This window comes from Erythrolamprus reginae, chromosome 2 (assembly GCF_031021105.1).
Source record: "Erythrolamprus reginae isolate rEryReg1 chromosome 2, rEryReg1.hap1, whole genome shotgun sequence".
Lineage (NCBI taxonomy): Eukaryota > Metazoa > Chordata > Lepidosauria > Squamata > Dipsadidae > Erythrolamprus > Erythrolamprus reginae.
The window spans coordinates 207,242,682-207,363,100 of NC_091951.1; the positions used below are offsets into that span (position 1 = coordinate 207,242,682).

Here is a 120,419-nt window from a genome sequence, read left to right on the forward strand (position 1 = left end):
AGGGCAGATAGGTCTCTCTGTGTGACCCTTTAGGATACGGAACTACTGTGGAACTCCTAAGGGGAGAGGAACAAGCACCGGGAGCTCCCATGTAAACTGCTAAGTTGCCATAAAAGGTTCCTGTAAAATTTAGGTGGCTGCTTGACCACTTGGTCAAAATGCATGACTTTGCCAGCCTGCCCACTCGTGGTTTTATGCCATTGGTATTTGGGCAAAGGTGTCATCATGTAAATTATCAACGTCATGTTTAAGTGTACAGCTGCGATCTCAAATGAGGTTGCAGTTAATAGTTTATCCAGAAGCGTTTTGGCAGATACCAGTTCTGATGCAATGGAGCCCTGTGAATGAGGGGGAAAAGAGCCTGCTCCTCTTGGCTTCTCTGTTCATCCTGAGATTTGGTTGCAGTTTGCCTTGAAAAAGAAGTTCAACTCTCAAATTTAGCAAGCCAGATGTGGCACCATATCATTAGGAGTGAATCAAAGTGGTCTTAATGCTGCCACTGCTGCCCAGTATAGCTGCTCGTCTCTCCTCCTACCTGGAAGGAGAGGTATTCTCTATGCAAATATCAGCTAGGTGGTATAAGTCTGTTTTCCTCTCCCCTTTTGATTCTCCTCAGTTCCAATCCTGTTAGCCTGCACTACCATCTCTTCATTCACGCTCCTCCGTTCACCCTGATAGCACAATCCTATGAGTCCCCAAGAGCCCTTGCAACCTCCATGCTTCTCTTCAGTCTCTTCACTAAGCCAAATGCGACCCCCCACCCCCCCCAGACCAACCTTGCCTGCCTGGAGATACACAGCATGGCACACTTGGCAAGGTTCACGACAGATTTTTTTTTGGCGCTAAATATAACAACTGGCCCATAAAACCCCTCTCCCAGGTGCATGAGAGCTGGCCCAGGACTTAGGCATCAGGTTTGCTCCAAGCAAGTCTGCCATGTAGCGTACTGTGTGTGCAGATGTTGAAAAGAAGTGGTGCAGAACTCCTACATTTGGGGGAAGGGAATAGGGAGGCAAATGTGTGGGTGGGGAAAGCATTTTATTTGCAAAGTTCATTTTCTTTCCAAATCCAGAGCTAAGGAGCTCTTCCTTATAAGGGAGCAAAAGAGTTCGAAAGACAAGAGGAAACCTCCAGGGTTGGAGCTCCTACCCTGCAGGGAAGGTACTGTGTATGTGTATGAGTGTTCTGAATGGGATTTTTTGGCTCGTACCATTGGCCGTGCCTATTTCTCCTCCGGGGTTTCGCCTCTGCGTTATATGGTTCCCAGTAACTATAGCCGGTACAGCGGCCGCATCCTGGGCAACAGCTCCAACAGCCTGGCCAAACCAAGATGAGAGTAGCCATTGGGTCATTGACCTTCAGTGAGATAGGGACTTGTCTGTCCCAAGCATGTGAAGACAGATTCTGGCGGAGTGAGTGGATGAAATCTTCTAGATTAGGACAACGGTCTTGATGGCGGCCTCTGCAACGATGTGGTACACTAAGAGCACGGCAAGACACGCCTTGGTCAACCACTGCGCCCAGCCCATCTCCAGCTGTCTCAACTCTGTCCTGCTATCAGAGCAAGAGGGAATCTGGGAAGAGAGAGTGAGGCTGATTTTGCGCCCCTCTCCCTCACTTTAATCCAATTCACGCCCAAGTCTTAACATCCCCCCAAGATCCTCTTTGAAAACGATGGACAAAGATCATCACTATCCAAAAGCTTTTCTGGGCTACCATCTTTTAGACCTGGCACATGAGCCACAGCCCTTTTGTCCCAGTCCCTTCGCCACGGCCCATTCGTGGAAGTACCGTTTGCATTGGGCATTTGAACACCTGGGACAGCCAATTGGGGGCTTTGGGCAGCGGTGGCAAGACTGGTTGTAAAGTGGATCATAAAGTGGGTGCTACCAGTTTCTGAATGCTATCTCTCAGTTACTTTCTCCTCATCCATTATTCATATACTTGTAAAGCATTTTGTCCACTTGGCATCTTAAAACTCACTCATATGCCTGGACTTAGATTTACATACTACAAATAGATTCCTTTCTTGGCAGTGTTTATCTTTTGTTAACTTCTGTCCTCCTAATTGGCCACTAGGTCCCCTATTATTATATAAAAAGGTGTGTGAGTTACTTTGGTAGTTGGAAGTAGTGTCAACTTTTTAAGTGCCAATTCCTGGAGGAAACAGGGTGGCATTTAAGGACACTTATTCCTTACACCTCTACAGTTACCTCCACTTCTGCTATTCCATCCAACTCCCCCCCAGTTCCCTTATTCCTTGCACCTTCCCATTTACCCCCTCTGCTCTTCCACCTTCTCCCCTTCCTTCCCCTAACAGGCACAGCACCTCCTCCAAAGCAACACTTCGGCCAAAGCCCCCAAGTTCCTGCACCGATTGGCTGGCTGCGAATTGTCCCAGGTGGCCAAACACCCGATGCAAACCGTACTTCCCGCGAATGGGCCTCGGCGAAGGGACTGGGACGAAGGGGCCGTGGCCCATGTGCCAGGGCTAAAGGATGGGGGAGGGCCAGCCGAGGAGGAAGGCTTTTGGATAATAACACAGAGGCAAACCCCCGGAGGAGAAATAGACATGGCCAATGGTATGAACGGAAAAATCCTGGACCCTGAATGTTCTCCCTCTCTGATGTAATGCATGAGTGCTCAATGAAAGACTGGCTGTACTGTGAATAAAGGCCTATACCCTATCTTCCATCCCACGGAGCTAGACTGCCACGTAATCTGCCTGCCAAGTATTTCTCTTGGACCATCAAAATTGTCTCTTGGCTTACGCAGGCAGAAGCATTGTCATGTTAATAAACCAACCTGTACAGCATGTTTGGCCTCTCTGATCACTAATTATTTGGGTTTGGAAGGGGTGCATGATCTGATGGAAAAGCAGATGGTTCATCTCAAGACTGCCTGCTCCACCCTTATTTCCTAAAAACAAGGGTCTGGGCAAAGGTTTTTAGGGTGAGAAACCAGGGTGTGGAAGGAATTGGGCTGGAAGGTAGAGTTGTCCCAGCTAGCCTTAACCGAACGGATATTTGCCCTTTCATGTGCTGCCTGAGTCACATGTCTTCTCCGAACTATTTCCCCATTCCACTCTCCGGGCTTCCTCCCTCCTGCAGCCTGGGCTGGGTGTTACATAAGAACAAAGGCATTGTGCCAGGAGGTTACTGTTACAAATGGCTTCTGTGGTGCACGTGAGGCTCCTCTCACACGGCGTTCTGTGCCAAGACAAGGAAACTGGGCCAGAGTCAAGTCTATCCTACTAGGCTATTCTGTCACTGGGTCTGAGTGACCGGTTGGGCTGCTCTTTCAGTACGGTCGACAGGCTTCCTAAATAGTAAAGCAATTCTTGGCTGATCTGATGGGGTTACCTCTGGTCCAGTAGAACAGTGTTTCCCAACCTTGGCAACTTGAAGATATCTGGACTTCAATTCCAAGAATTCCCCAGCCAGCATTCGCTGGCTGGGGAATTCTGGGAGTTGAAGTCCAAATATCTTCAAGTTGTCAAGGTTGGGAAACACTGCAGTAGAATGGTTGCCTTGGTCAGAATTTGTGACTCTAGACCTGGTTGATTGATAAGGCCTTATTATCCTAAAATTGAGATTTAATTCGATTATTCAAGTATTTGCCAGCCTGAATCATGTCATCACCTATCCTGGCTTCTAAATGACCATGTCTTCTCTCAAGTGTGACTCATCTGAAGCTCTCCCCTTTGAGCACTGGAATAAGGGAAGTTATTAAGACCGATTCCCCAAACTCACAAAACACCTTGGAAATAAAGAAGAAAACAACAACAGAGAACTGGCCTGTTCACATCATATACATCTCTTAATAAAACCAAACTCCCATCCAAGGAATGATGAGTGCCGGCTACTATTCAGAAAGTTGAGACATGCGGCCCAATGCACGCAGAATCTGAGTGGCATAAGCCTTGATTAAAATGCATGGAGGTTGTGCAAAAGAAGGAAGTGGCAGAATGCCTTGTGCAGGACTTCCCAGTAGAAAATCAGTCTCTTGAGTAGCTGAAGACCACTCTGACATGCTAACAAGCATGCATTTTGAGGAAAGTGACAAACTATTGCTGGAAGTGGTGGTCACAAAGTACATTCCAGCAAGATAGAGGATAGACCAGGGGTCTTCAACCTTGGCAACTTTAAGACTTGTCCACTTCAACTCCCAGAGTTCCTCAGCCAGTAGCTCACATCACTTGATAGAAATCTGAATTTACTACAAAGGCATTTAGATATTAGCAAGAGGGAGAGCGCTGACCCCCTGGGGCTGCGAGTTGTCTGCCTTTGGCTTAGGCCCTTTTTTAATCCCACCACCTCTGAAGCAGCAGTGCTCGGTCTCTTGGAGAGCATTGAATGCCTACATAGAATGAGCTAATGCCTAATAACAATTTCCACCAGGGGTAGCTGGTTAAGCCCAGGTTCATCAGTGATGAGGAGGTGCAGCTGCCTTTCTTGAGACACCAGTTTACAAGCCTGTGGAGATTGCCCTGTTGCCACCCACTTGACTTCTAGTGACTCAGCAGTGTCTGGAAGGCCATGGCTTTGAAGGATAAAAGGTGACCAGGTGGGTCACCTGATCTCAAACGTCAATGTTGGTGATCTCATTTAGTTAATGGGTTGTTTTTCCTTGGATGAGGGAGATTCTGGCAGCTAACGCCTCCTGGCCCAGTTTACCAATATGCTTATCTCAAGGGCAAGGAGCCACTGGTACAATTAAAACTATCCCAGTAATCACAAAGTTCTTACTTACCCTTTACACAGCACATCTCCATGAAATGTTAGAACTGTTTTGTCTCCACCTTGAATTTCCCAAGTTTCAGGACTTACAGAGCGAGCTGTGGATCCCTCCTCTTCAAGGCAAATGCTGCCATTGAGATGAAGCAATGGTTTATCACATATTATTTTTCCCCTGCCCCACAATCAGCTCATGGGCCTGTTCACACTGCTAGAATGCCAGTACAAGAAAATGGATCCCATGTAATTGAGGTTGAGTGAAGCTTGCATGAACTTTCTTGACTGGGGTTCATGATGCCAAAGTCTCCCTGCAGTATAACAAGCTCCAATGATTTACCACAAGAGCTAACAGAGTGGACCCAACTCATCCAATTTAGCAGTTGTTTGCCCTTTGGGGGTTCTTAAACAGGACGCAGTGCCACAGCTATATGCCACTCATAGCTGATATTACTAGATAGTTATTAAGAGCTATGATATGCCATACACTAAATAAATAAATAGAGCTACCACTATATTGATAAATTATTCCAACTAGAATTAGGAGCATCTGACACATCTACATATACTGAACTGTCTAAAGGTAATCTTCAATGCCATCTAAGACAATGGTCATCAAGAAAACTTTGGGAACTACCTGGGAATTGAAGAGTATGCTGTTACTGGTCTCTTTCTGAACTGCAAGCGACCATTAGAACTAGACCAGCATCATTATTTTTTAATGAACATATTAGAGAAGACCAAGATGGATCAATCCACCAAGTCAACAAGAAAGGACAAAAAGGATACCATCATTTCAAAGATGGGAAGTATTGTGACTGAATTAGATGATATCACCATAATCATGTTAAATGGAGATCTTAAGAGAATAATGCTTGATGTATTTATTTAATCAACAAAAGGAATCCTTAAGTAGCATCTAAGTTTAAACTGGTAGAATTACTAAGGGAGGCTGTCTTGCTTCAAGTCCGATTACAGTATCTATCCTTCCAGCTTGTATTGTTTGTTGAGAATAGTTTGTTAGACTGTTCTGTGATTGGTAATTTTTATATGGCATTATTTTATTGCAGTCGCTGGCAACCTAAGCTAACCGTACCCATTCTGTCTAAGAATTATAGAAGTTGAAAAGGGCATCCCGTTGGAGAAGGGCAATTCATTTCTATTTGGCTGTATGTTTGAACATGGTTATTAAATCATTTTAATGCTTCCAAGATGGATGAAGGTTACTGCCAATGCTACAACTAACAATGGGTGTGTTCTATATACTGCCACTGTTAATAAATTCAGAATTTCATCTACAAAAGGCTGAGGAGGTTACATTTTTAAAAATCATATTAAACTCAACCTCTAAATTTATGTCCCATTTGTTGAAGGGTTCCATGAATGTTGTTTCTTTTTTTTTGCATTTCATTCCAATCGTGAACATTTTATAGATTGAGTAGATTTTTTTTTAAGAATACTACATTTTTTTTCAAGAAACACAACTCCAGGCATTTCACAATACCACCATAAAACCATAAAAGCAAAACCTGGCACTTCAGCCATTGCTGTCCAGTGCATCCAGCAACCATTTCCAGGCTTCAGTGCTGGGGGGAGGAGCCAAAATAAAAGGGGTGTGGCCTGCCAAATGCATGGGATGGGTGCTCCATGGAGCTGGGGCTGCTATAAAATAAGGCAGGAAGGGGCCTGGAGTGTGACCTCCCAATGCCTTCTGCATGTAGGGCTTCAAGGTGATAACCAGCACTTCGAAAGGCATCTAGAAAGAAAATGGGGGCCATTACAACTCACACTGTCACACTGTAAAGTGATATGGTGTGGTTGGACTGTATGATTGCATATTACATTAGGGGTTTTAGTTGTTTTTTAAATTATTAGATTTGTGCTACATGTTTATGTCTGTATCTACTCTGTGAGCCACCCCGAGTCTTTGGAGAGGGGCGGCATACAAATCTAATTAATGATAATAATAATAATAATAATAATAATAATAATAATAATAATAATAATAATAGTAGAGAAATTAGTGAAATACAAAGATCTAAAAATCGAGCTGCAACTACTCTGGCATAAGCCCGTGAAAGCGGTCCCAGTAGTACTTGGCACGCTGGGCGCAGTACCAAAGGATCTCAGCGGACATTTGAAAACCATTGGAATTGACAAAATCTCCACCTGTCAATTGCAAAAGGCTGCTTTACTGGGATCGGCAAACATAATTCGCCGCTACATCACACAGTCCTAGGTGCTTGGGAAGCGCCCAACTGATGATGAAATACGAAATCCAGCATAGTGATCTTGTTTGCTGTGTTGTACTGACATAAAATAATAATAATAATAATAATGATAATAATAATGATAATAATAATAATAATAATAATAATAATAAAAATAACTGAGGGGCATCCAACATGGCATGCACCACAGCACTCAGCAGCAGTGTAACTTTTACGTGATCTTCAAGAGCAGCTCCATATACAGCGCACTGCTACAGTCCAACCATGAATGGCTCTACTTTTTCATCCTCGCAAGAGGAACATCGCCATCTCCCAAAGGTCTGTGCAATAGGCTGGTAATAATAATAATAATAATAATAATAATAATAATAATAATAATAATAATAATAATAATAAAAAAAAAACAAGTTGACACCTCTGCTTGACTTCCATTGCATTTTCCTCTTTTGAGGAGGATGCAATTTCTGCACACTTCTTGGATATGGCCAAAGCAGCAGGTTCCCTTTGTAGTCGGTACAGAGCCATTTAAAAAAAAGAATAATAATAATAACTATCTCTCTGGGCTGGCCACACTCCCTCTTGGTTCACCCATTCTCCGCTCTCTTTTCAGCTGCTACTGTTGCCATGGCAACACAGGCCAGGCTTTGTGGAGGGGCTGGCTTCCTGATACAACACTGGCTCTCAGCCAGCCTCGAGCTGCACGCTTGTGTGCGTGCGCAGGTGTGTGTGTGTGTGGCGGGAGGGGGGGAGTGACCTACTTTTCATGACACAGTTTTTCTCCCCCCCCCCCCCCAAGGTAATCATGGATAATCCTTCCCTCACCCACAGATTCAACCGAATGAGAAAGTCCAGCTTTAGAAAAGAGGCTAATAGCCCTGCCAGTGATGCAGAAAACCAAGGGGTGGGCAAGGGTTTAAAATAGGGGACAGCATCCCTCCCATCTCTCGCTCAAGCCTGCCTGGTCCAAAGCAACTAACAGTTCACATGATGGAGACGTCGGAAATTTCAGCTCTTTGTCCTGTCTCCTAAGAATTCACTCAAAAATGGTTGGCTTCCCAGGGCTAAATCACAACACCTCAGGGCCTTCGCCTCTTGCAAATAACCAGCACCGCTACCGCCATCTAATAAATCCTTAGCAAAATTAAAGGATGGCTGTTAAAAGTTGAAGGTTTGATAAATGCATCAGGCATTTTTTTAAAAAAACAAAAAACTTTAAAATAAATGACAGGCTTTTTGGAACCCCCAAACACACTGGCACATGTGAAAGTCTCCTTTACTGACAACAATAATACCCAATTTGCAGCCAAACATCATCTGCCAAGAACAGACCTCATTGGTATTTTAGGGCATAGCTCAGAGCCTGGATCCTGCAAATTTTGCCAATTAGGTCCAACGGCCACTAAACAAAGGTCCATTAAATCAAACGTTTACTGTACTAAATAGCAATCACACTTTCTAGTGCTCTATTACAAGAATCCCCTTTTCCCCCCTAAAATTAAAGATATTAAGAAAATAGAATGCACACTATGAACATCAAACACTGAAGCAAAGCTCTACTCTTTATCTAACCCCTCATCAACCTCACAAATATCCATTGCTTGAACACTTAAATATTTCACATCCACATGGGGAGAAAGATGGTTTCCCCCCCAAAGATAAGAAAATGGTTAAAACTATAAGTCAACTGTACTTACAACTAGAAGGCAGGCTTGAAACTCAAATAAACAAATGCTATTGCTATTTACTGGTTCAAGAGGCAAGAAACACATTATGCTGGTATTGAAAGAATTACATTAGCTATCAATCTGTTACTGGAACCTGACCTTCTTAACTCTACATAACCTGAGAGGGTAACTTCCTTGACCTCCTCAGATGCCACTTTCTAGTTGAGGAGAAACCAAATTTTTCCAGCAACTCAGTGAAAACAGCACACGCTAGATCCTTCTTTCCTGGTTTCAAACCCAAGCTCAGATTCTCATTCATTTAAAAAGAAGAATTTGTGGCCTGATCATGAACTTACACGTAACGTCTAGGAACACCATTCCAAATAGTTGTTATTTTATTAATTCATTGGCTATTTTTTAGTATAGGTCATGTTGTTCTATTTCTACTTGTGAAGCTCTTGGATGGAAAGGCATAATGCATTGTATTGGCGTAAGGCATAGTACATTGTTTGCCCTTAAAAGAGTTAGGTACCCACCTCTGTTCCAGGGCAATCTTCCTCTGCTCCCAAGTCAGTCAACCACTCTAAGCACTTTTTAACATTTTTCTGTAGGTTTATTTTAGTAATTAAAAACACACAATGCTTGGTTTGGCCAAGCAATTTCTGACAAGAGAAGATACAGTCACTGGCAATTCATTTAGGCATCCTTATTGTGGGTATCCAAAAACCTTAACATCAGTGCAGAATGGATCGGACGCCAACTTTTGAGTACTCTCCTAATCGATCACGATGCCAGAATTGTTCTCCAGTTAGAATACCATTAGGCATTTCCCCAGCAAAACACATCTCACCTACACACTGAATCCTGGAGCCTTAGAAAACAGAAGTCCCATCACCCACTATACCCTTAGTACTGTAATTCCAAAGTCTTGTTCTGAGGCAGCCCCACCCTATTCCCCCCACGTTCAACCCACGTCTCCTCTTTTGCCATCTCATGATTCTCTGTTCCCCCATAGATTCTGAAGTCAGCCAGTGTGGGTCAACCACGGCCCTCTTCCCCAGTGCTCCTCTGGCCATGTAAAATCCCTTTCTTGTGCCAACACCCAGTTCAACTTCTTCTTCCGACTTTCCAAATATTTATCCAGACCCAGGTCTCCTTCAAGTGGGTCTGGGCCCATCGTCGTGACAAGCATCCTCCCACCTGCTGACGTGGTCCTTGGGGATGGAGTGATCGGAGGGCAGCCCTGAGCCATGACACAAAAGTCTTTCCAAGTTGCCACTGGAGGTGGGGGGCTCGTTCAGAAACAAGGCTTGCCGCACCAGGGCTGACATCTCCTCGTGCCGGTCACTGTCCCAGTCGGAGGCTGCCGAGGCTCCCTGGCAACAGCCAGCCGGGGCAGCGCTAGATCCGGGGAAAGGTTCGTGGGTCCCACTGCTGTGCGCTCGGCACTTGAGTCGAAGCTTGTGCGGGAGAGCTGCCGTCTTCACGTCAGGGTGGGTGTCCAGCGGCACGGGGAAGGGAGCAGAGGGACACCCCCAGGAGGGTTCTTCACTTTCCTCGCTGGTGTAACCCTCAAAGGGGGACCGAGGCTCTTCCACTTTCTTTATGGGCTCCCCCTCCAAATAACCGCCAGGAGCACTGCAGCTCTGGGGCTTTGAGCAATACCCCGAGTGCCTCTGGAGCTCCCCCTGTGGGCAGTGGGGATCACGCCCCCTGCAGTGGCTTTGGGGACTCTGGTTCCCACAGCCTTCTGCCTGCCCCACTTCTTCAGGAAGCAAGGGCTGCGGAGGAGCCACTGCAGTGAAGCCATTGGCACTGAAGAGGATGACACTGCGGGGAACCGAGCCCTTGGGTTCCGGGTAAGGCTGCAAGGGGGCATCCCCGTAGACCCGGTGGATGGCCTGGGCTTCCTCGTGCGTCTGGGGGAGGGGGCTGTCCCGAGAGGAGCCATCAGACAGGTCCGAGAGAGAGTCCCGGGGAGAATACTTGGCTACCGATACACTCATGCTGTCCCGGCTTGACTGCTCAGTTTCGGATGAATCCTCCGAGTGTGAGGCTCGGGACAGGGAACTGGGATACACACTGCCGTTGCTGACACCATACAAGTGTGCTGGGTTGTTGGCACTGGCAGTGCTCAGCTGCTGGCTCTTTTCCATGAAGGCTGCCGTGCTGATGAGGCCAAAGCGCAGCTTCAGCTGCAGCAGCTCTGTTTTCAGCCGCACATTTTCCTCGTTGAGTGCCAGCACCTTATTCTCCAGAACCAGGTCGTTGAAGCGCCGTTTCTCCCGGGAACGCTTAGCAGCCTCGTTGTTCTTCCGACGCTTCTCCCAGTAGCTGGCATCCTTCTTCTCGTCGGAGATAAACTCTCGCTTTCGCCTGCAGTTGGCATTCGGCTTGCTCTTCACGGTTCGGGCTCGCTGAATAATGCCGCTGGGATGGAACTCGGGAAAGTTCCCAGCCACACACAACGTGGGGGAGTCGAGGCTCTCCATCGCGGGGGTGGGGAGGGAAGCGGGGGGACAAAATGTCCAGATGCCCTTTGCCTGTCGCTGGAGCTATTTCCCTTCGTCTCTTCACTTCCCGCTCTTCCACACAGGCTACTGCTTCCCAGATGTGCACTCCAAACTGTTACCAAGCTGTATTGCCTGGGAGGCTGCATCCAATAGGGCCTTGAGCTGTCCTCCAGTTGCCACAGTCAGATGGGATCTGGGCTCCCATCAATGGAAAATGAATTGTCCGATACGAGGAGACCATCTTCCAAATCCCCACCGAAAAGGGACTGTCTCCAGATTCCTTGGGAGGGTTTGACTGTCCTCGGTCTTCCGCTCGGTAACGCCGGATTGACTTTGCTGCCAAAATGCTACAGACAACAGGAGCCGGGATGTGGCCGGACAGCAGAGGCACAGTAGGAAGGGTAGAGAGTCAACAGCAACTGCTGGGTCAGGCCCAGAAGGCAGCAGAAACGCCTAAGGAGGAAGGATACAAAAAGAGGGTGTTACATTTCTGCCTAGTGCTGTCACACACCTCAGGCTCTGTTTACATAATCCAGCAGGTTCAGACAGCATCACCCACGGCCCTTGGTTTGCACGGGCCACACCCCACATTCCAGCTCCCCTCAGAAACAAATGTGAGGTTGCCTCTACTGTGGGGGGTTGGGGGGGAGGAAAACCCTGCCCCACAAAGCAGAACTACATCCAGCTGTAACTTCTGCTTGGCAATCAAAATATATGCCCCACCTTGTCCCCGCCCCAGACCCAGAGCATGCCACACCCCAGGGATGCTGCGCCCACATTGAGATCTCTGCCAAACATACAAGAAGAGAAAAACTAATTTTCTAATTGGCAAAACCCCAGGAAAGACAAAGGAGACACATGTGACCTTTCCCAGATACAGTGATACACGTTAAAGCCCCTGCATACAGACATACCTGTAGGGACAATTTATTTCTTATTTATTTATTAATCAGATTTGTATGTCGCCCCTCTCCAAGGACTCAGGGCAGCATACAATGCCACTCCGATACACCCAACATGTGCCACTTACTTCCATTTCATTCACACGTGTGCTCTCCCCATTTCTCTTACACGCAGAGACACAGAGACAGAGGGAGACAAATAACACACACACACACACACCCAATTTCTCATAACCTGGGGAGGAAAGGAAGGAGGGAGGGAGAGTAAAGGAGATTACAAGAAGTGAATCCGGACGGGGATTTGTAACCTTGAAGCCGAGAGATCCAAGGCAGGGAATCCTCCAGCCCCCTTTTGACTGCTGAGGGATGGGCCCGCGAGCCAGACAGGTTGCATCAAGAGCGCCACCCCAACCTTCCTTCCAAATCCACCATGACACATAGAGAGGAATGCTGAAGCTCTCCTTCCCGAGAAGGCAAGGCCATGTGTACCAAGTGGCACGCACGCTCCCCGATGATGGCAACCCCCACCCCACCCCACACACCCTTTCTTTTCCTCGCATGTGATCTACGCGCACCAGGCACAGGCAGCAGGAATATAGGTCAGTAAACACTGAATATTTATCAAGCTAGGCAGTCAAAACAGGTCTGATGATTATGGATTGCACAACAGTTCCAGAAAAGAGAGAGCAGCGGCACAGCGCCAGCAACCTACTGGCCTACAAACCGTTTCTTCACAAAGAAATAAGAGCAGCAGGAGGCAATACTGGGCACCAATAGGGAAATATACTGCTAACAACCAGGGCCGCGGCCATAGAGATAAGTAGTCAGCTCCCCGTTCAGCCTTCCTCCAATTTCCAACCAGATTCAGCAGTCTCAGGATCTTGGATGGTGCCAGGATTTCTACAGAGACAGCCACGAACAGCCTTCTGAATAGATTTCTCCAGAGCAAGTGTCAATATTATGTGAGCTTTTGTAAATGCATATATACATGGCTCAAAAAAATAAAGGGAACACTTAAACAACACAATATAACTCCAAGTAAATCAAACTTCTATGAAATCAAACTGCCCATTTAGGAAGCAACACTGATTGACAATCAATTTCACAGGCTGTTGTGCACATCCAACTTTGTACAGAACAAAGTGTTCAATGAGAATATTTCACTCATTCGGATCTAGGATGTGTTATTTGAGTGTTCCCTTTATTTTTTTGAGGTGTGTGTGTGTATGTGTACTGTATATGTATATGTACACACACACACACACACACATGCATTTAACAATCTGGGTGAAATTAAAATGCATCCATTGAACCATATTAACTTCTATTTTGATATTCACATTTCACTCAAGCATCTTCACGGACCACACATTTCTTTTTTCAAACCTGGACATTTCTTCTATTAGATATTTCCTCTCTCCTTGCTCCCCTGCCCTACGAAATTCTTCTTCTGTGTACAAAAGAATGCATCAAAAAGCCACGAGGCTCATTGTCTGTATTCTAAATAGAAATCTTACATTTATTGCAGCAGGTCCTACTACTGCTATATTAAACAAATTAGTCTGTTTAAAAATACTAAAGTGGACTAGGCTCCAATTAGACAGGAAGTTTCAGTCTTAAGAAAATGACCTTCAGAGAGCAAAAATCCAAGGGGAGGATAGACTGCAGGACCCCTCATTAAAAGGCAGCAACTCTAACACTTTTGCAATGAATAGCTGTAAATAATATCAATCAATAGTAATAGTAACTGCTACATCAGTAGTACACATAAAAACAAGATTTCTAAGCATTATTAGAAGATGTTTGTTAACTCTCCCAATGAGTTCTCCCCAACGTGGGAGTTAACGATTGTAAAATGTCACCATAAAAATATTCTCACACACATACACACACATCTATACGTGTGTGTGTGCGTGTGTGTGGTTTGAGTGTAAACACACACGCACACACAAGAAGAAGGATGAAAAAGAGGATTCTGTTCTCATCACAGTCGTTCTATTTTTTACAATAAGATGGTTGATCAGCATGGGGGAGAGCAGTCTGCCTTTGCAACCCCCCCCCCTTTTTAACTTTACCTTCTATTGGGTCTCTCCTCCCAAATCCATCACCTGGTGCTGAATCAAAAAGGTGCGACTACTATCCATTTGCGCTGGGCTGCTTTAGATTCCCGGCCTTCCTGAGCTCTTGATGTCAAAGAGACAACATCCTCCCTCTAGGTCCACATATTATTTTCTTGCCTTGACCCAGAATGAGAAGAGAGTTTTCCAGCTAAGCCCAAATCCCACACCCTGATCTGCCTACAGGGCCCGGCCTCGTGTCTTAGAGGGCACATGGAACTACTACTAAGCTGGATTGGGTGTATACAAAAACCAGGATCCTGCAAGCTCAGGCATGAAGAGGAAGCTGACCTACTTCTCAGTCTGCGTCACCCCCTTGGGGCAGTAGGTCTGATAGGATTCAAAAGAGGTCAGAAGACAGAAGGACTGCTGCTCACTTTGAGCTCTCGGCATAGCAGGAGCTGGACCTTACCAAATTGACGTAGCATCAGAATAAAAATACAGTTGCACGGTTACATAAGAGCCGTAATCAAAAGCAAAACAAAAGATAAAAGAGTGCATCTGAACTGATGCCAAAGTGCTTTGCATTCACAAAAGTGTCACAGACTTTCAAATTAAAGAGAGCAAAGTGAACATTTTCACTTTGAAAATCAAGTTCTGTTTGGGGCTTTCCTGTAATAAAAGCTTGAATGGCTAGAAATTGTTCAGCACAAATAATAGAATAGAATAGAATAGAATTTTTATTGGCCAAGTGTGACTGGACACACAAGGAATTTGTCTTGGTGCATATGCTCTCAGCGTACATAAAATAAAATATACATTTGTCAAGAATCATGTGATACAACACTTAATGATTGTTATAGGGATCAAATAAGCAATGAAGAAGCAATATTAATAAAAATCTTAGGATATAAGCAACAAGTTACAGGAAAGTGATACGACAGTGTTTCCCAACCTTGGCAACTTGAAGATATTTGGACTTCAACTCCCAGAATTCCCCAGCCAGCAAATGCTGGCTGGGGAATTCTGGGAGTTGAAGTCCAGATACCTTCAAGTTGCCAAGGTTGGGAAACACTGTGATACGAGCACGCAATAAAATTAAAAGTGCAATGAAGTTCTGAAAATCAAACCTGACTATAAGCAGAAAAGCACACAGGAACAGAAGGACTGATTATGAAAGCAACAAGGGCATACATCCAAAATGACATACACGTTAGGTTTATACAATACATTAGACCAGTTAATATAGGATAAGGCTGTTTGTGATTCAATTTGCTGTAGGAATCCAATGTTTATATACTGACTCAGGCTGTTATGGTAAACTATAACATGATTTATTTGTCTGGGCACAGCAGGATATGTGAACACAGCAATGAACAGATTTAGTTGAGTGTGTTATGAGAATGCAGCCATAATGGAACAGGTTTACATTCCTCTTGGAGTGAGTTCCTTGAATTCTGAACTGCAAGATCCCATAATCCTGGACAACATCTCAAAGGAAAAATGAGGTCATGTCAGCAAATTTATAGCAAACGCTATTAAAGCTTCTGGGATTAGTAAGTGCTGGAGTATAGAGGAAGCCTTTGGACATCTTTCTTGAACAGAGCCTGAGACTATCACAGATCGGAACTTGTAAACTTGCCCCTGTAATGCTATTTCTTTGGCAAACAATAATAGCTAAGGTTGTGCTGGGAAGAGCTTCTGTTCAATTTCTGCCCATGAACTCTCTCTTTTCAAGGCCCTGAAGCCAGGCAAACCTTTCCTGAACAACTACTGTAATGTTAATCAGTGCTTTGGATAATAATGGGCTACCCACACAAGAGAACGGAGGAACTAACTTGGTCAAGTGATGCCATTATGACAGGTAACCTCCAGAAGGAAGCACTACGAGTCTGCTTAAGGGTGAAATAATGCCTTTGGTGCTTCAGAAATAAACAGAATTCAAATCCCATGTTATTAGCTTCCTGATGATCTATGGATGGTGTGTGGTCACCACCCACTACATCCACCTAAGATTCTTCAAATCCATTGAAAGAAACTGCCCAGATATCCAGTCCACTTCACTGTCTTTATTGTTTCCAATTCCAGCAACAACAGGCTATCCAGAACCAATTTTATGGCCAGTTTCTCTGCAAAATTCTAGGACTGGCAGGGCTGCTATCCATATTGGTTTATTTGGAATGGATTTCAGTGTACTTAAGGATAATCCAAAATTCCCTGCAGCAGAAAGCAAGCCAACGCTTCCTCCTGGAGGGAGGGTTGCTTTGCTCTGCAGATTCCTCCCCTTGACTTGCACCTTCCAAAATATCACTCCCTCCTCTCGGTTCCTTCCCAGTAGGGCTTCCCACACACACAACCGCTTTGTGATGTAATAACTGTTGCAGATCGTGTCTCCACTTTCCAAGCAAGAATGTTCTGTTCCTGTCAGGTCTGGAGCTGAGCCACAGCCCTTCAGCTGCTTTCTCCCCTTGGCTTTCCACATCTACTCCACGTTTTGCATAATCAGTTCATCATAATCCATATTGCCATTTTTCACGGGGAGGCGGGGGGGGGGGAAGGAACCTTCTGACTAACAACTCAACAAGTACATGTAGATTATAATGCTGCGACAAGAGCTTGGCCCAGTTAGAATAATCTGTCCCAAGTCTCAATCAATCAAAAAAAGCAGAAACCTTCAGGGGCATCATAGGAGAATCTATGAGCAAAGGGAAAAATGGAAAATATGGAAATGGAAAAATGGAAACAAATGGAAAAATAGCCACAGGTTGTTTCAGGGCTAACCAAGATAAAATTAAGCGGAAATATCAAGATGCCAACTAGAAAGGAACCAATCAGTCTGGCACACAGAAGAAAAGCAAAGTAGTAAAGAAGTAAAGGTCAAGTTACTCAAATGAGAGCAAATCTAGGCAGATTGAATAGGATTGTGATTGAGTTTGCAGCAGAAATCACATCCACAAAGCACACACAAGTAAATGAACTCAGCAGAATCCAATGACTTCTCTTTATAATACATGAAGTAAATATACAATACCATGTAGCAGAATCCAGAAGTACAGAATCCAGAAGCAATATAATACAGAGGCACTATTCCAAGGCAAAGCAACTCTTATATAGAAATCAATCAAGCTAAGCCACGCCCAGGCTCTGAGCCGGCTGAGTCAACAAACAGTCCCCATTGGCTGACCTGTTACCATGTCTATCCCAATTCATGAACCCTTATACACTCCTCCCTTCATGGCTGGAATAGACATAAAACCAAATAACCTAATATTCTTTACTTTTTTACTCTGTCCAACCTGTTGGCATTTTAATGCAGGCAGCATTATCCTCAAACACGGCTACAACTTCATTTACCTTTACCTTTAAATCCTGTAACAGCTGCATGTACCAAGTGACCTCTGAACAAATTTCCGATAAAGCAATAAATTCTGCCTCTGCAGTAGAAATGGCTACAGTTGTTTGCTTTCTGGACTTCCAACTAATTAAAGCCCCTCCAAATAATACCACAATCCCAGAATTGGACTTTTTGGTTTTTACATCATTGATGAATGCAGTGTTTATATCAAAATGCCAAATTTTAGGGCCACATCCACTGCCAATGCTAATGCCAACCTTATATTTTCACTTTAATTTTGGTGCGAATGCCTCATCAAAGTGCACATTTTTCATCTGTGTAAAACCTTGTGCTATTAACCTTGGTTTATATTGTATTTCATTGTTGAGTAGTACTTTCTTTTTGTACACCCACTTACATCCTACGGCTTTGCAGCCTTGTGGCAAAGTCATAGATGTGAACACTTTATGTTCATCCATGGATTTCATTTCTTTGCCCATGGCTTCTTTCCACTTTACTTGTTTAATTTTGGGTAATGCCAATATTTCCTGATAGTTTCTTGGCTCATATCACACATTACACACCTTAACTTTACCAGCAGAATACTTGGCAGGTGGAATCCCCTTGTTCTATTGCTCTGACTTGTGTGGCATTGACTGTTCTTGTGTTTCAACCCTCTCTTTCATATCCGAGTTGTTATCTTCTCCTGACTCCTTTGCTTGCTCTCTTTCAGTTTCAGTTTCTCCTCACTGAATGTTGATAGCATCACTAAGTGAGTTACCATCACTATATGGATCATTCCATAAATTTGCATCAATTCTGTTCCAATTTTGCTCTGCAAAGCTAGATCTGGAAATGAACTTGGCTTTCTAGCCTTTGGTTGTCCTTTTCTAATTGTTTTTGGAATAGGCACCCATGAATATTCCACACTCCAAATACCCTTAAATGTACCAGAGATGGTTCTCTCCCATACAGCATTGCATATGGAATATCATTAATGGAGGAATTCCACAGTCTATTAATTTTAAATAATTAGCATTCAACATGGCTTCACCCCATATGACCTACTGGTATCAGAATCCTCCAGTCCTTCACTTGTAAGACTCCATTCCACCTCTCAACTACACCATCCTCAGCTGCTGTGTATGGATTAATGTGTCTGTGTTTTATTCCTAACTGTCCCAACCACTACTGAAAACTTGCCAACATAAATTCTGAACCTCTGTCAATTTGTATCTGGCATACCTGTTTATATATCCTTTCTACGAAGCTTACGTGGTGCAGATCCACCATGTACAACCAGGCAGATGATTTTGCGCCAGATAGAGAGGGAGCCCTCTGCCCCAGTGGGCGAACGCCTTTGCCGCGCTGTTGCCCACTTTCTCCTTCAGACTCTCATGCCTCGAAGGGTCTCCAGACCGTGAAAACTGAGCAGCTTTAAAGAACGGAGCTCATTCTTTACCAGCTGCAGTACCCCGTGTCACCACCAGAAGTCCACCTCTATTTACTCTTTAGTAAATGGCAGAACCCAAACCTGCTGTAGTCATTTAAAATTATCAGTGCATACTTTGCTCCTCCCAAACTGGCTTGCATTGGCCCAACCAGATCTGCATGTACCAGCTCTAGAACTCTTCTTGTGTGCCTTGTGCTACTCTTGGCTTACTAGGAATGCTTTGGACTTTTGATTATTTGCATATTGCCTTGCATCCCTTTAAATTTAACCCTTCTCCAAAGTGTTGTATCTTTTGCAACACTCTGAAACTGGCATGGCCAAGCTTTCTATACAAGAGGTGAACACATGAATCATGTTGTGCCACATTTCCAAATGCTTGGGCACACTGAACCTTTTGTCCCTGCAACACATAAAGATTATCCTCTTTTATGCCCTGTGCACATAGATTCCCATTTCTGAGACACCTCCCATTTGCAAATGTGGTGTCAAATCCTTGCTTGTTTAAACTAGAGATACTTGGTAAATTATGCTCCATTTCAGGCACACATAATATGTGACCAAACGTTTCCCCCAGATAGGGAATTTGCAGAATGTCGCTCCCAATGACTTTAGCCTTCTGGCCATTTGCCAAAGCTACCACATCTCCATCAGCTGGATCCATTCTGAAAAACAATTTAGAATGATTAATAATTGTTTGACTAGCCCCCCTGTCTATTAACCATTTGTCTCTGCTATTACAATAGCTGACTTTTGCCACAGCAACTTGTTCAATTGCTGGTTTTCCACCAGCTTGTCCATTTGCTGGCTTCAAATTTGCAAATAATTTTTTCTCTGCAAACAATTCTTCTTTAAATGAATTGTTTCACCACAGAAAGACCTCCATTGTTGGTGTTCTTTCTGCTTAGAAAATTTTTTCTGGGCTGTCAAATTCGGTCTCTTCTGTTACTTTTCTCTGTTCTAAAGACAGCCAGTTTGTTATATTTCGCTCTCTGCTCCTTGGGCTTTTCCTAAAATGGAGCTTGTTCTCCTCAGCAATCAAACAAGCCCTTAAGGCCTCAAAATATAATTCCTGCTCTGGTTTGCACTCATATACTGCAGAAACTATGACCCACATTTCATCCAGACTATTTAACACCAACAGGACTTTCTAAGATTCAGGAATTTTCATTCCATGCTGTTTTAACTCAACAAATAGAGTCAACACCCGTACAAAATGCTTCTCAACAGATTGTTGTAGTTCCAACCTTGCTCTGTATAATTGTTTGGACAATTGCACAATATTGCATGCAGACACCCTCACCTGCACACTTCTCAATTTCAACCAGACTTCATTGGCAATTTTTAAATTAGCCACATCTTTTAAACTCAAGATGATGTAGGCCAGTGGCTTATCATGCTGCCTTTGCTCTGTAGCTGCTAATGGCCCGTGGTGGATTAAATATCCCAGAGCTCCTTAGCCTTCAGGAAACATTCCATCTTTGCAGCTCAAATTATATAACTCTTCTGTCCCAATCGAGGCAGAGAGCTTTCCTTGAATTCAACAGCCAACCTGCAAGCCTTCTCCGCTTGGTTTAACACAGGCAGTCTCTCAGCTTAATTGCAGTTCAGTCTTTCTCTGTGCTCTAGGTCTATAACCTGTCAGACTTTGCAGTAGCAATCACATCCAGCAAGCACACACAAGTAAAGCAGGATCTAATGATTTCTCTTTAGGTATAACACATGAAGTAAATATACAATATAATGTAGCAGAATCCAGAAGTACAGAATCGAGACGCACAAAACATAGAAGCAATATACCCAGAGGGCAGGACGAGGAACAATGGTTGGAAGCTGACCAAGGAGAGATTCAACCTGGAAATAAGGAAGAACTTCCTGACGGTCAGAGCGATCAACCAATGGAACTGCCTGCCAGGGGAGGTGGTGAACTCCCCAACTCTGGACACCTTCAGGAGGAGATTGGACTTCCATTTGGCTTGGGTGCTGTAGGGTTTCCTGCTCAGGCAGGGGGTTGGACTCGATGACCTAACGGTCCCTTTCAACTCTATTAATAAATAAATAAATACTGTATTTTTTGGTGTGTAAAACACACCGGAGTATAAGACCTTATTTTGGGGGGGAGGAAAACAAGGGGGGGGGATTCTGCCTGTGCCTCTCAGCAAACAATAGAGATGATTTATTTGTTTGTTTGTTTATTAGATTTGTATGCTGCCCCTTTCCAAGCACTCGGAGCGGCATATGCACGGTTTGCTGTGTATTTCTGTGTGTGTGTCCATGTGTGCCTGATTCATAGAAATAGCAAAGAATTAGAGAAATGTACATTATGGCAGTATATTAATGCCAGAAAGTTTTCTTAAATATAGTCACACTAACTCCTCCCAATTATTTAAATTGATCTACTCCAAACATGACTAAGTCAAGGTTTAACTCAACTGTCTTATCTTAATATTAAACAGGACATTGTTACATTTCAGATTATACTTTTACGGATCTTTAAAATTGATGTGGCTTTCCAGAAGTATAGTTATTCTGTGATTTTTAAAATAAGATATAATAGCACTGGGCCTCATTTTGTTGCCTAGAAAAATAATAAAGCAGACCTTTTTTTAAAAAAAAAAAGTCTAATAATTTGAATGTTCTATAGACATTTATAGTTATTGACTTACCTCCTTGCATCCAGTTCAGCAGAAAACACAAATCTGTGTCTCTCTCCCAGCAATATGCCTCCTTGCAGTTATAGTTTCACTTTCAGTTTAGCAGATGGCCTCAAATCAGTTGAGGATCAGGAAGCTAATAATGAGTTGCTTGGCTTAGCAGGCTCTGTTCTGTTTGCTGCAAGGAGTTAAACTGCAGAGAGGTAGAGGCATGGCTGGGTAGGGATACATTTGGTGTATAAGACACATCCAAGGTTTCACCCTCTTTTGTGGGGTAAAAAAGTGTGTCTTATACTCCATGGTAATACAGAGGCAATATAGCAAGGCAGAGCAACTCTTATATACAAATCAGTCAAGCTAAGCCACGCCCAGGCTTGGACCTGCCTGAGTCACCAAATAGTCCCCATTGGCTGACCTATATCCATGTCTATCCCAATTCATGAACCCTTATATACCAACAGATTGATGTAAAGTGCCTGGATGACAACTAGATAGCAGCAAGAATGGACGCTTTCAATATTTCATTTTTGCAACCCAGCTCTACTAGCTCTAAAGAAGCTGCTGTTACAACTTGGGCCTCTGTGTTTCAATTGACCACCACCATCATCATCACTAGGTCATCTTGTTCTGACTTAAAGATGTATTTTTTCCCTTACATTTAGCAACCGGGAATCATAATTATAATGCACTGGTGTCAAACAAATGGGTGGGTGCTCATATATCTTTTTTAAATGGAAAGAGTCTCTGAAGGGGTTACAGTCAAGTTGCGTAAAATTGATCAAATGCTTAATGCACCTTGTCCAGAAGTTGAATCATGGCAACTGAACTACTTTTCTTTTTTGGTTTGAAACATTTCGCTGCTTAGTGCCACCCAGAGAAACTTGGTCAGCATAGCAGAGTTTGGGTGCAACAGGCACCCGACAGATGATGAAAGATAGCTCTCCCCCTCTCCCTCCCCTCCTGCCTGCAATAGTCATGAAATACATTTCGCATCCCAGTGTCAAATTCCATCATGCTCTTTTTTGGCCTGCCAGACTTTCCAGAAAAGCCTGAGCACATAAAGTATGGCAACAAATGACCCAGATTAGGAGTTTCAAAACCTTTTTCATTCTGTATACAATCGAAAGTAACCACTCCCATTATGATTGTGACTTTTTCCCCCCCTTCTCCATTTAAGTACACCTTAGAGCTGTGATTCTCAATCTTTCTAATGCCGCGACCCCTTAATAGTTCCTCTTGTTGTGGTGGCCCCCAACCATAAGTCTAGTGCCAATTCTCCCAAGAGAGCTTTAAGCTGATTGACAGGACGGTCAGAGGGACACCTCCATTGTAAAGGTATGATTGGTGGGATTGTAAAAATATGTTCTAAGGCACCAGAATAGAAGCTTTAGTTCCTAACACCATGGGAAATTTGTCTTTTCCCGGGGTCTTACGCGACCTCTGTGAAACGGTTGTTTGCCCCCAAAGGGGTCCCAACCCCCAGGTTGGGAGGTAGTGCTCCTAAGACCAGGTTGTTGATAACGCTCAAGTGAACTGAGCTGCAATGTTTCTTCGACTTCAGTTTATGGATAGTCCTCAACTTACAACCATTTGTTCAGCACCTGTTCAAAGCTATGGCAGGGCTTTACGATGGGTCCTCTCGCACCTATGACCATTGCAGTGATCCTGCTGTCATGTGATCACAATTTGGACACTGGGCAACCAGCACATATTTATAACAACTGCAGCAGCCCAGGATCAAGCTCAACCGGGATAAGACGGAGTGGCTGTGGGTTTTGCCTCCCAAGGACAATCCCATCTGTCCGTCCATTACCCTGGGGGGGGAATCATTGACCCCCTCAGAGAGGGTCCGCAACTTGGGCGTCCTCCTCGATCCACAGCTCACATTAGAGAACCACCTTTCAGCTGTGGCGAGGGGGGCGTTTGCCCAGGTTCGCCTGGTGCACCAGTTGCGGCCCTATCTGGACCGGGACTCATTACTCACAGTCACTCATGCCCTCATCACCTCGAGGTTCGACTACTGTAATGCTCTCTACATGGGGCTACCTTTGAAAAGTGTTCGGAAACTTCAGATCGTGCAGAATGCAGCTGCGAGAGCAGTCATGGGCTTACCCAGGTATGCCCATGTTTCACCATCACTCCGCAGTCTGCATTGGCTGCCGATCAGTTTCCGGTCACAATTCAAAGTGTTGGTTATGACCTTTAAAGCCCTTCATGGCACTGGACCAGAATATCTCCGAGACCGCCTTCTGCCGCACGAATCCCAGCGACCGATTCGGTCCCACAGAGTGGGCCTCCTCCGGGTCCCGTCAACTAAACAATGCCGGTTGGCGGGCCCCAGGGGGAGAGCCTTCTCTGTGGCGGCACCGGCCCTCTGGAACCAACTCCCCCCGGAGATCAGAACTGCCCCTACTCTTCCTGCCTTCCGTAAACTCCTTAAAACCCACCTTTGCCGTCAGGCATGGGGAAACTAAACATCTCCCCCTGGGCACGTTGAAGTTATATATGGTATGCCTGTATGTGTGTATGTTAGTATAGGGGATTTTCTTAAACTTATAATATTTTAATTAATTGGATTGTATTGGATTGTTTTTCACTTGTTGTGAGCCGCCCCGAGTCTTCGGAGAGGGGCGGCATACAAATCCAAATAATAAATAAATAAATAAATAAATAAATAAATCATATAGTGCAGTGATAGCGAACCTCTGGCACAGGTGCCATAGGTGGCACACAGAGCCATATCTGCTAGCACGCGAGCTAGGGTTGCCCTAGCTCAGCTTCAACGTGCATGTATATGTCCACTAGCTGACTTTGGGCTAACACAGAGGCTCTGGGAGAGCGTTTTTAGCTTCCAGAGAGCCTCCAGGGAGGGAAGGGGGAGAGCGTTTTTACCCTCCCCCAGTTCTTTGGAGCCTGGGGAAGGTGAAACATGAGTCTACTAGGCCTACCAGAAGTTGGGAAACAGGCTGTTTCTAGCCTCCAGAGCGCCTCCAGGGGTGGGGGTAGCTATTTTCACCCTCCCCAGGAATTGAATTATGAGTGTGGGCACTTGCGCATGTGCGATAGCATGCACGCATGCTCTTTTGGCACCCGAGGAAAAAATGGTTCGCCATCACTGATATAGTGTAATCACCATTTGCAGTCTTCCAATTGGCTTCTGACAAATAAAGTCAACGGGGGTAAACTGGATTCACTTAACAGCCACAGTAAAAAAAAATGCCATAAGATCAGATGAAATCACACATCTCACTTAATGACTGCACTGCTTAGCAATGGAAGCACTGGTCCCAATTACTGTTGTAAGTTGAGGACCACCTGTGCACATTTCCAAGAGCATCTGGATATACAGTCATGAACAGGGAAACCTTTCTGAAATTGAGACGAACCACTGCAGAAAACTTTCCTTGCTTATTTTCTACACATTCAGCTGTTGTTTAAAAATAAAAGAGTAGAGATGCTTGCCAACTAATCAAGAGGAAAAATAGCTTGGCTCATTCTTTTGCCTTTTAAAAACAGTTCGCTCTGCACAAAATAATCAGGCAGCGTTTTGCATACATGAAGTGAATCGTTGTTGCTTGATGTGGCTGGAACTCAGAAAACACATATAAGTAGAAGACTGATTTTTTTTAAAAAAGAAAATGCATCATGGACATGAATAGCCCATTGCTGTCTAATGCCAACCAAGCTTCTAGAATTCAGATTTCACAACTGTCTTTGCAGATACTACCTCCCACTGCACGTCTACAACTCAGACCCTTGTTTTTCTGTTTGCAAAAACCTGGCCAGCTGAGCTAAGTGTCTTGGAGCAAGCAGTTTCCAAAGCAAAAATTGCTCAATCATTCTGTACTACAGTAGCCTCACCCATACACAGACCATGTTGAAATATGCACCAGGCAATGGGGTATAGTCAGTGGTGGGCTATGAGCCAGAATGCTAAATTGCGCTTGCCTCGGCGACTTGTAAGTTCTTGCGGGGCCAGCGCAATTTTGCGTTCCAGCTTGTAGCCCACCGCTGGGTATAGTGGTGAAGGTCTAGAAGCAAGGAGACCCAAGCCCACCCCCACCTTGGAATGTCACTCAGTGATCTGGGTTAGGATCACTCTCTCTCAGCCCAACCTCTGATATTTGCATTGAAGTAAAATAAAATTATGGAACTCTATACAGATTATCTTGTATTCTGAATAAAACGATGAATAGAGCAAATCCAAATGTTCCCTGGGGTTGTTTACAGATTTCTCTAACAACTTTTATGGGATCTTTTGAAAACAGTTACAAGTTTTGTAACAGCTATTGAAATGCCTTGAAAAGGCATGTGCTTGGCTCTATGGAATAACTGAGGCATCAATGCTCAGTGCATGGAATGGGTGAGGAACACTTACCCAAGGAACAAAGAGGAGGGGGCAAAGTCTTTTTTCTCCTGATTTTCATTTTGGAAGACAGCCAATGAAAGAGAATGGAGGGTAAAGGTAGGCAGAAGAAGAATGTTTCATCCAGAGGTTTGATAGCCAAACCTTTGTCTGATTCTTGCATCTGCAGGGAAAGCAGGTGAACAAAACAGGTATGACCAATTAAATACAAAATCACGGCCTCTTCTGCTCTATTCTTAGCCTCCAACAGCAGCATCACAGGTTCCATTCAGCAACATGGATACACCTTACCAGCTCCATTTCTTCAGCAAGGTCTTCCATTCAGGGCTGGGCTTCAAAAGGTTTAGCAAGGGCTTCTCTGCCCGGTTGCTGGGTGGGCGTGGTCATGGTAGGTGTGGCCTAGTTGGCCTTTTGCGCCACTGTAATGGTGGGTGTTGCTTCCCCAGGCTCCGAAGGCTCTCTGGAGGCTGGAAACAGGCCAGATTCCAGCCTTCCCAAACTTCCAGTAGGCCCATTTTTTGCCCTCCGCGAGTGCCCTGCACTTATCTACATCCAAAATGGGCTGCGTGAAGACTCCTGGGAGGGGGGGGAGGATAGGCGGGGCCAGCCAGGGGTGGGATTTGGGGTTCTCTGAACGGCACAGAATCTCAGCTAGAGGTTCTGCCGAACCCCAGCGAACCTCCAGCAGCCCACCTCTGCTTCCTTTCCATTTCACCAAGGAGCCACAATCAAGAGACAGGATTGGCTGACTAGCGGTGGGTATAGGCTGGGAAGTCCTGGATTCAAAATCCTGATTCTACATTAAAATTGGTGGCGGGTTAGAGGAGGCACTGTAAAAATTACCCTAAGAAGCGGGGGGGGGGAAGAGATAATGCATAGGAGCCTGCAGATAGCAGTGCTCACAGTGGATGGTGATGACCCTCAAATGAGAATGTACCTGCAATGATGTTATATGCAAAGGCTTTAACTGATTTGCTTCCCTGGCCTAAAGTGGCAATGTTAGTGCAGCATCCTCCCAGGCATGCTATCATTTAAACTCACAACACATTGGGCACTACCCAGTATAAAGACATTTAATTAATTTGTTACTCCCTGTATTGCATGAATCCAGAACACCAGTTAGTTAAACCTTGTTCCAAGCCCAGCTATTTGTAGAGGGAGGGAAGATTCTCCATTTGATCTGCTTAGTGAGTTTATTCATCCAGAATCAATGTACAGTTGTGTACTACTGTACATATTAGATCTATCAGTGTTTCGAATATTTCTGATAATACATCATATTCCTTCAGACTGCATAATAAAGATATGTTTTAAAAGGGCATTTCAAGTTTAGAAACATGAAATGTTATACAAAACATGAATACTACATGGAAATATTCTTGTGCCCCTTTGAAAAGGAAATGTGTCACATTAGTTGTGTTCTTTAACTCTACTACTAATTAAGTAGAGAAACTATTATTTTTCAATATTTAAAACCATTCCAATATGGCACCCTATCTCCAATTATATTAGACTACAACACTCAATTCTCCTGCTTGCAGATTACTGAGAACAGGTCAGCGGAAACCTAGCAGGAGGCTAAAGTGTTGGACTAGAACCAGGCCATAAAAGTCCACTGGGTGACTTTGGGCTAATCACTGGTTCTTAGCTGAGCCTACCTCACAGGGCTATTGTAACAATACAAATGGAGGAAAGAAGGGAGATAAATTTAATTAAACCATTACATTTACAGTAGGGTAGCTGAAAAAGAACAGGATTAATAAAGGCAGTTTACGTGAAATACCAAATGTACTTTTTCCTGCATTGATGGATTTTGGATTAAAAAAGAAACATTTGAAAAATATAGACCATGTATCCCGGGTAGTATAATTAATAGTCCTTCATTTTACTTGCTTTCATTTTTATAATCTGAAAAGTAGAAATCGGGGTTTCCTAACCACTCAAATAATAAACAAGCTATATTAAGCAATCCTCCTCACTATACAATTTAAAAACCTTAATAAATTCCTCTTACTTCGCTTATCTGCAAGATAATCAGAAAATGGCCAGTTGATTTACAAAGGCCACTGGACCTCCCCTCCCTTGGCCAGCCCTGCAGAGGCTAAAAGGTTTTGTTTACTTGCACAGCTACAAGCATTATGGAAGGAGGGATGAAACCTTCCTGGGCCAAACAGTCACTGGGTTACAAACTTCCTGTTCCTTATTTACTTTCCTGTGGTCAGGTGGAGGATTTCATTTAAGAGAGAAGAAGGGGAAGAACCCTTTCGCATCTCCTAGTAACCTAGCTGCATCTCTTGCTAAAGCTAAATATGTGTAATAATTTGGCAATAATCCTGCAGCTCCTCAGAGACAAACTGGCCCGCCCAGGCTACAAATCCCCAAAGCCAGATTTAAGGGTCTCTTATCATGAAGACCCCTCAGGGTAATTCGGATCACTCTCCGCAAGCCACCTCCATGTCACTTGTCACCATTCGCTCTCTTCACCAACTCGGGAGCCTCTCGAGTCCCTGAAACCTCCTCAGCTCGGGCGCCTCGCACGCTTAAACTACCACCACGCACATTCGCCCCATTCTAAAAAAAATGTAGGTCACTCAGTCAGGGAGGGAGGGGAAGAGCCGGAGTGTTTATGTTGTTCTGTGCAACAAGAGACGGGGAGGAAAGGGGGGTCCGCTGCACCACCCCGTCCACCCAGAGACGTCTAAGTAAGCGCGGCCCCTCCGCCGCGGAGCACCGCCGTCCTCTTTCCAGAGCCCCGGATCCGCTGAGGAGAACTTCCCCAGCTCGGCCGGCCGCAGCCGAAAGCGCTCGTCTGAACTGGGGCTGAAGGGAGGCACCAGCTGAGCGAGAGCGCCGCGCGCCCGCTGCCCGCCATAGACCTTGTCCGCAAACAAAGCAACACCCGCGCCCGCCGATCGCTCCAGCGTGCCAGAAAGGAACCGGCCTCTCTTGGGGAGACCCCCCCTCCCCGCCACAAGCCGGAGGGGGGGAGGGAATGCGAGTGGGGGAAGGGCGGGGAGAGGAGCCGCCTCAAGGCGTCCGCGTAAAATCACCTCTTGCAGGCGCCCCCTCGGCCACCTCTCCGGCGGCGGGAAAGGAGTCGCCGCGCGCCTCTTTCCCGAGCTTTGCTGCCGCCGCCGCCGCCCTACTTCTCTCCCCAGGCGAATGTGTGTTAGTAGGTCAGCCGGTTGCATAAGCGCTTCTCGGCGTCTCCGTCACGCTCCCGAAGTCGCCGCACAAAACAAAATCGAGGGGAGGAGCGGGGAGAGGCGAGGCGGGCGGGCGAGCGAACGAGAGGGGCTGGGCCGGAGCCAGAGGAGCGGAGCGAAGAGCCACGCGGGAGGCGCTGTCGCGGCTGCTGCTGGGGAAGAGACGGAGCCAGCCGGCCGCTCCCTCTTTCTCCTCGCCCGCTCGCCTTCAAAACCTGAGGGGTCGCTTTGCTCCGGAAAAAAGGCGCGCGGGAAAGAAGCGCGTCCGCGCGCTGCCCGTCGAAGAGTTGCTCGAGTTCCCCGTCTGGCTTCTGCTGACGTGTAAATCGAGAGAGCTGGCTTGTTTGTAGGAAAAGGCGGCCGGGCCTTGGGGTTGGAGGGTGTGTGTGTCCGTGAATGCCATGACTCGCCAGGGCAGCAGCTTGTTGCTGAAGCTGAAGGCCGGACACGCCACACTTGTGCCAGAACAGGAGCTTAATGCAGAGGTCCTCAAACTTGGCAACTTTGGGACTTCAACTCCCAGGATTCTCCAGGTCAGCTATCCTGACTGGAGAATCCTGGGAGTTGAAGTCCACGAGGCTTAAAAGTTGCCAAGTTTAAGGCTTAAAGGGAGGACCCTTGTCCAAAGCAAGGTGATGTTTCCTACTAGTTACAACAGTGTGTCTTGACCTTGGCCGTTTGAAGATATGTGGACTTCAACTCCCAGAATTCCCCAGCCAGCAAACAAACAGTTGAAGTCCACACATCTTCAAACGGCCAAGGTTGAGAAACACTTGAGTTAGAGTGAAGAAGAAAATAAGCAAAGGGCAGGCAGGAAGAGTTCATAGCTGAACCTGAACCCCGAGATCCCAATGGCTGGGAAGACAAACACACACCGGGCTCTTTCTTCTACTCCTTCATAGCTTTCAGGGTTTAGTGCTAATGTTGAAAAACGGAAGCTGGGGCATTGAGCCTGTTGTCACCCTTTTGGGGGGGGGGGGGGGGAACTAATGGCCAAGGCAAAGGAATCCAAATTAAAATGGTCACCTAACATCAAAAACGTGATCAAAAAAGCACCAAAAAAATTATTCTTTCTGCGCCAACTCAGGAAGCTCAAACTGCCCAAGGAGCGGCTGATAGAGTTCTACAGAGGAATCATTGAGTCTGTCATCTCCACTTCTATAACTCTCTGGTTTGGTTCTGCAACCCAACAAGACCGACACAGACTTCAGAGGATAATCAGAACTGCAGAAAAAACAATTGCTGCCAATCTGCCTTCCATTGAGGACCTGTATACTGCATGAGTCAAAAAGAAGACTGAAAATATTTACTGACCCCTCACATCCTGGACATAAACTGTTTCAACTCCTACCCTCAAAACCTCACTACAGAGCACTGCACACCAAGACAACTAGACACAAGAACAGTTTCCCCCCGAATACCATCACTCTGCTAAACAAATAATCCCCTCAACATACTATTAGTACTAGTTTTCTCTCATCATTCCTATCACCCATCTCCTCCCACATGACTGTAACTTGTTGCTTGTATCCTTAAGATTTAAATTATTTATTGTTTCCTGATTGCTTATTTGACCCCTATGACAATAATTAAGTGTTGTACCTCCTTATTCTTGACAAATGTATACAGTATTTACTTTTATGTACCCTGAGAGCATATGCACCGGACAAATTCCTTGTGTGTCTAATCATACTTGGCCAATGAAGAATTCTATTCTATTATTTTGTAAAAACTTTTGTGAAGGGAAGAGTGACATTGCATTAAGTAAATCAAGAAAAGCACTTAGTAACTTGAACGCTTTCTCTCTTCCATGTTTTAAACTCTGTAAAAGGGTCTCTGAATTTCCATGACATTTGACCCTACTCTAAATGGGCAGAGCATGTACAATTAGCCTTCTCTTGGTATAACAGGAAAAAGAGAATAGAGCAGTGTTTCTCAAATTTGATAGCTGGAAGATATGTGGGCTTCAGCTTCCAGAATTCCCTAGCTAGCCATTCCTGCTGAGGATTTAATTCTGGGAATTGAAATCCACACTCCTTCAAGCAGCCAAAGTTTAGGAACGCTGGAATAGAGGACTATGCACTTTGTTGGAGAGGTAGTGAATCTAGAGGGGAGGAGGTGATGTAATAAACACTCATAGGTTCTCTTCCTTCATCTGCAGCTTTGGGGAGACACATTGTGAGTTTTAATCTTAGCTGGTGGGTGGAAAATGCTTCCAAGTCTCTGCTACAGAAGCCATATGCTTCCTCTAAGTGCCGTGCACAATTTCAGAACCCCTGTCCCCTCTATCCTGAAAAATAAACAGTGGGTTAGACTTGCAGACATGCCCAAACATGAAGAGGCTGTGATTACTTGTCGGCTGGCAAAGGTATACTTAATTATAGATTCAGACGTGCACAGATATAAACTGGCTAGGAAAATTGCGGTGTGCCTACAATTTGAGGTTACAAGGTACTGTCTGTATATACACTATACTGTATAACAATAGAGAAATCCTCTTAGAGTATGTGTAAATCATGCAAAATCTTATACAGGGAACATTAACTTCATATCTCTCTCTCTGCTCTGAGAGCATAATGGAAGGAGCCGCACAAATCCTAGCAACCAATTAGGTCACACAGAGTTGGCCTTCTCCGGGTCCCGTTGATTAAACAATGCCATCTGGTGGGACTCGGGAAGAGCCTTCTCTGTGGCGGCCCCGGCTCTCTGGAATCAACTCCCCCCAGAGATTAGAACTGCCCCCACTCTCCTTGCCTTTTGAAAGCTTCGCCAGGCATGGAGAAATTAATACAGTATACCCCTAGCTACTATAGTTTTATGTATGGATTGTTAGGTTGTATGATTGTTTTTCTTTTTATAATGAGGGTTTTAAATTGTTTTTTAATATTAGATTTGTACATGTTGTATTGTTGTTGAGAGCCTTTCCGAGTTATCAGAGAGGGGCGGCATACAAATCTAATAAATTATTATTAATTATTATTATTAAGGTGGGCTCTATATACCATTCTGATATATATAGTTTAATGGAAACTGAGATTGCTCATTAATGGGAATTCTAGAAATTATTTTAACTGAGCAGTTTGTGGTTCATAGGACATAGTACTTAGTCATATCTAATTGAACATATTAAGAACATTTGTTGTTCTTATACAGCTCTACTGTATATGTTTAGGTCTAGTGGTCTAGATTAGAAACCAGGAGATTTTGAGCTCCAGTGCCACCTTAAGTATGCAAGGTGGCTGGATGACTTTAGGTCAGTCACTATTTCTTAAGTTCATCTCATCTCAGAAGGTTGTTGTTGGGCGAAAAGTAGATGGAGGAAGGAGTAATATGTATATTTGGCACCTTGGGTTATTTATAAAAAATGATATTTTTAAAAATTACATTTCCATACAAATAATCCTAAAACTGCTTAATTTGTGTGAAGCTGTAAGATAACCTAGGAGCAAACAGAATTATTAGTACTATATTAAAAATTAAAACAGGACACAGATCAATAATATAACTTGCAAGCTGCTCAGGTGAGATGGGCGTCATAAAAAATAACCAAAAAAAAGTCGGTTAGCAAAGTTTTGTGGTCTGTAAAAAGCTACCACGCATCCAAACCCAACTTGGGAAGCCTTTAAAGTGGTCATGAAGGAGGAGGAACAAAGGTTTCCCTTGACTACAAAGTGGTGGCTTCAGCGGATTGGCAGCTTCCTCTCTCCTACCCCTGAAACTTCCTGTTTGTTAAGGGCATTATTTTACTAGTGCTTTCCAAATATGTCATTGGAGAAATGATGGAGCTGATGACCCTCATGGGAGAAAAGTAAAAAATGGCATTTAGGAGGAATCCTGTGAATGGGTCAACTTCTCCCCCAGGGTTGTGAGTGGAGCAGTAATATATTTCTGAGCTCCAGAAGTCCAGTTTTGTAGCAGATGATTGGAAAATATTTTCTGTGCTTCTTTGGGCTGAATATTGAGCCGTGCAGGGAAAGAGAAGAAGCTAAAGTCACAACATGAGCTAGGGCATCTCTACAATATGGTAAGTAAGACAATATGAAAGCAAGAACTTTGTCTGCCTTCATTTGAACCAAGAAATAAGCTCAGGACACATGGTCAGTCTTTAAAAAATGAGATATAAATGAATACATTCTAAGACCATTTAACACTTTATAAATTAGTGACTTGGCATTGGTGTATCCTTATAATTGAATATGATCTCAAATGGGAGGGGGGATTACTGTCCCACTTTCTTCCACCATACAGCATATCCTGGCCCAATGCTTTTCACAATTGTTCCTTATTTATGTAGGAAACCCAAGACTTTCAGACAAGCACATCAGTGCTCCAACTCTTACTGTGTTCTGACTTCTCCGCATCCTCACCAGCATTCCAGTTTCAACAAAGTATTTGTACCATGGTAACTATGAGCCAGATAGTGAGCTGTGCGGAATATGTTGTATGGATGTAATGGTCAACATTTTTCATAATGTGTGTGTGTTGCATCACGTGTACGTTTCATCTGCAGTGGTTGGAATTCAGTTTTTTGACAGTCATGCTATTTAGAGGTGGGATAACATGTGTTTTATCAATGTGTGCAGGTAGTCCTCAACTTACAACCATTCATTTAGTGACTGTTCAAAGTTACAACGGCATTGAAAAAGTGACATGAAAGGTTTTCACCCACACAACTATTGCAGCCTCAGGGTTATAGGTGATCAACATCTGGGTATTTGGCAACCACCATGTATTTATGAACTTTCAGCAAAGTCTGGGGCAAGCCTACACTCCCAGGAGGCCATGGTGACTTTTTCTTCAGGCCAAGGAGAGCTTGAAGCATGCAGGGCATCCCCGAGAAGCCAACCAGGCCAGCCTGTCCCGCATTCGGAAGAGATAGGAGCCAGGAGATGGACTTTCAGAGAACCTGCAGCCAGCCATGTCCCAATCCCAGGAGGCCATCCGGCCTGACCCTACCAGGTCCTCTGCCATAAATAGCTACTAGCAATGTCTTTCTTGTCCAATTGAAGGAAAAGGCTTAGACTAAGGTGACCAAATGTCCCGCTTTTGGCGGGACAGTCCTGGTTTTTAATAATTTGTCCCATGTCTCCCGGGGTTTTAAAAAAGTCCCGATTTTCCTTTCTCTGGACTGCCCAGAGGGAATGAAGCGTTTCCTTTCTGTGGGCGCTGGCAGAGGGAATAAATTTCTCCCAGCACCCAGAGAAAGCAAACACTCTATTTGGCTCTGGATGGCTCAGAGGGAATAAAGTGCTTCCTTTCTCTGGGGGCGCTGGGAAGAGGAGGCTTATCCCACCACCTAGAGAAAGGAAGGGCGTCCCATTATGGGCTGGCCGGCCAATCTTGGGAGGAGGGATGAAAGCAGTGATGGCTCTGGGGATGGGCGTGGCTCCCCGGGAGACTTGACCAAATTTTTAATCAAGGACCTCCCCCTTCCCGCTTTACCAATGTTCAAATCTGGTCACCTTAGCTTAGACAGAAGATGGGCGAGCCTTGGTCCAGCTCTGCTGTCGCACCAAACCCAAAGAGGCCTTAGGGGTACCTCTTGGTCCCGTTTGGGCGATGGCAGGTATCTGCTTGCCCAGGGGAGGAAAATGCCAGGGTGACCTGCTTATTTATTTATTTATTTATTTATTCTTTGTCCAATATACAATACATATGAGAGAGAATATACATTAGGAATATATATATATAAAGATAGGAAGTAAAAAGAAGGGAAGTGGATAGGAAGAGAATATATATAGAGGAGAGAATATATAAGATAAAAGAGGTAAGAAAAGAGAATTGGACAGGGGACGATAGGCACAACAGTGCACTTATATACGCCCCTTACTGGCCTCTGAGGAATCTCTCAGCTTACCCTCAGCCCATTCCAGGCGTGGCCAAGGGTACCCCCAATTTCAGGGCTCTCTTGCAGCAGAAGTGAGCTGAGAGAACATGCCTCCCCTGGGAATCTCCTCATCCCTCCCTCCCTCCCTCCCTCCCACCCCATGGATAAGAGTGTGGCTGGGGGCCTTGGCTCTCTCTCCTTCGCTGCTTTGCTTACTGCTGCTGGGTTCATTCGAAGCTAATTGAATTGCGGTGGCCAACTTTCACACTGGGTCTTTCAAGAGCCAGGCTGCTGTTGCCATTGGGTCGTGGGGGCAGGTATAGGGGGGGGGCAAGAGACGCGTGTCTCATGATCAGTGAAGGGCTACCAAAATTTTTACTACCACACTGTGGGCGGGGCTTGCGCAGGACGTCCTGCATTTTCTTTCAACATCTTCCAGGGCACATTGGGTGCTCTGGGATGGAGCTCCATTTTCACTACCCCACTGCATCGTCCCCCCGTCCAGGTAGTAGCCCACCCCTGCTCATGACCCGCCCCATCCCCCACCTGCCCTCTACCCCCAAATTGTGCCCCTCCTGCATCTTACCCGAGACTGGCAGCTCCGTGGCGTCTCTCAGCCAGTCTGTGAAGGGAAACATCTTGCAAAGTACAGAAACATTTCTCATGAGGGGACGCAATTAACAACTTCTCCCAGCAAGAAGTTTTTCTCTACTTTGCATGGTGTTTCCCTGCACAGACCGGCCAAGAGACGCTACAGAGCTGCCAAACTCCGGTAAGATGCACACCTTGTGGCCCGGCCCATCTCCTGCAGCGTGAAAATAATAATTAAAAAAACTGCAATAATAAAGGTAAGACCATATTTTGGGGTTCAAAAAATATGAGACAAGGTCTTACTTTTGGGGAAACACAGTAAACACAGGGCCCCCAGATCTGGGCTACAAAAACCTGGATGACCGCAGGAGGCCAGGAAAAAGTCAATAATTTCCTGCCTCTATATTCCTATTATTGTAATGCCAGTAAAACAGACGTTTTGACAGAGATTGGGTGGGTCTCTCCACCCACTTTTGCCTCTAGCTCTATGCATGGCTTCTTTCGGCCCCACCCAATCATGCCCTTCGTGGAAAAAAATAATGCTTGCTCACTCTCCTTTGGTGAGAAGAACCAAAGCGAAAGTCAAGAGTGGAGTCAGCAACCTCAGCCAGCTGCGATCTCAGTCAAGTGTGGGCTGGTTGAAGGGCTTTTGCTCCTGGATCCGTTGGATAAATTGGAAGCTTTTGGCAAGGTGGGCTCCTTTGGAGGGCTTTATCTTCCCATACATCTTCTCTGTTTGCTTCTCCTCCTTATCCCTCACCTGCCCAGTCCTAAGTGCAGCTCTGCTCTGATTCCATGAGGCAGCCCGGACCAAGTCAAACTGGTACATTTAAGGGCCATGCATAAATGCACCAGCGTGCCTACTGAACCTGTCCTAATGTTCCCTTTTATTCATATCCATTTCAGGTATTCATCGTAATGTTATACTTGTATCTGTTTTCTAATACATGCTTGATGAAAATAAAAAAAACACAAATAAACAATAGAGACTTTGGGAGCAAAGAACGGAAGAGGAAGTCTGAAAGTGTTCCAAGGCAGTCAATCTAACTGAGGAGGGAGCACCTGATAGTTAAGGCAAAAGAGTCAAGTCAAATTAACCTGGTTCATTTTAAATGATTCTGCAATGAGTAATGTTCCTCAATTTTGGCAACTTTATGGTACGTGGGCTTCAGTTTCCAGAATTCCCCAGCCAGCATGCTAAAACATGAAAAATACTAGAGCAGTGTTTCCCAACCTTGGCAACTTGAAGATATTTGGACTTCAACTCCCAGAAGTCCCCAGCCAGCGAAATGGGAAACACTACTAGAGTACCTCATTTGCTCCCAAGAACAAAGTGCCCCTGAAATTTTAAACTCTCACTACTCACTACAGCACATTTATTGTCAGAAGCCACTACTGTTCTGACCCGGCTTCCTGAGAACAAACCCCAACACAACACAGCGTCTGTACAAACCTTGATTAATTATAAGAGCTTCCAACTCATTGCCCTGGCTGTCTTGACTTTTTTTACCCTATCCTGCAGTCACCCCTCTTTATTATGACTGTGTAATGCAGGGGCCCTGTGTTTCCCAGGATATAACAGGGCATTGAAAAATTAAGTTAAATTAAGTGGAGACAACTGGAAACAATGGAAGAAGTAATGCACACAAATAAGCCAAATGGCATGCAGGCTTTATGGCCCCAGCATTTCCAGATGTTTCAGACCACAATGCCCATCATGCTTGGACTTGCATATCTGGAGATGATCGCCTCCTTGGAGGCATTTGTGGTTGATTCTGTTCCCAATGGGTGGGTAAGAAATCAGTGGAAGAAGAAGCCAAATGGGCCTATTCTGGTGCCCTCTTCTAGAAAGTTTTTGAAAACTATCAGAACAATCATGTCTATTATTAATAAGCAATAGACCAGTGATGGCGAACTTTTACCACAGATGCCAAAAAAGCACGCACGCATGCTATCGCACAGGTGTGCCCACACCCATAATTCAATGCCTGGGGTGGGTGAAAACAGCTTTCTCCACTTCCCGGAGGCCCTCTGGAGGCCAGAAACGGCCTGTTTACAAACTTGTGGTGGGCCCAGTGGGCTCTGTTTCACCTTCCCCAGGCTCCAAAGGCTTTCATGGAGCCGGGGAAGGGTAAAAACACCCTCCGCCATCCCCCCGAGGCTCTCTGGAAGCCAAAAACACCCACCTCTGTGCGAGCCAAAAATCAGCTGGCCGGCACACACATGCACGTTGGAGCTGAGCTAGGACAACAGCTCGTGTGCCAGCAGATATGGCTCCGCGTGCCACCTGTGGCACCAGTGCCATAGGTTCGCCATCACTGCAATAGATCTTATCCTTCCAAAGAAATATGAAATTTAAATTAAGAAGTTGCTTCTAGTTTTGCTAGGATACACACATTCAAACTTTATTGCATAAGTTTCTGTATGTAGTAATTTTATTGGAAAAGCAAACATTTCTGGTTTTCTCACTTCTGCAAAAATTATGCAATAGGAAAAGAGAGAGCCTATTACAATTCTGTACAAAATGACAGAAGACTCATTTTAAGCAATTAAGGCTAGTCTCCAATTCAGAAGACTTCAATTCCTACGATCCCTGGCTAATAGGGGAACTAAATTCTAATACTTGCAGGGGGGAAAAACCTAGTTGTAAAAGGCTTATTTGGATTTTTGGACTATATTTCAGAAATGATGGGTGCTTCTTCATAGAACAGAAAGTAGGTCATACAGCCTGATCTATTATATGCTGCATTACAGTGTTGCCAGTGGACACATTTAATTGTGTCTGTCTGTATAGAGCTATACACTTTCCAGATGCAATTGCCTCTTTCCATTATGGTCAAATCTAAAATAGGATTTTAAACAGAGGCCTCACCATAATAAATTATTTGAATGCATATTTTTCATTCTTCCAGACAGAAGATTCCTGGTACTACAGTCAGAAGCTATTAGGGTTTCAGTCATCTTTTCACCATTCAAGATTATTCTGTAGGAGAAAAATGATGGGAAAGTTAAAAAAACATTAGCACTGTGCTGACAACTGAAAATATTTACTAAAAGTACAGTATGGTACTCATATCTCAAAAAGGAATACATGATGAGGATACAGTAATCAAAGTGTTTATTAAATCACTGAAACCACAAATTTCAAAATCAGATGACTAATCAGCTAACAGTTCTTCAGTGAATCCTTGCAATGTCAAATATTCACACTGAAACAGATGAAATGTGAATAAAGAAGAGCACGTTGGAGCAGGTGCAGAGTACTTTTAGCACATTCTCAAACCTCAGAGTCAGTTTGCAGGCACATCTGAAGTATTGGGAAAAGTAATGAGAAATCCAGACTTTATTCTAGACCAGTTTGCTCATTTTCCTGGGTTCATCCATCTTGACAGCTGATGTAGAGGTAGTTCTTGATTTACCACCACAATTGGGACTAGAATTTCCATTGCTAAGCAAGGCGGGTGTTAAGTCAGTTATGCACAATTTTACCACCTTTTTGTCATAATTATTAAGCGTCCTACTTAATTACTGCAGTTGTTAAGTGAATCACACATTTGTTATGCAAATCTGGCGTCCCCCATTGGCTTTTCTTATTAGATGCCAAGTTTTAATGTCGCAAATGCTGCACCTGTTGTAAATATATACTGGTTGCTGAGTGCCTGAATTTTGATGACATGACTGGGAGATGCTGTAACTGTTGTAAGTCCGAGGACCAGTGGTACTGTTGTAACTTCAGTCCCTAAACAAATGGTTATAAATTGAGGACTACCCAAATATTCATCATGATCTATTTCAAGTATCTACCTAGACAAACCAAATGGGGAGAAAGACGTTACTGTACAAAAGGCAGCCTAGAATCTACTTGGGCTCAGGAACAATTTTCTAATGATTATCATATTTTTCAGAGTATAAGACGCACCTTAGTTTTGGGGGAGGAAAATAGGGGGCAGGGAAATCTACCTACCAGGTATTCATGTTGCTAGCGTCCTTAGTCTGGTCAGTTTCAGCACATTATTTTATCCCCTGGTTAGGGCTGAAAAAAACCTTTTTGGAGGGACTAGCAATGAAAACAAGTTTGCAAAGACATAGTGCTGGGGGGGAAAACTTCTTCAGAGGGAGTGGGAATGAAAACAAGCTTGCAAGGAAGAACCAAGAAGATTGTTAGCACCTTGTTAGGGCTGGGAAAAAAGCTTCAAAAAAGCTACATTTGAAGTATAAGACGCACCCACATTTTCAGCCTCTCTTGGGGGGGGAAAGGCGCGTCTTATACAGTGATCCCTCGATCATCGCGAGGGTTCCGTTCCAGGACCCCTCGCGAAGATCGATTTTTCGCAAAGTAGCGGTGCGGAAGTAAAAACACCATCTGCGCGTGCGCAGATGGTGTTTTTGCTTCCACTGCCGGCCGCCCTTCGCCCGCCCACCCCGTTGCTCGCGCCTGGGGTGGCGCGTTGCTGGGGAAAGCGCGCGCGCTTGGGGACTCCCTAGGTCCGCTCCCCAGCTGGGGAGCGGACCTAGGGAGTCCCCAAGCGCGCGCGCTTTCCCCAGCAACGCGCGCGGGGTGGGGACTCCCTCCCCAGCTGGGGAGCGGACCTAGGGAGTCCCCAAGCGCGCGCGCTTTCCCCAGCAACGCGCGCGGGGTGGGGACTCCCTCCCCAGCTGGGGAGCGGACCTAGGGAGTCCCCAAGCGCGCGCGCATTCCGCAGCAACGCGCGCGGGGTGGGGACTCCCTCCCCAGCTGGGGAGCGGACCTAGGGAGTCCCCAAGCGCGCGCGCATTCCCCAGCAACGCGCGCGGGGTGGGGACTCCCTCCCCAGCTGGGGAGCGGACCTAGGGAGTCCCCAAGCGCGCGCGCTTTCCCCAGCAACGCGCGCGGGGTGGGGACTCCCTCCCCAGCTGGGGAGCGGACCTAGGGAGTCCCCAAGCGCGCGCGCATTCCGCAGCAACGCGCGCGGGGTGGGGACTCCCTCCCCAGCTGGGGAGCGGACCTAGGGAGTCCCCAAGCGCGCGCGCATTCCCCAGCAACGCGCGCGCGGTGGGGACTCCCTCCCCAGCTGGGGAGCGGACCTAGGGAGTCCCCAAGCGCGCGCGCATTCCCCAGCAACGCGCGCGGGGTGGGGACTCCCTCCCCAGCTGGGGAGCGGACCTAGGGAGTCCCCAAGCGCGCGCGCTTTCCCCAGCAACGCGCGCGCGGTGGGGACTCCCTCCCCAGCTGGGGAGCGGACCTAGGGAGTCCCCAAGCGCGCGCGCTTTCCCCAGCAACGCGCGCGCGCTGGGAAGCAGAGTTAGGGTGTCCCCAGGCTCGCGCGCACCGCCCGCCCGCCCACGCTGTTGCTGGCTCCGCTTCCCAGCTGGGAGGCGGAGGTGGGGTTTCCCGCGCGCGTGCCGCCCGCCCGCCCACGCCGTTGCTCGCGCCGATGCTGTCTTACCAGGGCAAGAGGGGGAAGACCCAGGGAAGCCTCTGCCCGGCGGGGAAACTCCACCATCTACGCATGCGTGGAAGGGCACGCATGCGCAGATGGTGGAGTTTACTTCCGGGTTGAAAACTCGCGATATGGCGTTTCGCGAAACTCGAGATCGCGAAACTCGAGGGATCACTGTACTCCGAAAAATACAATATTTCCCAGAAGTCCAGATCACAATTGCCACTAATGTAGCTCTTAAAGGAAAATAGTACACACCTAGCTTCATGGAAGATTGTACTTAGGGTCTAGCACCTCACTACCCTTCAGATGCTTCTGGAGGGAGATGATTAGCCAGCTATAAGCTATTGCCCAGGGGATCCCCAAATGTGTTAACAACACACATTCCTCGGGGAGGCTCCTTAGCAATTGTGATGACACGCAGACAGCAACACATTTATATATCTGCTCTTTGTATTCTGATCCATGCACAATTGAGAACCTCACAGCAGCACGACAGAATACCATGAATGTTACTGCTTTCTGGGCAAGGTCTGTTTAAATTGTACATATTTTGATCTTGTATTTTATATTTTATATTGTATAGTATTGTCTTATTTTAATGGTGATGCTTCTGACACTAATAAACAAACCAGACATAGGATACAAAATTCCAGGCCATCACTACATGGTTCTCTGCTGCCACCCAGTGGTCATTCAGAGTTTTGCAGTCCATTTAACATAGTACAGTACTACAGTACTGATCAAACTAATAACTATTGCTCATCTTATGGACCAAGCACGTATACCCTATGTAACAGCTGCTGGAAATCAACGAGGAAGAGCTTTTGCCCTCAGATCCACGTTTCTAGCATCCAAAATGCAAGAATAGCTGCTGAACCCTTGCCTTGACCCAGCCAATGCCTGCTTTTTTAAGGACAGATGCACAATACATTGTAAATACATTTGTATTTACCCAACTGAAGCTCAAAGTGTCATCTTTCTTAAATATGGCAAACAGGACAGTTCCCAAAGGCTGACAAACTGCAGAGCCACATCAGCCTTTCTCTCCAGGATGCCAGCAGTAGCTGTGCCCCATTCACCCCACCAAAATTGAGCCAAGTATTCCCATGCTAGGTGGGCCTCCCTTAGTTACACGTACGGGAAATAGAACATAGAGAAAGCAAGAAAGAGCACAGAGTTAAAAGGAGGAGCGGCTCTCCTCAATACAAATCTTTACAACAAAAGTAAACTCCCAGGGTTAAATGTATGCAAATGTAAACATGTGGAGCACTGGGAGATTGGGTAATGGGGGAAAATAAGGATACAAGATTTGGGCTGCACAATTCTTGACTACTTCATATGGCAGCAAAGAAATGGATAAAAAGTTAGCTCTTTCCTACCCTCTAGTGGCCATTCAATTTTTGCAGCCAATATTTGGTGGCCTTAAGAAAAGAAGAGAAGTGGCACCCCTTCCACCTTTGCCTCCCCCCTTCAATTCATCTTGATGAGGATTTGTTCAGAGAAGAGTTTTTTCAGTTGGGCCACCTCGGCTGAAAGTGAGGCCAGCTGACATTGTAGGGAGATGTTCTCTTCCTGGCACTCAGGTTCTTTAGTGACCCCAGGGACTTCGGTTTCACAGTTACTCTCAGCTGCCGGGGTGCCTGAAGAACACCCTGCGCTGGGCTGCTCTTTCCGTGTCACTGGCCCCCTCCAGGTTCCTCCTGGTGGAGAAGGTGGGCAATGTCCAGATGTCTCTCCAGCTATCTCCTCTGAACCCACCGCCATTTTGAAGCGCAACTTGTGGGGAAGACCTTTGATGCCGTCTACAGCATCGTAGCGGCCAACACGGCCCAGATCAGCTCCATCAGCTGAAGCATCGGGTGCTAGGCCATGCCTCTCGTACACAATTCCTTCCTCTGACCTGTCACGTTCCTCAAAAAAGACAGGACTTCCCAGGTTGGAGCTCCCTGGGGTGGAAAAGCCAGAGTCCTCGGAGCTGGTAGCTGGCTCCGGGTGGAAAGTGCAAGGGCAGCGGGGTAGTTCAGGAGCCACTGGGAAGTTCTGGGGAAGAGTGGCTGGCCGATGGAGTTCACTGCCCAGCGTAAGTGCTGGTTGAGGAGCTTCTACTGGATCCCGGATTAAGCCAAAGCGAAACTTGAGGGCTAAGAGTTCTGCCTTCAGGCGGGCATTTTCCTCCAGCAGGGCCAAAACTCGCCCCTCCAGGGCTAAATCACTGACCCTCCGTTTCTCTCGAGAGCGCTTGGCTGCTTCGTTATTCTTCTTCCTCTTGTCCCAGTAGCCATCATCCTTCTTCTCGTCTGGGGTGAATTCACGCTTGCGCCGGGCCATGGCTGAGGACACTCCTTGCTCTCTCTGCTGTGCCCCCAGGCTGCCCGCTGCCCTGAGCAGGGATTGGCTCAACAAGCTATTGACAGAGAGGAATGGCACCGCCTCCTCTGCAAAACAAGGCACAGCAGTCTGGAGCTCACACACTGGCACGGAATTTGGAGGTGCTGGTAGAGGTTCTGACAGACGCTGGGTTGGAGGCTCCTCCAAAGGCAGATCCATCTCCCCAAAGCCTGCAAGATGGAAAGAAGGAAAGCAAATCAGAACATGTTACAGCTGGATTTCCTCAGTATATCCACTTGGGGAGGGCCAGCAAGGTCAAAGAGAAGGGCATGCTTATACCCAGCCGGCTGTTTGCTGGCCAAGTGGTTAGAGATCTCTATAGTGCTGAATCTTGGGTATAAGGACACTCCCACAACTTCAAGGCCTCAATCATAAGACCACTTAGTAGAAGAGATTTTAAAAACCCTATTTGTGGTTCTCTGGTGGTTCCTTTGATAAGGTTTGATATCACTACTCGCCACAGAAAGATGCAGTCCCATAACATACATTCCTATCACCCACACTAAATTACCCTATTTTTCGGAGTATAAGATACACCTTTCCCCTCCCTAAAATATGCTGAAAAATTGGGTCCGTCTTAGCAATCTTCCCAGCTTGCAGGATTTTTTCATTATTACTCTTTCTAAATATTTTTTTCCCAGCCCTAAGTCTTTGCAGGTTTGTTTTCATTGCTAATCCCCCTGAAAAAAAATTTTCAGTCCTAACCAGGGGATAAAACAATGTGCTGAAGCTGACCAGACTAAGGATGCTAGCCAGATGAATACTTGGTAGGTAGATCCCCCCCCCTATTTTCCTTCCCCAAAACTAAGGTGCCTCTTTTACTCCGGAAAATATGGTAACTGCACACAGGATCACAGCAAAATATGAGGTTTCTAGAAGATTGCTATGTCTCCACATATCTAGAAGGAAGAGAGATAATCTTTAGTATGTTAACATTTATTAGTCATTCCTAAGATGCTTTTAACTGCATAGTCATTTATGCTCAGAATAGTCATCTAGTGAGATAACATACTATCTATGACTCATCTACAGATGGGCCCCACCACCACCACCTCAGTTCCTGCTGTGCTGTCTCATGGGAAGATTTGGGAGGGAGGCTCCTGGGGGGGGGGGGGGGGTGAGAATGTGAATGTATGCCCAGGGTATATCTTCTCAGCCAAGGCCTGAAGGTCACCCCAGCTATACAGGTAAAGCAGACACCTAAACTGAGCAGCAGTGACACAGGAAAAGGCTGGGGGCAAATGATCACTTCATGGACCACAGAGAAAGCATCAATTCATCCTGTTGTGGGAGAAGGCAATGGTAAACCAACCCTTGCACTTTTACCAAGAAAACCATACACAGATAGAAAATATTGATGGCACAGGGCTGAATAATGGACCCTTCAAGTTGGGTGGCACTTTTAACAGCTGAGGATTTCTGGAGTACTAATGGTGCACTATTTATGAATTGATTAGATTAAAATCTTTGGGATATCCAATTGCTTATCTTGCCATTCGGGAAAAGAAAAGCCAAAGCTGCAAAAAACAGAATTACACTAGGAACATGGAATGTAAGAAGAATGAACAGATGAAAAGTGAAATATGAAATAAAATTACCATATATTAACATGTCAGCCAACAGAGACTTGAAGTGGGCCAGGATTAGACACTTTAATCAGAAGATCACACTGCTTATTACTTAGGATGTGAAAAGCAATGAAGGAGTGGAGTTGCATTTATAGTTACCCTTGTCTTCCCTCAAAATAAGACCCTGTCTTATTGGGGGGGGGGGGTTGAACCCTGAAATAAGTGCTTGGCCTTATTGCCATGCACTCAAAAGTCCAATTGGGCTTATTATCAGGTGATGTCTTATTTTGAGAAAAAACATTGTAGAAAGGCAAGAACCATACCTGGCTACAACATATTCAATGACTGAAGAACATAGATTAGATTTCTGTAAACAGCCTTTTAATGTGATCATCCAGGTTTGGGCTCTTGTTATAAATTTGTGATTACTGATACAAAAGAAGAGGAAGAGTTTTAGAAACAAGTTAAACTTGAAATTGACAAGACTGCTGGCAAATGGTGTTGCTTGTGATTGGGTATTGGGGAGAGGAATGGCAAGGCTGGAAATATTAAGGAACATGTAGTTGGAGTGTATGTTTTAAGAAACCAAAATTAAGCAGTGGAACAGCTTATCCATTTCTGCTACTTAGTTTTTCATAGCCAACATTGACTTCAAGCTGGATTGAAAGATGGTGTAATTTTAAAATTGGAGCAAAACAGCCAAGAAATATATAACAAGTTGCATTTGGTAGAGCAGCCATGAAAGCCTTGGAAAAGATATTCAGTTGCTGTGATGTGTCTATACAATCTACAAATATCAAAATAGTGCAACTAATGGTATTCCTTGTGACCTTCTATGAAAGCAAAAGCTGGACTTTGAAGAATAAAATAACTCTCTAAAACCATTTTTCAGAGTAATTGACTAGCAATGCATACACTTGCCTTAAATGCTTACATTTTATTTTGTTATAAATTCAAATAGTTTTACCTTCTACCAGATGCACCATGCAAAATACACTTGATTGGCTCAGGGCTACTTACTGACAGTGTGGATTTTTTTTTTTTAAAGAAAGGATTCTCCAATAAGAAACCAAAGCAAAATTCATACAATAGCTATAATACAATTACTGTGCAGTATCACATTAAAGCTGTGATCAGATAGAGCATATTACGTAAATAAAAATTAATGTATGAATAAAGGATGGGTTTGTCAGCACTGCACATCACAATAGCACTTGAGGTACACATAAAACACACTAGGAAAATAAGTGACAAAAACAGGGAGCAATGTTGCTATGACGGTGATGGAGAATCTATGGCATGGGTGCCACAGGTGGCACCTGGAGCCATATCTGCTGGCACACAAGCTGTTGCCCTAGCTCAGCTCCAACGTGCATGTGTGCACCGGCCACCCAATTTCTGGCTTCCAGAGAGTCTCTGGAGGGATGAGGGAGGGCGTTTTTATTCTCATCTCGCTCCAGGGAAGCCTTTGCAGCCTGGACAGGGTGAAACACAAGTCTACTGGCCCACCAGAAGTTGGAAAACAAGCCATTTTTGGCCTCCGGTGGTCTGCCGGGGGGACAGGGGAAGCTGTTTTCGCCCTCCCCAGGCATTGAATTATGAATAAGGGCACTGGCGCATGCGTGATAGTGCGTACCCATGCTCTTTCGGCACCCGAAGAAAAAAAGGTTCACCATCACTGCACAATGGATTCTTACTGTTTACAATCAGCCCTGTTTCCAACAGCAAACAGCAATGTTTACATTCAGGCCTTCTCCTGGCTTTTAGAAAAGGGTAAAACGGTACATCTCCTTATTCTGTGTTCCAGACTCTGTCGTAACAAGGACATGCTACCACCTGTCCCATCCATGGCTCCCCTATTACCCAGTTCATCTGGAACAGCCTGGACAAGAACAGGACTAGCCATCAGAGGTGGGTTCCTCCCGATTCGCAACGGTTCTATAGAACCGGTACCAAACTACTGGTGATGTCAGAGTGACATAATGGAACCCATTCTGTCAGTGCCGGACGTCACCATCTTTTTTGGGGGGAGGGGGGTGTTACTGGGATTTTTTCTTCTGTGCATGCACAAAAGCAGTTTCCAACCCTGCATATGTGTCGCCATCTTGTTTATGGCATTTGGGAGGGGGGATTGGATTTTTTGGCACTACCCTATCAAAAGAGCCTGGGCAACAACTCAATTCAGTTAACAAAATCATCAGAAAAGCCACAGCTTTGCCCTCCCTAATGTTATTTACTTCTCTCACGGTCTGTTTCACTTGGCAGAGTTGAAATACTTACCCACAAGGCCTTGAATTGGCAGATCTACAGAGCGTACATTTATAGCTAGCATGGGTTGCCAGATGCTCCACAATACTGTATATATCCGTGCAAGTGGCTTATAGCTTCCTTCAATGATTGCTATGGTGATTACATGCTAATGCAGACAAATATAATGATACTATAAATTGTTAGTCAAGGGGGAGGGTTTATTCTTTGCAGCTGAATTACAGTAATATTTACCAGATCTTTTGCTCAAAAAGTACTATCACAAAAAACTAAATCACTGCTGCCACTGGCTACTGCTAGTCTTCTTCAGGAAGGTTTGAAACTAATGGGTTCCCCAGCATTGTTCTCATGCTGAGGGTGTGCGTGTGTCAGTTTAGGGACCAGGTGAGTGCTGGGAGAGAGCCATATGTGCAAGAACTGGACTCAGAGCAGAATGGCCTTAGAAAAACAGCACCTGGGTCTCAAAGCAGAAGGCCCTGCATTAACTTAAAGTACAGTAACCGGATCCCATTTCCTCAAGGCAAATTGATGGTCACTCCAAGCAAATACTTGAAGTAGTTTTCACCCACAGCCAAAATATACCTGGTCTGCTTAGAAAGGGAAATGCTACTTTAAAACCAGAGCAGCCAAAAACAAATTTGACCTGCCTTAAGTATGGGTTTGGAAAGAGACCAAGGTGAGATCACAAGGAAATAGTAATTGGTGGGGCCCATTTGGGTCATGGTTGGGTGCAAGAGGGAAAAAGCCTAATGAGTACATGATAGAAGGAGAACTTCATCTTCCTCTTGTGAACACCAATTCTTCATGAACTGTTTGTTGACTGTAGCTTACCACACACGACTGGAATCTGGGTCATAGGCAGCCATTTCTGCAGGGTACGGCTGAGACCAGTAACCTGACTAGATGGAAATCTGTTCAGAGAGGCATTTTTGAGCCTTAGGGGTGGCCTTGATTTTCAGACTACCTGAGTTGCAACTCTCCAAGCCATGTTTTAAGATAGCTATGCCTTATTCTGAAAACATGTACCAAGGATGACCTATCTATCATTTGGGAAAACAAAGACTATGAAAAACTTCTACTGGATTGCCCAAAGATCTTTTCTAACATTTGCTCTAACAACATCTATAACCAAGGGTGAGATTCTACCCAAAGGTGGGCTGCTAAGGTGGAACGGTGACATGTGCTTGCCCCTGTGGCTCTGAGTGCCAGCGGAGTCCAGCACAATTCTGCTACTGCACTTGGGCAGGTACTGAAATCATGCGCAGACACACAGGCTTCCAATAAAAGTTTTGAGCATGTACAACTGCATCTAGATAAGTGAAGATAACGCCATAAAAGTATACATTTTTGCTCAATCCAGGGAATTTTATATGCACTACTACAGAATTAAACCATACAGTTTCTGTAGTATTTCTCAAAATTTACACTCTTATCACCACTTGTGGATATTGTATGAGAAGCACAGTAGTAGTCTATTAAAAAAATAAGAAATGATTTAAAAAAATCAGAAGCCTGGTAGCACTTTTTTGATTTACAATTCACTTCATCAAATACACAGCCCGCTAGACTAATGGCTAGAGCGCTAGACTGATATAGGATTTAAAAGTGGATGTGAATTTAGGAACTTCTCATTCAATTAATCAAACAAATTTCAGACAATCTCGGAAGGTTTCAACAAACACAATGGTTTGTTAACATATTACAATTATTAACTGATAAGTTGCTTGTAATCTATGTGACATGAAATTTGCAGATTTTTGTGCAGATTTGCCTTCCCTCCCTGACTTTATATCACCACTTGGGCAGTTTGTAGTGTCACAATATTCCACACACATGTGCATATCAAAGTACTATATAAGCACACGATATAAGCATATCAACATTTGTATTAATAATTCGACATTGTTTAAATCAGTGTTTTCCAACTGTGGCAACTTGAAGATATTTGGACTTCAACTCCCAGAATTCTCCAGGCAGCATCTGCTGGCTGGGGAATTCTGGGAGTTGAAGTCCAAATATCTTCAAGTTGCCAAGGTTGGAAAACACTGGTTTAAATCATATACTCCATCCCTTCATTTTTTTAAAAAAGAAGAAGTAAATAACCAGGTAAACCTAAACTTGTTCACTGCCAGCTTATCTTCCAATTCTAGAAAATTATCTTATTCCAAGTGACAGATAGCAGAAAACTTTGCTTGGCCAATTCAAAAGTCCAAGGGCAGCACGTTCTGCCCATGCTCAGAGACACCTCAGAAGCCTCGAAGGAAAATGTATTTTAAGGTCGGGAACTGAGGGGGGGGGGAAGGAAGATGGTTGTTTGTTTCTTTGTTCCCTCGGCAGATCACTGAGGAGAAAGCAGAAGGGGCCGGCAGGCCTTATAGTGAAGGGTGGGGTGGGGGGGTTCCCTTGCGTTCTTCCTAGAGCTAGTAACGGGTTCGTGAGGCGAAGGGAGGCAGGGAGGAAAAGAGGGCGGCGGGGGTGGACAGAATGAAACGGGGAGAAGAGGAAGGAGACCAACAAACCTACGAACAAAGGAGTAGAAGAGCAACGCCGCCCGCCCGCCCGCCCTTGCGGAAGGCTTCTCTGTCATTAAGCGCAGGGAGGGATTTGTTGACCCAGTTCTCAACAGGAGCGACCTATATTACCCTGCGCCATCTCCTTGCTTACACCAACTGTTAGTAATTACGGGTCTTCCGAGAGACGGAGTATAACCCTCCCCTTTCCAAGCGGGATCGAACAGGAAAGCCACGGAGGAGTCGCCTAACGCATCACTTAATGGAGGCGGTATTTGAAACTAATATCAACAAACACACACAGACACACAAATTAAAAGTTGTAAAGCCAAAGAGAAACCCGGAGACTTTTGGTTCCATCCACCTGAGAGAAGCCCACCCGAAGGCGTCTGCGGCCGGGCCCACGTCTCCCTTCCGCCCTCGGCGACGTCGCCTCGCTGGGCTGGAGGACGTCCGCTCCGCAGTCTGGACAACAGAGGCCGCAACGATAATTCGCCTCTTGCCGGAGGCGCCTCCCCGGCGCATCAGAGACGCCCCCGCCGTACTGAGTTCAGCCGAGGACGCCGCCTTACCCGAGTTAACTCCGGCGGCCGGCCAGAGGGAAGGAGGAGAGCGCTGGCGGGGACAGGGCCACCCAGCCGAGCCAACGGCGTTGCTAATGTTTCACCTCCCATCCCCTCACCCCCCCGCCCGCGGGCTGTCTTTACCGCCTCTGGAGGCCCCCGGAGGAAGCTTTCTCTCTGTCCCGTCGGCCGTCTTCGACCGCTTTTTTGCTAGAGTCTTCGTTGGACAACAGCTGCGCGTAGTGAACAAGCCCAGCCAAGCAGCAAGAAGCAGGTGCCTCCTCCGGGATGGGGGATCTGTGAGGACTAGCCTCTTTCGAAGCATCCAGTTCGGATTTTCCTCCTCTCCCCGTCCACAAGGGATCAAAGAATCTTTATTTAGAATGCTATTTGGTTTTTTTAAAACACACCACCGCAATGGAGCAGAAGCCCTCGAAGCCACCGCAATGGAGCAGAAGCCCTACAGGAAATATCTGGCGGTCGATGAACTGCTACTATACTGCAAACCCTTTACATCAAGGGTCCTCAAACTTGACAACTTTAAGACTTGTGGACTTCAACTCCCAGAATTCTCCAGCCAGCTATGGAGAATTCTGGGAGCTGAAGTCCACAAGTCTTAAAGTTGCCAAGTTTGGGGACCCCTGCTTTCTGTCTCCCTCCCTTGCTTCACAATATGGCCTTAGACACTATGTTGCTGCAAAGGAGGATAAGGTATTTTAAAAATAAGTAAAAGTTTTTTCAACAATAAAAGAAAGGGATGATGCGGTCTAAAGTGGCTAATTAGGTGTCACTGAGTCATTTTCAGGGCTATGCAGATTCTTGGTCACCCAGGTCATGGTTATGTCAAAGGTACTTTCTCAGGAGGCAACTGGACTTTCTTGTTTTGTTTTGTTTTGTTTTTCTTTGAAGACATTTCACTTCTCATCCTATGGATATACCATAGATTGAAGATATGTCTTCCTCTATGCATTTTTCATGTGATGGAAACTTTTCCATGTAATGGAATTCTGTAATGGAAACACTTTTACAATCACAATTTTAACTTCCATCACTAAATGATGCAGTTAAAATTGAGTCACACACCATTTTGTCTTTTGCTGCAATTGTTAAGCGGATCACACAGTTGCTAAGCACTTATCTATCTATCTATCTATCTATCTATCTATCTATCTATCTATCTATCTATCTATCTATCTACCTACCTACCTACCTACCTACCTACCTACCTACCTACCTATTCCTCCATCCATCTATCCATTCCTCATCCATCATCCTATCAATCTGTCTCTCCCTCCATCTCTCTCTCTCTCTCTCTCTCTCTCCCTTCCTCCCTTTATCCACCCATCCATTCACCATTCATGATGTCTGTAGCTGGTCCAATGAAAAAAAACAGAAAAACCTGAATTGTAATCACATGATCGCAGGGATACTGTGGCAGTCATCATCAGTGCAAGGACCAGTTATAAGTTACTTACAGTATTTTTAACGTTGTAACTTCCAACAGTTGCTATATGAATGGTTATAAGTCAAGGACTACCTATAGTTACTATACAATTCATTGGATATGTACAAGTACTCATAGCATTTTACTGATACTGGATACAACTAGTTTCTGAAATGCAATTAAGAGAGTTGAATAGTATAAATAGTATAAATTCTGGCAGCCCTTGGGCCAAATCCGGCCCGCGATGCAATCAGGTTTGGTACCCCTGCTCTAAGCGATATATCACTTAGCATCACTAAGCACCTTGCATTCATATTTTGGAATGGGAATGAAGTAAGCCCAAATGAAACAGAGTAATGAAATACTGGCAGGTATCCAAAGCTGAACTTGGATACTAATTCTTGAGATACTTTCTGTGATTGTATTTTGAATTGAATTAGCCCTTGAGAAATCCATATGTAAGTTAAAAATGCATTCCTATCTGTATTTAATTCTAAGTAGTATTACACAGTGTTTCAGTTGCCTTCCCTAATGTTGAACAAAGAATGCATGATGCTTGGGATGCCAATTTAATTGGGCTTAATTTAGAATCACTGAAAATGCATTTAAGCATTTTAAAAATCCAACATTGGCTACTGTTACTATTATTATATCTTCGGAAAAATTAAGTGCATCAAGACTTGATCCTTTAAATATGGATGTAATTAACCAGCTTTCCCCTGATTCTCTTCTGGGTACCTACTTTCCCACTGCCAGTCCTTTTGTATTCTGCCATCACTTCTTCCACTCTGTGGTTTCTGGCAGCTACCTACTAGGTAATAATTTAATCGCACCTTCTAGGAAACTAGTATTGATTGGAGCAAAGTGAAATGAAAGAGACAAACAAAATGGAAAGAAGCAAATAAAACAAGTATGAGGTGTGTGCGTTAAAATGAGTCCATAATGCATTGTAGAAATCTTGCATGATTGAATCTTTTTCTTTAATCTCTTTGTTGAACCATGCTGTAAATTTCAGTTACACCCCTGTTCATTTGTTGCCCAGCAGGTTCTTTGCTTATTTTATTTACTAAATTCTTTTTCTTTAAAATATGAGAAACCAGCCCACTGCAAAGCAAAGCCCCAGTGTAGATTATTTTTAATAATGCCACTAGGCTTTACTTGGATCCTACACATATTGTTAGCAATTACATTTTATAAATGCCTGCAGTTCAGAAATGCATGTTTGGTCTGGAAACATGTCCACCTGAGAGGGGTACTCTGTAATAATGGGCAGCATCATCAGGTGGTTAGAGGGTATGATGTGGTGTAGCATAGTGGGGGATCCAATTCTCCACTTAGGTTTTTTATGAAATCAGTATCTTAAAATGTTTTACATAACAGCCTTATAGAGAATGTGGAACTCCATCTATGGCAGCCATTTTCAGAGAACACCATTAACAGGGTTCCCAGATGGTAAAGTTGGCCAGTGACTCAGAAAACTTTCTTATCCTTCTTTTAGTTTACATATCCTGTCTGCTTGGGGAATGGAGGTAATCCATTTGTAGGGGTTGGAGGAGCTTCTATTGTGAAATCAATCAACTCAGATGTAATATAGCATAGTACTATCAAACTAACTTGCATATACCACAGGGTGCCAAACTCAAGGCCCATGGGCTGGGTCTGGCCCATATGGTGCTTAAATCTGGCCTGTGGGGCCACCCTGGAAACAGTGAAGGACCAGGGCACAGTGCCTCTGCCAGCGAAAACAGAACTTGGGAGGACCATACAAGGTCCTCCGAAGCTCCATTTTCGGCTACAACTTTCCCCTGAAGCCCTCTGCCAGTGAAAATGTTTTTATTTTCACTGGCAGAGTGCTCAGGCTATCAAAGGCATCCCCCATATGAGTGACATTGAGCTGGCCACGCCCCATGCCCTCCCTCCAGGCCAAACACAACCTTGATCCGGTCCTCAATGAAATTGAGTTTGGCTTTGACACCCCTGACATAAACATACAGTCCAGGCAATGATATCATCTGTTCGCAGCTCTCACCTTTTTTTCTGTTGCTTTTTCAGTGCAATACATCTGTTAAGCGCTGGTGGGAAGCTTGGGTTTGTATATATTCCTGTTTTTGATTGTCCTGAGCCACCAATTGCTTGAGATAGGCAACCATATAAAATAAGTAGATGAAATGGAGTAACTGAATGTGAAATACACAGGAGCCTGGAAAATACACTGCTCAAAAAAATAAAGGGAACACTCAAAGAACACATCCTAGATCTGAATGAATGAAATATTCTCATTGAATACTTTATTCTGTACAAAGTTGAATGTGCTGACATGTGAAATTGATTGTCAGTCAGTGCTTCTTCCTATGTGGACAGTTTGATTTCACAGAAGTTTGATTTACTTGGAGATATGTTGTTTAAGTGTTCCTTTTATTTTTTTGAGCAGTGTATATTTTTTTATCTTGCAGTACTGTATTACAGCATGAGTCCAACCTGTGAGTCCATATAACCCAAAGGAAAACACTAACAATGGAGTTAGATATGAGGTGTACAGTAAATGCCTTATATCCTCAGTATCTACTTGCAAGCCCAAGCATATATTTCTTTTGGCAATGCAGTTCCAGTGAAACCAAGATTTTGATTCTAGCTTAATCCTCTCCTAGTTACATAAGCACCGATCCAGGATGTGATAAACTTTTTTTGCCAGGTGGAAGGTACTTCAAACAGATGGGCAAACTGCCATAGCATTGTGCAAGTACACTCGATGTAATCCACCTCTTTCCCAGCCTCTTTCTTGCAAACACACTCCATAGATTACACAAGCACTCGTTACTGTTATGTAAGGGACTGGCATCAAACCAGCATACCTTGTACTATATCTCAGATCATTTGATAACAGCTGGGAAACAACAACAAACAAAACACAATGGTGATGTAGGGGAGAAAACAGAAGTAACTTATTACCCAGGAAGAACATATGCAAAGGTGCCATGCTATCAGGCTGGATACATACAGTACGCTTAATAACTCTTGGTTCCTCTCTCTTATCTGATTTGTGAATGGGTAGCTGAAATTCACTCTAAAAAGTTTTGGTGAATTTCCAGGTGTGACTGGAAATCTATCCAAATAAAGAATTATGAATACGAAACAAAGAACAATGTAATTCTGAAAAGGTCCTGAAAGATAAGGAAAGGCAACCTAGTCATAATGAGAGATCCATCTTTTTTGTGGTTGTTCCGCACTCCATTGCAAGGGACTAAAAGAGCCCCCCAAAACAGTGAGAAAGCTGAGAATGTTTTTTTTCTATGCTCAAAGTGTCTTACGCCATACTAGGAAAAAGTAGAAAGGCAGAAAGATGAAGAATGATAAAGTTTTTTAAATATAAAAAATAAAAGACAAGCAAAGAGGGTGAAGATGTGTGTGTAGTGGGCTGGGAGGTCATAGCAGTGCATTCGTTTTATAACATGCATTGCATCACCATAGAACTTAATGTTCCCATGTGGTTATTTATAGTGTTTGCTACTTCTAACTGCCTGTCCTCACTCTCTGGATTAACTGCTCATAGCCAAACCAACTGGAGAGGGAGGGATTGCTGGATTATCCGGCAGGCCTGGAAAGAGGATAGAATGTAGTACTGTTCAAAATACTGAAGATAACATATCTCACTGCTTTATAGACCAATGCTCTTTGTCTAACAGGAAAGCAAGCCAAACTAGCTGTTTAGTGAGTGAGGCATGGCTGAGCAGTGATTCTAATGGTTGAGTTTCTTTTGTATAAGTGTAGCTTTCCCCTTTGCTTATACACTATAAAAAGAAACGAGCTTCATTTTAAGAAATGCAAAGCAGCAAAATATGTCCATTATTTGTTTGTCCTTCCAAAGTTCTCCCAATCCTAGATAAAATGAAATATAGTGGTACCTCTACCTAAGAACACCTCTACTTACGAACCTTTCTAGATAAGAACCAGGTGTTCAAGATTTTTTTGCCTCTTCTCAAGAACCATTTTCCACTTACAAACCCAAGCCTCTGAAACTGTAACTGGAAAAGGCAGGGAGAAGCCTCCGTGGGGCCTCTCTAGAAATGTCCTGGGAGGAAATAGGGCCAGAAAAGGCGGGGAGAAGCCTCCATGGGGCCTCTCTAGGAATATCCTGGGAGGAAACAGCGTTGGAAAAGGTGGGGAGAAGCCTCTGCGGGGCCTCTCTTGGAATCTCCTGGGAGGAAATAGGGCCTCCACCCTCCCTGTGGTTTCTCCAATCGGACACATTATTTGCTTTTACATTATTTGCTTTTACATTGATTCCTATGGGAAAAATTGCTTCTTCTTACAAACTTTTCTACTCAAGAACCTGGTCACGGAACGAATTAAGTTTGTAAGTAGATGTACCACAGTACCATGGGAACCAAGCTCCAAATGCAATACTTTCTTTAATGGATGTATTGTATTTAAGGAACCATAAAAACTGTAGATTGAAAGACTCACTGAGAGAATTTTTAGAAATCAAAGCTATAAAGTGTGGCTTGATGGCATATATCAGAGGTTTCTTCAATATCTTATTTATTATTATGTTTGACAATTACATTTATTTGCCACTCATCTCTCTGTGGGGCTACTCTGGGCAGTTATACAAGTAGAATGTAAAATTATTAAAAATGTAAATGGAACTACTATAAAATAATGAAATACCAAAAACAAAATGAAAGTACAGCAATATGAATTAAAAGATGGGCAGGGAGGCAGCAGGATGAACAAGGGGGGAGGTGGAGTCTGCTATTAATCTAATAGCCACCTCCAATGTGGTACCCCAGAGCACCAAATTTGCACTGAAAGTTGAAAGAAAATGCAGGGCATCCTTCACAACCCATGCCCACAGTGTGGTAGTAAAAGTTTTAGTAGCCCTTCACTGAGGCAGACCTTACCCTGGGGGGGGGGGGGAGAATATTCCAGAAAGCCAGTACTGAGGCAGAGAAGACTTCTTGATCCAATCGCCCACAGTTTCTTGACAGACAGGATACATAGCAGGTCTCTTCTATTGACACTAGCAGGATGCACCTGATCTAGTAGGATGAGATGGTTTGTCAAGTAATCTAGTCTCATGCCATGGTGGGCTTTAAAGGTCATAACCAATACCTTAATCCTTGAGCTGATCTGGAAGCAAACCAGCAACCAATGCAGCTCCTAGCATAGTGGTGGAACATGGGCCAATCTAGGGGCCTCAAAGACTGCTCACGCTGCCACGCTCTATACTAGCTCAAGCTTCTGAATGCATTTCAGGGGTAGCCCTATGTGGATTGAATTACAGAAGTCCAAACAAAAGATTACTAGGGCTTGCGTGACTGAGCACAGGGAATCCTGATCCAGGAAAGGCCACAGATGGTGCACAAATCAATGTTGGGCAAAAGGTTCTCCTAGCCATGCTTTTCACTTGCTCTTTGAGCAGGAGTATGCAATCCTTTCCTTTTCAACAGGCAATTTGCTAGCTACCAGATTTGTTCTTTTGTATTTTACTGTGTACATGCTATTTATATGTTAGTGGCAACTATCAGGAGTATTTGTCAAAACATATTGTGAAATAATATAAAATTAATTGGTTTAATCAGTTATTTTCATTACATTTATATCTTTTACAATGATAAATTGGAAATAAATCTACCATAGTAGTATACGTAATATTTTCTCAAGGACCACATAATGCCATTATGTCATACTTGTGAACTGATTAGGAGTCTGTTGCTAGCTGTGAATTGCAATAGTCTAAGTTTGGCTCATAATATGGAGAGAATCAAAGCTCTATGGTTGAAATTTGTTCATATGCTAGACCTGCTAGAGGAAAAAAATAAATTAAAAAAAAATAAACTGGTATAATAGATATCAATAGATATCAACATTTGATTAGGAGATTGAAATACTTGCATTCGGTATTTCTAGCAATATTTCTGGCTTTCTCTAAAGCCAGAGAAAGAAAGAGTAACATGGCTATATCCTGCTTTTGGTAATTTTAATAAATTGAAGTCTATATACAATTTTTCTCTTGGTGTTGTGGGTGTATATATAAATTATTTCAACCATGATTTGACATTTCCATTGTTGCCTGTAGCAAAATGTTTTGCTACCTATTGTAACTAGTAATATTAAATGTCACCCACGTGAAAGACACAATGCATTACAAATTACAGTATTTCAGTATACTTTTCATCTATCTGGAAATAAAATATGATGGGAATAAGATAAAGAATAGTTTGAGTTTTTCAAATACTGTACTCCCCAATTTGACAGCCTAATAATTTTGGCCAATGTTTAGATATTTATCCAGGCCAGGGCATTTACCGTAGTTTGGCCACTCAAAACAAATAGTGTGACTCCAGATGGCATACAAATATCTTCTACAACAAACTCAAAACACAGTAAAAAAAACTACATACCACATCAGTGTTGTATCCTGTAATGGCTACCTTGTAACTCTGTAAATAGTTTGTTCCTCTTTCAGCGCTGTCTGAGCCCAAGCAGGAAGTCGCTCCTGATTGGCTCAGACGCGGCCGGCTCTGGCTTTGGCGGGAACCGCAAATATATAAAAGGAGCGGTTTCTCCAGCCAGAGTCAGTCGGTACTCGCTGAATTGTCACTTTACCTTGCTGAGCTGTCACTTATTCTCTGAGCTGAATAAAAGTACCGATTGCTCCAAACCCTGTCTCTGGGTCTACTTCACTGGCGACGAACGGACGGAAGAAACTTCGCGTGCAACATGGACAAAATCCAGATCGGCCAGGCTCTTCGATCCCGAGAAATCGACATGGGACGAGTACATGGCCACCTTCGAGATCTTCCTCGAGGCGGCGGGAATGCAGGACGCCGAAGCCGATCGCAGACGGGCTATTTTCCTTAACTACTGCGGCGCAGAAATCCGCAGACTAGCCCAAACTCTCATCGAACCAGAACAAGCAAGAGCCACAGCGTGGGACGTCCTACAACAAAAACTGGCGAGCCACTTCAAGCCGACCAAACCAGCCATGGTTTTTCGGCATCAATTCCACATGATGGTTCAGAGGGAAACCGAGTCGATCAGCCAGTTTACAACGCGGCTGCGAACGGTACTTGCTCAATGCAAGTTTAAAGACCCGGAAGCTCGCCTCACCGACGCCCTGGTTTTCGGCATGAAAAGCAACACGGTGAGAAATAAACTCCTCATCGAAGAAGAGCCGACTCTACAAACCGTAATTAAACTGGCGCAAACTGCAGAAGCAGCCGACGCGGCGGCGAGAGAATTGAAAGAGCACGGAAGGCGAGAACTCATTGCAAAAATCGACTCCGCGTCTCCCAGCGCCGTGGAAACAGACAACCCCAGCCAACAAAGTTCCAGCGGAAACAACTGCCTCCTGGTGCAAGACCAGCCGAGACACCTGAGAGCTACTCACCCAGCCCCCTGCGCGGGCTGCCGGGGAAATCACCAGCGCCATCGATGCCCCTTCCGAGACGCTACATGCCGCCGTTGCAACCGGAGAGGCCACATCGCCATCGCATGCAGAGCAACGGCGCCAGAGGACACATTTGCCACACCGCAATACCAGCGACCTCAAAACCAGACCCCCCAAGCGCGAGAAAGGAGACCATTCCGCAACGCGGGTCAAAGGAACTACTCAACCGCTAACCGCGACTACTATAGAGGTAACTCTCAATTTTCCGTGAATAACACGGCAACCAAAAAGGGGGCTAAAATTGTTATATCACTGTTACTCAATAACCAACCTTGCTCAATGGAGCTGGATACGGGCTCTAGATATACCATCATGCCCTGGGAAAAATTTAAACTGTATATGCCTAATGTATCTAAGGCTGACCTAAATCAAACCTCTTTGGTGATTAGAGACTTTCAGGGGGGAGTAATCTCGGTCTTGGGAACAGCAAATGTACCTATCGCATTCAAGAATGTTAAATGTACCCTTCCCATGCTTATTGTAACAGGGGCCAAGCACTCTCTTCTGGGTTTAGCATGGATGGAACCACTGGGAATCGAGATTTCGGGTGTGTGTAATGTAAACTGTTATGATATGCCTAACTTTGTGAAAGAGTTCCCTGAAGTGTTCAGCCCCACACTGGGATTGTATAAGGGGCCCCCTATATCTTTCTCTATTGACCCCAAGGTCCCACCGATCAGACTAAAACCTCGCAGGGTCCCCCTGCCGCTCCTCCCCAAACTAGACATACAGCTGGACAAACTCATTAGCCAAGGTATTTTGGTCCCTGTGGAGCAGGGGCCATGGGAAACTCCCATAGTTACCCCTCTGAAGCCAGATGGCTCGTTAAGAGTTTGCGCTGATTACAAATCGACCCTAAACAAGGCACTCCAACACCACCCCTACCCCATCCCGGTTGTGCAACAACTGCTACACTCCCTGGGGGAGGGGAAAAGGTTCGCAAAGATCGACCTGGCGCAGGCTTACCAGCAACTTCCGGTCGATGAACAAACAGCAAACGCTCAAACAATTGTAACGCACAGGGGGGCTTTCAAATGCACGAGGTTACAGTTTGGGGTAAGCATAGCCCCAGGAATATTCCAGAGCATTATGGAACGCCTATTGTCAGGGGTAAATGGGGCCATTCCATACTTTGATGACATCTTAATTGCAGGGGAAAACCAGGAACAAGTAAACAAAAGAATAAGGGAAGTACTTAAGAGGTTACAGGACAAAGGTTTAAGAATCAAGCCTGATAAATGTGTCTGGGGAACCAACAGTATAGAATTCCTAGGATATAAAATAGATAAGGAAGGTATCCACCCCACAACAGAGAAGCTGAGAGCAATTAGAGAAGCCCCAGAGCCACGAGATAAGAATGAGTTGCAGGCATTTTTGGGCCTCCTTAATTTTTATTCCGTTTTTTTAAAGCAGAAGGCAACAGTAGCAGAGCCTCTCCATCGTTTACTCCAGAAGGAAGCCCGCTGGACATGGGGGAAAACTGAACGTGAAGCTTTTTCTCAAATAAAAAATTTATTAACCTCTAAAAGTGTAGTAGTCCAATATAGTGCTTCACTACCCATTAGGCTCACGTGCGACGCTTCGCCGTACGGCATAGGAGGAGTCCTAGCTCACGTTCTACCTAATAAGACAGAGGCCCCAATAGCATTTTTTTCTAGAACCATGACCAGCACAGAAAGGAATTATAGCCAGTTAGACAAGGAGGCTCTAGCATTAGTGGCAGGGGTAAAGAAGTTTCACAATTACATTTTTGGAAGAAGCTTTGAGCTAGTCACTGACCACAAACCCTTACTAGGCCTGCTAGCCCCCAACAAGCCCACTCCACCTTTCATGTCTCCAAGACTAATCAGATGGGCTCTTTTCCTCTCAGGGTATCAGTATGAGCTCACCCACAAGGGGGGGAAGGAAATCAATCATGCAGACGGCCTAAGCAGATGCCCCATAGCAGACTTAGTGGAAGACCCTGTTCCTTCCACAGATGTGTTAATGATAGAACTCGAGGAAAACCCACTAACCACAGCAAAAGAGGTAGCTGCACACACGCAGCAAGATCAAATCCTTAAACAAGTGGTGAACTGTGTTCTAAAGGGATGGCAAAATGATGTTGTGAAACCTGAATTGTGTGATTTTAAAAACAAAAGACTTGAATTATCGTATGTAAAAGGTTGTTTACTGTGGGGGGATAGAGTGATCATTCCCAAAAGCCTAAGGGGAAAGGTACTCAAAATGTTACATGTGGGTCATCCTGGGATTGTCAGGATGAAGAGCCTGGCAAGGGGGCATTTATGGTGGCCAGGGCTGGATGCTGATATTGAAAATTGGGTTTCAAAGTGTGATCCGTGCCAAGAGTCACGACCCAGTCCCCCCAAAACAACTCCGGCTGAGTGGGAACAGCCTGCTGGTCCTTGGTCTAGAATCCACATTGATTTTGCTGGCCCAGTGGGGTCTCAGTATTTTTTAATAGTGGTTGATGCTTTCTCCAAATGGTTGGAAATAATAGCAATGAACAACATAACCACAAGTGCCACTATCAAGGTATTGAGCAGACTGTTTGCATCCCATGGTTGCCCAGATCTCTTAGTGTCTGACAATGGGCCACAGCTAACAGCCAGGCAATTCGAATTGTTCCTAGATGGCCTAGGGGTCAGGCATGCCCTCATCTCGCCTTATTCGCCCTGGGCTAACGGATTGGCAGAACGTTACGTACGGGTGGCAAAGGAGGCATTGCGCAGATCAGGCCCTGGGGATGTGCAACAGAACTTGGACCAATTTTTACTCACCCAACACATTACCCCTAACTCGCACACACATGTAAGCCCTGCAGAGTTATTGATGGGAAGGAAGTTGAGGTCACCACTAGACAGGTTAAACCCAAGGTTCTGTGTTAACAATAACCAAATGTGTACAAAACCTGAAAGAGAAATGTATTTGGGACAAAATGTATATGTAAAAAGTTTTGATGGAAATGTAAACTGGATGAAGGGAATTATTGTTAAGCAAAATGCACCTAAGACCTATATTGTTAAACTAGAGGATGGTCGTTTGTGGAAACGACACATAGACCACATTCGGAAGCGAACAGAAAATCAATTGCCACAAACCGCTGACATGGACTCTCCCCCTTCAACAGACTTTAGTACGTTGCCCGAAATAAGAGACACGCAAAGAGACTTATCGGGCCAGGGGGAACCATCCAGCGACGCCGAACCATCCTCGTCCTCCGAAGCCTTCGTTGGGCCCGCCAGGCCAAGTCCGCAACACCGGGAGAACAGCGGCGAGCCATCCTCCACAGTCGGTGGCGAAGGAGAAATTGAACTGCGCAGGTCAGCGCGAGCTCCTCAGAGGCCCCACCGATTGGACGACTTTGTCACATGGCTTTCTTGATGGATGTGTCCAACTATGAGGGGAGGGGTGTTGTATCCTGTAATGGCTACCTTGTAACTCTGTAAATAGTTTGTTCCTCTTTCAGCGCTGTCTGAGCCCAAGCAGGAAGTCGCTCCTGATTGGCTCAGACGCGGCCGGCTCTGGCTTTGGCGGGAACCGCAAATATATAAAAGGAGCGGTTTCTCCAGCCAGAGTCAGTCGGTACTCGCTGAATTGTCACTTTACCTTGCTGAGCTGTCACTTATTCTCTGAGCTGAATAAAAGTACCGATTGCTCCAAACCCTGTCTCTGGGTCTACTTCAATCAGAAACTAATTAAAATAATAAAATAATAACTTGGACTAAACTATACTGTAACTCATTCAATTGGAAGTCTATTCATTGTGACCAAAAGGCCTAGAGAAAGAGCCATGTCATAGCCGCTTTTCTAAAGGCAAGAAGGTTCAGGCCCAGCCATTTATTGGGGAAAGATTGTTCCAAAAGGCAGGTCCCAGCTCTGAGAAAATATATTGCTAAGGTCCAATAAAGTGAACTGGAGTGCACCCTCCTTTTTGGAAAATCTCTGGGACAGACAAGGTCCTACAAATACTGGTCCTATGTCATGAAGGATCTTTGCAAATAATAATCAGGACATTAAATTATGGTCAGAATCTAAAACGCAGAGATTGCACTCCATCAGACCACCAAGCTTTCACTCACCTATTTTACATCCTTCCTTTAATCTGTTTCAGACTCAAAAATACATCTTCCTTCCTATCTTATTTACTCATCTGGCATTCCAAATCATAATCTTCCACATGCCTTACTATAGCCATCAACTGATGGCCTCATAGATGTTAACTTGCATCACTTAACATGATCAATCAAGGTTGTCATGTAGCATTTTTTTTTAAAGTAAGATAGAGAAAATAGACTTGTTTCCATAACAGAGAATTTATCAGTTTGGGCATACTGGTGGTAGTATGTCACAGATGCAATCAATGCCTAATTGTAACGTTAAGGGTCCTTCATGCTATTCTGTGCAATTCAGAATCTGAAAACTACTATGCAGACAAATAGACTGCATTACTCCCACCAAGTAGGAGACACGCGCAGATAGTTGAGACATCCTTAGGCTATTCCACCCTAAGGATACATCATCAAAGGTGTTAAGTATACGTCACTACAAATGCTAACGTTTGCCATTTCCTCCGCGCTTTATGGGAGCTGTACACGTGGCACTACTCTTCCATTACTTTGGCTTTACTACTGGCTCTTGAGAGACAGTTTCTTTTCTTAGAACATGCCGAAGCGCCCTTTTTTTTTTTTGCAATGTTGCCATGACAACAACGGGCACGGGGACCGATAAAAAAATGAAGAGTCGGAGTGGCGCGAGGGTACGATTTCTCTCCATATGAGGAACGTTACTCTGCTACCGTATCTGTGAGAAAAAATTCCTTCGAACTTCGTACTGATTTGAAAATCAGGTTAGGGTTGAAGGTGGGAATCCCGCTCTATTCTAGCTCAGGACTCCGCGGACAGGGCTGAGCTTTTCGGAAGTCTACGCAAGGCACTCTCACTCTGAAAACTTCCTATCTCTATCTTGTAGGGCAACAACCAACCCAGTCTCACCTCGGAGCTAACGGCGGCTCAATCCATGTGGTCCGGAGGGGCGGGCCCAAGCAGGTCCCGGAGGCGATTGGTTGCGCGGTGCCCCTCCCACTTTCTCGCAGAGCCCTTCAGCGAAGGGACTCAAAAGTGATTTGAGCCCGCGTGGGTACCTGGGTCGCGCCTTTCCCACAATGGCGCCTAACGGCGATTTAATGGGGGTCGCCGAAGATGTTGCTGATCAGGTGAGAACAACCCTCCCCCCCGAGTTTGAATGGTCTGGCCCGACACGCTCTCTTTCCGCGAATGAGCCAGGGACGGGGGCCCTATCATCTTTTCCTCGGAGTAGGGGGGGAGTGGCGCATCACGCCCATTTCGCTGACCCTCCCCATCGCATTTTGCCCGCCTCGAAAGTTGACAGGCCTCGGTGTACCCATGCTTGCCGGCAGCGGGGATGCGAAGCGGTCCTGACTGCTTTCTGTGCGTAGCCTGACATAACAGGCTGCCTCTGTAATGAGATGAGGCGCGAATCCCTCATTGAAAAGAGTGTCTTCTTTTGGGGGCTCCTGCCCCCCTTTTTTTTCGGGGGGAGGAAGGATGAGCTTTCCACCCACACCTATTATCCGCCTTCCCTTGCCCTCCTGGAGCCCACAGGTCGTTAAATCTCTCAGCGAGGCTTACGGAAGTGTGGAGCGTCTGGGTTGCTTATCAGAAAGGCTGAAAATAAATCTCACCCTGTCAGGATCGAGTCCTCCTAAATGGGAGGACTTCAAACTTGGCAACGTTTAAGACTCGTGGACTTCAACTCCCAGAACTCCTCTGCCAGCTATGCTGTGCTGGAGAATTCTGGGAGTTGAAGTCCACGAGTCTTCAGGTTCCCAAATTTGAGGGACCCCTGTCGCGCGCGAGCTCTCCCGAGTCCCAGTTTCCTTTCGCGGGTGATTTTTAAAGAGCTGGTTCTCACCTTTAAAGCCCCACAGAGCACCCTCCGTTATTTACTCTCTTGAGGGCATATTACCCTCCCTACCAGATCGGATGGGACAGATGAGTTTACTTTATTTATACCAGCCCCCCTTTATTGATTTTTCCAAGTAACCAAGCGAGAAACACACATTCCTCCTCCTCCTCCTCCTCCTGTTTGCTCCACAACCTTCTTGTAAGGTGGGTTGGGCTGAGATGACTGGCCCAAAGTCACCCAGAATGGTTTTCATGGCTAAGGCAGGTGTGTCCTTTCCCTCAAATCTAGCCATGTACCTGAGAAGCATGCCTTTTCTGTAGTCCTTACCTTATAGATCACCCTCCCTCCATGATTTTACCCAAGCTCTGTGATAGAATGAAGCTGATTGTGGGGCACCTTAAGGGTGACTGAGGCATTGGGTTTATTTTATTTTATTTTATGGTTTATGATTTTGTAGTTATTGGGTTTTATTGTTGTGAATTACTAAGGTGAGAGAGTAGACCTGCAAATCTTTGAAAGAAAAATAAAATTATTCCAAAATGAGATTTCAAAGTGTGTTAAGTACATTGTCTTGGTTCTCTGAGAACGGCAGTGCAGGGCACAAAGGGGACTTGGAAAAAATTGCTGCCTTCCCAAAGCTAAATGCTCAACAGAGGTGAGATTTTCTGGCTTGCACCTCATCCAGCTCTGCTAGCCACCTGTGATGGTGACTCTTTGTCAGCTCTTGTGGTTTAGCCTGTGCATTTGCCATCTTTTGAGAAAGATGCTGAGATTTTGCAAGACATGCACTCAATGTCTTATTTGAGGTTTTTGTTTCAAATGGTTATGAAATCCACAGCTGAAACTGATACTGTCAAAGAGTTGCAGTCTTGTGCTCAGAAAACTGGTTCTGTGACACTTAAGCACTATAGAGCATCTTAAGTTAAAGCAATACTGTACTGTATATCCGTATATTGTTTATTCTGACATTTACCTTTTTTTATGGCCTTCATGATATGCATGAGAGCTATTTTGGTGTAGTGGCTACCATAACAGGCTAAATACAGGGAGACACTGAATTCTAGTCCTGCCGTGGGCACAAAGCCTGCTGGGTGATCTTAGGCCAGTCATCATCATCATCATAGTAATAATAACAATAATAATAATAATTTTTATTTTTATTATTATTATTATCATTATCATTATTATTTATTAGATTTGTATGCCGCTCCTCTCTGAAGACTCTGAGCAGCTCATACTCTCTCAGCCCTGGGAAAAAGACAGTGGCAAACCATTTCCAAAAACTTGCCAATGGCAAGGACTAGTCTAAGCAATCACCAGGAATAACACTGACTCGAAATGCACATATGCATAGATGTATATGTTATAAGTGTCTCAAAGTGGCTGCCACCACCATATTGTGTTCAAGCTGCGTCAGAATCATTTATCTATGTCTTCTGCATTTAGGCAATACTACCGTAGACTCATCTGTGCAGAAGTAATTCCATATGCCACAATTGCAGGTTATTTCATAAACCTAATTTACACTGTGTGCTCAGTATAAGCACGCACTGTGCTTTTCCCGCTTTAATTACAGTGGGCATGGGAAGGTAAATTGCATATGTAAGCATAGACTGGGATGCTTATTTACATCACTGATGATGATTATGGAGCCATGTAAGGTGGTTTCAGTTCTTCCAGATGAATCTGCAACTAAAGAATGTGATTCTAATGTTTGTATAAATCTGTCTGCTTTAAATTAGATATGTCAATATACCTTACTCTAGGTTTTTTTTAACAGATAACGTTACAAATGTCTTTATAGACATACACATAAGGTATTTTCATAGTGGAAGAGTTATTCTCTTAATCTTTGAGGTATACTTAGCGTGGAAGACAGAAGCATGTACTCAAAGCTTGCTATGTCCTGCCTTAGAGTCTTCTGGCAATCAGCACATTTTTAATATGAACAATTATAAGTTTCCTATGTTATTTTAAAACATATAATATAGGCCTTTCTGAAAAAAATAAGCATGCACAATATGAATGCTATACTAGGATATACAGTATTTTTCAGAGTATAAGACACACTGGAGTATAAGACACACCTTAGTTTTGGGGGAGGAAAATAGGGGGGGGGGGAAATCTACCTATCAGGGCCGGGATGGAGGTGCCAGCCCCACAACCATGGCCATCGCAGCATGTACCGGTGCTGTTGCCAGCGTGGTGTACAAGAGAGAAAGAAAGAGAGAAAGAAAGAAAGAAAGAGAGATTTGTATTTCTATTTGTATTACCCGTATGTCTTTGCATTAATATTTGCATAAGTAATATTGAGGTCCACTTTGTTCAAAACATTTCTATATGAGAGAAAATCAGATTTAAGATAGTAATAAAGGCTATATAACATTTACCACCCAAATTGGGTTAAAAATAATTTCAAATACGAATCATTTAATCAAAATTTTGAACATATTTTGTATCTTGCTAAATGTTGCTGTCCTACTATTACTGGTATATTGCTATTAAGTGCAGATATTGAAGCAATCTGAATAAAACTGGGAGAGGATAAGTAGGATCAGATTCTTAACAAGCTACTTATTCAGATTGTCCGTTTATCTATGTTATCTATCTGTCTTCTATCATCCATCCAGTGGTATCAGTTCAGGAATTGTATGATTTCAAATGGAAACCCACATGCCTGCATTGTATCTATTATGTGAATTCAGTGTTTATTATACTGATATTTTCCTTTGCTTACCATAAAGCTTAGTTAATAGTCAACTGAAAATCTTGGAAACTCGGTAAAAAGACAAATCAATGAATAAGTGTGTTACCAGAATTATAGTTACGGTAGTACTGCTGACTAACAATTGAGCAAAAATAGTTGCTCTCTGGATTCTGGATAAGAGCCCACAAGTTACATAACTGGTTTTAGATAAATCACAGATAAGTGAATATATTCATTCCTTTGATCAGAGCCTCCAGATCACTGTTTAAAATAAAGAATTGGTTCCTAGAGAAACAAATTTTTAAATAAAGCAATATCAAGTAGAGCAATCTCTTTGAAATCTAATTGTTTCTTAATTCATTGTTGTATATTCAGATATTTGTAAATGCTGGTTCTTTTGTCTGATTTTGCTGGATAACAAATGTCAAAATAAGCAATTTATTTTGAGTCAGAAGTAGAGCTAGATTAAATATATTATTTTTTGAGAAAAGAAAGACTTTCTAAAGTAGGACAAATGGTTTATTAATTAGAGTAAGACATTAAAGTATAAATATCCTTCATGATTTCTCCTCACCAAAGCAGATGGCAAATACCATGCAGAAAGATATTTATAGTGCTATTAAAACTCTATTTTACATTCATACTCACCTTATGGATAATTATTGAAGAACATTTAAGATCATAGAACAAAAATGACTGTGTTAATTAGTAATTGGAAGCAGCTTATCTGAAAACAATGGATTTAGAAAGCAGTGAAAAGAAAATCAAGACTTAAGTAATCTTAATTGTTAATTAGACAGCCATTGATTCCAAAGGCCAAGCTTCCAGGACCTACATGTTTTTTGTATTGGATATACATGTCTATCAACTGGATCTAAGAACAATATAATACTCAGAATTAAGAGCCAATTATATATTACATCTTGTCTCCTATATACTGACCCAATCTGCATATACAACTACAAATCTATACACTTTGGGGATACTAATTCAATACTATAAACCAGCATGTGGAATTTCGTTTAGCTGTAAATAAAGTCAGTAGGTTAGTGGTCATATTTAGTAGGAAGGAAATAATGAAAAGAGCTGGAAAAAAATAGCAAAAATCAGCCAGAGGGTATTGTGTGTTTAATTGACAATTTTCATTGTGATCATTAAACTCCATGCTGATTAAAATCCATAGAGATGAGAAATGGTCTGACTCCCACAGTATCTGCCTGGCTGAACCAATCTGGCAGGGTTGAAATGCTCTGGGTTCCTTCAATTAAACAATGCCACCTATTGGCACCTGGGAGTGTGCTTTCTCTATAGCAGCACCTGCACTCTGTAATGAATTTCCCCTCCCTACTCTAGATTTGAATGACCCCCCACCCCCCACCCCACTGATATTTCAGATCTGGCTCCTAGCTCAGGCTTTTGTTGCTTTTTTTTCTTTCCACCCAAATTTGATATCTACAATCTTTGTTCCTTTTTGTTTTGTGTTGGTTTCTTATTCTAAATATTTGTAACAGTTTTTAACCATGCAATATCTCTAGTAGTCAGGTATATTATAAAGTTAATAAAGAAATATCATCATTATGATCTTGCTGACTGTGTGAAAATGACCATCAGTAAATTTTAATCTTGCTTTATTCACTTGTATTCTGTTACATCATCTCATTTTAAGTACACATATTAGAAAGAACAAAGCATTATTCAGGTGAAGTAGGAAAAATAACAGCAGAGTGGTTAGTAGTTTAGCTTTAGTTTGCTTCACTCAGCAGTTTGAAAGTTGAGGTTTATGACTTTTTCCTAATCTTAACACTAAGTGACTTTGCATCAAGAGTAAAGCTGTATTTTATGCATCTACCGGTATACTGTATATAAATTAAGCAGGTGTAACTGCTTTTTAATATTCAAATATCCAAAGATCACTTGACCAACTTTGTTGTTAAAATTGACTTATCTTCTTATAGCTCTCTAATGCTATTCCCCTCTCCCCTATTCTTCCAGTTCTTGCGCGTAACAAAGCATGTATTACCTCATGTGGCTCACCTCTGCCTAATCAGCACATTTTTGGAAGATGGCATCAGGATGTGGTTCCAATGGAATGAGCAGCGGGACTACATCAACTTAACTTGGGGAAGCGGTGTACTTTTAGCCACACTTTTTGTGATAATCAATATGTGTGGACAGCTGGGTAAGAACTCTTCTTTGGTGGCCTTAGGAAGAACGCTGACAATGAGGTGGTATCCTCCATAGACTCTGATGCAGAAATTGGGGCTAGGTTTTCATTGTTTTTGATTGTTTTTTAGGATACATTTTGCTTATCTTCAAGAACATCTCTCTGAATGTAAACTAGACTGTTCTGTTTTACTGCTAGTGAATTTTCATGTCTCTATTTGTGGGACAACAGGATGAAACCAGAAGGCTTGGAAAAATTGGGCTGGGAATAGCAGTTAATTAGAGGAATGAATTTACACCCACCCCCCTTTTCAGGCTGTATTAAAAAAAACCAGTTTGCTAAAATGAATGAGTATTTTACTCTAATAGAATATCTGCACAGTTCATTTAAAATGTTAAAAAAACACTAAAGTGATGGATAGAATATTGGACATGAGAAAAAATGAGACACTCTAAATTAGCTCTGTATTTTATTGTCTTGGTGCATCTCTTTTACTGTTAGCAAAGGTACTTTTTTCTATTTTAACTTAGTGTGTGTTTGTTCTAGCTAGAACATTTGTAACTATGCATCCTACCTTAACCACCCTAACTGGAATGGATTTTCATTGCTCCAGCATGAAGCTTATTGCAGAAGGTTAACTTAAATTGCCCTGAGTTTCTTGGAAGTAGAGTAAGTTTAAAAAATTAGTATGGGTTTGTTTGAAGGTTAATAAACTAAGGATAACTCTACATTTATTTTTGAAATTTTAGCAAACCCCCCCCCCCCAAAAAACAGGCCAAAATTTCCTTGACTCAGATTAGGTCTGGATCCGTGCTCTTGTAGGAGCATTTGCCTTTGCTTTCTAAGATGTTTTTTCTAGTATGGCCAACTTCTCCAATGCACCTCTTTCAAGTCTTAATCAGACTCTTTTTAATAACCATTCTAAGTTATGATGATGTTGATAAAAAAGTGACTTACAGCTGATCCTCAGACCTCTTGGGCATGTGATCAAAATTTGGGTGCTTGGCAACCTTTATATATTTATGATAGTTGCAATGTCCCAGCAACCACAGTAAAAAAAAAGTTTTAAAATCAAGTGCGAATCAATAAACCATTGCATCCTTTAGCAATGGAAGTTATCCCAAAAGTGTTGTCAATTGAGGACTTCCTGTAGATGGTTCAGTCAATATGAAACAAAATCATTGTGAGAAGATAAATTATTTGTAGATTTTTGAAAGCAAAAAATATTAATACAGCTATTTTAAAGCTAGATATTAAAAGCTATTTAAAGCTAGATAAAGTTAGCGGGTCTGCAGCTTGGGAGTCCTCCTATATCCACAGCTGAGGTTAGAACAACATCTCACAGCTGTGGCTAGGGGGACTTTCGCACAGGTTCACCTGGTGTGCCAGTTGCGGCCCTATTTGGATAGGGAGTCTCTTCTCACAGTCACTCACGCCTTCATCATCTTGAGCCTGGATTACTGCAATGTGCTCTACTTGGGGCTACCCTTGAAAAAGTTCAGAGATTTCAATTAGTCCAGCATGCAGCCGTGCGAGCCGTGATGGGTGTACCGAGACACCCCCATATTAGTCCAGAACACTGTGAGCTGCACTGGCTTCCGATCAGTCTCCGAACACAATTCAAGACATTGGTTATTACCTATAAAGACCTACATGGCTTAGGATCAGATTATCTACCAAACTGTCTTCTGCGTCACATGTCCCAGCAACCGATTAGGTCACACAGAGTCGGCCTTCTCCGGTCCATCGGCCAAGCTATGTCAGTTGGTGGGACCACGGGGAAGATCCTTCTCTGTTGCGGCCCCGGTCCTCTGGAACCAACTACCCCCAAGAGATTCGTACCGCCCCCACTCTCCTCACCTTACGAAAGGCATTGAAAACACACTTATGCTGGCAGGCCTGGGGCCATGAACGATAGTTTCCCCTTTGGCCTATAGTATAAATGATGAATGACTGAATATTTTTTATACTGGGTTTCATTTTTTACTTGTTTTTTATTCTATGTATTGGAATATTTTAATCTTCATTACTATTTTATTGCTGTAAGCTGCCCTGAGACTGCTAGGGCAGCATATAAATTTGAAAAATAAATAAATAAATAAAATATTGGGAAGAACCATAAAAGAGAGAGTTTCTGTATTTTGATTTCATGAAACATTATGTTCCTCTTTACCAAAGTCATTCTTTTTTCTCTTTTAGCTGGGTGTGTGCTTGTCCTAGCAAGAAAATTTGTTCCATATGCATGCTTTGGCCTATTTGCAATTATTTTTATGCAGGTAAGTTGAAAATTACACAGAATAATATGCAAATCCCACAGCCAGAATGTGGGCTGCAATTCATTCACAGGATTTAGTTCCATAATCATATCAGAGTTTAATATATACAGGACTCATACAGACTTCTATACTGTGAAAATCTATAATATTACAGCTATCTGTAAAATTATCAACTAACTTTGGTTAATACATATTAAATAATCAATTGACCATGCTTTTTCTCTAGAGCTTCTGGGTGTTTTAGGAGGAGAATGTGTACAGAACGTTTTTTCATGATTCTTGTGATTGTTACTATGTTATTCTGGATTGTTTCTACTTTCATCACAGATTAATTATGTGAGAAATAATAATGCCAGAAATCTTGTGCAAAAGGGTATACTGCTAAGAACTAAGAATTTTGCTAGTCATCTTCTCAGGAGTACACTGCTCAAAGAGTAAAGAAGAAAAATATTTCTAAGCTATGAAAAATTGATTGCAAAGGAGAGGATGGGGTACAGTGTTTATATGCGGTCCATATGTAAGGTAAAAACAGAAGGGCTCTCTTATACAATAGAAGTGGCTGCAAAAAGCAGGGTCTTGTAGATGATACCACCTGCAACTGCTTTTGTGAACAGAGCATTTTGTTCTTACTTTGCACATATTTGATCTGCACGTACCATTAGGATGATGCTTGCTATCTCCTATGGTTCATTACACTTTGTCCTATGAAAATTTGCCAGAATTGAATAAATCCCATTATCTTAGGACACCATCAGGCTCCTTATCATTAGATTATTATCGTAGCCTTTTTGAATTTCTCAAACCATGATGTTACTGGGTTGTTGTTGGTTTTGTTTTTTTCTTCTTCTTTGCCATTACTCTATTTTTTGGTATAAGATGCACTTTTTTCCCTCCTAAAAGAGGGTGGAAATATTGGTGCATCTTATACACTGAATACAGGCATTTTTGGCCTCCTGAAGCCCTGACCCAGCATCTCATTTTGGTGAAAAATGGGCCTGCTTTTCACAAAAACGGGGGCACTTTTGCCTTTTCCCAGCCTCCAGAAGAACTCGTAGGCCTCCCAAACCCTCTGCATGCAGGGAGTGTAGAGCGTTTGGGAGGTCTGCAGAGTGCTCCTGGAGAGGACAATTTTTTTTTCTTGCTTACCTCTCCAAAATCTGGTGCGTCTTATACGCTGGTGCGTCTTATAGTCCGAAAATACAATATATATCCACAGTATATGTTTATAGATACAGTGGTACCTCTACCTAAGAACGCCTCTACTTACGAACTTTTCTAGATAAGCACTAGGTGTTCAACACTTTTTTGGCTCTTCTCAAGAACCATTTTCTACTCACAAACCCAACTCTCCAAAACTGTAACCGGAAAAGGTGGGGAGAAGCCTCTGTGGGGCCTCTCTAGGAATCTCCTGGGAGAAAACAGGGCCTCTACCCTCCCTGTGGCTCCCCCAATTGCACACATTATTTGCTTTTACATCGATTCCTATGGGGGAAATTGCTTCTTCTTACAAACTTTTCTACTTAAGAACCTGGTCACAGAACAAATTAAATTCATAAGTAGAGTAACTATTGTACTTTACAGAACAAGGCACAATTAAATGTCAAATGCCTTTTTTCTAAGATTTAAACAGAAATTTTAAAAAGTGACTAGTGTTTGATTTATATAAAATAACAAATATCCAAACAAAGTCTTATAGTTGGCAGTGAAAAAGGAAGAGAAGGGAAGATGCAATCCACTTTTTCTCACTATGATTTCTTTGCTTTTTAATTTCAACAGTATTTTGTGTCTTTTTCTTTTTTTCTGCTTTTTTTGCATTCAATTTGATTTTTCATACTCTTTGTATTTCAATGCTTTAATAATTAATATATTTAAATTTTACTTTGTAAAAAAGAAAAGTGTAATATAATGGTGGTGTTGCACCAGCAGTTTGGGAACCCAGGTTCTACTATCTAAATCTAGATGGAGGAATTAAACCATGCTTAGCTATCACTTCTCTGCATTTAAGATGGCTACAAATGGGAAATCTCCCACTCAGTGGTCTCCCCATTGCTGCAGAATTATTTAAGGAATAGCTCTCCCAACTGCTTTTCATTCAGCTGCTGTGCTTCTGATCATTTAGAAAAAAATAGGGAGATGCCAATTTATTAGCCATTCCATGGATGACTGAGAACTCAGCTGAAGATGAAAGAACCAAGCCTAAATCACAGATAAGTTGTATGAATGTGTCCAGTTAATGGGCACAGTGATACTTTGTTAAGGAAAAATGATTCCTATTCCAAAAGTGAATACTGTACATGAAATCCTGCATTACGGTAATTGTTTAATGACTAATCCAGCCAAAATGGTAATTGGTGTCCACATAGTTACTATCTTCCAGCATATGTTTGTTTTTCAGATAATTGTCTACAGTATTTTATGGGACATCAAGTTCTTAATGAGGTAAGTGAAGACCTAAAGCACTGTCTGTTCTATCTTCCTAAGGAGAACTGGTTAGATATTTTGACAAAGATTCCCCACCCATATATTCATACAAAGCAAGGGTGCTAATTTTAATTAATATTAAACATTTTGTGTGTTTAAATTAATTTATTTATTTATTTATTTATTAGATTTGTATGCCGCCCTTCTCTGAAGACTCGGGGCAGCACACAAGATACAAATCTATACAACAACAAATCTAATTAATTAAAAATTACTACTAAAATCCCATATATATTAAAATCAGTGATATATATTAAATTTATGCCCAAGAAGAGCTTTGTTGCCAGTCTGGTGATAGAAACAAATGACTGTGAAATGAATGGCAGAGCTAAATTGGTCTAGTCCCATGATTGCCAACCTATGGCACGTGTGCTAGAAGGTGGCACGCATGCAGCGTCCTCTGTGGGCACTTAGTCCCAGTGAGCCATCGGCCCAGTTCAGCTGCACCACGCATGCGCACATGCCTCCCACCAGCCAGCTGGTCTTTGGGTCTCTACCACATATGCCTGGGGAGTGGGGGCATGCGTGGGGGATGTTTGGGGGTGCACACATGTGTGCATGCAGGGGCGCGCACACATGCACGGGGCACATGTGGGAGGGGCCATGGTGCATGCAGGGGGATTTGGGCACACACAAGCACATTCGCACATGCTTTGGGCAATCAGTCCAAAAAAGGTTAGTCATTACTAGTCTAGCTCCAAGATAGCATTAGCATTTAGACTTATATACCACTTCATAGTATTTTTACAGCCCTCTAAGCAGCTTACAGAATCAGCATATATTGCCCCCAACAATCTGGGTCCTCATTTTATCCATCTGGGAAGGATGGAAAGCTAAATCAACCTTGAGCCGGTGGTGAGATTTGAACTGCAGTGCTGCTCTCTAACCATTGCAAAACCCCGGCTCGGCAGCAGCCGAGCTACTTAGCAACAGCTAAGATACATAACTCAGTAACTCAGTGGAACTTGATCCAGCTGCCTTGTGATTTTTGCCCTTCAAAAGATTTCCTCTAGAAGCTCCTAGCTAAATTCTGTTTCAGTACCTTTTATTTAGCATTCTTGAATTAAATTTGTTTCTATGAGTCACTACCTATTGAAAGAATGTCAACGCTGAGACATTACCCAAAGCATATACAACTGAACTTTTTTTACCTTTAACTCTTTAATACATTAAGGAGATTATTGACTATACTTGTGAAGGTTCCCATTCTGCTGTTATGGTGACTAGTCCTTTATCTTTATACCGCCTAGGCCAGAAATTATACATTTTACTTCGTGATATATGCTATATAAGGGGGGGGGGGCACATCAAATCCTTCACAGTAAACAAGGTTAGAAAGTATTGTCTTTCCCAGAAAATAGGATCCTATTTTATATATATAAAACATTGTTTACTGTGAAGGATTTGATGTCCCCCCCCCCCCCCAAATAGTATATATCACTAAGCAAAATGTATAATTTCTGGCCTAGGCAGTATAAAAGACTAGTCACCATAACAGAAAGCAGAATGGGAACCTTCACAAGTATAGTCAATAATCTCCTTAATGTATTCAAGAGTTAAAGGTAAAAAAAGTTCCGTTGTATATGCTTTGAGCAATGTCTCAGTGTTGACATTCTTTCAATAGGCAGGGGCTCATAGAAACAAATTTAATTCAAGAATGCTAAATGAAAGGTACTGATATATATACAGTTCTATATATAGAACCCTGAGATAAGCGCTTGGCCTTATTGCCATGCACTCAAAAGCCTGATTGGGCTTATTATCAGGGGATGTCTTATTTTGGGAGAAACGGTAATAAAAGATTACTAGGGAAAGTCTAGGTGCCAGGTACTACTTTGATACAAATTATGACATTTGATATTTCTATTCTGGCCTGAAGAATGATACTGGGTCCCCCTCCTTCCCCTCATTCTTGTTTATAGGAATTTGGCTCTTGGGGGTGGATTGCTTTTGTTACTTGCAGAATCTCGCTCTGAGGGGAAATCTATGTTTGCTGGAGTTCCTACTGTGGACGATATCTCACCACGGCAGTACATGCAACTTGGCGGCCGGTTACTCCTTGTTCTCATGTTCATGACACTCCTGCATTTTGAACTCAGTCCTTTCGCTGTGAGTGGCATGTCATTTTGTTTATTTTCTGTCTAAAGAATTGCCAAATAGTCACTCTACAAGTACGTAGTTTGCAATCATTTGTTTGCTATTGTCCAAAGTTATGATGGCACTGAAAAGACTTATAACCAGTCCTCAAATTTGCAATGCTTCCGCCTCCCTGGTGATCATGTGAACAAAATTCAACCACGACCTCCACCAATCTTCACCCAACCTTCATCTGGGATTCCTTTCGCTTCCTGCTTAATCACCCACATGGGCCAAGAGAAACACACACACATTTACACAAGCTGCTCACACAGAACCATCTCCCCACCCCCACCGATCTGCCCAGCTGGAAAGCAATGGCCATAACACTTAGGCATATATACTGCTTTATGGTGCTTTATAGTCCTCTTTAAGCAGCCTACAGAGTCAGCATATTGCCCCCAACAATCTGGATCCTCGGAAGGATAGAAGGCTGAATCAACCTTGAGCCAGTCAGGATTGAACTCCTGGCAGTTGGCAGAATTAGACTGCAATACTGCATTCTAACCACTGTGCCACCATGGCTCATGGAAAGGTTGGGGACCACTGTTTTAGAACTTAAACTCCATCTGAATTTTGACCCTATCTTACGACTCTTGCTAAAATGTATTTTTAAAGCATCTAAATTTCAGAATGATTTAGAACCACTAAATTACACTTTGCTGTTTTAAAGATTTAAAGTAAAACTATAGTAAATCACACACACACTTATACACATAGAAATAATATAGAATAAGGAGTGACAGAATTTATTTCATATTTTTATTTTGTCTTGTTTTAGTACGTTTCAGGCAAATTAAAATTCTGAAATTGCATCTTTAGTATATTTGGGATGGGAGGGGGGAATTGCTATTAAGGCAAGAAGCTGTAAGGAGCTAATGTCCTGCATTTTCTTTTCCTTTCCCAGATTTTCCAAGATATTTTTGGCATGGCTCTTATCATTTTTGTAGCCATTGGCTTCAAGACCAAGCTTGCTGCTCTTACTCTGGTCATCTGGCTTTTCATTGTCAACCTGATCCAGAATGCCTTCTGGCACATGCCCAACTACAGCCCCCTTCATGATTTCCTCAAGTATGACTTTTTCCAGACCATGTCGGTCATTGGTGGCCTGCTACTTATTGTGGCATTAGGACCTGGGGGAGTTTCCATGGATGAGCACAAGAAGAAATGGTGAAGATGGACTCTCTAGGGTTTAGTAGAAGGGAGGGAGAGAGTTGAGAGTGAAAAGGGAGAGGAGATAAACTACTGCTTTTACAACCTGTGTAATCTTTGTCTCTCTTGAGATTTATCATAGTTCACAGTTGCCTTATCAGGGTAGAAAAGTTTTTGTTTTCCACCCTGTTTGAGACATGTAAATTAAAATCAAATTATATATGAATATGTATTGATCTTGTGGTTTTTAAAATTTCCACCTTCAAAATCCCAAAACTTCTTGAAGCATCTAAAAAAAGATTACACCATATTATTCAAATATATCTTCAGACAGGGAAAATGAAAAGTGACACAAATGATTTTTTACTATCTTTGGATTTAAGCTAAAAATTGAAGCAATTTGGAATGACTTAAAAAAATTGAAGCAATTTACAAAATGAATAAATTTTACATTGTTGAAATAACTACAGTGCCGCTTTAAATTGTGGGAATAATAAAATATGGAAAAATTCAAAGAGAAGCACTTTTTACATCTGCTGTACCATCCGTTATTTTAATTTCCTGTGTTTTCAGAATACAGATAGAAAATTGCATGACTATGCCTGCATTTCTTCCATATATATTATCACATATTATAAAATAAATTACTATTGGCTGATCAGTGTCAAAAATAGGCCTGATCCAGCTTGGAGCGCATAGAAAAAAAATGACCCCTCTCCACACAAACACTCATGGGAGGGACAATTGAATAGAGATTCAAAATGCTGCCAGTTCCTCCATTCTAAACCCCTTTCCACTTCTCTCCTGGTCACGTGACCCAGAGTGAACCATGTGCCATTGTGCTTCCTGGGGCACATACATATACATAAATGCCACATGAAAACAAACACATACGGGTATCCATGATTAAATACTCCCACATACCCATATGTATCAATTAATATACACATGTATCAATTATATACACAGAGGCAACACGTTTTTTCCTTCTACAAAATATAATGCACTCTCCTCTTGGAGCCATTAGTGGCAAAGGGGCTGAAAAGTAATTCTGAAACCATGCTCTGCATGCTTCCTCTGGCTTGTTAACTGACAGCACAATTAGTCATGCTAAGACACTGGACAAAATCTATAAGAGATTCATTGTAATTTTGCACTTCAATTGACAAAGAGGTCTGCTAAACTTTAATTGGACTGGGATTGGCCTACTACAGCATATCTAAAAACAAATGTACGTTTAAAAAATGTTATTGAAATGGTTTTCTACAAATGCTGTTGGGAATCGTAACTGATAAGCAGTGAGCAATATTTGCTCTCCCTTCCAAAGTTAGTTTTTAAAATATTGTAAAAAGGAAAAGAATCTTAAATGCATAATTTGTAAACTTTTTAGTATATAAATAATATATATGGTGTTGTGTACAGAGTGCTGTACTATCAAATTTGCGTGCTGGTCACTGATCGGCTAAGGTGCAACCGGCAAATTCGAAGAGCTGCCAAAGCTGTGCCTTCAAGGCAGCCACTTTATAAGCAGCTTCCCTTGAGCTCGGCTCCATTCTAGTTACTGATACAGCTTGTGTTTAATAAATAATAACCTACAGTTACAGTGTCTTGTGCATCCTTTGCCGATCTAACATATATGTAACTATATGTATATATAGTTCGCACTAGAACAAGGACAGAAGCACCAGCCTGAAGATGACGAGTGGGACCTTGTCGAAAGTCGCCAGAAATCTCTAAATCCTACACGGGAAGAAACCCGAATATGCTAAGACCTTCATATATATATATATGAAGATAAAAAGTTAAGCCATCCAGCCTAATTTGATTTCCAACGGGAATTCTTTAAGTAATTGATATTTTATCACAAAATATCATATAAACTATTCAGAATAAAAATGATAAAATATCAATTACTTAAAGAATTCCCGTTGGAAATCAAATTAGGCTGGATGGCTTAACTTTTATCTGAAGAGTTTTTTAAAATGTTCAATAAATTTTATCACACCCAATTTTTTTTTCTTTTTTAAATGCTAAGCCCAGTTGCTTGATGCCCCCTATGCTAAATTAAGAGAAATTTTGAGAATGAGTTGGAATAAATACCCCATAAACCTAATCGGAGAGCCAGTTTGGTGACCAGATCAGATATATGGGAAACTAAGTTCTAGGCACAAGGCCAGTTGAGTGACTTTGGGCCAGTCACTTTCTTTTATTCATGGGAAGAAGGCAACGGCAAGCTCCTTCTGAAGAAGAGGGGATGTTTATTTCTTTCCAATTTTCTGTTAGTTCAGGCAGTCGCCAAGACTCCAAAGCACTATAAACAAACCCCAAATACCCCACAAGCCCTTCAATAGAAGCTTATTTGTTAAAAGCCAGCAGTGGTTAGAGTGCAGCACTGCAGACTATTTCAGTTAACTGCTAGCTGTAGTTCAGCAGTTCAGCTCTCACCACCAGCTCAAGGTTGACTCAGGCCTTCCATCCTTCCGAGGTGGGTAAAATGAGGACCCAGATTGTTGGGGGCAAGAGGCTGATTCTATAAAAGTGTTTCCCAACCTTAGCAACTTGAAGATATTTGGACTTCAACTCCCAGAAGTCCCCAGCCAGCATTGAAGTCCAAATATTTGCCAAGGTTGGGAAACACTGCTATAAATGATCTCTGTGACAACATGACAAGCAATTTTGTTCTCTTTGCTGATGATGTTAAACTATTTAATACCACTGACAATACTTCTACCCTTCAAAAGGACCTTGACCATGTAGCTGAATGGTCTAACAACTGGCAACTTCAAATCTCTACCAACTAATGCTCTGTCCTACACATTGGTAAAAAGAATCTGAATACTAAATACATACTTGGTAAAACTGAACTAACAGCAGACCCTCACTCAGTCAAAGATCTTGGAATACTCATTTCCAATGACCTAGGTGCTAGAGCCCACTGTAACAGCATTGCCAAAAACGCTTTAAGAATTGTAAACTTAATCTTACGAAGCTTCTCTAGAAACACTGATTTATTAACCAGAGCATACAAAACATTCATCAGACCTATTCTAGAATATAGCTCACCTGTGTGGAATCCACACTGCATATCAGATATTAATACAATCAAAAGAGTCCAGAAATACTTCACAAGAAGAATCCTTCACTCCTTCTCACGTAACAAATTACCTTACTCCTCCAGACTTCAAATACTAAATCTAGAAAACTAAGTCCTCTCCGAACTGATTTGTTGTTCATAAAATTATGATGTACTCCCTGTCAGTGACTACTTCACCTTTAACAACAACACAAAGCATGTAATAGATACAAACTGAATGTAAATGGCTCCAAACTTGACTGCAGAAAATATGATTTCAGCAATAGAGTGGTCACTGCCTGGAACTCATTACCTGACTCTGTTGTTGCTTCCCCCAACCCCAAAATCTTCAACCTTACATTATCTACAATTGACCTCTCTCCTTTTCTAAGCGGTCTGTAAGGGGCATGCATAAGTGCACTCATGTGCCTAATGTCCCTGTCCTACTGTCTTATTATCCTTTCTATTACTACGTTCTACTTATGTTAATATGTACTATAATACTACACTTGTTTGACAAATAAATAAATAAATAAACCACTTAAAGAGGGCTGTAAAAGCACTATGAAGCGGTGTATAAGTCTAAGTGCTGTTGTTCTTTCCTAACGAAATTAATTCGTGAAATGCATGAAATGCACGCCAGAGGATAGCTGTAAACATAATTAGATATTTATTTATTTTGTCCAATACATAATGCACATTGAAGAGCAGGATATGTAATAATATAAGTAAAGAAAAGAATAGAAGATAAGATATAAAAGTATAGGTGAACATATTTGAAAGGAAGAAAAGATAAATGAGATAAGGAGAGACAATTGGACAGGGGAGGGAAGGCACACTGGTGCACTTATGCACGCCCCTTACTGACCTCTAAGGAACCTGGAGGTCAATCGTGGATAGTCTAACGGAAAAATGTTTGGGGTTAGGGGCTGACACTACTGAGTCGGGTAATGAGTTCCACGCTTCGACAATTCGGTTGCTGAAGTCATATTTTTTACAGTCAAGTTTTTACAGTCCAATTAAACCTACAAACAGATATCTGTAATTAAACGTTCCTCGACTAGATTTGTATTCAAAAACAGCAACGTTCCGAATTTGCTCTACGCTACGGTACCCTCCTTCCAAAAGGTACGCCTTCGCCAACTCCTCCTCCACCCTCCCGGGTTATTGGACTACAATTCCCATAATCCGAGGCAGGCTCTTCGAATCTTTTCCCACTGCCTTTCCTTTTGCTCAAAGGATAAAAAAAAAAAAAAGACCTACTCTAGGACTGAGCCCCCTACTCACTTGCCGGCAGAAGGCGACCTACGGTAACTCTCGCGAGAAGAAGCCACGCATAACTTGGATCCGGCACCGGCCGCTGGATCGGCAGTCAAGCTATTTGTGGCGCGACTTCATGATGTAAACCGAAAGAGGCGGAGCCAAAGAAGAGCAAGCCCCCCGTTTCCCTTACCGGCTAGACACCAGACAGGTCCCTCTCCATTCTTGACCAGGCCTTCACACCGCCCCCACCGTTGCCCCATTCTTTTGGGACGGGCAATAGGCACCTTATTGGGCGTATAGGCCCCACATTTGGGCCCCCCAAATACGGTATGTTGTTGCTCATTTCCTACCCATTTCCTGACTTTGGGAGGTGGGGGGGGGGCAGTGCTTTGCTTGTGGAGACTGCTTCGTGGACGCGTATTGCACATAGGAACTTTCCCCAACCTGACCTCCCTCCTCCTTTGCATTACAGTATCCTGATTACCAGCCGACTGGATATGTTGGGAGTTGCAGTCCCACCTTTCTGAAGTGCCTGAAGTAAGTGGCAATGGACATACCATACGGCAGGATTCACAACAACACAATGTGTTTCAATGTGACAGTTTAAAGGTGCTGCCACCAGCTGAATTTGCCGATTTGTGAAATAGTTTATAAAGCCTTTCCTAATAAAATCCAAGTGTTATGCTAATGTGTAAATCTATAATGGGTGGTCACGTTTTGGAAACTGTTGGAGGAGGAGTTGAAACAATCATCACCATCTGGTGCTTCCAAATTATGTTGGACATTAACTTCCATTATTTGTTTAAGTGACAATTGAGGATTATGGGATTGATGTCCAACATATTGAGGTCATGCATATGAAATGGCTTTATGGCACATTAGTCCTGAAGAACTGTATGCTAAGAGTATTATATGGGTGTTGTAAATGCATACACTGAACTCATACACTTAATTTTGATGTAGGATAATAGATAAAACTGAAGGTTTTGTAAAATGTTAGCTTTGAAAGATAATTTTGTTCAGGATCATGGAGAATTGTTTGTGGAGGTTTGAAGTTCTTTGAGATTTGTGGAGGTTTGAAGTTCTTTGTTTTAACCTATATGATTGCTTAATGGATAGTTTAATGGAAATAATTATATTCAGAAACAGTGTACATAAATATTGGAAGCCAGCAACTGGAGGAGAGTCAACTTCATTCCCTGCTTTTAGCATTTTAGAGGCACTTCGGTAACCGATCTTTATGAGCTTGGCAGCAAACAAATTTAATAAATAAAGGCAAATAAAACCATAGCTCTAAATGAATGAATTAATTCAGATCCAGAATTAAGTTTTCGCGGTACTTCTATCATTTTTTTTTAAAAAGCTTCATTGTTGCACATTTAAACTGTTGCTAAGCAATACTAAAGGTCTCACAATGCTCAGAAACATGGTATTGTGTATTTCTTACATGTTCTATATTGGAATCATGGCATCAGAAGCAGGTTGTTTTGCTGAGACTAGCTAGCTATGGCATGTGTTTTTCAAAAAGTGATGTTTTTTTCATTTGAAAGGAATCCTAGAAATAACATTCTCTAGTTTTTCTCCTAGACTATCAATCTTGGCTGACTAAATCACTATCACCATGGTAAGTGGATGCAAGATTTTGTATCAAATCCACAACTACAATTTCTCTTCCTTAATTCTTGAACTTCAAGAGGATAGATCCAGTTGCTTTTGCAACGTACTATAGTTACAGCTTACACTTAATAGCATTTATCCAATCCCACATGGAAATCCTATTTCACAATCAGGGTCTCTCTGGAAATTTGACTTTGCTATAAATGCATTTGTAGCTGTCATGGTGCTCTGTGCTGCCAAATATGAGCTAGTCCTTAATTTGCAAGAGTACCTAGAAGCCTGTGGTCTCTTTTGTCAAAGATTGTGATGACTATAAATGAAATAATGAGAAATACTTTTTAAAGGGCTGCTTCCTATTTGGTAGTTGGGGGACTGAATCTGTGGTGGTACCATTTGTATAAATTAACCTTCCTCAGTTTGGAGAATGTTGGTGCCCTTCAAATTGCTCAATTTACTATTAAACAACATGGGTTTACCTTTGGTTTCTCACAGGGGGAAAGAAAAGGAGTCAACAAGTATTACCCACCTGATTTTGATCCAGTCAAGGTAAGAGTTCCATCTGGAATGTTGGAATGGAGGGGTGGTGGCAGTTTGAGATATTGGGTCATAACAAGGAATTTAAACAATTAGGGCTTATGCAGGATAACTTCCTCTTGGATGGTACAGTATATTTACAAACTAAGATACAGAATCAGTATTTGAATGCTGTAAGAACCCTTTAATAAGATAAAATAGAATTAGATGTAAAGGTTAAACTTTCTGGATTCTGTTTTTATGTATAGTTGTATAATTGAAATATCCGCATAAGTGGAAAAGGAATTTCAGCCTTTTGGGTTACCCCCCCCCCCCAAATACCACAGCCAATAACACTGATGTGGAAAGATTCAAAAGTAATATCTTTGTACATAAAGCTTAACACTAATTATCTATCTTGCAGCATGGCTCCCTTAACAAATATCGCAATAGCCATCCCCTGCGGGAAAGAGCTCGTAAACTGTCCCAGGGCATCCTCATTATCAGGTAAGGCCACCTAGCCACATCTGTACATAAAGCAGGAATTCTTGAGTTGCTGGAGGCAAGAAATATTGACTATATCCGAGTCATAGCAAGAGAACATTGGAAGCAGTTCCCTTTCTATTCTGAAAGGGCTTATTCTCCCACTAAGTAAAATTCTTTTTTCTTTTTTTGTTTGCAACCTGCATAAACATGTCACTTCTTTCCCAGATTTGAGATGCCCTATAATATTTGGTGTGATGGCTGCCAGAATCACATTGGGATGGGTAAGTATGGTTATATTCCTCAAACAATCCAGCATATAAGTAGTGATTGAGAGTTATATGCAGGGGGGGAAACTTAGTGTGACTACCATTTAGTAGTTAATATAAGGTGATACACATAAATATCATTCAGTTTGATTAGGTTTCCAACCAATATTTGAAATTCCCTTTTTAGATTTTTGACAATTTATCCAGTGTCATATACCAACAACCTTTATCAATTTATAAAAGTTCTCTCTTATTGTTTAATATAAATTTCAATCTTATTCTCCCATTAGCCCAACTGTGTTTTAATTTTTTTGCACATTTTACCATACATATGTTTTATCATATATAAATTGTGCCTTATATCTATTTCAAATTCTCAATATGGCATTTTTTTAAAAAAGGGTTTTGAAATTACATTAACCTTAACTTTGTCATACTGTAAATAGTTTTGCCATCCAAATGTTAAGTCATATCTTTCCAATTCCAATAACCTCTTATTTCTTAAAATCACCTACTCTTTCATCCAATCTAAACAACAAGCTTAAAATATAATTTCAAATATGATACTCATAGGCTTTCTCTTTCCTTAGCATCCTGCAGGAATTTATATTTAATTCTCAGTTTCTTGCCCTGCCAAATAAATTTAGAAATATCAGTAAGTAGCCCCCAAATGTTTAACTTTTTTCTCAATTTTAAAACCAGATTTTTTTCATCAAAGCATCTTGATTTTGTATAATCCTATGTTTAGCAAATATCTTTGTTTTTTGGTTATTCTGGTACTACACCAAAATCTTTTAATTTTTTCATCAAAGATTTGATCCCTTTCATGGAAGCCTGTAAAGTCAAAACCACATTGTCAATAAGATATCTCAATTTTAAAAACTCATTTTTTTAAATTGTAGGTCTATTTCTCAACTTGTCTAATGTCTATTCAAAACTTCAAGAACCAAAGTAAACAACAAAAGGCACAGAGGACAACATGATTTATCTTGTCCCTTTTGGAATATGACATAGTTTAGTCAAATCACCATTAACTCTAATTTAAGCTTTTTGGGAATGTATGTATACAGTGGTACCTCATGATACGAACCCCTCGTCATACGAACTTTTCAAGATACGAACCCAGGGTTCGGAATTTTTTTGCCTCTTCTTACGAACTTTTTTCACCTTACGAACCTGCCGCCGGCCGCTGGGATGCCCCACCTCCAGACTTGAGTTCCTCCCGTTTTTTCCCACCCTGTCCTGCCCCATTCTCCCCTCTGGATCTCCATGGGTTTCCTCCGTTTTTCTGCACTCTTTCCTGCCCCCTTCTCCCCTCTGGATCTCCATGGGTTTCCTCCGTTTTTCTGCACTCTTTCCTGTCCCTTTCTCCCCTCTGGATCTCCATGGGTTTCCTCCGTTTTTCTGCACTCTTTCTGCCCCATTCTCCCCTCTGGATTTCCATGGGTTTCCTCCGTTTTTCTGCACTCTTTCCTGCCCCATTCTCCCCTCTGGATCTCCATGGGTTTCCTCCGTTTTTCTCCACTCTGTCCTGCCCCATTCTCCCCTCTGGATCTCCATGGGTTTCCTCCATTTTTCTGCACTCTTTCCTGCCCCATTCTCCCCTCTGGATCTCCATGGGTTTCCCCCGTTTTTCTGCACTCTTTCCTCCCCCTTCTCCCCTCTGGATCTCCATGGGTTTCCTCCGTTTTTCTGCACTCTTTCCTGCCCCCTTCTCCCCTCTGGATCTCCATGGGTTTCCTCCGTTTTTCTGCACTCTTTCCTGTCCCTTTCTCCCCTCTGGATCTCCATGGGTTTCCTCCGTTTTTCTGCACTCTGTCCTGCCCCCTTCTCCCCTCTGGATCTCCATGGGTTTCCTCCGTTTTTCTGCACTCTTTCCTGCCCCATTCTCCCCTCTGGATCTCCATGGGTTTCCTCCGTTTTTCTGCACTCTTTCCTGCCCCATTCTCCCCTCTGGATTTCCATGGGTTTCCTCCGTTTTTCTCCACTCTGTCCTGCCCCATTCTCCCCTCTGGATCTCCATGGGTTTCCTCCATTTTTCTGCACTCTTTCCTGCCCCATTCTCCCCTCTGGATCTCCATGGGTTTCCCCCGTTTTTCTGCACTCTTTCCTCCCCCTTCTCCCCTCTGGATCTCCATGGGTTTCCTCCGTTTTTCTGCACTCTTTCCTGCCCCCTTCTCCCCTCTGGATCTCCATGGGTTTCCTCCGTTTTTCTGCACTCTTTCCTGTCCCTTTCTCCCCTCTGGATCTCCATGGGTTTCCTCCGTTTTTCTGCACTCTTTCCTGCCCCCTTCTCCCCTCTGGATCTCCATGGGTTTCCTCCGTTTTTCTCCACTCTGTCCTCCCCCTTCTCCCCTCTGGATCTCCATGGGTTTCCTCCGTTTTTCTCCACTCTGTCCTGCCCCATTCTCCCCTACGGATCTCCATGGGTTTCCTCCGTTTTTCTCCAGTCTTTCCTGCCCCATTCTCCCCTCTGGATCTCCATGGGTTTCCTCCGTTTTTCTGCACTCTTTCCTCCCCCTTCTCCCCTCTGGATCTCCATGGGTTTCCTCCGTTTTTCTGCACTCTTTCCTGCCCCATTCTCCCCTCTGGATCTCCATGGCTTTCCTCCGTTTTTCTCCAGTCTTTCCTGCCCCATTCTCCCCTCTGGATCTCCATGGGTTTCCTCCGTTTTTCTGCACTCTTTCCTGCCCCATTCTCCCCTCTGGATCTCCATGGGTTTCCTCCGTTTTTCTGCACTCTTTCCTGCCCCATTCTCCCCTCTGGATCTCCATGGGTTTCCTCCATTTTTCTGCACTCTTTCCTGCCCCATTCTCCCCTCTGGATCTCCATGGGTTTCCTCCAGTCTTTCCTGCCCCATTCTCCCCTCTGGATCTCCATGGGTTTCCTCCGTTTTTCTCCAGTCTTTCCTGCCCCATTCTCCCCTCTGGATCTCCATGGGTTTCCTCCGTTTTTCTCCAGTCTTTCCTGCCCCATTCTCCCCTCTGGATCTCCATGGCTTTCCTCCGTTTTTCTCCACTCTTTCCTGCCCCATTCTCCCCTCTGGATCTCCATGGGTTTCCTCTGTTTTTCTCCAGTCTTTCCTGCCCCATTCTCCCCTCTGGATCTCCATGGGTTTCCCTCCCCCCACTCCGTTCGCCTCAGCTTCGACTGCCGGCAGCTTTTTTTTTTAAAGCCTTAATGTTTTGGATTTTCCTAATCGGCTTGCACGCATTATTGGCTTTTCCATTGATTCCTATGGGAAACATTGTTTCATCTTACGAACTTTTCACCTTACGAACCTCGTCCTGGAACCAATTAAGTTCTTAAGATGAGGTATTACTGTATATTGATTTGGTGTCATGAAGAAAATTCTCACCATAGTTTAATTCTTCCAGGACTTTAAACAAAAAGTTCAAATTGTCAAAAGCATCTAAAAAAAATAATGCAACTTGTTTTTCATATTTCTGTTGTACATATTCTACTACATACAATATAGATCCCACATTTTTAGCCTGTTTGCCAAAATTGATGTGAACCATTTATAATCACTAAAGCCTCTCTTTTTATCAGCATTTCAGCGAATAGATTTGATTGATATTATTCAAATGTGTGCCCTTTTTAATTATTACTTCAGAAAGAAATCCCCCAGCCCCCAAATTTGGTTATTAATCTATAGTGAATTAGGTAGCATTCCATCTTATGTAATACGAAATAAGTAATAATCATGATGTAAAATGTTAGAACAGGAGGAACAAAATTCAAGGGCTTAGAGATCTGAACTCAATTCTGGGTTGGTGGACTTGGCCTCCCTAAAATGTGTTTTGGCCAAACTTGTTTTTCCTATATCCTCTGGACCACATGGAATGAGGCATACTAACTGGGGGTTATAATCTGATGTATTTTTCCAAATTTAATTGAATTTAGGACTTGTTTCTAGCTATTAAACAGAGATCTTAAAGGCCTATTATGATGGAATGTTTTAAAGAGTGGATATGGTAGTTTAAAACACATTCAGTGATTTGCTAGCAGGTTTCTAAGGAGAGTTTATGGCCTATAAATACCTTAAAGGTGAGATGTTCTTGTTTTTGCAGGTGTTCGCTATAATGCAGAGAAGAAGAAGGTCGGTAATTATTACACCACTCCTATTTTCAGGTGAGTTCTCTGAAGGCAGAAGAGACTATTGTCATTGATCGTTTGGTGGACAGTGCCCTAGTGGTGAGTTGGAAAGGATCAGTCTAGCATCATGATGGGGAACCTATGATATGCATGGTACAAGTGGCACACAGAGCTATATCAGTGGGCAGGTGAACTTAGATCTGGTGCCCATATGCACGCCAGCCAGCTGTTTTTCAGGCCTTCTGAGCCCACTGGGAATCGGGAAACAGGCAGTTTCCAGCTTCTTGAGGGGTTGGAAAAGGCCCGTTTTTTGCTCTCCCCAGTTTTTAGAGCCCTTCTAGGAGCCTGGAGAAGGCAAAAATGGGCTTCTCCCCACCCACAGAGGCAGAAAATGGGCCATTTGCCAACTTCCGATTAAACTGGAAGGCCCACTTTTTTGCTTTCCTCAAGCTCCAGACCCTTTCTAGGAGGCTGGATAGGCTGAAAACGGCCTCCCCACTGCCTCTGGAGGCCAGAAATGGCCTGTTTCCCACCTTGACAGGGACCATTTATGGCCGCTGGTGTGTGTGTGTAGAGAAGGCTGTTTTCACCCACCAGCCCCATACACTCCTCCCTTTTGGCAGACAAAGCAAAAAACATTCACCATCATTGGTCTAGCAGATGGAAAAGACTGCTGGTCAAGCTATATTATTTTTTTGCTAGCAATTTTCATGTAACTTTCTCAATGGTAATCCAAGAAAGGACAAATTCTTATAACCTAGCTCAGGGATAGGCAAAGTTGGCTCTTCTTTACCAATCATGCTAGCTCAGGAATTCTGGGAATTGAAATCCACATGTCATAGAAGAGCCAAATTTACCTACCCCCGACCTAGCTAATCATACAACTTTGCATAGTTTGTTTTGTGATACAAAGATCCACATTTATTAAACATACAAAAAGCGCAAAGCTGCATCTCAGAGCCAAAGCTTGCTCACTCTCCATCTCCTAACCAAAATGTCACAATGTACTGCTGGAGTGTACTTTAAGGCCATTCCTAAATCCACAATTTCTTAAAAAGTTGAATTCTGGCTGCTGAATTCTTTTAAACTGAGTAGTCAGTAATCCAGAACAAAGACAGATCTCCTTGGATCATTTGGCTTGCATGAGAAAAGAAAGATATTTGGTGTGAAAGCAAGAGGGTGGCTGAGTGTTTCTGGCATTTATAGCCTCAGACCTGGTGTCCCCTTTCCCCTTCTTGCTGAATGGCATTTCGCTTTATAGGTTCCGTATGAAGTGCCACCTTTGCCCCAACCACATTGAGATGCAGACTGATCCTGCCAGTTGTGACTATGTCATTGTCAGTGGTGCCCGGCGCAAGGAAGAGCGCTGGGATGCTGAGGCTAGTGAACAAGTAGTGGCCACAGGTGAGTTTGGGGACCAGTAGCATCCTTGAACATCCCTTTAACTGGGCCTGGCTTGATGTATGTGTCTGATTCTTAGCCCACGAGGAAAAGCAGAAGCTGGAGACAGATCCTATGTATCGATTGGAGCACGGGACACAGGATCAGAGCAAGCTTCAGCGAGCTCTCCCTACCCTCCAGAATATTCAAGAGGCACAAAATGCCTGGAAGGATGATTTCGCACTCAATAGCCGTCTTCGGCGGAAATTCAGGGTAAATGATGGGAAGTTACAGTAGAGAAAGTGAGAACATTTCCTTTGAATATTCCTAGAATTATGTTTCTAAAGTTCAGCAAATAAAAATAGAAGAACTGCAGTTGCATTTCAAGTCATAATATATTTTTCTTTTTTAAAAATCTGATAAAAATTTTCAAGTCATTTCCCATTGTACATCTCATTTTTTTTAAAAAAATAGTTTCTTTAATTATTCTTCCATCTTGTCTCTATCCTGTTTCTCCTTTCTAAAGCTTTTTTTTTATAAAAAAAAAATCCACATTTTAATTTTCTATGCAGCACTTTTTCTTCATTTGTAATAGAAATGTAATAGAAGAATTTTCAAATTCTGGGTAGCAGGATTTTATGTTATACTATTGTTTTATTACATAAGCCACTTATATAACCAAACTTTAAATAGGAAGTCATAATGTAGTAGCAACAGATAATCAAGCTAAAGACTGAAAAGGAAAATCTTGGATTAAAGTTGGGGATTTTTCTTACTTTAATTTCCTTAAGCTTCTTTGGGATAGCTGGGCTCTTTGGATATAGTATTTAAAAAGATGTCTCTTTTCTCCTGTACTTATTTTTCAAACCTATTTTCTCTTTGGCCTATGCTTCCCCCCCCCCCCCTTTCCATTCTGGCTTCATGGCAGTGGTGGGTGTGCCTCATGTGCCATACTGCTTCTGTCCTCTTTCCCTTCTCATAGGAAGAGAAGAAAGTTCTGCAAGAAGAAGAGAAAAAAGACCTTGCTTTGCAGGCAAGAGCAAACTTAAGCATCCCACTTGTGCAGGAAGCTGAAGAAGATCGGCATTTGGCAGCACTTCTCAAGTACCAGAGCCTTGATTGTATGTAAATGGGGTCTTTGCAGGGGGAAAGAAATGGGGCACAAAGATGGAACTTCTTAATTGAAGGAAGTGCGTTTGACAAAGTGTCACATTTTGTTGGCTGCACTGTAGGAATTCCTTTTAAGAGGTGGGTTTGCATTGCTGTCCCCACGTTCCAAACAGTACTTCTTAATCTTCTTTATTTTATAAGGGTAATGCAAATACTAATTTTAACAAGACATACTGTATATTTTGCTGGTAAATTGATTCTATGCCTTTGCGGCCATGAGTATAATTTTTAATAATTGCTGGATTTCTCTCCTCTTCCTCCATGCAGTTATTATTTTTAGGACTTTTCTCTACAGAGGTGGCAAACTGCTCACCCTATACCTCAAATGCAGAAATATAGTAATTGAGCTGAGTTTCATAGCTAGACTTCTGTTAGCCTTCTGTCATTGTAACATGCTTACTTCTTCCTTTTCAGCCTATGAAGACAAACAGAAACAAAAACGCAACGAGATTGTGGATCGCCCATGGTTCTCAAGTTCCAAAACCAATGACACCATGAAAAAGTTAGCATTTGTTGGAAAGTCACCATCTAGCAAGTCCCTTGTACCTCTGAACAGCCTGGGTGTCGTGTGTCGGAAATCCAGGGATACCAAACAAAGTTCCAGTGAAGGGGAGAGCAACACCTCTGATGCCCCAGCACAAGTCAACAGGCAGGACAGTGGAGCATTTGAAATGCTCTTGGACTCTTCGCCTAGGCCTTCAAGAGGCTCCCAAAAGGCTGATGGAAACCCTCCCTCTAGCTTTGCTGCTTCTCTGGTTGCAGATTATTCAGATTCTGCATCTGGTTCAGAAGCTGAACTTTGAACCAATTTTAGGTATAGAGAGAAAATATGGCCGGAAATGATGTGCAAATAATCAGTGTCTTTTTCCCTCCGAACAACAAAAGTACTCTTTGCAGTTGGTACATGAAGCAGTTGGAATGTGTGAAAGAAGTGTGTGTGAGTCTATGGGTGTGTGTGAGAGAGGAGAGTGCATTCCATGGCCAACTACCTTTTGCGGTCTTTTCTTATGTCGTCTGTACATGTTCCCCAATTATTTAAACATCGGCCCATTGTTTTGTCCCAAATATCATAAAATAATAAAATATAAAATAAATAATGCTATCTCCTTAGTATTTCTTCTTTGTTGTGCCCACAATATAATAGTTATATGTGATTAATCATAGGAATTGTGGAAGAAGGAAAGAAAGATAAAATGAAGGATTACCTAGATAAATGTTTCATAAACGTTTTTTGCACTCGGCTTCTATTTATTTGAGTTACATTGATATTTATCATATTAAAAATTTCACATAACTGCTTAATTGGGTTTACAAAGCAAGCTTATTTAGTTTGGTTAGGGTGGATAAAATGATTTTTAAATAAATAAAAATCAGATTTTTAAAATTTAAATCAGATTTTAAAATTTAAATGGATTTTTTATTTTTATCAAATTTATTGCTTTTGAAGTGAAAATCTAAACAGTTTTCTATTTAAGATACATTAATAATTTACTTTATTCAGTATAAAATGGGGCTTAGTTATGTAGCATGAGGCTGTATATTCTGCAATACTGGGATTGTCAGTGAGTCAAAATGGGGTCAGGAGGTGCTGCTGCTACGAGACAGAAATGACAGTGGCTCTTTAAAAATATAATTTAAATCATGTTGATTTAAATCAAGCCTTTTTACTAGCGATTTAAATCGATTAGGATTACGTATTACACTAGACGGTTCTCAACCTTTCTAATGCTGTGACCCCTTAATGCAGTTCCTCATGTGGTGACCCCCAACCATAAGTCTAGTGCCAATTCTCCCAACAGAGCTTTAAGATGATTGGCAGGAAGATCAGAGGGACACCCCCACTGTAAACGCCTGATTGGTCCGATTGTAAAAATGTCCCAAGGCACCAGAATAGAAGCTTCAGTTCCTAACATCATGGGAAATCTGTCTTTTCCCATGGCCTTAGGCGACCCCTGTGAAAGGGTCGTTCAACCCCCAGGTTGAGAATTATTGCACTAGCATCTTTGAGGGATCTTAAGCTGGCCAAGAAAGCCTCCTTTAGTTTAGGATATACCAATAGCATTTTTAATGGAACTGCTAGTACATCCTCTGTCCAATCAACCTGAATTCTGGAAATTTTTCCTTGAAGTCAAGGAAAAAAGTGTTTGACCTTTTCATTGAACTCAACATACTGCATTCTCAGTAACATTCTGCCTTAATGTTACCGCTCCGTTTTATGTATGGTTTGTTTGTTTGAGTTGCATGAATGAATGTTTTTAATCAAGGGCTTTTTTAACAGTTTTGCTATTTTAACTGTTTTGGATTTGTATTTTGTGTTCCTGTTGTGAGCTGCTCTGAGTCTTCGGAGAGGGGCGGCATACAAATCTAATTAATAATAATGATGATGATGATGATAATGATAATAATAATAATAAGCCACTAGATCGTTTTATAGAAGTGATAAAACAGTTCTGCACTGCAGGTAAGAGCTACCTCTAGATAGAAACAGCTAGAGAACTGAGGCACCGGCTACTGCTGGATTAGAATAGTTAACGCAGACATGGAATTAATCACCTCAGACCAGAAAACAAGCTCTTCCATAAATAGCAAGGTTAATTCGTGATTATTTCAACCTTGCCAAAAGGGCTTAAATCCAATGGGTCTGTGACAAAGCTTTCCAGTTAGAAAACAAAAAGGCTGCCAGGAATGTAACTCAATTCGTGTAAAAAACAAAACAAAAACCCAAGCCTGCCGTTTCTCCGGGCGAAGTGACAAAGAAAAAAGAAATTAAGACGACTGCAGTTAAACGTGGTCGTTTAGCCACGAGACCTAACGCAACACTGAGGGAAAAACAAGCAAATCATGTCCCCCACAATCAAATTGTCCTCCTATGACCCTTGTGGGCCAGCCAATGGAAAAATGGTTTGGTAAAGTTGTGGCCCACTAACGGCTGCTTTTGTTGCCGTCAGCCTTCAGTGAAAAAAAGGAACGCTTTTGCAAAGCATCAATGCAAAAGCACCGTCGCTTTAGCGCTCAACTTCGCGGCTGCGCCTTTAAACGGCTAAAGCGCTTTGGTTTTGCGGCAGCGACGCTTTTTCTCCCAGCAGCACCTGGGCAGTTCCGGCTCTGCTTCGAGCGAGAGGCGGAGGGTTCGCTGGGAACGATGGCTCAAGGCAAGCAGAAATTCAAGGCGCGCAAGACAGCCGCTGCGGGGAAGAAGGCGGCCGCGGCTGCCCGCGGACCTCGCAAAGGAGGTAGAGCTGGGAAAAGGCGCCGGGGTGGCGGTGGCGTGAGGGGCGGGCTTGACTAGTAGCGCTAGCCTCTCTTCGTCCGTAAACAGGAAGGAGGCTGAGAGACCACCCGTGGGAAGAGCGGGCTTTTTATACACTCTGGTTAAGCAAAATCTAGGTAGGATAAAGCGCTCTGCGGCCCCGACTGTGGTGATAATAAACTTCTGTGTAAGCAACTCCCACAATTCCTCAGCCAGCTTCACCAGGGGTCACCAAGCTTAGCACCTTTAAGACTTTTGGACTTCAACTCCCAGAGTCCTTAGCCAGCTTTGCTGGCTGAGGAACTGTGGGAGTTGAAGTCCACAAGTCTTAAAGGTGCCCAACTATACACCAGTAATGGCGAACCTATGGCATGGGTGCCACAGGTGGCACATGGAGCCATATCTGCTGGCACGTGAGCTGTTGCCCTAGCTCAGCCCCAATGTGCATTTGTGTGCTGGCCAGCTGATTTTTGGCTCACACAGAGTCTCTGAGAGGGCGTTTTTGGCTTCCAGAGAGCCTTCAGGGGGATGGAGGAGGGAATTTTTATTACCACCACCCCCTCGCTGCTCCAGGGAAGACTTTGGAGCCTGGGGAGGGCGAAACACGAGCCTACTGGGCCCACCAGAAGTTGGGAAACAGTCCGTTTCTTGTGTCCAGAGGGGCTCCAGGGGGGTGGGGTAAGCTGTTTTTGCCCTGCCCAGGCATTGAATTATGGGTGTGGACACTCGCACATGCACGATAGTGTGCACGCATGCTCTTTCGGCACCTGAGGGGAGTAAGGTTTGCCATCACTGCTATACACTGCTCTTCAGAAAGCCCCTTTACTTCCTTGAAGTTTCTCTTTAAGCGCTTCCTGGGAGTGAAAATTGTGGCAGAGGCACGGCAGGTAGACCCAGTTTTGAGATATACTTTACTGTAGGGCAGTTTTTTCTCAAATTAGGCAACTTTAAGAGGTATGGACTGCAACTCCCAGAATTCCACAGCCACCCATGCCTGGCTGGGGAATTCTGGAAGTTGGTCTGTGCTTCTTAAAGCTGCCCATTTTGTGAAAGATTGTTTTAGTGCATCGAATATGGTGATCAAGGATGATGCATCTTATTGAGGCACATACCACTCAGGCTTCATATTCTTAGATAGGACTGTTTCAGATTCCTGCAGTTATGAAGTTCTCAGAAGAGCCTTTGGTCCACTTGCTGTCTGAGCCTCATCTACGAGGGTTGCCCACAAAGTAACGCACCACATTTTTTTCTTCAACAATTATTTATTGAACACAATGAATCTTACACACAAGAAAGAATGATGTTTCTTCCACACTCTCTATTTTTCCAAGTAACCTTCGTCCTGTTCTGTGGCCTTCCTCCAATGAAACACAAGGGCATGTATGCCCTGTCGATACCACTCCGTGTTCTGGTCATGAAGCCATTTCTGCACTGTAATGGCCTCACTCTCTGTGCCCAGCGACTAAGCGTACTTAGAAACATAGAAACATAGAAACATAGAAGTCTGACGGCAGAAAAAGACCTCCTGGTCCATCTAGTCTGCCCTTATACTATTTTCTGTATTTTATCTTAGGATGGATATATGTTTATCCCAGGCATGTTTAAATTCAGTTACTGTGGATTTATCTACCACATCTGCTGGAAGTTTGTTCCAAGGACCTACTACTCTTTCAGTAAAATAATATTTTCTCATGTTGCTTTTGATCTTTCCCCCAACTAACTTCAGATTGTGTCCCCTTGTTCTTGTGTTCACTTTCCTTTTAAAAACACTTCCCTCCTGGACCTTATTTAACCCTTTAATATATTTAAATGTTTCGATCATGTCCCCCCTTTTCCTTCTGTCCTCCAGACTATACAGATTGAGTTCATTAAGTCTTTCCTTCTGTCATCTAAGGATAACACAAGTGTTATAGAATTAAAGCAGAGTAGTAGCCTGCTTACTCAGCATTAGCTGTTACTTTATTTTTGAAACCAGCTTTTTGAGGCCTTTGGTGCTGTCCGAGCTTGGTTTCATTACGCAAATTAAGCAGCATTATCAGTGGTAGTCTAACATCACTAGCGCTGATGATGTTGCCTAGTTTGAGTAATGAAATGTCTGCAAGAAAATAATCAAGCTCAGAGAGCACCAAGGACCGCTCGTTTCAGCCCTGAGCTACAGAAGTTCTACTTTATTGGCACCAACTTTGGTGCAAGTTTGCATGATCCTTAGGGCTATTATGGAATATTTCTAAGCAAAACCTTCCAATTCTTGATTTAGTTTTTAAAAATATTTTGAACAATAACAGTGGTTGAGTAGCACACTGTGTGCTAAAAGAGCTTTAACCAACCACTCCCGCAGTTCGGTGCTTTCCAAATGCAGTCGGGTTCCTTCACCAGACTGCTATCATGCAGCCTGCAAAATATGGGAAATAGGTCTTCCGTAGCTGGAAGCACTACGTTGGGGAAATCTTAAGAATTGTAATAGAAATTAATCTAAAGTAGTTTTTTCATGAGACATTGGTGCAAGATAAAATATATTTTAATTATTTGGTTGCTCTCTCACAGGTCGTGTAATTGCGCCCAAGAAAACTCGTGTGATCCAGCAACAGAAAGTGAAAAAGGTATGCTCTCTCTCATTCATTCATTCATTTAATTTTTTTATGCCACCCCTCTCCTTAGACTCAGGGCGGCTTACAACATGTTAGCAATAGCACTTTTTAACAGAGCCAGCATATTGCCCCCACAATCCGGGTCCTCCTTTTACCCACCTTAGAAGGATAGAAGGCTGAGTCATTCTCAGCCCTTTGTCTACCAATAATTGTCTTCGATGGCACAGAGTTTGTTTTTACTACAAATGTATAAATGTGACATAATTCATTTTTGTATCTTTTCTGAACTTGAATAGCTTAGCCAGTTATCTGGCAACAACTGCACAAGTATAGCTCTGGAAGAGGGTTCAAAACTTGTGGTGCATATAAAATTTGCATGCAGAATTTTTAATTACCGTATATACTCGAGTATAAGCCGACCCGAGTATAAGCCGAGGCACCAATTTTTGCCACAAAAACTGGGAAAACGTATTGACCCGAGTATAAGCCGAGGATAGAAAATGCAGTGGCTACTGGTAACTTATAAAAATGGAAAACAATAAAATTACATTAATTGAGACATGTTTTAGAATATTTATTTTAAAGAAAACCAGTAAACTAGCTCTGTAAATTTAAAAGAGGGTAAACAAATTAACAATATTAACAATAAATTAAAAAGTAAAAAAAGTAGCTCGATCAGGAACAAAGCTAAAACCTAAGAGTTAAAATCCTTCAAAACTGGATTCCTTCTCATCATTAATTGGATTTACATTATTGTTCTGTTTTTATATATGCTGTGAGCCACCCTGAGTCCTTGGAGAGGGATTGCATACAAATCCAATTAAATAAATAAACAAACAAACAAACAAATAAATAAGTGTATCCAAAGAAGAGCTTCAGCATTAGCTGCTGTGAGGTTATCAGCATAGAAAACCAAATAGATAGATAGATAGATAGATAGATAGATAGATAGATAGATAGATAGATAGATAGAGATAGATAGAGATAGATATAGATAGATATAGATAGATAGAAAGATAGACAGACAGACAGACAGAAAAATAGATAGATAGATAGATAGATAGAAATAGATACAGATAGATAGATAGATAGATAGAAATAAAAATAGATAGATAGAAAAATAGATAGAAAGATAGAAAAATAGATAGATAGAAATAGATACAGATAGATAGATAGATGATAGATAGATAGATAGATAGATACAGATAGATATAGATAGAAAGATAGATAGACAGACAGACAGATAGAAAAATAGATAGATAGATAGATAGATAGATAGATAGAAATAGATACAGATAGATAGATAGATAGATAGATAGATAGATAGATAGATAGATAGGTAGATAGAAAAATAGTTAGATAGAAAAATAGATAGATAGAAAGATAGACAGATAGAAAAAGAATTCCTGTCTAGCTCTGCCTCATAACACATTATTAGATCCTATCCAAGCAAGGACAGCAACTACCACAAAATACCAATGCAGAGAGAGCAAGGAATAGTTTACTCACCATTGCTTTTTCCCCCTCTCGGTTGGAGCAAATGGCTGCCTCTGCTTGAGCTAGGGAGAGGAACTACGGCATGCGAGAGGGGACAAAAGCTGGTGCCTCCTCGCTCTGGCTCAAGCAATGGCGCCCTCGCGTGGTGACTTTGTCAATGACCCGAGTATAAGCCGAGGCTGTGTTTTTCAGCCCATTTTTTGGGCTGAAAAACTCGGCTTATACTCGAGTATATACGGGGCAGCTGAATATGAAGATGTCTTGTCTAAATTATAGAACCTCATTGACTGTCTTTTTGTTTGTCAATACAATTTAAAGTGCTGGTGCAGTTTTTCAGACTGCATATGGGTACTGAAAAGGAGTACTGTATCAACTCCCATAGTAACTTGTATACATGTTAAAAACATGCTGGTGCTCCTGGTAGGTACAGTCTAGTCTTTTAATATATAGGTACCAGAAGCCAAATGCCATCTTTTGTTTGGCCTCTATTCAAAATCATACTTCGCAACTCCAGCAAATACCAAGATATTGCTATTGTGTAATATGAAATCCAAGGTCAACTGTAGGAAGAAGTCTCAGTTTGCCTAATGGCAGAGCTGATTTGATTTTGCGAGAATGGTTTTTCCACTCCAAGTACATTGTCTACAAAACTTCCTTCCTTTCCCATTAGGAAAATCTTTTTCAAAAATGCCGAAACTATAAGTATTTTTGGATTCATGTTGCTGTTTTCCTTTTTGTTTAATATTACTCTATGCTGATTTAATGTGTATTTTATGAAGAACAACTAAATAAATTATGCTTCTTAGGGAGTTGAAAAGTACTTTTGTTCATAAATCTAGCAAGACACTTGAACATCTATAAAACATTTATTGTTTAATTGTCATGAGTTGCTTAACTGTTTTTCTATAAACTGAGCCTTTCTCTCTTCCTCTCTCTGCAGAATCTGGAGGTTACTATCCGTACAAAAATCGAACATGAAGTGGTAATGAAAGCAAGCACTAAGTTAGCCAAGAAACTTAGTTTGTTGAAGGCTCCCAAAGTGAAAACAGAGAAAGGTCCAGGCCACTCTAGCAAGTCTTAACAATGTTTCATGGACTGAAATTGGTGATTTTGCCCTGCAAATACATTTCATGTTTGTGTCCATGGTATCTGTGATTTTGTTGGATGATCAAAAAGTGCAGGGGTGTCAAACTGAAGGATGAAGCTCGTGGGGTGCTTAAATCCGGCCCATGGGGATGGCCTGGAAATATGAAATGACCAACTTGCTGTGCCTCTGCTGGCTAAAATGGGCTACATTTTCAGCCAGCAGAGTGCTGCAGGAGGCCATGGAGGGCAAAAATGGGGCACGGGGCTCCCCCACAGCCTCTTTTGCCTAGCAGGTGCTATCCCATCTCTCCCCCCCCCCCCCCCCCGGCCAGCCCACAGAGGAGAACTACAATGCTGATCCGGACCTCAAAGAAATCCAGTTTGACACCCCTGATCTAGTGTGCTATATGTTTCAGTTGGCAAAGAAAAGAGACAAAAGAAAGAATCCACCTGATTAGTTCCTTGCCAGATGTTGGATTGTGGGCTAATACAATAGGTATTGTACTGCTTTCAAACTTGATCTACTCAAGTTGCATGTTTTCCTCCTTTATTTTGGGGTTTATGATTTCAAGTGAAAGCTAATGTATTTCCATTCTAATGTGATCTGGACCAGATTTGCTATTGGCTTAATTGTGTCAGAGCAGAAAGGAGGATCTCATATGAGTATCCAGTGGGGTAGCATAATAACTCCTGAGTGTTTACCTGATGATTATCTGTTGATAATCTGCTTCAGTTCAGTAATAGGGCAGCATGTTTCTAATTGGCCCTTGGTTGTAAGTGGCACTAGGAAGAATGATGTTCACACCAAAGAAGGGCCACTAGATTCCATTTCCCTGCTGGAAATGAAACCCTGGCCTATCCATATGATCTAAATTCTGCAAAACAGAGGTTTAGTGTCAGTCAGATTGTCTTACGGGTATTTAGGATGGGCACATGGGCTATTATAGAACCACCAAATTTATTGTGTTTACATCAGGCCTGAATTTGCATCTCTTGTGTTCAGTTTTGAACATAGGAGCAGAAATGGCAGTTCTTGAGCTTACTGTTCTCAATTGTGGGAACGTGATCCCTTCTGGAAAGTAGCTTGGTTTATTGTCAGCTCTCTGCTTTCACCTGTTGCCTTCTGATCACGATACCATATGTGTGATGCTTTCCTGCTTGCTGATTCTTGTCCTATTTATCTCATCCCACATCTGCTTATTGTAGTTGAGCCTTCCTGCCCCCACAAATTGCATAGATAGCTTTAATAAACTACATGACATGTGTGCACTGGTATTATCCTGCAGTTGCCCACTGCAGGATTTGTGTCACATTGTCTGAGGCAAGTAACAAACTATGATTTTGATATGATATCATTAGCATATCACACTTGTCATTCTTTGTCCCCTCCCTGCAGATATCCAAATTAGTTCAACAGTACAAGCTGTTAAATCTTTCAGTGTATTTTACCACACTTTAAAGTACTCTAGAGCAGTGTTTCCCAACTTTGGCAACTTGAAGATATTTGGACTTCAATTCCCAGAACTCCCCAGCCAGCAAATGCTGGCTGGGGAATTCTGGGAGTTAAAGTCCAGATATCTTCAAATTGCCAAGGTTGGGAAACACTGCTCTAGAGAATAACTAAAAAGGATGGTGTATTTTCTGATCAGCAACCCACCCCTCTCCTTTTTAAAGAAGTTTAATTGCTGCAAATGTTTGCTTATTGCGTTAAAAAAACAATCTAGGAGGTACATTCTTATTTATTTATTTATTTATTGGATTTGTATGCCGCCCCTCTCCGCAGACTCAGGGCGGCTAACAACAGTAATAAAAACAGCATGTAACAATCCAATACTAAAACAACTAAAAAACCCTTATTATAAAACCAAATATACATACAAACATACCATGCATAAAATTGTAAAGGCCTAGGGGAAAAAAATATCTCAGTTCCCCCATGCCTGGCGGCAGAGGTGGGTTTTAAGAAGCTTACGAAAGACATGGAGGGTGGGGACAATTCTAATCTCTGGGGGGAGTTGGTTCCAGAGGGCCGGGGCCGCCACAGAGAAGGCTCTTCCCGTGGGTCCCGCCAAACAACATTGTTTAGTTGACGGGACCCGGAGAAGGCCCACTCTGTGGGACCTAACTGGTCACTGGGATTCGTGCAGCATAAGGCGGTCCCTGAGATAATCTGGTCTGGTGCCATGAAGGGCTTTATAGGTCATAACCAACACTTTGAATTGTGACCGGAAACTGATCAGCAACCAATGCAGACTGCGGAGTGTTGGTGTAACATGAGCATATTTGGGAAAGCCCATGATTGCTCTCGCAGCTGCATTCTGCACGATTTGAAGTTTCCGAACACTTTTCAAAGGTAGCCCCATGTAGAGAGCATTACAGTAGTAATTAATATATTTAAACTGTACTGTCAGTTATTCTGTCCTTTGGTTAATTACATGCTTACCAAAGTAAAATCTCCTAAAGTGAGTAGAATAGAATATTTTTATCATGGTCACTGACCAAAATAAAAACACTATGCAACATAAACACATTAAAAATAAATTAAACGCAGAACAAGATAAAATATTACAATTGGTGCTAGGCTATAAAGTCTGCCTAATATAAGCAGTGTAACAAAATTTAGTTACAGTCAAGGATATTGAGTCTAAAAGATCAAATTTTCCTGGATAATTAAAATGATATATAAATCTCCTGCAATATTGTGCACTTTCTGGATATTAGCCATTGCAGGCCATAGTGTGCTGGATCAAAAAAAAAGTTGTTTTGTTTACTGAGCAAATAGGACATGAGCAAAACTGAAATACTTTAAAGCTCTACTGAAGGGCAATGTTCATTCCACAGGACTGTTTTTGCAATGTGCTTGAAGAGCAGAATTATTCCAAGAACAATTCCCCTCACCCATCTTCCTTTAGATTAAAGTTTGGAGTGGAGGAAAAAAGCAGGAGAATTTACCAATGTTTCTCACTCCTTTGGAACTGCTACTTGATATCTCGGCAGCATCCCATTCTAGTTTGGTTCCTGTCTTCTGAACGGTTTCCTCGTTGTTTTTAAAAATAAAGTTGGGCTTGGGTATAAGTATGTCTCCTTTCTCTCCCCTCTCCCAATAAAAAAACAAGAAGAAAAAAGAAGAAGGAATGGGGCGTGTTTCTTAAATACAGAATTTTTGAAAAGTGGAAGAATGATACAGAAAACTTGGAAATAGCATAAGGGAAAGGAATTGTGTGATTTATACCTCTTCACAGAAACACTAAGCACTCCAACGCATTTGCAAATTCTCATTTGCATACTATAAGCAATCCTGCAAGTTTTGTAAAAAATAATAATAATAATCCAGCCGAAATAGAATTTTGTGGCTGGCGGTTGTAACACCTGGGATTTTTTGGAGGGGATTATGAAATGATAGAAGAAATATAAACCAGTTTTGGTCTGGAGATAATCAAGATTTTGTAATGGTCAAAACTTGTGCATTGTAGGGAAAGGAGAAGTTTATATGTGATGGTGAATGTAGCACATCCAGTTTTTTCAAGGCATACAGCATCTTTAGTGACCTGACCCTCTGCTGTTGCTTGGTGACAGTGGAAAACAGGTTAAGAAAGTGCACATGCAAAAGAAAGAAGGAAGGAAGGAAAGAAAGAAAACTATTTTCTCTACTTTCAATTAACACAAGAGGGTGTCTGAATCTTTCTTCCAGATGGGACTTCCAAAATTGCCCCAGCAACTTCATGAAGAAGAAAGGGATTCTGAGAAGCATAAATGATTTTGTATTTCAAAAATAATGTTTAGAGGCTAGCAGAAACCAATTTCAAAGAGGACGAGCAGGAAAGTGTGTGAAAATTAACTTTCCTCATCTTGTTGACTAGGAAATTCTGGGAGTCCATGTCTCCTAAAATGGTCAAGTTTGAAAAATATTGCTTTAAATCTTTTGGACAATGTTGGCTGGGAATTTTGGAAGCTGAAGTCCAGCACATCTGAAATATACTATTTGGAAAAGCTACTTCAATCAATATTTCATCAATATCTTGGTATCCTCAAGATATTGGTGATGTGTCTCTACCACTCTTAAAAAGAAAAGTTGTGGTTCAACACATCTGACAAGCTGTAGGTTGAAAAGGCTAGTTTAGTGAGCAAAGCAGCACATAGACACATGGGAAAATGGCTGCATCAAGATTGACTTCGTGAGTTTCTTCTGAATTTCCAGTACTGTACAAGTCTACATAGCATACATTACACATGCAATTTCAAAACTGGAAGAAAAATTGCTTTGGTAGGGGATCTTTTGGGATATGTATCTCTAATATTCAATAGTTTCAGAGATGGTAGCAAAAATGGATCCACTGGTGTACTTTTGAAGAAAACCGAAATTCTTTTCACTTCTCTGTCCTACCATGGAAAATCAATACCTGAAATACAAACAAGTTCTTGCTCTAGTGTGTTTTGGAATGAAATATCCTGTGCAGACAGTTCTTAACTAGATTCCTAAAAGAATTGTGAAACGAATAGCTGAAATCTGTCCAATTTAAATTCAGAAGCAGATCTGGAGAAGCGTTTGTTTGTTTTATAGGCTACCCTCACAGACTCAGAATAAAATTTTACAGAATAAAATATAAACAAGTATAAAAATTGTGCAATACAGTACAATTAAAACTTTAAGAAAAGTAGACATAAAAAACAATGTAAAACAATAATCCCGCATTCATACTACTGGCTGGAGCGGAACTATCCATCACAGCCCCAGGCCTGCTGGCATAAATGTGTTTCTAACGCTTTTCAAGAGGCAAGGAGAGTGGGGGCGGTACGAATCTCCAGGGGAAGTTGATTCCAAAGGACAGGGGCCGCAACAGAGAAGTCTCTTCCCCGTGGACCCGTCAATTGGCATTGTTTGGCCAACGGGCCCTGGAGAAGACTGACTGTGCGACCTAACTGGTCGCTGGGACACGTGAGGCAGAAGACAGTCCCGTAAATAATCTGGACCAATACCATGTAAGACTTTATAGGTAATAACCAACGCCTTGAATTGTGTTTGGAGACCGATCGGCAGCCAGTGCTGCTCATGGAGTGCTGGACTGATATGGGAGTACCTAGGTACACCCAACACACACGTTATTCCCTAGCAGGTCATTTTATTTGTTTGTGGGAGGATTTTCTACTTAATTTAGTAGCAATTGTCCAAGCTTGGGGTAGTAGAGGATCTTCAGAATACCTAATCAAAATCTGAAGTTACATTTAGATTTTTCTGCAGGCAAAAGTATCACTTTTTACTCCCATGGGACAGGGGTCCCCAATCCCCAGGCTGCAGCCCATTGCCAGGCCTTGGTCTCTTCTGGGTCACGGAAGTGGTGGGCGAGCACACCCAAGCATCCCCAGTTGTGCTGCATTTACATGAGTGGAACCATCCCCTCCCCCCCCCCACTTGTGCGCAAGCCGAAAAGGTTGGGGAATTCTGCAATAGGGTATATAGAGATAAAAATTATCCCTTTGCTGTCATCTAATTGTTTGCCTGATTGGAAGAGAGAGAGATAGGAAGAGACTCAGACAGGGATGTGATGTAGGGTTACTTAAACTGTTAATTCAAATGTGTTTCTGTGTTAGGGATGAGTTAATGCTCCCACTTTATGCAGCGATGGGCAGAACTAATCATTCTAAAGTGGCCCAAAAGAGAGAGAAAGAGACCAGACCTCTGCAGAACATCCTGCAAAAATAGATTAGGCATCTTCCTCTGCAAAGGGTCACTTTGAGATTACAAAATAATTTACTGTAGACTAGCAACACAGTTTGGAAGTGATTGCCCTGCTCTTTGATGGCTGAATACTGCTCAGGTTTCATCAGTAATGGCCAGAAGTGGTCAGGGTTGGAAGCAGAATACCGGATTTTCAGAGTATCATTCTGAAAGTGTACACGTTTTTAATGAAATGAAAGGGAAATAAATATTTTTTCTTAAAATCATGTTGCACTTATTGGTTGGATGGACCAACAATTTACTGAGGCATGGGAGAATCTCTAGGCCCCTTCTTCCTTTCTTAGTTCTTGCTGAAATTAAATCAAGTCCAATTCTAGATGCAGTTGGTAGTAGCTTTCCTGTAAAGTACCATAAATCAGTTCCTCTTGGGCCCTGTACCTGAAACACCCAAGATTGAATCTCAGTCTTCTTCTCTTTGACATCCTTTCAGTACCCTTGCATCCCACTCAGTCTCCTCTTAAATTCAGGTTTTTTTTCAATCTGTTCAAAGTAGTTTCTAGTGCTGCCAATTTTAATGTGTTTCTCTGAATTGGTTCCATGCGACAGGGAACGAATTCTGTTTAATTTTTTTAAAAATGAACTATCAGCTCATTAAGGCCAACGGGAAGAAAAATCCTACCTTTCCCAGGGATATAGATTTATTTCTCCACTGTTGGAAAGGGTGATGGCATGGTCTTTCCTAGAGCTCTTCCATGAAAAATAATTCCTCTCTGCCCATAGGGCAGCAGTTTTTCAGTTTATTGGAGCCAGCTACAGCACGGAAATCTTACAAAGCAATCCTATACCGGCCCAATTAGAAATAAGTTGGACTGAGTTAAGTGGGATGATCCTCGGGGGAAAGTCTAAAGGTCTGCAACCTCCCCATTACTATTTTACATCAGAAATCCCTCCAAAGGTTTCAGTTGTTTGAATCAAAGAAGATAGTTGGCAGTTTTCTTTCTTAGCTTGCTGTCATGTTTTCCTTCCATTTGTAGAAATCAAAGGGACGCCTCTGTTCTCTGCATGTCTGGTCTATCACCTATTCTTAGGTTAATATGATGTGTGGCCTTCCCAGTTTGAGAGAGTACAATGGCACAGCAGTAAGCTAGAATGGAAAATCCTTGGCTGACAAACAACATCAAAAGGATTTACTTGAATGGGGAAAGAGGAAATAACATGGCAAATAATATGCAGGATGAGAACTACTTGTCTGGTAAGGCAATTGCTCTGCATCAGGAGAAAAAAACAACACCCCAAAATATGCCTTTGCAGTGCTCATTGTGTTTATGGAAGAAGTATGGACAGGGTCACACATGTGAAAAAGGTTCTCTAACGTGATATCTTCATGCATCTACAGCTTTCAGTATGTTGTGGTTCAGCCTGAGGCTGCTCAGGGACCGGCTGTGTCTCTGCTGGCTCCATACCCGGAGGAGGATGACAGCGAAGAGGAGAGGGCTGAACAGTCGGATGGGGGAGAGGAAAGTCAGGAATGGGAGGAAGGAGAACAGCATGAGAGCCCGGGGGGGGGCTCTCCCCAGCCAGTAGTTTGGAGTCATTAGGTGATGAAGCACAAGCCGTCACTGACATGCGACAGAGACGGTCAGATCAAAGAAAGGAGCAATTAAAGAAGTATTATCAGCACTGAATTAGGAACAGCTGGGTTTGGGTCTGGTCCTCCTTAGCAGGGTTTAAAACGCAGGCAAGCCCCTGAAGCCATGTGGAGTGTTATCAATTGGAGTTACGGTGTCTGCTTTGTTCTCGGCGTCTCTGTTCCTGGCTTGTGGCCCAGCAGTTTGGAAGACCCATGGGAGGTGTAGGTCTGCTATCTACAGCCTCGTATTGGCAGCAAGAATCCTGTATTGCTGCATGGACTTTTGCCTTCGTGGATATATCTGAAGATACAGCATTTTCCTGTTTGTAAGGACATTTTGTGTTACCTGTGTTTTTCTTGAATTTTATAAACTGCCTTTGCCTTTTACCGGTGTGTCTGGCTTCTCGTATTGGCTTCCGGAGTGACCCAGACAGAACACAGTATAGCCACTTTTCTTATGCCTTCTGGTTTGGTACCTGTCATAGAATGAGAGCAACTTCGACAAATACAATTCAGCCTCCTATTAGAATTTAAAAGTTTGCTCTTCTATTTTCATGTGTGGTTAAGGCATTGGAATAGGACCAGGGAGACCCAGATTCAAGTTCACCCTCATCCACAGAAAGCCATAGGGTGAAAGGCAGGATATAAACCTAATGGATGGATGGATGGATGGATGGATGGATGGATGGATGGATGGATGATGGAAGAACTGGAAATGATATTGAACATCATCTAATTCAACTCATTGCCAAGTGCAGGAATCTATTGCTTCAGCCTCCCTGACAGATGACCATTCAGGTTTCATTAAATACTTCCAGTGCAGAACACATCACCATCTTCAGGATTGGGCGGCATAGAAGTCCAATCAATCAATCTCCTCAAGCAGTCTGGTCCATTATTAAATTGCTCTAATAGTTAGAAAATCCTTCCTGCTGTCCAATCAAAATCTCTTCCTTTATAATTTAAACATCTTGTTTTCTAGAAAATACTGAATAGCCATGCCTCATCAAAATATTCTTAAATCTTAATAGTGTACTCTGAAGATATTTGCTATCCCCTTTATCTTTGAGTCATCTGAAAAGATGATAATCATATTTTCTAACCACTCAACCCGCATCACAAAATCATAGACTTCAATGGGGATACAATAACATCCCTGCCTCAAGCCGGGTTAAGTTGTGATTGTGAGAAACTCAGGAGAGATCTGAACCAATTTTTCAGACACTAAAAAAAGAAATCACACTTTTTACTCCTTCTCAAAGTTATTAAGACTCTAGCAGTTGCTCCATTTAAAAAGAAGGAAGCCTCAAGAGAATCATGGTAGCAACTGATACCAGCTGCTCATTTAAAGTGCCCTGCTATTTTCTGGAGCCTTGTATCCATTCTCTTCTCATATATCAAATTAACATTTTGGGAAGAACATTTTGTTCCTTTGTATGCCCAGACACAGCACCTAGATTTGGAGTTAGAAGTGACCTCTGTAACTGCATGGCCCCAACTTTCATGTTCTGAAATCAAAGGTCTACTTTAAAAATACAAAACAAGGAATGTTCCAGATTAGAATTATAGTTTAAGAAATTATATGCAGTAATTTGAATTGGTGGACATCTGCACAGCCTTCCTTATTCATGGCCATAGTTAATTCCACCTAGATTCTGAAGGATTGAGACTTGATTATTATCATTTCAACCAATAAGGGGGGGGGGGGGAAGGACTGGCAATTTTTTGTTGAGCTAAACCAGTAATACGTATACTAAACATCTGCTGGCTAAATTCCTAGATTGATTTGATTCTGAATCCAGAGAGATGATGAGAGATGAACTGTCAGGGTTCAGGGTAGGCAGATTTATACTATATGGCAGGAGTGAAATCCAGCAGGTTCTGACAGGTTCTGGAGAACTGGCAACAGAAATTTTGAGTAGTTCGGAAGACTAGCAAATTCCACCTCTGCCTGGTCCCAGAATGGGGTGGGAATGGGGATTTTGCAGTATCCTTCCCCTGCCACACCCACCAAGCCATACCACGTCCACAGAACTGGTAATAAAAAAAATTGGACTTCACTACATACTACATACTCTCTTCGGAGAGGGGCAGCATACAAATCTAATAAATTATTGTTATTAATTATTATTATTACACTTTGTTCAGGTAGTCCTTGGGTTACAACCTTTCATTCAGTGGCATTTGAAGTTACAACAGCACTGAAAAAGGTGACGACTGGTTCTTGCACTTGTGACCATTGCAACCTGCCCACCGTTATGTGATCAAAATTTTGATGCTCAATTACCAGCATGTATTTGCCAAAATTGCAGCATCCCGGGGGGTCATGTGATTGACATTTTCGACCTTTCCAGCTAGCTTCCGACAAGCAAAGTCAGCAGGGGAGGGGGGGAGAGAACTGGATTAAAAACTGCCTGGCTCACTTAACAACTGCAATGATTTGCTTAATAACTTGGCAAAAATAGTCATAAAATCAGGCGACTCACTTAATAATCACTGCTTAGAATTCTGGTCCCAATTGTAGTCATAAATTGAATCTGGAAGAAAAGTATTCCATTCATCCCTATTCATGTATTTGATTTGATCTCCAGGACTAAACTACAACATGAAGTTAAGATAATATAAAATTAAAACTCTATTAAATGCTGACAATATGAGTTTTCTGTCTATGTGCCTTTCTAGCAGCCTTAAGAAAGCCTTGTGTACTGCTGTACTTCAATGCAATAGTGGGGACCTAGTAATAAACAATCTAATATTGTCACATTTTTGAAACGTCCCACATCACAGAACTCACAGAAATGAGGGCATTTTATCAAACAAATCAAATGTTTAAATACAGGGATGGCGTTCCACATTTCTGGAGGCCAGTCTAGGACAGCCAGATCTGTTTCAGTTGGTTCTACTGCCCAACTCTCCCACTCTGTACATGAATCTCATGCTATCTAAATGCAGAACAAGATATTACATTTTAACCGGTCTATTTTAGCCTACTGATCAAGCCTGATCGTACAGTATATCTTTTTAAATTTCATCTGATGCATTAGGCCCCCCTTCGTGCACAGAAACTTTGGCAGACTCCATAATTGTCTCCTCAACTTCCTTGTCTACGTTGTTGATAAAAATGTAGAACAGCACAGGGCTCAAAATAAGAATTCTATATCCACCCTACTGAATACTTTCTTCTAAGCTGGAAGCATTTTAAAGAACATTCTTTGGATATTGCAATTCATATAACAAGCAGGAAGAGGGAGATTGTGATCCCACTACATAGAGTGCTGGTGAGACCACATTTGGAATACTGTGTTCAGTTCTGGGGACCTCACCTACAAAAAGATATTGACAAAATTGAACGGGTCCAAAGACGGGCTACAAGAATGGTGGAAGGTCTTAAGCATAAAACGTATCAGGAAAGACTTAATGAACTCAATCTGTATAATCTGGAGGACAGAAGGGAAAGGGGGGACATGATCGAAACATTTAAATATGTTAAAGGGTTAAATAAGGTCCAGGAGGGAAGTGTTTTTAATAGGAAAGTGAACACAAGAACAAGGGGGCACAATCTGAAGTTAGTTGGGAGAAAGATCAAAGGCAACATGAGAAAATATTATTTTACTGAAAGAGTAGTAGATCCTTGGAACAAACTTCCAGCAGACATGGTTGGTAAATCCACAGTAACTGAATTTAAACATGCCTGGGATAAACATATATCCATTGTAAGATAAAACACAGGAAATAGTATAAGGGCAGACTAGATGGACCAGGAGGTCTTTTTCTGCCGTCAGTCTTCTATGTCTCTATGTTTCTATGTTTCTATCCAACTGTGAATCCTAGCCCTTATTTACATTTTACGAGGGAAGAAATCATGGAACATTCCGCCAAAAACATTGCTGAGGTCCACATACATTATGACTACAGCATTATCTTGATTGATTTACAAGGCTAATAACTCTATTAAAGAGGGAGTGGGAGATTAGTCTACGTGATTCATTAGGAACAACCCATGCTGGCTCCTGTTAACTGTAGCGTGTGTATCCAACATTTCAAACATGATGTTCGGTTCATCTGTTCAAAGATCTTGCCTAATATAGATATCAAGCCGACAGGTTGGAATTTCAAGATCTGCTGCCTCCTGCTTTTTGAAGATGGGTATGACATTCTCTTTAATGTTCTGCATCCTCAGCTATCCTCCAAGAATTTCAAAAATAATTCAGAGAGGTCCTGCAACCACCTTTACTTGTTTCTTCACTCGCATGCGGTCCATCTGGCTCTAGAGATTTGAATTCATTTCAGTAGCCTTTACAGTCTCTTTGTCAGTCTTAAGCTGCTGTTTCCTCCTTCCTCCAGTGACAAAACTATGACCAGCTAGGAATCTGTTTCCCTTCTTACAAAAGGCAGACAAAAAATAAAGAAGTTTTGCCTTCTTATCATCAACCATCACCACTTCTTTCCTGAACTGTCTTATGCTGTCTTTGGCTTTCTTTTTGTTTGTGGCTTACATCGCTAATTTTTTGTTTTAGTAGTTTTTCTGCTCCTCAACTCATTGTGAGTTATAGCTTTTCTTAACACTTTCTAGAGATTCTGGAAACTATCTTGTATCCATCTCTGATGCTGTTTTGTTCCTTCCATTTCCTGTAAGTGTCCCACTTCTGTCCCACACTTTAAAAAACTCTCTGTATGTATATCATCCCTGGCCTCTTTTGATTTCTCCCATTTTTCCTTCCAGTGAGAATCGTTTGCAATTGTACCTTCAATATCTCATTTCATAGAATTTCCCACCCTTCCTTCCCATCCTTTGAAGCCATCAGTTCCGACTTACCTTTTCTTGGAGTTTATCAAAACCAGTTCTTCTGAGGTCCAGCATGCAGATCTGATTCACCTCAAGTCCTCCTCTTCTGACTATCACCAATTGTCATCAAGGATATTTTCCCCAAAAATTTCTGTCACCTTCAAGTCTTCACCTATTCTTTTCTGTTTGCTAGGGATAGGAGACAGTCTGTTTCCACTTTCCCCATTCTTGAAAATTAAGTTGTCAGCAAAAAAGGGCAAGAATTTGTTGGACTGTTGAGTCTTGACAGAGTAAAATTCCCAGCAGATGGCAGAATAATTGAAATTATTGCATGCCCCTTTGAAAGGCTGGTCATTTGATCCTGAAATACTGTATTTCGTCTACTGTATGTCTTCTGCTGCCCAGTCTCACAGCGGTAACCCTTATCATGGTTTGTTTCTCTCTGCTTTTATCCTTACCCAAATTCTTTCTGCAAGATATATACCATTCCTGAATTTCTGTGCAGGTACAGTATATATTTTTTGTTACAGTACAACAGCCCTATTCTTTTTAATTTGGCCTGCTTTTTAAAATAAATTGTGGGTTTCCTGTGCTGTGTCCCAATCATATGCATCATCCCACCAACTTCCCTGTCACATCCTCTTTGTCTTCCTGAGTAAGGATCTCTAATTTCCTCTTTTTCTTTCCTGTATTTTGTGCACATGTGTAAAAACATTTGAGGTTTTTGGAGTATGATCTTTGTGTTTTGTTTTCTTGGAACAGTCCTTGGCCATATATTTGGTTCTGGACTTTTGCTAACCTTTCCTCCCATCCTACTTAGCATCAACATTTACATAGCAAATTGTTGAGTTCTGTTTTCTCTTTATTTATTTATTGGATTTGTATGCCACCCCTCTCTGTAGATTCTTCCTGTGCCTTTCCTCCTGCAGGCCATCTCCACATGGATCAAGAGAAAATTATAGATCTTGATAGGTTTCAATAGTCTTAATTTCTATTACATCTGCATGTAGGCATCTGGTACATATTCACAATACACCTAATGCAATATCATACTAAGTCTGGACACACTGCACTGGGTCCCCTTAAGAGGGACTCACCCATCACCTTTACACAGGTCTTCTTTCTCAGGGCAGCTCTTGGATTCCTTTGATCTATGATAGTGTAAGTGTTGTGGTTGGCTCTGGCCCAGCTCCTGCCCCAGGGATTGTGGAGGTGGATGCGGGGGGAAATTCACCATGTCACAGGCCTGTGTTATTGCCCACAGAATCAGTTCAGAGTTTAGTTTCTTCGGACAAAGAAGAAGGTGGGAGTGACTCGGCAGAGGAGGGCTTGGCACACAGCCAAGGCAGTCAATCTCCCTTATCTTCCTTTGATTCAGATGATGACGTTTTGGACCCACGCAAGCGCAGAATTATGCGTAGAAGAGACCAAGTAAGAACATATTACAGGAAATAAGGGAGGCCACCTGTGTTTGGGTGGGGCTCCAATAATTAGGACTGCTGCTATAAATATCAGCATGTGGGTATGGCCATTGTGGAAGAATATCTGATCAGAGTTCGTCAGGAATCTTGTGTTACTGGACTTTGTTGCTTTTTCATGCCTTTGAAACCAAAGCAGAGCAACGTGTATGTGTGTGTCTCACTTCGTTGGAAGAAAAAGGGGTGTGAAATTTCTTCACAGCTGCTAGCTAAGTACTTAATGACTGCTTAAGGGAAATTGTACAGGCTACTCGGTTGTTTTGGGAAGAGTGCTCTTTGCAGTACAAAAAGAGTGCTTTGTTTATTTTGAATTTTGTGATAAAGAACATTGTTTTGAATTTTCAAACGTGTGTGTGTCTGAAATTTGTACCCTTGAATTTTCGGGAGGCTCCTATCAGCCCAGCAGAACAGTAAGCGGTGTATTATAGCAGTGATGGCAAACCTATGGCACGCATGCCACAGGTGGCATATGAAGCCATATCTGAGGGCACGTGAGGTGTTGCCCTATGCCAGCTCAGCTGATTTTTGCCCCTTTTTTCATTTCACCCAGGCTTCAGGGAAGCCTCTTGAAGCCTGGGGACAGCAAAAAACAGCCCAACCGGAAGTTCACTTGTATACGTCACCTCAGCCTCCTTTTTGTTGTCAGAGGTCTTCAGGAACTTTTTTGGCGTTAGACAGTTGCAGTCCGGCCTCTCACACCTCGGCCCATTTCTTCTGCAGCTGGCAAGATTTTTCTAAAGGCCTCTGCAGCTGATAACAGAGATCCAGATCGATCCAGAGCTCTGTTATCAGCTACAGAGGCCTTCAGGAAAGTCTTGCAGGCTGCAGAAGAAATGGGACGAGGTGTGGGAGGCCTGGTTGCAACTATCTGAAGGTAAGCAGTAGGGAAGCTCCACAGCTTCAGCAAGGCATGTGCGCATGTGCGGGGGGAGGGGTCAGGGGGACAGCGTGGAGGTTGTGCGCATGCATGGCGGTAGCCCATAGCATTATAGGTATGGGCACCCACATACATATTGCATGTGCGTGCACCTTTTTGGCACCCAAGTCAAAAAAGGTTCGCCATCACTGTTCTATAGCATTTTTTGCTCAGGTGGCTGTCAATCATTCCCCAGAAGGAAAGCCTGGCATGGATGTGTGAGTTCCATTGGCATCAAAGGCCTCCTGATCTTGCTTCTTCAGATCACATGTTTCTACATATTTGCCTCTCCCGAAACGCTTTCCTCCACTTTCCTCCAGAGCAGGGGTGGGCAATTAATTTTGCCATGGGGCCGCATGAGAAATTGGGATGGTTTTAGAGGGCCGGACTAATATAATTAACTCAGTTCTGCCCAATACTATAAAGACCCAGACCCTGGTCTGACCTAAACACCCAGACCCACTCTACAGACCCCTAACTGTTTGCTTTACGGCAACACGGTGCACCACAGTCACTGTCCTGGAGTGTTTTCCCTGGTTTCTGTGCTCGGTCACTCTCGGTAGGAGGTCGAGGTCCGCTCCAATGCGAGGATGAAAGAGCTCACCGCATCTGCCAGGACTCCTCTGGTTCCCAATTCATCAGGAAAGCAGGAACTGGAGGAGTCCCGACATACGTGGTGAGCTCTTTCATCCTCACACTGGAGCGGATTCTGACCTCTGTGGACTGGTCACAGATAGCGGGCAGACCAGTCACAGACAGCAGGTGGGCCGGAGGTGGCCTGCAGCCCACCCTTGCCCAGTCTGCTCCAGAGTATTCTCCATTTCTCTGCTCTTCCTAGAGCAGTGATGGCGAACGGGTACCACAGGTGGCACACGGAGCCATATCTGCTGGCACATGAGCCGTTGCTCTAACTCAGTTCCAACGTGCATGTGTGTGTCAGCCAGCTGATTTTTGGCTAGCACAGAGGCTCCGGAAGGGTGTTTTTGGCTTCCAAGGAGCCTCCAGGGCTGTGTGGAAGGCGTTTTTACCTTCCCCCGGGCTCCAGGGAAGTTTTTGGAGTTTGGGGAGGGAGAAACATGAGTCTACTGGGCCCACCAGAAGTTGGGAAACAGGCAGTTTCCAGCCTCCAGAGAGCCTGTGGGGGGTGGAGAAGCTGTTTTCGCCCTCCCCAGGCATTGCATTTTTGGGTGTGGGCACTCACACATGTGCGATAGCGTATGCCCACGCTCTTTCGGCACCCGAGGGAAAAAAGGTTCACCATCAATGCCTCAAGAGACACTATGGAAAAATATTTAATAGGGATGAAAAGAAAGGAGGAGAGGGACGGAGATCATGAGACAAACGTAAGTCTCCCGAAAGCTAAGATGAGGAAACATGATGAAGCGTACGTAGCGGTTGGCTTCACTTTGACTATGGTGGGAAAAGAGGAAAAAACGGTATGTTTACCATGTCTAAAAATGTTGCCAGCGGACAGCATGTAGCCAAATAAATTAAGTTGTCACTTAAACACATGATACTCCAATGCTTGAATTTTTTTCAGTGAAAATGTGCCAAAGATTGCAAACAATTGTCTTGGTAGAGAGTTGGGCGGGAGGGGGGCATGAAGTGTTTACTTCTTCCTGGGGGGAGAGGACATAACAGAAAATAATGGAGAAGCACTGCAATAAGGGAACAAGCTTGCACTTGCAAGGGAAGACCTTTGGGTCCTCTTAGGGCAGGGAGACAAATAGTGCACAAATCTTGCAGGTCACAATAATGCTTCCCTTGCTGTCTCAATGGTTTGGAGTCTTTCCTGCCAGCTTTCCTAGCCAGTCCTTCCTTGTTTGCTAGCTTTGTGAGTGCCTAGAAACTGCTCCTCTGGGTGATGGTTCCTCTGGATTGGAAGAAGATTGGGAGGAAGGGAGATAAAATGCAGAAAAGGCAGAACAAGGGTCTCCTTTGGCTTCCCCTGCTGAACGCCTCTCTGCTCCTCCACTATTTAAAAAGAAGTTGCTGACAAGCCCCTAAGGCAGGTGTAAGCAACGTTGGCTCTTCTATGACATGTGGACTTCAACTCCCAGTATTCCTGAGCTAGCATGATTGGCTCAGGAATTCTGGGACTTGAAGTCCACAAGTTATAGTAGAGCCAACTTTGCTTACACCTGCCCTAAGGATCTCATTAGTCAGATTTTTTTTTGAAAGATAAAGGGATTAAATTAGAGGAGCCAGTTTGGTTAAGGCATCATGAGTTCTAAATCTAATCCCACTTTAGGCACCTAACCAGCTGGGTAACCTTGGGCCAATCACTCCCTCTCAACCCTGGGAAGAAGGAGGCGATGGCAAGCCACTTCTGAAAATCTTGGCAAGGCGATTGGAGCGACTAGGTCAGGCAGTTGCCAGGAATCGAAATGGATTTGAAGGCACAACTGCAACAGCAATGCGATAAGGTTACAGAACGCTGGAAATTGGGCACATGTATTTTAGCAACCCATTTATCAGTAAGCACATGGAGGTGAAGGCTCTAATTCCGCTAACCCTCATTCTAACTTCCCCTGGGTGAAAAGGGAAATGTTGCTCTCTGTCTGATGATAATGAAGGAATGTGGAGAAATTCCTAACCTCCAGTACTTTGCAAACCATTGTTTCTGTTCCAGCCTCCAAAAGTCCTATTGGATACAAAAAGACATTACTGGGCCCAGAGTGGCATCTCACTTGACTTGTCCTTCTAGCTTGACTCACAGCCATTGATGCTCTCTCACTGATACTGCTATTTAATCAGCTCTGACTGTAACTCTATAATGGTAACATTGCCCGGGCTATATTTTGTGATCTTCTCTTTCTATAATTGCATTAGGTTCCATTTCTTTTCCAAGGAATGAACATCCAACTATCTTTTTATGCAGAATGGGATGCAGAAACTGCATCTCAGTTATTTAAAAAGTAGCTAATTGCTTCTTTTTTAACTAAATAAATATGAATGGTTGTGCCTGGGTAGGTACCATTTATTTGAATGTTGCTGCAGGTAAAATATACATTGGTTGTAATAAACTGCACAATAAGGAAATTCTCTAGTACAGTAGTTATTTTGTTCAAAATTGAACAACATGTCAAAGTATAAAATAATGACCTCTGATAGTAATTGAAATGATTGAAATCTGACCACTTCATTCTTTCGGTAAGTTGGACCAGTTTCCAAGCTACTCTCTGTTTCAGTCTTTGGAATTATGCATCAAAACACATTTAACAGTACAAACAATGTCCCTCTTTCTATCCCATCCATCATAATAAAATAGCACCTTTTGTCCCAAGGCAGCAGGAAGGAAACTCCCCCCCCCCACACACACATATGGATAGATCATGGGTAGACAAAGTTGGCTCTTATATGACTTGTAGACTTCAACTCCCAGAATTCCTGAGCCAATCATGCTAGCTCAGGCATTATAGGAATTTATTTATTTATTTTATTTATTTATTAGATTTGTATGCCACCCCTCTCCGTAGACTCTAAGTCCACATGTCATAGAAGAGCCTACTTTGCCTACCCCTGGTCTAGATGATTTCTGCAAGGTATTAACAGTGGATGAATCTATGGCACAAATAGACAATGGACACCCTCTGAAATAACACTAAACCCAGGGGTGAAATCCAGCAGGTTCTGCCAGGTTCTGGAGAGCCGGTAGTGGAAATTTTGAGTAGTTTGGAGAACTGGAAAATGCCACCTGTGGCTGGCCCCAGAGTGGGGTGGGAATGGGGATGTTGCAGTTTCCTTCCCCTGCCACGCCAACCAACCCACACCACACTCACAAAGTCAGGCCCACAGAATTGGTAGTAAAAAAAAATGGGTATCACCATTGATAAAACTTCAGCTGCACTTGACTCATCTCTCTTTGATCAGCAACACCAGAGGCGAAGCTGGATGTAAACTGCATTTATGGAATATAGAGAGCACACATTTCCCACCCCTGATTAGCAGCAGCAGATTTGAATAAGGGCTCTCTAGTAGCAGGCAATAGTCAAATGAATCCCGAAGAGTGATCTGGCAACTGGGTTGGAACACTGTGATCACTTGGCTGATTAACACATGATATTAGGAACAGTCAGATGGTTGCTCACAGGCTCTCTGGCTGAAGCATTAAGTTCTGCAGTTGTTCTTTAATTTGTACGAAACTGGGAACTCTGGATAGTTCAGTTTCTGAGTCCTGGGGTCATCCATCTGAGTTGTGAAAAAAGATAATCTCTGCTTGAGATGTCATCATTGCTATTAACTCAGAAGCATCTTTACGGGAGTCACACAATTTATTTGGCAGCACACAAAGCCAAATCCAAACAAGCCACATTCTGTCTTAACATGCACCACGAATCTCACCCTGTTTCCATCGGCAGTAAAATACTGATCCACCTTGCATGGCTGTTCTAAGGAATAATTAGACACGTGAGGTGTTATAAAAATGATAAATATTTCTAGCCATAATGATGCATTGCTGCAAAAAACAAGAAATATCCAACGCCTTAAATATGAATGAAATATAAGCTTTTATGGGGAGAAATCAAGTTCATGGGATACGACAGGATGTCAGTCTAAGTTAGCAGGTATGTGTCTGTACACATCCATACGAAGAAAAGATATTAAGTAGGGAAGGGAGGGGTTGTAAAAAAATGTTCAGGGACCACTCACAATGCGATTTTGAAGATATTGTAAACATCCTGGCATTGGTAAGCTAATTAACACCTTTAGCTGGATACCAGACCCCACTGAAACACACTTGGTGTATTGAAATTCAACAGTTTCATGTTGATTTTTCCTTTTGAAGTCCTCTTAGGAATGGCCACTTTTAAGGTCAATTACAGTTTGAAAGACTATAATGATTTCCTGTTGGTGTCTGTATATTGGGTTTTTGTTTTTTGGCTCTTCCTCAGGTTTGTATCTTTTTTTAAAACATAAGTTTGACTTATCATTTTAAAAAATGTAAATCAGTCATTTAACTGAAACATCTCCCCCTGCCTATGTAGTTTTTGTGTATGATATGACTGTATGTATGTTTTTATATATTGGGGTTTCTTGTTTTTTAGACTTTTTAAATGTATTATTGTTATTTTAGATTCTATTAGATTTGTTATTATATATTGTTTTTATCATTGCTGTAAGCCACCCCAAGTCTACGGAGAGGGGCGGCATACAAATCTAATAAATAATAATAATAATAATAATAATAATAATAATAATAATAATAATAATTTTACAAAATAAAAAAGCATTTTTGACAAGAAAGTTCCCATATTAGATAAAGCAATCACAAAGTATTTCCTTTTTAAAAAAATCTAATTTTCAAAAGCTTGGCAGGTGACCTAGAAGTTTGACTCCACATAGCAGTTCATAAAGGAAATTATGGAATGCATAAATACAGTAATGCTTGTGGAATTATGATTGATATTGCTCAACTGTGGAGTTTTGATTTCTTCTTTTTTTTCAAGGACACATACCGGGTTTCTTATGTCAATGTGTACATTATTGCAGAAAAGGCATTGATGATTCAGTGGGTAGACTATTGCAGAAAAGGCATTGACGAATGCCAAATTCCCCTTTTGATATTGTCACCCAGCCGATTCATCTGGTTTATTAGAATCAAAGGGCAATTTGAACAAGCATGTTTATTGGATTGGGCTGAGAAGGAGGCAGA

General features: G+C 42.8%; 5 protein-coding genes across 12 annotated transcripts; 3 read left to right on the top strand and 2 right to left on the bottom strand.

Annotated features, from left to right (window-relative positions):
- Window positions 1-9,219: 9,219 nt before the first annotated feature.
- On the bottom strand, window positions 9,220-29,601 carry LOC139161851 (nuclear factor interleukin-3-regulated protein-like). Of its 2 annotated transcripts, none has more exons than XM_070741491.1 (2): window positions 28,955-29,601; window positions 9,220-11,594 (listed from the first exon to the last, which is right to left on the bottom strand). In XM_070741491.1, exon 2 carries the CDS (start codon window positions 11,118-11,120, stop codon window positions 9,786-9,788), a length of 1,335 nt encoding a protein of 444 aa, XP_070597592.1. In that variant the 5' UTR covers window positions 11,121-11,594; window positions 28,955-29,601; the 3' UTR covers window positions 9,220-9,785. The 2 variants fall into 2 exon arrangements, with proteins under 2 accessions (XP_070597592.1, XP_070597593.1); XM_070741492.1 differs by lacking the exon at window positions 28,955-29,601 and adding an exon at window positions 21,551-21,720.
- An 8,316-nt stretch (window positions 29,602-37,917) lies between these two features.
- Window positions 37,918-50,494, bottom strand: LOC139161853 (uncharacterized). 4 transcript variants are annotated; one of them, XR_011558163.1, is made up of 3 exons: window positions 50,050-50,221; window positions 42,331-43,509; window positions 37,918-38,511 (listed from the first exon to the last, which is right to left on the bottom strand). XR_011558163.1 is itself a non-coding variant. In XM_070741498.1 (2 exons), the coding sequence occupies exon 2, from the start codon at window positions 43,496-43,498 to the stop codon at window positions 42,422-42,424; it is 1,077 nt and encodes a 358-aa protein (XP_070597599.1). In that variant the 5' UTR covers window positions 43,499-43,509; window positions 50,393-50,494; the 3' UTR covers window positions 41,513-42,421. The 4 variants fall into 4 exon arrangements, 3 of the variants coding, with proteins under 3 accessions (XP_070597599.1, XP_070597597.1, XP_070597598.1); XM_070741498.1 differs by lacking the exons at window positions 37,918-38,511; window positions 50,050-50,221 and adding an exon at window positions 50,393-50,494 and having other exon boundaries at window positions 41,513-43,509; XM_070741496.1 differs by lacking the exons at window positions 37,918-38,511; window positions 50,050-50,221 and adding an exon at window positions 50,258-50,320 and having other exon boundaries at window positions 41,513-43,509.
- A 13,745-nt stretch (window positions 50,495-64,239) lies between these two features.
- Window positions 64,240-79,586, top strand: LOC139161854 (surfeit locus protein 4-like). The gene is made up of 6 exons (XM_070741499.1): window positions 64,240-64,360; window positions 69,773-69,959; window positions 72,144-72,220; window positions 74,616-74,659; window positions 76,624-76,810; window positions 77,745-79,586. Exons 1-6 carry the CDS (start codon window positions 64,310-64,312, stop codon window positions 78,009-78,011), a joined length of 813 nt encoding a protein of 270 aa, XP_070597600.1. The 5' UTR covers window positions 64,240-64,309; the 3' UTR covers window positions 78,012-79,586.
- A 2,808-nt stretch (window positions 79,587-82,394) lies between these two features.
- YJU2B (YJU2 splicing factor homolog B) lies at window positions 82,395-92,949 on the top strand. 4 transcript variants are annotated; one of them, XM_070741500.1, is made up of 11 exons: window positions 82,395-82,652; window positions 82,798-82,862; window positions 83,913-83,949; window positions 84,435-84,488; window positions 84,880-84,962; window positions 85,167-85,222; window positions 89,281-89,341; window positions 90,567-90,709; window positions 90,786-90,958; window positions 91,668-91,806; window positions 92,270-92,949. In XM_070741500.1, exons 3-11 carry the CDS (start codon window positions 83,947-83,949, stop codon window positions 92,656-92,658), a joined length of 1,101 nt encoding a protein of 366 aa, XP_070597601.1. In that variant the 5' UTR covers window positions 82,395-82,652; window positions 82,798-82,862; window positions 83,913-83,946; the 3' UTR covers window positions 92,659-92,949. The 4 variants fall into 4 exon arrangements, with proteins under 4 accessions (XP_070597601.1, XP_070597603.1, XP_070597604.1 ...); XM_070741502.1 differs by having other exon boundaries at window positions 82,425-82,652; window positions 83,901-83,949; XM_070741503.1 differs by having other exon boundaries at window positions 82,471-82,652; window positions 82,798-82,853.
- Window positions 92,950-94,840: 1,891 nt separating this feature from the next.
- C2H19orf53 (chromosome 2 C19orf53 homolog) lies at window positions 94,841-100,331 on the top strand. Its single transcript, XM_070741505.1, has 3 exons — window positions 94,841-95,088; window positions 97,650-97,705; window positions 100,131-100,331. Exons 1-3 carry the CDS (start codon window positions 94,842-94,844, stop codon window positions 100,269-100,271), a joined length of 444 nt encoding a protein of 147 aa, XP_070597606.1. The 5' UTR covers window position 94,841; the 3' UTR covers window positions 100,272-100,331.
- The last annotated feature ends 20,088 nt before the right edge of the window (window positions 100,332-120,419 follow it).

Excerpts from the sequence above, each read along its gene's own strand:
- LOC139161851 (XM_070741491.1), bottom strand. The coding sequence starts at position 11,120 with ATGGAGAGCCTCGACTCCCCCACGTTGTGTGTGGCTGGGAACTTTCCC.
- LOC139161853 (XM_070741498.1), bottom strand. The coding sequence starts at position 43,498 with ATGGATCTGCCTTTGGAGGAGCCTCCAACCCAGCGTCTGTCAGAACCT.
- LOC139161854 (XM_070741499.1), top strand. The coding sequence starts at position 64,310 with ATGGCGCCTAACGGCGATTTAATGGGGGTCGCCGAAGATGTTGCTGAT. Across the intron at positions 64,361-69,772 it reads CCGAAGATGTTGCTGATCAG|TTCTTGCGCGTAACAAAGCA; the intron begins GTGAGAACAACC and ends CTATTCTTCCAG. Across the intron at positions 74,660-76,623 it reads GACATCAAGTTCTTAATGAG|GAATTTGGCTCTTGGGGGTG; the intron begins GTAAGTGAAGAC and ends TCTTGTTTATAG.
- YJU2B (XM_070741500.1), top strand. Across the intron at positions 90,710-90,785 it reads TGAACAAGTAGTGGCCACAG|CCCACGAGGAAAAGCAGAAG; the intron begins GTGAGTTTGGGG and ends TCTGATTCTTAG. Across the intron at positions 91,807-92,269 it reads CAAGTACCAGAGCCTTGATT|CCTATGAAGACAAACAGAAA; the intron begins GTATGTAAATGG and ends CTTCCTTTTCAG.
- C2H19orf53 (XM_070741505.1), top strand. The coding sequence starts at position 94,842 with ATGCAAAAGCACCGTCGCTTTAGCGCTCAACTTCGCGGCTGCGCCTTT. Across the intron at positions 95,089-97,649 it reads CCGCGGACCTCGCAAAGGAG|GTCGTGTAATTGCGCCCAAG; the intron begins GTAGAGCTGGGA and ends GCTCTCTCACAG. Across the intron at positions 97,706-100,130 it reads AGCAACAGAAAGTGAAAAAG|AATCTGGAGGTTACTATCCG; the intron begins GTATGCTCTCTC and ends CTCTCTCTGCAG.